Source organism: Sphaeramia orbicularis, chromosome 9 (genome assembly GCF_902148855.1).
Source record: "Sphaeramia orbicularis chromosome 9, fSphaOr1.1, whole genome shotgun sequence".
Lineage (NCBI taxonomy): Eukaryota > Metazoa > Chordata > Actinopteri > Kurtiformes > Apogonidae > Sphaeramia > Sphaeramia orbicularis.
Window position 1 is genome coordinate 51,535,624 of NC_043965.1, and position 144,179 is coordinate 51,679,802.

The 144,179-nt window shown below is 39.6% G+C and overlaps 3 protein-coding genes, 1 long non-coding RNA gene and 2 pseudogenes across 4 annotated transcripts in view; 3 read left to right on the forward strand and 3 right to left on the reverse strand.

Annotated features, from left to right (window-relative positions):
- Positions 1-15,347: 15,347 nt before the first annotated feature.
- Positions 15,348-25,163, reverse strand: LOC115426248 (NLR family CARD domain-containing protein 3-like). Its single transcript, XM_030144251.1, is given in 8 exon segments — positions 15,348-15,360; positions 20,963-21,009; positions 21,208-21,378; positions 23,098-23,238; positions 23,240-23,263; positions 23,371-24,783; positions 24,963-25,020; positions 25,109-25,163. Coding segments are annotated over 6 exon segments (1,806 nt in total). The 3' UTR covers positions 15,348-15,360; positions 20,963-21,009; positions 21,208-21,263.
- Positions 25,164-32,444: 7,281 nt separating this feature from the next.
- On the reverse strand, positions 32,445-36,827 carry LOC115426430 (Golgi-associated plant pathogenesis-related protein 1-like). The gene is made up of 6 exons (XM_030144562.1): positions 36,695-36,827; positions 36,504-36,527; positions 36,134-36,343; positions 35,850-35,927; positions 33,201-33,350; positions 32,445-32,681 (listed from the first exon to the last, which is right to left on the reverse strand). The coding sequence occupies exons 2-6, from the start codon at positions 36,508-36,510 to the stop codon at positions 32,677-32,679; spliced, it is 450 nt and encodes a 149-aa protein (XP_030000422.1). The 5' UTR covers positions 36,511-36,527; positions 36,695-36,827; the 3' UTR covers positions 32,445-32,676.
- Positions 36,828-54,758: 17,931 nt separating this feature from the next.
- On the forward strand, positions 54,759-87,883 carry LOC115426249 (folylpolyglutamate synthase, mitochondrial-like). Its single transcript, XM_030144252.1, has 12 exons — positions 54,759-54,829; positions 55,545-55,653; positions 57,541-57,596; positions 57,687-57,749; positions 69,489-69,603; positions 81,159-81,236; positions 81,349-81,410; positions 82,499-82,601; positions 84,803-84,880; positions 84,976-85,129; positions 85,910-86,039; positions 87,820-87,883. Exons 1-12 carry the CDS (start codon positions 54,759-54,761, stop codon positions 87,881-87,883), a joined length of 1,083 nt encoding a protein of 360 aa, XP_030000112.1.
- Positions 87,884-122,325: 34,442 nt separating this feature from the next.
- Positions 122,326-124,393, forward strand: LOC115426428 (Golgi-associated plant pathogenesis-related protein 1-like; annotated as a pseudogene).
- Positions 124,394-132,336: 7,943 nt separating this feature from the next.
- The window catches only part of LOC115426431 (uncharacterized), a 12,297-nt gene continuing 454 nt past the window's right edge, over positions 132,337-144,179 (reverse strand). The window contains exons 2-3 of the long non-coding RNA XR_003936337.1: positions 138,884-138,889; positions 132,337-132,347 (exon numbers count right to left, since the gene is read on the reverse strand). This is a non-coding gene — a long non-coding RNA (uncharacterized LOC115426431). The remainder of the gene's footprint in view (positions 132,348-138,883; positions 138,890-144,179) is intronic.
- Positions 143,246-144,179, forward strand: part of LOC115426424 (tubulin beta-1 chain-like) — a 2,502-nt pseudogene continuing 1,568 nt past the window's right edge.

The window sequence follows — 144,179 nt, forward strand, 5'->3', positions numbered from 1 at the left end:
CTATTAACACTCTGACCACAGCAGTCAGTGAACATAATAACAACACACTCCGACAAGTTTATTTTAGAGGTTTTTATTGGAAGCGAAAAATCCCTGCTAACGTTTCTCACCTTCGTCAGAGGGGCTGCAGGTAATTAATGGTTCTTATAAACTTCCAGACAGGAGATTTGCTGTGGGTGCTTCATCTCATCTGCCCTGTGTTCTTTCCTCCCACACAAACATTTCCCTCCCCTCCACGTCTTTACATCCAGTCCTGTCTGATCCTCCACAACAATGGTCTCTGAAAAGAGCTCCAATTGCCTTGTGACCCCTAACTTCACCCCCCCTCTTTTCCTTAAACTCTACCAACAAAGAATGCAGCTACAGCCCATTTGGACTCCGTTAAACAACCACATACTCACGTTCACATATCCTCTGCAGCTTTACTAAACTTTTGTTGGATGTTTGATGAGCTTTATCAAGAGACTGATATCAGTATTAAGTATTGTGTTCATCGATTTTACAAATATCACATGGAAACTTTTCTCACAAGTCAAAATAAATGGATGAATCTCACATATTAGCTGCCTCTAGAAAAAAAATATGAACAAAATAAACAGAAATCTGGAAAAAGTAGCGTTCCCCATTTTTGCATTGATCTTTGATTTATTAAACACGGTAACAACAGGACTAAGTATTAGCCAAACTCACAGTTAGTGGTTATAAGATACAGAATGTAATTTCTTACCTCAGTTAGGAGGTTCTGGGTTTGATTCTCAGACAGGCTGCAGCCTTCATGAATTGAGTTTATCTGTTCTATATTGCACTGTGGATTTTTACAGAATAGAATAGAATAGAATAGAATAGAATAGAATAGAATAGAATAGAATAGAATAGAATAGAATAGAATATCTTTCTTGTCATTGTAACAAGTACAAAAAATTCAAGGTGCCATCCCACCTGTATATCATATATAAATTTTACTCCAAAAATATAAATAAAAACAGCTACATAAATAGGTTTCAGATCAAATAAATGGGTAAAAGAAAACAAGCAAAAACCCATCACCCACACACAAGCATACATTCTGTTATTGCACTGATCCCTTCAAAACATGTTCTCCACTATTGTTTTGCTTACTGCTGACACTATTTGTACAGTTTTGTTAAAAATATTATTCTTAATTGTACATCGTTTTATACATACTACTTGTTCTAAAACATGTGAGAACTAAGGTCAAACTCCTTGTTTGTGTGCACAAACTTGGTTTCTGTTCTATCCACAGGTTTCACCTGAAGGACAAAAAAGATACAAGAGCTGCTTAGAGGTAATCCACAACTACAAAACAAAGGTATGACTGTTTTCATTATCACCATAATCAAACTAATATCATACAATAGAGTGAGTTGGCTTTTTGTAGATCTTTATGTGGATCTTATATGGATGAATGACCATCAGAGCATCTGCTGTTAAATGAAAACAGTTTCCTCACAGTCTGACAGCTGAGGCCGTAAACACAACAATCCAGCTCCTTCTCCAGGAATTAGCAAGGCCAGTGGGAGACCCTGTAAGAGGATTCTGCTCCGTTCAAGCATCTTAAAGAGCAGAAGCAGCAGATACACGACCAAATCCCAAATGTTGTTCATTCACAGAGAAATGCTGTTGCATGACAGTAGCAATCCAAAACCAATCTGTGTTGTGAGTCTGTGTCTAAGACCTGATTAGCACAGTAAAGTCATTTACACACCAACCCTTGTACTAACTGTAACTGAGTGAGGGTCATTGTCCTCAGTATTAAAGCCATGTCCACACTGATATAGATGTCTTACAAAACCAACATTTCCCACTACATTCTGGCTTTTCATCCACACAAACACTTTCCAAAGACTCTAGTTTGTGTAACCATGTGGGCAGGGAAAACACAGATATTAGAAAATAATGGCGTCACACCCAAATATTTTTCCCTATTTTTCCCACCATGGTAGATGGGATATGTAAGTGGTAAAGATTTAACCCATAGAGACCTTTTCTTTACATTTAATGTTTCCTAACTGATTTATCTCCGGGTTTTGTAATATTAATCTCTGCATTTTAAATTTTTTAATGACCTACACTGTGGTGAAAACTGGTTCAGAAAAGCTACTAACTTGTTCCTAACTTGTTCACCATGATGACAAAGTAAAACCTCTGTGTCTTGGTGTTTGTATGAGTTTGTAGTCATTTTTGTGTTGTAGTGTGTTTTGGTTACTTTTTTGTCTGTATTAGTGTCATGCCATGAAGATGCCGCATCTGCTACTGTATGTCATGTATTATCTGAAGGTTCATAGTTTAACCCTTTTAGGACAATTGTGTCTCCACCACCACAATTTGGCATACACCCTCATTCAAATTACTGTAAAGCTGGATTTATGGTTGCGCATAGCTCTGCATCACGTAGCTATGCCGTATCTGGCAATAGCGTTATGTGCTCTCGCACTTAAATGTACTGTAGCAGCATCGTGTTGAGAAAGTGTTGTAGTTTCCCTTCCAAATCAGAAGGTGACAGTACTGCTGGTACCAAAGGAGAAAGAGGCAACAAAGGAGATGGGCCGCATGACAGCTGAACAAAAATAGGTTAACCGACAGGGAATACCAAAATCTAATAATTATTGATCATACTAATAAAATAAAGGCATAATTTTGTTAAATTATGTGGGTTTATTAATCCACATAACTGCAGGTTTTTCAGGAGCAAAATGTAACAGACAAGAACAAAAGTGAAATAAGTAATGACAAAAACAAATGAACTATATACGATGGAACCCCACAACATGTATTGCTGTATAGTCCTGGTGTCACATGCGCATAAAATGGACAACCAGGAGGCACTGTCTCTGCGTTGCCATGCAGCGTAGTGCCACCCCATCATCCATCACCCCCTCCAAAGCAATTTTACGACCGGGGGGAGAGGGGCTCTGGAGGTGGGGGACTTGCAGTCACAGAAATTTGCAATTACCATAACATGCTGGTTGATATTAATACTGATACAGACTAATGCCCCCCATTTTTGTCTCAGCCCCCCCCCACCTTTTTGATTCCAAATGCCCCCAAATGGTGTCCCAGTGGCCCCTGAGGGTTGGTACCATCGCTGTTGAGAAAACTGCTCTAGACAAACACAAATATTTGAGCACAAGTAAAATTATACAGGGTGGGGAAGCAAAATTTACAATGAACATTTAGTTGTTTTTTCTCAGCAGGCACTACGTCAATTGTTTTGAAACCAAACACATATTGATGTCATAATCATACCTAACACTATTATCCATACCTTTTCAGAAACTTTTGCCCATATGAGTAATCAGGAAAGCAAACGTCAAAGAGTGTGTGATTTGCTGAATGCACTCGTCACACCAAAGGAGATTTCAAAAATAGTTGGAGTGTCCATAAAGACTGTTTATAATGGAAAGAAGAAAATGACTATGAGCAAAACTATTACGAGAAAGTCTGGAAGATACTATTAAAGAAGAATGGGAGAAGTTGTCACCCGAATATTTGAGGAACACTTGCACAAGTTTCAGGAAGCGTGTGAAGGCAGTTATTGAGAAAGAAGGAGGACACATAGAATAAAAACATTTTCTATTGTGTAAATTTTCTTGTGGCAAATAAATTCTCATGACTTTCAACAAACTAATTGGTCATACACTGTCTTTCAATCCCTGCCTCAAAATATTGTAAATTTTGCTTCCCCACCCTGTATGTATTTCTATAATCTCATCAAGTTTTGTTCTAAACATTTTCAGTTGTTTTTCATAATAAATATGAAAAAACTTCAAGTGCTTTTTTTTGTTGTTGTTTTTTACTATAACACAGTGTTTAAAGCATTTATAATAATGATAATTAATGGCCCATTATTGAAAGTTAAGTTTTTTCTGAAAAAATGTGCAAAAGAATTGGCAAAAAAGACATTTTCTGACACTTTTATTGCAAAAACAGCACAAAGAAATCTAGCTGCCCTGTTATAATGGTACTCTTACAGGGTTAAAGCAGTTTGTTTGAGCACTCATAGCAATTTGTGGTCATTTTTTCTTTTGGAGACTACAGAAGTCATTTTTGGACGGTCGTGGCTCAGGAGATAGAGCGGGTCATCTAATAACCAAAGGGTTGGCGCTTCGAATCCAGCTCTGTCCTCGTCATGTGCTGTTGTGTCCTTGGGCAAGACACTTCACCCTCCTTGCCTCCAGTGTTGCTACTGACACTGGTGTATGAATTTTTGGAGGTGGTTGAAGGGGCTGTGGGCGCGAATTGGCAGCCACACTTCCATCAGCTTGCCCCAGTGCAGATGTGGCTACAAATGTAGTTTACCACCACCAGAGTGTGAATGTGTGAGTGAATGAATAATGGATCCACTGTATGCGCTTTGAGCATGCTTTCAGAGAAAAGTGCTATGTAAATCTAATCCATTATTATTATTATTATTATTATTATTATTATTATTATTATTATTATTATTATTATTATTATTGTTGTTGTTGTTGTTAATAATAATAATAATAATAATAATAATAATAATAATAATAATAATAATAATAATAAAATACACATTATTTGTTGTTGTTGTTTTTTTAATTCATGCAGATTTGAGAAAATATCTGTTTAGAAAAATATCCATCTCAGCGTGGACATGACTCAAGTCATTACTCTTGTTCCACTTGAAAGTGTTTCTTACTGTACAGGAGCCGTTGTTTCCAATAAACATGGAGGATGCATGGACAAATCTCTAAGCTCAACATGAGAATGTCTGCGCTTCAACAAAAAACAGCTGACCTCTTCTCTAATGATATTTTCTCTGTATGGCATAAAGAGATTGTCAGGCCTCAATCTGTTGTTCTGTCCTCTGGTCTCCTGTCTGGAATAATCTTGATGAGGGGCTAATAAGCCAGAAAGACAGCAGTGGCCCCCCAGTGGGCCCCTCAACCTTCCAAAACATCCCTGTTAACCCTTCATCACCCAAACCTGGCCTGAAGTAGGCCAACAGAAATGCTCAAGTAATGAAAGGGATTTGAGGAAAGCCACTGGGGATCAGAGCAAACTTCCTCCAGTAATATTTGGAAGGTGGATATAATGGAAAAACACTACATTCCATTTATCTTTTAAGATTTTGTCTGTCTGTCAGCTTAGCTCATACATTGCTACAGAGAATTCACAGCAGGGGAGTGAGTACAAACCAGACACACATGTTTTATCTCTTTTATGTTGCGGCCACTTTTTATACAAGTGAATGTTTTATGTTTATTTTAAAAGGATGCCACACATATATTTATAAATTTAAAGTCATTGGCTGCATGTATACATTTATTTATATGTTAGTAATTAGAGGAGGAGTGATCTGATGTTGTTTCAGTGTTATTTTGAGAAAATGACTTAAGTGACACTAAACAGATGTAGTCTTTATGATACAAAATACTGACTTTATTTGCATCTTTCTTTACAGGAACTGGCTCAAAAAAATGACAAAGAGAAGGCAAAACTAGAAACAAGAAAAGCACTCAGAGAGCACAGACCTCCGCCAAGACAGATCTGCCCCCGGCTGCCCCCCCCCCCGATCACCACCAAAATTTAATCATTTCTTCCTTGTGCTAGTATCAACATTTCCTGAAAATTTCATGAAAATCCATCCATAACTTTTTGAGTTATCCTGCTAACAAACAAACACGCAAACAAACACGCACGCAAACACACAAAGCAAGCGATCCCAATACCTCCTGGCGGAGGTAAAAAAGGAGGATAAGATCAAGGAAGGATTAGAGAAGAACCTGAAGAAGGAAATGAAAGAACAGGAGAGAAATAAGAAAGAGACGAAGGAGTGAAGACATGGAACATAAACCAGCTAACTTAGTCCAAACTCCATCATCCATCCTTCCACTTACTCTTCACCTCTACCCCTTAATTGGAGCCCCCTAAACCCTTTCCCCATACTCTCTATGCACAATAGACTTAATAAATCCACCAACTGAGTACAACTTACCCTCTCTATTCTCTTACACCGGTCAAACTGTCAATACATTGTAAATATTGTGTGATAAAAAATGCATTCAAATTGCTTCACTGATATTCCTATGCAAGAACGCAACCCACTTAAAATTATTCATAGAAGAAATGTGTAGACTAGGGATCTAACAATGCATCGCAAGACAGTTAAAAATTGATACAAATGTGTGATGATTCAAATCGGCTGAGATGAAAAATGAATTGCGTTGCCCTTTTTTCCAACAGAGGGTGTAATCCACTTTTGATTTCCTCTAAGCCCATTGCAATTTTAAAAACAACTAATAACAACTCCAAAAGTATTGGTCGTATCAATAAGCAGTTTTGGCCTGTCTAATCCTTGACCCAAAATAGATAAGTATTCCAAAGGGCAAAGGCTAGCCCCCTCCAGTTTTTCAGTTATAAAGCAGACACACATACACGCACGCACAGATACATACTCATCCTGTGTTGTGACAGAAATCCCAGAAACGGACATTTTGACACTCACATTGAAAGGGTTCAATGAGAAAGTACCAATTTTACATTCAAATAACAATAACAAGGATTAAGGTCAAATAATACATTGCAATTTGTGTAGTTTATTGTATACATATTGTGATAAAAAATACGACATCTAAACCCGGATCATCCTTAATATATGTACATATGTTCAATACATTTACTTTCATGGTTCATGAATCATATGTATCGAGCTGACCAAGCACTCAAGGCATCAAAAATAGTAGAAACTGAATTCAGAGAAATTTAAGGTTTTTACCTTTCTGTTTTATTTTCAATAAATCCTCAGCACAAATTAACACAAACGGCCATCTGTCAGTAAATGCAACAAAAATCCAAACTCTTCCACACCATACCCAACCAACACCAAAGACAAACTCTGAGGCTTTTACACTAATGCTCCCTCAAGTGGCGGCAGATTTAACAACTCGAACAGCTAACTACTTAGACACATCGGCTATATAACACAGTGAATTATGCATGATCAATACCCATATTTGTATTATACATAAATATATTCATACATAACATCAATACATAATAATAAAATCCCATACATAAATATTTACATAAAACCAACACCAAACACCCCTGCTCAAACTCATCTGCGTGTGCATTACCTAGGCAGAACTACAGGGGTTGGACAAAATAATGGAAACACCTCACATTGTGGCATCATAGAAGGTGTTTCCATTATTTTGCCCAACCCCTGTATAAAACTGGGTTACAAAAAAATGTTTTTTGCAAGTTGTCTAGGTTTTTTCAACTGAATTAGGACCATTTTGTACTGCTAAATCCAAAAATGACATCTGTTTTTCTCAATCAGGTCAGGCTTTTTTGCTAATTTGATTTTGAAAAATTTGATCTTCTCACAAAATGTAATAATTAATACCAAAATAAGACTGGTAAGCACACTTTATGAAACTTTTGACTTGATTCCTGTTAGGTACAATGGTGTATTCACCGCAGATGTAGCAGAATACCTCAGGCTTATTTTTGCAAGATCTTCTAGTCGAAGCCATTTCATTCACCTGTAATATTAAAAAAAAACATTAATCATAAATTGGCAAAAGTGAAATCTTCAGAAGTCGTTTATTGCAAGAAATATGAAAGAATTTTGTACCATATGATGTGAAAATGCCTATAAATGTAAGCAAAAATGTTAAAAAGCCAATATGTAGTGTAGTTCAGAAAGTTGACCTGACTGAGCAAAATTAATGTGATTTTTGGATTCAGCACACCAAAATTATAGTAAATCAGCTCAAAAAACGTAAACAATAAATTTGTTGTTGACCAGTGTAATTGGCCCAGGGACTGTTTTGCTCAGTGGACTATTCCATCAGGAACATGCCACTAGTAAGTTCGTATCTACCATGCATTTAGCATTTTTATTATCTATTAAACAGCATAATTAAAAAAAAATTCCTATAACTAAAATGTGTGTGTTCCTTCCCCCGCATGTCCACACCAGTTGCACCAGCTGTCTCCTGACATCCCACATTGTCTCTCAATAATAAACTGTACAACAATTATCCTAAGTCGACTACGGTAACTGTGGCAAATCGTTACAATATCCTATCACAGGCAAATTTATAAATGTTGAGGGTTTCATTTCATTTGTTTCCACAGATCAAATTTCATAATGACGTAAATTATTTGTTTGGTCAGTTTGGACAGAGTTGTAGTTAATCCTCCAGACCAGGTGGAGACAGTAAGACACACATTCATGTCTGTCATCCAGCAGAACAACCAGAAACGATTTCAAGTAGTCTTTTTTTTTTTTTTTTTTTTCAACTAGTGATGGAAAGTTTGGCTCTTTTCAGAGAGCCAGCTCCCAAAGAAGAGCCAGCTCTTTCGGCTCCCAAATGACTCTTAATTTAGTATCATTTGTAGCCTGTCTTAGCCTCTCTTAGCAATTATGGATGGTTTGTGTTAATAAATCCTTTTGCATTCAGTGTTTTGTGAGAAGCCTTATAATTGCCTCATTTTGTGTATTTATTTTGTCACAATAGCATTTTTACTTTTGTTTTATATTTTAATAAAACTTTTAATTGTGCACAAACAAATTAACAAAACAGTGCAAATCCACGGAACAGGAACAGACCTAAAAATAGAACCATACGACTCTGATGTGTCTGTCTGTGGTGGAATCTGCTCGTACAGTGATTTTTATTTTATGAAAATGTATCACTCAAATTCATTACCAGTTTTTGCGAGGCATTCAGACTGTCCTCACCGCTGTCTGCTGGTTCACTTACTCAGCAGCATGATGGAGCATCTGTTCCCCTCTCTGCTTTCACATAATCTCAAACAGCAGCCTTTCTATTAAGCTCTCTTCCATATCCTCAGTTGCCCAATGGGACACGTACTAAAAATCGTGATCTTTCTCGAGTATTTGTGAGCATCTTGGAGGTAGTGTTTTCACATCTATTCTGTTGGCAAAAGTATGTACTCGTCTTCTGTGTTGTAATTAAATACACGTGTAATAAGAATGAAATTTGTGTATATGCAACCAATGATACATTGTCTATAATGTAATGTAGTGTTTTGTTACTTGTTAATCACGTTAATTGTTATAAGGTACATTATATATCATGTTACTATCACTTCAAATTCTAAATTCTACATTGATGTATATGACGTGAACAAAATTTTCTACATGTATTTTGACATATGAACTCTGTTTTTATGTTCAATTTTTCAACAAAATACAGGGTGGGGAAGCAAAATTTACACTGAACATTTAGTTGTTTTTTCTCAGCAGGCACTACGTCAATTGTTTTGAAACCAAACACATATTGATGTCATAATCATGCCTAACACTATTATCCATACCTTTTCTGAAACTTTTGCCCATATGAGTAATCAGGAAAGCAAACGTCAAAGAGTGTGTGATTTGCCGAATGCACTCATCACACCAAAGGAGATTTCAAACATAGTTGGAGTGTCCATAAAGACTGTTTATAATGGAAAGAAGAGAATGACTATGAGCAAAACTACTACAAGAAAGTCTGGAAGATACTATTAAAGAAGAATGGGAGAAGTTGTCCCCCGAATATTTGAGGAACACTTGCGCAAGTTTCAGGAAGTGTGTGAAGGCAGTTATTGAGAAAGAAGGAGGACACATAGAATAAAAACATTTTCTATTATGTAAATTTTCTTGTGGCAAATAAATTCTCATGACTTTCAATAAACTAATTGGTCATACACTGTCTTTCAATCCCTGCCTCAAAATATTGTAAATTTTGCTTCCCCACCCTGTATATTCAGTTACAGTTAACTAAATTACACAGAAAAGGTATATTTGTTGTACAATGGAACAGAAATATTCTGTGACAAGTTAACATGGTACCAATAAAGGGAAAAGAAAACACTGCCTCCGAAATGTTCACGAATACTTATGAATGATCACGACCTTTGGTGTCCCACATGCTGCCCAATCAAAACAAAATTCTGCTGTGAGCTGTACTAAGCCACTGAGAGCAAGAGAGCTGAGCACTGTAAGGGGGGAAAAATTGGGGATTCACTATTGGGGATTCTTCTGATTCACTACAAAGTATCGGCTCTCAGACTGATGCTTTACACTTCTAAGCATGACCCATCACTAGTTTCAACAACTGCTCTGATTTATGCTGTGGGTGACAACTTGAGTTTTGTATTTTCAGCCTTTCTTTGTGGTATGTAGTTAATTTCTGGATTTAAAATCAGATTTAAGAAATCAGATTGCATTCATTGTCTTTAATATGAATAAAATAAGAACTAAAGCATGAAATCAGAGCCTACAGTGACTTTGTTTTGTCTTTTATGTGATTTTTATCTTGTTGCATTGTCATGTGTGATAATCACTGATGGATTCTCTGAGGAATTTTCTTTTCACCGTCTTATTTTTTCATTCATTTTTGTTGAAATCAGTCTGAATGTTATAAAATAAAAGCAAAGAATAATTCACCTCTAATGCATCAAAACTAAAAGCTGTGAGGAGTCAAATGTACAGATATTTGCATAAAAATGTTGAATTACTGTTGACAACACTAGTGGGTTTGGACCCAGATCCAGTAGTTGCAGTGGTGGGCCGTCAAGTCTTGCAAGGCCTGAAAAAATATCTGAATCACAGACTGATGTTAATTATATTTTGTCCATGAATACTTATTAAATAATTCCAAATGGTCTGCCCGCTTCCTTTCATAGCTTTTCCCTTGATTGTGCTGCTTCCAGACATGTATTTTCATATTAAAGTATTTAACCAATCACATTTCAGCCATCATTTGTTGCCAGGTAGGGTCAAAGTCAAAGAAGTCTGCCTGGAGGCCTTCACAATCAGTTCTGCTCTAGCAAAACATAAGTCTCAAAACTGTTGCTTCAACCAATCAGATTTTGAGTAGCCAACACTGAGGCTCTTTAGCAGGCGTATGGTAACGTCAGTGTATTCACTCCCTTTGATTGGACAGTCATAGAGTGTACTAGCCAAAGCTATCAAACTGAATCCGTAGTGAGCTGCACAAACATAAATATAATTGTGTTGGTTTAATAGCTGTTTTGTCAAAACACAATTGCTGAAGGAGAAGAAAGGGATTCAGTTGCAGATTTATTGTCAAAGCCATTTTCAAGATGAACTTTTCAGGAAAAGCTGGAGATCGTTAAGAAAGGTTGGACAATTCCGAACCACAACCAGGAAAAGGATTTGTCCGTCACTTTCCCTCCACTAACTACGACCGGTACCACCGGTACCCACACGGATAATCTATACAGCAAAGTAGTTGAATTCTTTTTGAGGAAAGAAAGGAAGATGGATTTTGTGTTCAAATAATCAGAATTTTTGGTGAGTAAAATGTTGCTATTTTCCTAAATAATATTGCAAGTTTATGAGGTTATTATTGATGCTGTTTTATGTGTGTCACATCTGTAGCTGCAGCAGAAGAAGACTTGTACACTCTGGGTTTGCTTATTCAGGAAAGGCATTTATTGTGACTACACGAGTTATGTATCTGCGATGCAATGGCTCTTTATACTGCATTTCTGTATAATAAGATGGTTTTTATAATCATAAAATAGTTTTTGAGGGGTGGATTGATTCAGACGGAGCACTACTGAAGGCCTAGGAGTGAAATGCACAGTCCTCCACTGAGTAGTTGACATGAGATGTGTGAGTTCTAACCAGATTTAACCCCTTGTAGACTATGGTCACAAATTTGCCTCAGTATTCCATTGATTTTGCAATGAGATGCTGCTCGACACTCATGTACGTACTGTATATCATCTGGTTATCTGCGATACCTGACATCCATGGATCAGTTTCAAAGCTCTGTTTCTATAACAGTGTTATTATTTTCATGAAATTCTACTGATATTTGGATCATTTTTGTTTTGTTTGGATTGTTGATCAATAGTTGCATCAATAATTTTATTGACGCTACTATTGATCAACAATCAATATATGCCTGAGTTTGAAAAAATGTGTTTAATTACTATTATAGGGTGACCATACTTTGATTTCCAAAAAAAGAGGACACTAAACTCTGTCTTGAGATACTTGATGACATTCTATGTAAGTACTGTAGTATTCTGTGCTAAGTGCCAATAACCCTGGAGAAAATATTTCATTGAAACAGGCTACTTGGAATAATTTTATTATTCTAGCTGTAGAAGTGTCTTAAAAGCTGGCTCTACCAGCATGGTCTGCTTCCAAGACTGATGTGGCTTCTGACGTTCGATGAAGTCCCCATGACATCTGTGGAAGGGATCGAAAGCGAATCAACAAACACTTCTGCAAATGGCTTGGGGTTCTAGCAGTCTTCACATCAGTAGGGCTTTACATCAGGTATAGGTAGTTACAACTACCTCTAGCATCTGTGGTGAATGAGTTCAAGGTGGCAAAATTCAGGACGGTGAAGATAATCAGGGACTCGTGTGATAAGAAAGGTCAGAGATGCTGGTGTCACCACAAGATCTGGATGCAAATGGGCAGCTGACACTTCTGTGGTCCTGGCTGAGAGTCAGTTGAAGTTAAAGGACATCATTGGAAACCCATGCATGGGGAGGCAGGGACTAGGATCCACCCACTTCCAGCAACGGAGAAACGCAGACCAGAGGCAGAGGCGAGACATGATCCAAGCCGAAGTCTAACACCTGGAGGAGGAAGGGGGAAGGGCAAAGGCTGGTGAACTTGGATCACAGGGAGCCTGGACAAAGTGGGACCTGCCAAAGCAAAAGATCATGTGGCCCGAACTATGGAGGCTGGAAGCTTTTCACATCTCTTTCATGCTCTGGTCAGTGTATGATACCCTTCCAACACCAACTAACCTACACCAATGGGGTCTGAGGGAGGACCCACTGTGCAGGTTATGTGGGCAAAGAGGATCAATGGCGCATATACTGGCAGGGTGTAAGTAGGGATGGGCATCAAGAACTGGTTCTTTTTGGGAACCGGTTCCCAGTAGCTCAATTCCTTGGAATCATTTGCCTGCCTTCATTACGCATGCGTGATGATGTCACACGTATGCTGCATTGTTTTAGTTTAGAACATAGCCAACATGGCGTCGAAGCAGAAACGCTCCAAAGTTTGGCTATATTTCATGCGAAAAGATGACACCAGGTCCACTTGTAACACTTGCAAAGTTTCCATTTCTTCAAAGGGGGGGAAATACCTCCAATATGCTCAAACATTTGTCCACACAGCATGCAATGCATTTGAAGGAATGTTATGGGTTTCATACGCTACTTAGCAATGCTTATGAATCTAGCAGCAGAGCAAACACCAGGGCGTCATGCGGGCCCGGTTCTGGGGTGGGGGTGGGGACAAATGTCCTGCCCCCTCAAAAAAGGAAAAGGAATATGAATGCACAACAGTGGGAGACATAGAGGAATTTGTAAAGCATCCTAAGTTTCACTTTCATTTTCACTTTGTAAGGTCATATGATGTGATAACCCCACCCCCACCCCCCCAAACCGGGCCCAGTGTCATCTATTATTAATATATATTTGTGCGTACTGTATTTGTTCTATTTTCTGTGCAGAGAGGGTAATATAAAAGACCATTAATGCAAACAAACCCATTTGTACTCTTTTATTCCTTCACCCAATGAGAATTGATAAAGAGAATTTTTAAGGAATTGGATCAATGAGCAAAATCAATAAAGGAAGTGGAATCATTAAATTCTTCTCAAGTCCCATCCCTAGGTGTGAGACAGCCCTTAGTCAGAGGAGATACCGTTGGCACCATGACAAAATCCTCAGTGCACTAGTGGACATCTTGGAGGAGGAGAGACGGAAGAAGCGGCAACCCCACATAAGACCAACACCTGCCATTCAATTCATTCGAGATGGGAAGAAACTAGCATCCTCCAAGAAGACCTCTTGCAGAAAGCACAATCACAGGAGATGAGGGTTGACCTGGGAAGGACACTCCACTTTCCTCAGGTTATCCAAACATCCCTGATGAGGCCCAACCTGGTCTTGTGGTCAGAGGAGGCCAAGAAGATCATCCTGATTGAACTGATAGTCTCATGGGAGGATGGATACGAAGAGGCCTGAGGGAGGAAATCTAGCAAGTACCAGGAGCTGGTCCATCAGTGTAGGGACAAAGGCCGTCAGGCCTGGCTGTTCGCAGTAGAGGTTGGATGCAGGAGCTTCCCGGCACAGTCTGTGTGGAACACGCTCACAGCATTGGGGGTAACAGAGAGGAAGTTAGCAGCCCATAGGTTAGGGGAGGCGGCAGAGAGAGCCTCTTGTTGGCTTTGGAGTAGGAGGGAGGAGGTGAGTCTGGGGGCCAGGAGAGGATGGGCAGTGACTGGCCATCACTGCCGACCCACCAGTTGGAGGGCGTTGTGATTCAGGGTCAAAATGCTCAATGAAGGTTAGTAGAGAGCACTGACGTGTACTAATAGCTAGGAAAGCGCAAGGTCTTTTCTTCCAGCAGAATTTAGAAATTTTCCGATTGCACAAAGAATGACAGTGATGGACATCAAAACTGTACTTGTGCCTACATACACATTCATATGCAAGAGTTTTTCCTGTGAAAAACAATGAAAACCAGACATTTTCACTAATTTGTAAAAAACTCCCGGACACTCCAGACAGGTTGTAAAAAGAGGACATGTCTGGGCAAAAGAGGACATTTGATCACCCTAATTATGACAATTTTGCCTAATGTCACTAATTTGCATCATAGCTATTGTAGGTGTTGTAAATGATTTAGTATCCACTTGACCGCAACAACACAATTATTTTAGTTTTTATGGAATTGTAAATACATTTAGGCAGTAAGGGGATAATAAAATTGTGTGAAGGTCAGGTCTACTAGACTATGTGAGTGTGTTTCTGCGTCTACACATCACACAAACATACTGAGGAGTCAGAGCCATAGAGTCTGAACCCAGCAAACAGAGGTTCAGTGAATGTGGTGTTGTAGGTGTGGAGGTGGATCAGTTTGCCCAAGGAGACTCTGGAAGGTCACCCATCCAGTAGGATGGTCCACATACACTGATACTCTACCAGACCTGTACAAGGAGGACTGTGACAGGACTGTGTATTTGTGGCTATGACAGATTGAGTGAGGGCCTTTACAGCACTCTAGACTCCAGGACTGATCAGTGAACCCCAACACACAGTCTTTACTGTCTCCTTTCCTTCTGATTCCTCTGTAAGTCACTGCTATAGAAACCCATCCAGTCCACTCCACCTCCCAGTAACAGCGACCAGTCAGATCAGTTGAACACAGCAGCTGTTGATAGACCTCATATCTGTCCTGATGATCGGGATATGACTGATCCTCCTTCTCAAATGTCACCTTCTTGTTCTTTTTGGACAGTTTGAGGAATCTGTTCACTTTGTTTGGATCCAGTGTGAGTTCACGGAAATCTGATAGAGAGAAGACACAATACAACTGCAGTTATTGATCAGCGATCGGCTCGTTTACTGAGTCGGATCAGATTAATTGGTAAATTTAGACTGTTATTGGATTATGTTCCTGAGACTTATCACCTTGTTGTTCCTCATGTATGGACTGATCTCTGTCTGCCAGTCCCAGCTACACATCAGCCAAAGGTGGGATATACCCTGGACCCTCATCACAGGGCTCTCTTCTTTTAGCCCTTTATAACTCAGAATCCTTTTAATTTCCTTTTAAGGCTGTATGTGTCACAATGTCTCCCAGTACTACGTTCCCATTTTCCTTTTCCCTGTAACCCTACCAGTGTCTCCATCTGGTGGCATTGGGAGGAATCTTCCTTGTGCTTACTTTCAGTAGGTGTGTTCATCTGGAGGCACGCATCTGACTGTGATCAGCAATTAGTCGAGTTTAAAAGACCTGTTCTGTCAAAAGCTGATCGCTAGAGTTTCGACGATTGCGATTAGCTGAACTCAAAAGTTGTCCTGCTGGAGGACAGGAAAGTTTGGATGGAGTAATAGTGAATGGTCATTACTTATATCTAAACTGCTTTGTACCTGAAAAAGACTGTCCTGATCCCAGTAGGGATTGTGAATGATCAACTCATGGCAGGGTCAGGGGGTGGGGGGGTGGAATGAGGAGAGTATGGAGGATAAAAGTGATTGGATAGAGGGAAAAATCTCATAGGAAAAATAAAGGGAAAGGGTTTTGAGTCAGGATGGTGAATCAGAGGCCATGAGTGAGAGGGAGAGAGTGGTACGCAGGAAGACTGAGGAGGAAGGGTTTAAAGTGATTTTTGAAATTCAAGGAAGGGCAAGACATCAGAAAAGTTGGATAGATGGCTATCTCTCGATTTCTTGAAGAAAACATAGGTGAGGTTATGAAAGCAAAGATACACAATGATGGAGATTTAATGATAGTATGTAAAAATGAGGATCACCGAGAGAGGGTACTAAAACAAACCAACACATGTAAGAAAGAAGTGGAAATTAAGAGAAAAGTAGGAACCAGGAAAGTAACTAGAGGAGTGATTTACGGAATACTAGTGGAGGAAGATCTATTAAAAATTAAACAGTGTATTAAAGGAGGGCAAGCAGTTAGCTTGAAGAGACTAAAAGAGTGGAGGGCGGGAGAAAAGGTGAATAGCTTGTCAGTATTGGTGGAGTTTCAGGATGAAATTTTTCCTAGGTCAGTGAAAATATGGGTTCATGAATTATAATGTGAGATTGTATATGCCGCCACCACTACATTGCCACAAATCCCAGAAATATGGGCATATAGCAGCATATTGCAAAGGACATCAAATGTGTGGAAGGTGTGGAGTGGAACTGTCTATGGTGTTTGTGGGACAGGGATTAAGGAGAGTTGTGTGAGGCAAGGAAAAGGACAGCTGAAATACAGCAATTAAGAACTGAAGGGAAAATCTCATAGGCAGAAGCATCTTAAAAAGTTCAAGAAAATGAGATGGAGAAAAGAGTGGAAAAATGTTGTAGTGTTTAGGAGGACTCAGTAATTATTAAAAAGGAAAACGTATTGTACTTCATTGCAGAAGTGATTAACTGTACATATCAAGCAAAGCACAGATCTGAAAAAAACTGCTATTGTTGTGAAAAGTGCAGGTTGATACTTGGGTAAAGACATCACCTAGGAACAAATGTATGAGGAGCTTAAAAACTGAGAAAGGGCAGAGAAGGAGATTGGATCTCAATCACAAACCTAAAAATACACTTTCTTCAGTGGAATGTTTGAAGCTTGATAGTTTAACCATGTTACATATAACATCAGGTTTGGTGTTTTGTTCTGAAATTAGTCTCTTAAATTCTTGACCATTGACAGAATACAGAAGAGGGTTAGGGCCACTGTGGGAAAAAAAGGTCCAATATGTTTTTTTATTATTATTTTTCTGAGAAAAAAAGTCTGAATTCTGAGATAAATGTCTTCTTTCTGACTTTTTTTTTCCCTCAGAATTCTGACTTAATAATAATAATAATAATAATAATAATAATAATAATAATAATGGACCTTAATTTTTTTTTTTTTCCCAGTGGCCCTAATCCTCTTCTGTATGATAGCCAATGGTCAAGAATTTAAGAAACTCATTTCAGAACAAATTACCAAATCTGATGTCATATGTAACATAGTTAAAACCACATTTGAATTTTGTGATTAATGGTTATATTTGTGAGAGAACCGACTGGGCTCATAGCAGTGGGGGTGGAGGTGCTGTCTTTACAAAGGAGGGGTTGAAATTTGGAGTGGTGATAGTAGCCTAGTTGTAGATTATTACAACCCATGTAAAATGCTTGACATGGAAACATTGGAGTTAACTGAAGGACAAGGCAACCAAAAAATAATATGGCTTGGACACTTTAATGCTGATAGCACTTTGTGGGGAGGGGCTAAAACTAATCATAATGGCACTGTATTGAAAGAATTTATGGATAGGAGAAATGTAGTATGTCTAAATGATGGCTCAGCCACAAGAATAGGCCTGACAGTGCAGTCAGTGCTAGATTTGACATTGGTATCTCAGACACTGGCAGACAAAATAATATGGGAAGTCAGTAATGAAACAACAATAGGGAGTGATCACTATCCTATTGCGTGTGCAATTGGTAATAGAAATTGTAATGCTGCAATAAGATATACAGCAAATGGGTATTTAGCAAAGCTAATTGGAGAATGTTTGAATATTTAAGTGAAAGGGGTATTAGTAAAGTTGAAATCAAGAATGATGTTTAAATAAATAAATAAATAAATAAGTATTGCATATAGTTGAAACTGCAAAAATTTCCATTAAAGAAAGTGCCGGAAGTAGAAGAAAAAGATTAGTCACTTGGTGGACAGAGGATTGTACATGTGTAGTAAAGAGCAGAAACAAAGCTTTGAAGGAGTTTAAGAACTGTATGAATCTCCGTAAATATATGGAGTATAAAAGGGAACAGGCAAAGGTAAGGAAAACAATATGAGTTGTTAAAAAGATGAGCGGTATAAGAAATTCCTGGAATTAGTCAGTTCTAAAGAACGGAGAGACAATAGCAGTTAATAATGATGAGGACAAAGCAAAGATGATGGTCAGGGTATTAGCCCAAGTGTATAGTAGTGAAAATCTAACTAATGAGGAAAAGATGAAAAGGGAGGAAACAAAGAAACAATGTTCCATTCACATTAAATGAACTGAAAAAGGCAATTTGTAAAGCAAACATCACCAGGTAAGGATAGAATTAGTCATGCAACACTAAAGCACCTTAGTGAAAAGGCACTAAAAATTTTGTTAGAGTTTAACAAAATTTGGGAGAAAGGTAAAATTCCAAAGAGTTGGAAGTTGGCAATTATTATATGAATCAGGAAGCCAGGGAAAGACCCTACAATAGCAACAAATTATAGACCGATAGCTTTAACTTCTCATATAGGTAAAATTATGGAAAGAATGATTGTTGAAAGGATTGTTTTCTACCTTGAATCTATGAATTTAGTGTCTATATTTCAAAGTAGTTTTAGGAAAGGAAGCTCAACAATGGACCAAGTTGTCAAATTAGAATCTGACATAAGGAAAGTTCAAGCTAATAAAGAAAATGTAACAGCTGTTTTCTTTGATGTGGAAAAAGCCTATGATATGCTTTGGAAAGATGGTGTACTGAATTCAAATTTGGAGACTTGGAATAGAAGGGAATGTGTGCTTGTGGATTAAGGACTTTCTCAGCAACCTGGAAATTTAAGTGAGAATGAACGGATATTTCTTAGATTGTGTGAGTGTAGAAAATGGGGTTCCCCAAAGAAGTGTGATTGGTCCTATCTTGTTTTCTATTATGATAAATGATATATATGAGTCAGTTGATTGTAGAATAGGCGAGTCATTGTTTGCTGATGATGGTGCACTCTGGAAGAGATGCAAAAATTTACAATACACAGTTAAGAGCCTACAGAAGGCTATTGATACTGTAGAGCAGGGGTGGCCAACCCTGGTCCTGGAGAGCCACAATCCAGCATGTTTTAGATGTTTCCCTCTTCCTGCACACCTGATGGTCGTTATCAGGCTTCTGCAGAGCTTGATGATAGGCTCATCATTTGACTCAGGTGTGTTGGAAGAGGGAAACATCTAAAACATGCTGGATTGTGGCTCTCCAGGACCAGGGTTGGCCACCCCTGCTGTAGAGGATTGGGCTGGAAAACGGGGATTCAGATTCTCTTTGGAAAAAACAAAGATAATATATTTCTCACATAAGAAAATCAAGGATGAGTTGAAGTTTACATTGTATGGTAAAGTACCAGAAAAAGAAAATTGTATACATTTTTTAGGAATGTGGTTTGATTCCAAACTAACATGGCAAATACATATTGAAAACATTTTCAATAAGTGTAAAAAGGTTAATTAATGTAATTAGATGTTTGTGTAGTAAGGAATGGGGGGCTGACATGAAGTCTATGAAAAGAATGTATGTTGGATTAATGAACTCAATAATCGATAATGGGTGTTTAGCTTATGGATCTGCAGGAAAAACACAGCTAAAGAAGCTTGATGTTATTCAGAGTACAGCGTTACGGCTTTTTTCAGAGGCTATACAAACCATGCCAGTGTGTGCACTGCAGCTGGAAGTAGGTGAAATGCCTCTAGAGTTGAGAAGACTCCAAATAAATGTATCATATTTTGTGTATTTACAGGGGCATAGGGATGATCATCCAGCAAAAAGTGTCCTCATCCCAACCTGGGAACAGTCAAAAAGTAAAGGGGATCATTTTGGTAGAAGTGTACAGGAAAAGGCTGAGAAAATTGGTGTTGCAAATCTTGCAATTTAGTCCAGCAACTTAGCTCCAAAATATAAAGGTATCATTCAGGTTGTGATAAAAGCATGAAATTTGGTACACGTAAAGCCAAAGGCATGTAAAGCCAAAAGAGAAAGATATGGAAGCGTCATGAATTTTCACACAGCAGCCAGTTTTCAAAATGGCCACCAGCAACAACTGTTTTCTTATGAGTGATAGACAAAATGAATTGAATGTGTTTATTATATGTGCTTGGTAATGTGTTTTTCGAATAATTTAACATTTTCATTGAAAATTCAAATGCTCGCCATTTTTTCATACTGGTTAGATATAGATGCTGTCTCTGTCAAATTATACATTTTTCTTGATGCAGAATTTGAATTAGGAACTTGAGAATTTCTAAGAAGCTTCCTTCTATCTCACAAGACTCATATTAAGTGATTAAGTTATCAGACAGTGGCAGTAGAAAGACACTGAAAATGTGCAGTAGGAGAGGAGTAGTATGATCATCAACTAAATAGTCTGAGACTCAACCTGAAGACTAACTGCTCAGGGTATTTGTGTCTAAGATATGATAAGATATACTTTTTTTGATCCCCCAAGGGGGAAATTCAAATGTACACCAGCACAAAAAAAGAGGCATAAAATACAACAGAGAGATAAAGGTAAGTTAAAAAATATATGTAGTATGAGTCTTGACTATCAACTACACTGAGTGTCTTCCTAAACAGTTTATGTTTTATAATGTGGAGCCACGTCCTAGTCTGTGTTCAGGTTGTTTTTAGTGAATCTAATGAAAATCCCACTTACACTTCCTCAGACCTGGTGTCAGCCATTGGACACCACAATGCTCCAACCTGAAAGGAGAAGGGGCATCAGAGCAGCTGTAAACATGGGCATTATATCACTCTGATCCATGAAGCTTTCTATTCAGATCCATAAAATAATTCCCTCTGAATCCCTTATTGAATCTCTTGAATATTTCAGCATTGGCTGTAGTCCGTAAAGGATGTATCATCACACATTGTCTGTCACTGTATCAACTTGGTCCATACCTCAGAGTGTCCAGTCTCCAGTGAGGATCCTCCAGAGCAGCAGACCGCTCCTGTCCTTAGTCTTCTAGATGGTTGTAGCTCAGATCCAACTCACTGAGATGTGAGGGATTGGACTGCAAGGCTGAGACCACAGGCGAACAGCCTTCCTCTGTGATCAAACAACCTGACAGTCTGAAACAAAAAACACCATATACATAAACCTCTCCCAGCATGTGATAGATCACATGAATGTGACTTAATTGCATTTGGTTTCTAAGTTATTTACTCATTTCAGGACAACATCTAATTATCTGTGACATTAGTTTTTGAATCCTGACCTGAGAGTCTGCAGTGTGCATTCTGAGTTCTTCAGTCCATCTGACAGTGTCTTCACTCCTGAATTCCTTATGTCATTGTTACTCATATCAAGATGCCTCAGACTAGAGGACTTGAATGTGAGAACTGAGGACAGAGCTTCACAACTTCTTGCTGACAGGTTACAGCCACTCAGTCTGAAGAAGATAGATTATACAGATGAGTTAGACTGAAGTACAGTCTGAGTGAGAAAATACCTCAGTGTTTACAACAGACACATTATAGTCTTACTTTAAAATGATTCATGTATGTTAAAGTTCAGGAAATAACAATACTTTATGCTGCGGCCTGTGTACTCACTAGAACCAGTATCAGAGCCCATATTTCTCCTGTGTTGGCTTCTCTACACTGGCTCCCTGTAAAAGCTAGGATAGACTTCAAAATACTCCTCCTCACTTACAAAGCCCTTCATGGCCAGGCACCTACTGATCTGAATGAGCTTTTAGTTCCATACAATCCATCTAGAGCACTACGCTCTCAACATGCAGGCTTACTGGTGGTCCCTAGAATCTCCAAAAGTAGGATGGGGGCCAGAGCTTTCAGCTATCAAGCTCCACGATTGTGGAACCACCTTCCTGCCTCGGTCTGGGAGGCAGACACCTTCTCTATGTTTAAGAGTAGGTTAAAAACGTTCCTTTTTGATTAATCTTATAGTTAGGGTAGCTTAGGCTGCTCTTAGTTATTCTGCTATAGGCTTAGACTGCTGGGAGACTCATCTGGATACACTGAGCTCTTCTCTGCTCCTCCTTCTCCTCTATGACCTCCTCTCTGCTCCTCTTTCTCCCTGACCTTTTCTCTCCTAATTTTCTCTTCTATTTACGCCCCAGTGAATACATGTTACTGACTTGACTTCTTCCCTGGAGTCTCTGTGCTTTATCGCCTCACAGGTTTTCCCAGGATCATCACAGGTTTTCCCTGGATCATCATGGGTTTTCCCTGGATCATCTCTGGACCTGCTGCTGTGGTCCTGCCTCTCTCCTCCTTCATTGTCATCACTCACTTATCCATATAGTTATGGTAGTGTTTATTATATAGTTCCATAGATGTTCTAGTTCAGTTATCTGTGCATCAACTGCATTCATGTTTCTCCCCCTACTTCCCCCCTTCTCTATCTCTATCACTCTCTCTTTTCTCCTCCTTTACTCTCTCTCTTTAACCCCAACTGGTCAAGACAGACGGGCATCCTCCAGGAGTCTGGGTCTGCTCAAGGTTTCTGCCTGTTAAAGGGAAGTTTTCCTCACCACTGTCACCAGTCACAAGTGTTTGCTCCTGGAGGATTCTGTTGGGTTTCTGTAAATCGGCTTAGAGTCTGGTTTTGGCCAACTCTATATGTAAAGTGTCATGAGATAACTTTTGTTATGATTTGGCGCTATATAAATAAAATTTAATTTGATTTATTCAAACTGTAACTTTATAATTAGATCTTTATTTGCACAGCCTTTTCTCAGTCATACAACACAAAAGAAACAAGCACACAAAAGAAATATGTAAAACTATAAGGTAAGCATCAAAAGATATAAATACACTTTATCTGACCTGAGAGTCTCCAGTCTGCATTCTTGACTCCTCAGTCCATCTGACAGTATCTTCACTCCTGAGTCCTCCAGGTCATTGCTGCTCAGATCCAGATGTGTCAGAATAGATGACTGGGACCTGACAACTGAGGCCAGAGCTTCTCTTTGACAGGTTATAGCCACTCAGTCTGGAGAGATAACAAAAGGTATAAGTATAAAGCATTGATCTTTCTTGTTAAAATGATAGATACATATCTGAGATTCTTAAAAAAAAAAAAAAAATGTTTCTACTGACAGAGCTTTATTGGAGGCTTTGACCACTGGCAGCATTCTCAAAAGGACCTCCTCTGAAGCAGAGTATTTGTTCAGGTCAAACACATCCAGATCTTTTTCTGATGACAGTAAGATGAAGGCCAGAGCTGACCACTGAGCAGGAGACAGTTTATCTGTGGAGAGATCTCCATCTCTCAGGTGCTGTTGGATGTGATGCACCAGAGAATGATCATTCAGTTCATTCAGACAGTGGAACAGATTGATGCTTCTCTCTGCAGACTGATTCTCACTGATCTTCTTCTTGATATACTCAACAGTTTTCTGATTGGTCTTTGAGCTGCTTCCTGTTGGTTTCACCAGACTTTGTATGAGTCTCTGATTCGGCAGCGTAAGACCCAGAAGGAAGTGGAGGAACAGGTCCAGGTGTCCATTTGGACTCAGTAAGGCCTGGTCTACAGCATTCTGGTAGAATGGGACAGATGTGTCCCATAATAATTTGAACCAAACAGAGGGTGTTTGTCCTGACAGCAGATTGACTCCAGTGTTGATGAAGGTCTGATGGACATGAAGAGCAGCCAGAAACTCCTGGACATTCAGATGGACGAAGCAGAACATCTTGACCTGGTGCAATCCTGTCTGCTCTTCAAAGATCTGTGTGAACACTCCTGAGTACACTGAAGCTGATTTGATATCGATGCCACACTCCAGCAGGTCTGATTCATAAAAGATCATGTTTCCTTTCTGCAGCTGTTCAAAAGCCAGTTTTCCCAGAGATTCAATTATCTTTATGGCCTCTGGACTCCATTGTTGATCTGTCTCAGGTCTTCCATCATACTTGATGTTCTTGACTTTGGTCTGAACCACCAGGAACAGGATGTACATGGCAGTCAGGGACTTGGGCAGCTTTTCTCCCTCTGTGGTCTTCAACACGTCCTCCAGAACTGCAGCAGTGATCTGGCAGAAGACTGGGATGTAGCACATGATGTGGAGGCTTCGATATGTCTTGATGTGGGAGATGATTGTATTGGCCTGCTCCTCATCTCTGAGCCTCTTCTTGAAGTACACCTCCTTCTGTGGGCCAGTGAACCCTCTGACCTCTGTCACCATGTCAATCCACTCAGCAAGGATCTGATTGGCTGCTGCAGGTCGTGTGGTTATCCAGATGCGAGCAGAGGGACGCAGTTTTCCCTTGATGAGGTTCATCAGCAGCACATCCACCGAGGTGGACTCTGTAACATCAGTCAGGATCCGAGTGTTGTTGAAGTCCAGAGGAGGTTGACACTCATCCAGACCATCAAAGATGAACACATCCTGAAAGTCTTTAAAGATCAAATTTTCTGCTTCTTTGGTTTCAGGGAAGAAGTGATGAACATGTTCCTCCAAGCTGAACTTCTTCTCTTTCAGTGTATTCAGCTCTCTGAAAGTGAATGGATGTCTTCACATTTGATGGTCGTTAGTGGTCTGTTTGTTGTCATGGATGCTCTGTCAGTCTGTCTGACCTCATGTTCAGTGTTCATCTCTGTAGCCCCTCCCTCTGTGATGTAGAGATCTGTGTAGATCTAGTTCAGGAGGGGTTTTGCTTTTCTTGCTTTAGTGATGCCCTCAAACACACACTTAAACTTCTGCTGCAGGTTATGTTTCAGTTTATGCTGATAAATCAGAGGAAAGGTTCCTGAATGACAACACAAATACAACCATCAGTCTCACAGAAAAATCAAACTATTTTCAGCTCCTGGTAAATGTGTAAAGAATTGTCTTACTGCGATGAAGACACTCAGCCAGCTCCTCCTCCTTCATCCTCCTCAGGAGGCTCATTGTGATCTTCAGAAAAGCCTCTGAGCTCCTCTCTGCTCTTCATAATCATCCATCAGACTCTCTAAGCATTCTGGGACTCTCTAAGCATTCTGGGTCATCTGCACTCCTGGATCTTCTTCAGTTCATTCTTGGCAAAAGTATAGATGTTCTGTTCCAACAACTGGAACAGAAAATATTGTGAAAGACATAAAATTAAACCATGGAGTTCAGGTCCATGCTGGACACAGTGACTGTCCCCCTGGTCTGGAACAAGTAGCAGTGAACAGAACATAGTTGTTGAACATGTACAGACCTTAATTATGGAATCCAGGTGAGTCTGATGCTGTAGATCACTGGAATCCTCAGAACTCTCCTGCTCCTCTCTGTGGGCCAATCATCAACAATGTGTTCATATTATGTGTGTCTACACTGACACCATAAGAGGCGTCAGGTGTGACTGCACTGACCACACCCATCTCATTTGCACCAAGGTGATACCAATTGCAGTAGAAAAGCAACAGCACTGTGGTAAACCGAGTCAACTCGAGTTGAGCCAAGCTCGTACCCTGCAGTGGAAAAGGGGCAACTGTGTGCGTTATCAGCAGAGCAGAGCTTGGCAGGCACACAGTGTTCACGCAGCTAACCACTGTTTTCTGCTTGTACCACAGTCCTATAATAGTAAAACTTAAAAATGGTAAATTGTCTATCTCCTCATGAGTACAGTACAATTGTAGAATGAATGAACTTGTAAAGTTAGCACCACTCACGTAAGTAGCCTATCCAAGCTAACACCAACCTTTCCCTCCAATATTTAAGAGTTTTCAATGTAATACATGCAGTCCTTTCAGTAGTTAACCCTTTCAATGGTCATAACCTCACCCTCACCTGTCTGGATGGACCTCCTCACCTGTCTCATCTAACTAGATAGACCCCCTCTGTGCCCCAACCCTACTGCATCTTTACAGGCTGGAACTACATCTGTAAATGGATGTCCACCAGTCCTGGTGGACTATCTATAGCCTGTCCAGCTATGAGAGTGGGTCTCTCCTTCACTGTGGTTCTCCCCAAGGTTTCTCTTTTCCCACTGGATTTTTGAAGTTTTTCCTTGCTGAGAAGGATGGGGGGTGCCCAGGACATTAATCCATTTCCTTAATCTACTGTTTATTTGACTATTGTTTGTTTTCATATCCAACTAATTCTGTAAAGCCCTGTGAGGCAACCTTGTTGTAATAGAGGGCTCTACAAATAAAATTGAATTGAACTGAAATTGAATAACTGGCACAATACATACAGTAGTGCAACAACGGGTGTGTGTAGTTTATTTTGAGATTTACCTGCAATAACGTATTCACTGTTGTCTGTCCACTAGAAGAACATGACAGCACTCGGTTCGTTTGGAACTATTCAGGCTTACATGAAGCACATGATCATCAGAGCGGCGACATCAAAGCGTGTCACAACTCTCTTTAAATGGCTCTGGGCTAGGCTAGCAGAGCACGTGGGCAGTGTTTCTTGCAATCTGCTGTTTTCTTTTTCTTTCCTTAAAGGTGTGCATGAAGCATGATTACATGAAGCTACTGTACTGATTATTTTATAATGTGTTTCACACAGGTATGCATGCTTCCAGTTTATTATTTTGTCAATTTCATTTTTCATCTTCCCCCTTGGGGGATCAATAAAGTTTATCTTATCTTATCTTATCTTATCTTGTTATGTATAATGCAAGTTTCAGTGTAAATTGAAGGGGCGGCCATGGCTCAGGTGGGAGAGCGGGTCGTCCAATAACCAAAGGGTTGGCAGTTTGAATCCCGCTCTATCCTAACCAGTCCGTTGTGTCCTTGGGCAAGACACTTCACCCTCCTTGCCTCCAGTGCCACTCACACTGGCGTATGAATGCGTATGAATGTTTGGTGGTGGTCGGAGGGGCCGTAGGCACGAATTGGCAGCCACGCTTCTGTCAGTCTGCCCCAGGGCAACTGTGGCTACAGATGTAGTTTACCACCACCAGAGGGAGAATGTGAGAGCGAATGAATAATGGATCAATAATGTAAAGCGCTTTGGGTGTCTAGAAAAGCCCTATATAAATCCAATCCATTATTATTATTATTATTGAATTGGTTTCAATGATGTAAAAAAAAATTCCTGCTGGTTGGTGGAAAAATACTACTTAAAGGTGATTTACATTTGTGGTTACATGATCAGAGTTTATTTATTACCTCTGCCAGGTGGCATTATGATCACTTTGTTTTATGTGTTTGTTTGTTTGTTTGTTTGTTTGTTTGTTTGTTTGTTTGTTTGTTTGTTTGTTTGTTTGTTTGTTTGTTAGCAAAATAACTCAAGAGGTTATGGACGGACTTGGATGAAAATTTCAGGAAATGTTGATACTGGCACAAGGAACAAATGATTAAATTTTGGTGGTGATGGGGGGGGGACACATGACTATCTGCCTTGGTGGGGGTCTGCACTCTCCGAGTGCTTTTCTTGTTTATTTAATGGATTACTGAATGTGAAAGATGTATGAGCACACATGTTGTACTGACAATGAGTTGGCTAGAGGCCCTGCTGAGGAGGGGTGTGCATGAAGCTGCTGTACTGATGATTTTATAACATATTTTGCACAGAGGAAAGAATCCCTGAGAATAAAAGCCCTCATCTGGCAAAGCAGTAGTGGTCTTTGGTTCTTCCTTTCACAATGCACAGCTGGTGACAGGCTAGACCTGTTACATATGGAAACCTGTGACTGAAAACTGTTACCGAACATACAAAACTGCCCATCACATGAAGGAATCAAAGCTCAGTTTCTTGGGTCGATCTATTCATCCACAACATCTGTGGTCAGATGAACATTTACACATAAGTGTTTTTGTGCTACATGTGTAAAGGTCTGTTTGTTTCTGAGTGAGGACGACATACTCTGACTTTGATGAATTTTTGTGTTTTAAGTTAGTATCAGAATCCTTGAAGTCTTCACTTTTTATAAACATAAAGCCAGGTCCAGGTCCAGGTCCTGGTCCTGGTCCTGGTCCAGGTCTGTGAATAGTGATATCAGTGGTTCTAGGGCTGAATTCTGACATGAAAACTGTGATGGACAGGTCCAGATGTGGGTCTCACCTGTGAGGTTTGGGGGGGTCTGTCAGCTTCAGGTCCTGACAGGGTCCTGTTGATGGTCATCAAGGGAAGGGTTCCTTCCTCTCTGTCCTCAAACTGATCCATTCTGCTGAATCTACAACAAACACTGAAAACACAGCAGAGTTTGAAACATCGTTATATGATGGAGAACCATAAGACGTCGACCGCCCATTCAGAGACAAAGATAAACTACACTCAGGGTTTTAGACAAAGATCTGGATCCCACATCTCATATGGTGTGTCTTTAATTTTGATGTGACTGGTTGTAGTGCAAGTGTGATTTCAAATGTGATTGGTTGCTGTAGTTCTACTGTCAAACCACTAGATGGAGGTATAGAAGCTCATGATGTGTAGTGAAGTGATTGAGAGGCAGCGCTGACTCTCATGGAAATGAATCAGGCACTTAACAACATGAGCCATAATCTCAGAACCTTATTTTAAATAGATGTTGGTTAAATATGAGCTGAGGAACAAATGTCTGATATTCACTTCTAATGTCCCACAGAGTTTTATGACCTGACAGATCTGTGTTTATGTATGATTAGCATTTAATTCACTTCACAACATTGCGTCACATGTTGGTGCATGGTGTAGGGATTTCTTGTATTGATTTAATACATATGCTTGATCACACATTTCATCATTTTAAATCGCAAATGCAACTACAGATTGAAGAAAAACTGTAAATCTAACTAAAATTAAAATTTTCAAAGCACTTACTATACCACAGTAGTTGCTCATCAACAGAGGGCACTAGGGTGCTGCCCACCTGTCTCACATGAAGAAGATGATAGGAATCACCTAAAATAATTTTCCAAAAACATTTATTAACATTTATTTAAATAAATGAGCTATACAGCCATGAGTACTGTGTATAACCTGCATTCAAGTGTCGTTTAAAAAGGTTTTTGGTTGTTTAATGAGCAGTCAAGTCACATGTTTCCTGTTTAGGGCGCTCCAGAGATTCCACAGACTCTTGTTATACATGGTGTGTGCGCAGTAGACCCCCCTACAATACAAGAGATAGGAGAGCCTTGGGACACAAAAAACTGCACCCAGCACCACCCACAGGAGTAAACATCATAACCCAAAAAGAATCAAGAAGTTAGCTGGTTAGTTGGGATTATTTAGAACAATTTTTAAGTCATTTAAAGAATATGACAAAAATTGAATTTTCAGAGCATGTGATATAGCCTTATACTCAACCACTAGGGAGCACTGACGACCCCCTGACAAATGCTTTAAAACATCCTTAAATACTTCACAAATAAATAAAAAAGTAATTAAAAAATATGTCTAAAACTTAATTATTTGGAGCATATAGTATAGGTTTATACTCAGACATGAGCTTAAATCTTTGACACTTCTGCTGCTGTGGTACGTGTTTCATTTCCATCTGCTTAAATACTAATGCAGCTGTGGTCTTTGGTCTTTCTAGTGTAAAAACACATGCATACTCTCCTCACTCTGTGCTTAAGTCTGACAGATGATTTCAGCATTTACATGTCTACAGGAAACACTTCGACCCACATTGCTTCCTGTTTTTGAAGCACCAACCTTGGATTCTCAAAGGTAAATAAAATTTTTGCAGTTTCGCAGGCATATGTGCACTATATATATGAGCGGCATTGTACCCGTGGTGCCATTGTACGATAGCATGATAAGTAGAACTTGTCTGCCACCACTATCCATTTGTAAACTACCATTTAATCATGCATTGTGCAGGTAATAATTTGAGCCAACATGTGAGGCATGAAGGGAAGAGCATGTATTTGTTTGGCCTGTCAAGCATGATCAAATTCATACAGCAGTAGTGAACTGCAGCCGTCACATTATAGCATCATCTGCTAGCAGTAGAAATTTCATGAACGGCAGCATAACCACTTCAGAAAATGAAGTATGGCGGCAGGGATAAAGAATTCAAAGTAGAGAGAGGCTAAAATCGCCCAGCATACCTCACAACATTTGAATATGGACATAAAATTGTCCCTAGTAGATAGTCAGGTAATGTTTCTATTCATTTGGCGACTTTGGCGGCGATCAGGCCTGTGAAGGCAAACGGCCTCCTGTGCTGCAACATCGATTGATCAGACACAGAACGTGCATTATATAGTAGGATTAGGGATGCAACAGTTCTTGGGAAAACCATGTACCGTTCAGTCCACCCTGCATGGGATAATCTGCCCTTATGGACTGGTTTTTAGTTTACTGGCCAACATGCCGCAAGCTATTGTCATTATGCGACATCCAGCGTCGTCGTCTGTCGTCCATTACAAAACTTTCAATCGTCTTCTTCTTCAAAACTTCAGTTCTGATTGACTTCAAACTTGGTATACAGCTTCTTTATGATGATGTCAAAAAAAGTTAGTGAAATTATTTGAATCTGGATCTGATTCTGGATTTGATGCGACTTTGAAAAATTTTCCCATTATAAGAGATAGGAAGTGGATTGATGCAATAACTCAGTAAATATTAATTATATTAAGTTTAAATTTCTACAGCACAGCCCTGATGGGGAGATGACCAAAACATAATGGCCACATGCGGATCAGAATCTTCCTCTGGATCCGGGAACTTACGGAAAATTTAACATGGGCTCTTATGGGGAAAACATTTCAATCGTCCTCTTCTCCGAAACTACAGTTCTGATTGACTTCAAACTTGGAATACAGCTTCTTTATAATGATGTCAACACAAGGTATTGAAATTATTTTGATCCAGATCTGATTCTGGATTTGGTGCAACTTTGAAACATTTTCCCATTATAAGAGATAGGAAGTGGATTGATACAATAAATAAGTATCAATGATATCAAGTTGGAATTTGAATTTTTTTACAGATCTGATTGGAATATGACCAAAACATGGGCTATTTCTGTAATATAATAAATACACATAACTGGGTGATAATAAATGGCATCTGGGTACATTTCCCAAAGCTTTAAATTTGGCCGGTAAGCTACAGGGCCATTGGTCCAATTTTTTTTTTATTTTTTATTTTTTTTCATTTTTTTTATAGTGCGGAGCCTGGTTTCCATGGTAACCATGAGTCAGGGAAGTGGTTTATGATTCACATGATAGATAGATAGATAGATAGATAGATAGATAGATAGATAGATAGATAGATAGATAGATAGATAGATAGATAGATAGATAGATAGATAGATAGATAGATAGATAGATAGATAGTGTGACTGACATCAACATAAAAAACGGGGGGGGGGATGTAAATGCAGTGAGTTGTTATATTTATTGTGATATTACATAAATTTGCAGTCCAGCAAATTTTACATGCAGGACTGTTTTTTTGGTCAGGTGTAAATGGGAAATCATGAAGTGTTGCACTTAAATCTATCCAGCCCCAAGTAACTATAATTATAAATTGTAAATATATATGTCAAAATTTCATCATATCATAATATCAAACAAGGGTTTTCAACAGCTTCATAAGCTGAGTTTGTACTGTCCTGCTTATGTTCAACATGCATTATAGCACATAAAACCTGTTCTATTGCCATCTGCTTCCCTCTGGTGGAGATTTGTGAAAATTATTTTTGCTGATGTGCTGTCATTAAATTTGGGTTAACAAGACTGAAATCCTTCTATGACATAAAGGGGAATAATGTTCAGTTTGCTTTTTAATAATGAAGTTAATGAGATATCTTCACTGAGTCTTTGTTATCTGAAGGGGATTAAAGCAAAACACCGAATTACAATCATAAAATTTACATTTACACAATCCATCATCTAAGACCACAAACCTTAATTAAGTTTTTTGGTAACATCTATATTAGGTTTTCTTCTTTGTTGTTTTTAATGTTATCCTGATTAAAAACCCAATATTCAAAGATTCTATAGTCTATATAATAGATAACAATACCACAACTGTGTTTAATTTGTTCAATCAGCACATTTGTTTTGTAATTTATTAAAATCCCTTTTTGTACTTGTCAAATTCATCAATTTGAGTTGTTATATCCTTGTTAGCATTGTAAATATAGAATTTCATACATCATCACCTGTCTACTGGCATGGAGAATCCTCTGTACTGATGGATAATAATATGTAACTCAGAACAATGATTGGTCATAAAATACAATGGTGTATATTAATAATAAAGACAGATTTATTTAAAGAAGGCATACACAAACATCAAATAAGTAATGAATCAATGTATTTTAAAAGACAAAGTTTTATTTTATATGACCATTACATAAATCCTGTCAAGTTAATGTTTTTTTTTACAAATATATGTGGGATATTCAGTAACAGTGTTGTGCTCTTTTACAGAATTATGCAGGATTTTTTTCTCTCATTTGTTCCTCCTCCCTTGTTTGTTCCACTTTCTTTATCCGAGGTGCTGTTTGCTCCGTCTGCAGATCCTCCAGCTGTAAAACGCACAGCCTTTATGCTGGAAAAGTGACAGTAAATACTAGGTGAGGCTTGCAAATGTTAATACTGATGATGTGAGTAAGCATGAGGAGCATGCTTTTGATTTTGCAGAGGTGACATTAGAAAAAAGGGCTGTTACATCTAATGCTTTATGCCTTTACTGATGGAAATTAGATTATGATGTAGTATATTTTCAATCTACCTACTCTGCTGTTAATAGATTGATCAGAAATGTGCTTTATTTTTTGTGTTTGTCTTGCTTTATCAAAAGGTGTTAGAAAAGGGCATTTTTCTGTTGTGGCATCAAGTTTTTCTGATGTAATCACTGCACACAAACACAAAATTAATCTGAATGAGGCAAATATTTATGAGTATTTGGAGAAGATAAAACATGTACAACAAATACAAGTGTATACTAACCTGATTTCACTTCAGAATTGGTACTATGCTAGAAAGTGATCAAAACTGAACATTTCTTATGAAGCTGCAAATGTGTAAATTAGCAAATAAAACATGACAAACTGTGGCAGTGTTTTACCAAGGGGGAGGACGTTTTTCTCAAAGTATCCAGGCATGACCATGTTGCCGGCCGGCCGATACTGCCCCACCACAAACAGCTTATTGCCATCAGTGGCCACACCCACACCCACCTCAGTGGTTTCCTTCCACACCACCTGAGTGAAATGACCTGAAGGAAGAAAACACAAGGATATTCTCAACGTTAACTCGCCTATAAATATTTAAAAAGACCCTGAGCCATTTTGGTGGCTGCTTCCAAATGGATTTTTCTTTACATTTAACCTTTATTAAATGATTCATCAGCATTTATTATAATATTTCCTTCTGCATTTTGCTGTAAGAAATTTACTGATCATGTAGATGTTCATAAAAGTTTATTAAACCAAACAGGAAACTGAAGAAAAAAGTGATTTTTCAGTAAAATATACTCCTCAGGCTCAACAACGCATTTCTGTCCACTGTATGTTCATTCATTTTCTGAACCCGCTTTATCCTCACTAGGGTCACGGGGGTTGCTTGGAGCCTATCCCAGCTACATAGGGGCGAAGGCGGGGTATACCCTGGACAAGTCACCAGTTCATCGCAGAGCTGAACATATAGAGACAATCACTCTCACATTCACACCTATGGGCAATTTAGATTAACCAATTAACCTATTAGTGCACATCTTTGGATGGTGGGAGGAAGCCGGAGTACCCGGAGAGAACCCACGCAGACACGGGGAGAACATGCAAACTCCACACAGAAAGGTCCCAACCCCCTCGACTGGTGTTGGAATCGAACCCAGGACCTTCTTGCTGTGAGGCACGAGTGCTAACCACTGCACCACCGTGTCGCCCCCTCTGTATGTTAAAAACATAAAAACCCTGTCCACTGCAAAGAACATTCCATTTAAAAAAAAATTAAGAAATGTATCTGGAAAAAAACTGTGGCATTATGATGTGTCCAATCAAGGCAATTATTTAATAGAAAAAAAAAAAAGCCAAAACTTTTACCTTCCTGTGTCTCAGGGAGATATAACTTTAACATAAAATCAAGCATCTACAACCACTGTTATGTGTCAAACACCATGGGTTTTACTGGTGAAGCAATGTTGCAAAAGATGATGGTGTTTCCATGTTCACTACAGAGCCTCTAAATGTCCAAATGGGTCATATTTCATGACCATGAAAAGCTGAAAAACTGTGAGGGGGAGTGGAGAATGGAGGACCCAAATGCTACACATTTCTTCGGGTGTGGAGATTAGCAGATTTTATTTGCAAAAAAGTTCTTGAACAAATAGGCAGGTAACAGCACAGATAATACTGAAAGTCTTTGATAACTTGATGGGTGCAGAGAATATCGGGGGGTGAGTGCGCCAAACCCGGTGTGCTAATGTGGCAGATGCAAACGCTGCCACTCGGCCAAACAGGTAGACTGGGACGTCAACTCTGTGGCTCACCCTTTTATGACAGCTAATGTAGATCAAGGATGATGACTCCTAACAGAACAGGTGCTCAGAATCAGCGGAGGTTCAAGGAGTCGGAAACGGGAAGACCAGGTGAATCTCTAACTGAGGTGATGAAGGGTAACCAGGGCGTTGTTGGCGATTGATGCCACATCGGCAATCGCCACAGGCAGACAAACATAACGTGCCGCACACTTTTGATCCCACTCAGCCAAATATAGTGTAAGATTCTGTTGAAAGTTACTACCCTATAATTTAGATTAAACTGTCTTTGTGTAAAAGTTAGACACATATATTTGAGAGTAATTTGAGAATAATCAGATATTATAACTGCACAAGGACATTTGACCTTGAAAAAGTGGGTCAAGGTTACCCATTTTCAATAGGTTTCTGCTCCATGCCAAGATGCATCCACAGTATAAATTTGGTGCAGATATGTCAATGCATTCTTCAGATGCAATTATGTCGTTGAAAGAACAGACAGACAGACAGATGACAAAACGATTACAATACCCCCTTGGCTCGAAGTTGGCCGAAGGGTAAAAAGCAGACTATCCAAAATGCTGATCTTGTTGTCACTGACAGAAAAGCAGGTTGTGTTGCCAAGGCTGAGGCAATGAGACAAGGTCAAAACAAGCAAGGTCGGAAACAGAAACACAGGCACAAGAAAACGCTGGAAAGTCTGGAAGGATCCAAAGACAATCTAGCAATGGGTGGACGAATCTGCCCCACTTATATTCTGACCAGCTGATTGGGGACAGCTAGGTGCAACAGGTAAAGCAGATGTGGTTGATGAGGTGAGGTGAGGTAAGGTGAGACCACAGCAGGGCAGACTGACAAAAATTGAATTTTACCTGAATTATTTACATGTATTAATAGGATTAGTGGTCCAAGAGTTATTAAACATTTTAGATTAGTTGATGAATTGGCTGTTCAGGTCTTCTATGGTTAAGAAAACAACAGTAAACGACACAGTTACTTGACTCACCTATAGTAATATACTAGTAAAGATAGCAGTGCTTATGAAATCTTTGCAAAACTCTTGTAGTTTTTAATAATAATAATAATAATAATAATGAATTGCATTTATAAAGCTGTTTTCAATCAACAGAATCTCAAAGTGCTATGGAGGCGAGAAAGTCCTACATTAAAATAAATTACTACATGTAAAACAAAACATCATGGTGGGCCATAAAAAGCCTGTCTAAACCAGTGTTTTACCAGTGTTTCCACTGAATCCTGGGTTGCTCCAGCTGTAATCTTTGATCTCACTATACCACGAATCAACAGCCTCTTTCCCTAAAATATGACAGAAGAGAAAGCAAAAAATCACAATCTCTTCACATTGTGAACACGGTGTTTGTTTCTTTAAGTTTTATGTCTATAGTCTGGTTGCAAATTTCTTAAGCAACAGTGCAAGTTATGACAAATGTAGTACATGGAACCTGATAAACTGGATTAACTGCATAGTGGTTGGCATAAAAAACATTATTACTATTGCTTACCTGTAGGATTCAGAGTCGCTGAGCTGGACATGGAAAATACATTCTCTCCATCCTTTGTGTCACTGTGTTGCAGGGTACTGATTTGCAGCATGTGATCAGCCCATTTCTGAGCTGCAGCATTCAGCTCTTCGTTGTATTTTACTGGCGGAGTACTATGCTTCGCCCTGTATGCGTTGTGGGTGTCCAGGAACTCCTTCTTAAAGTTCTCATCTGCAGAGTTAAAAGAGGCATTATTGATTAATAAGCCTTTAGCGCCTGAAGGAAGTGTCTTTCAAAGTAACTGTAGGGAGCTGAGCTTCTGCTCCAGACAAGACAAACCATGACCTGTAGTAAAAATGTTTGTCTTTAGTGGAAGAAAAAATGCACTAACCTGCCATTGTGTTTGTAGTTAATGCTGGAATAGAATTAGAGCAAAAAATGATCAACAAAAATAGACTCTGGGGATTAAAATATTAGGAAAACATCTAAAAATTCAGAAATACTTGGACAAAAAAGCCAAAAAAAAAAGTAAAGTCAAAAGATAAACTAATCAGGTAATAAGTAATAATATGGAGCTCTTACCTTCAGCTCAGGTCTGTAGGAATGTCCTGTGAAGATGCTGTTTGTCTTGTATTTATATGCTTCAGCTCTCATCCCTGTCTGTAGGAGGAGACACTCAGGCCATGCCTCTGACCAGGCTGCACACAACATAATCCAGCATGCAGCGAAAATAAGAAGGCGTTTTTCTGGTTCTTTGGTATTTATTTGTTTGGAACTGATCCCCCCAGTAATTGCACCAGGCAGTGCAAAGGCATGTCATTGCAATGTAGTGTCATGGTAGGTACTTGTTAAGTATTTTCCAGACACAGGACAGGTACCACAAACACACCCTCAGGTGTTTGGTTTACTGATGGTGCAACAAAGTACTGATTTAGAACAACTAACACCTGACTTCTCTTCAGTCATGGGTGTTTTTAGCCCATTTTTGGGGGTGGAATAAAGGTGAAATATTTCTGTAACAGAAGTATTATGTAAAAGGGGCTAATCTATCAGAACTTGGGGGGTGTCATGTTGACCCCCCCCCCCCCCCCCCCCCCTTAACAGCACCCCAGAGCAGAACATGCAGGAACAACCCATACATTGCAGACTTGGAGAGTAGTAACTGGTTGAAAAAAATGGAACTACACAATAGTGCAAAACTTGACACAAGTGATACCTTTCTTGAGAACTGGATGTTAATGTTTAATTTTTTGGAAATGTATGACTGACATCTGTGTTTTTCTTTCCTTTCAGTGAAGAGAAAATATTTCTCTTAGGGATTTTCTTCTGGGTCAGGTCAAGGGAACACACAGATCTGTGAGAAAAATCAAAGTTTCTCTTGTCCTATTCTGTATGCACTCATTTGTTAGCTTATTACTGTGACAACAAATGCTTGTAGTATTTAAAATATTTGACTTGTTTTCTAGACACATTGGTCCTTACATCATAATAGGGTCAAGAAACCATGTCACTATGCCCATTTAAATCCTGTTACTTTAAATCTGTGTAAGTCAAAAAGTTTCCAATATATTTTCCGAAATTTTGACATCAGTGTAATATGTCATTTAACACATCATAGGTAAATTTAAATGAATTTCCTGTGGGAATCCCATATTTAGCACTTTGGCATCAACCTTGTCAGAATCAGTGACATTTTGATGAAACCCTGTTACTGAGCACATTTTTAAATATTTTTGGTCAAAAAATGTATTTTATGCAATTATCATCCTTACTAGGTTTAAGTACTTACAAATACCTACTGAAATATGTAACACACATTGATATCGGTTATATATGTACAAAGTTAGAGCCCACTGAATACGAAACATGGAATCGTGTCATCGCTTCACCTGACCCTTCTTTAGCTTTTGGTTTTGAAGTCTGGTGATTGATGCAGATCAAAAGGTTGTCATCCTCTTAAAACCATGAACAATTGCTTTTTAAATAAATTACACTTTTCTTATATAATTCTTATAAATCACACAAAAACCAGATGTGACTTTTCTTGGTTTTGCTCGTCAGTGTTTTGAATTGTCTGATTTGCAAAAACTGCATTTGAAATGGATGAACACTGTTGTCTTGGACCAACAAAGACGCTTTTGAGTAAGGCTCATTTTGCCATAAGTGCAAAACAATAAAGGCAATAAACAAAATTAAATAAAATTTTGTGGTGCATACAGTAATTGGCAAACAGATACTTTTTCTTTGGGTATTAATCTGTCTGGTACTATTTACAGGGTGGGGAAGCAAAATTTACAATATTTTGAGGCAGGGATTGAAAGACAGTGTATGACCAATTAGTTTATTGAAAGTCATGAGAATTTATTTGCAACAAGAAAATTTACATAATAGAAAATGTTTTTATTCTATGTGTCCTCCTTCTTTCTCAATAACTGCCTTCACACGCTTCCTGAAACTTGCGCAAGTGTTCCTCAAATATTCAGGTGACAACTTCTCCCATTCTTCTTTAATAGTATCTTCCAGACTTTCTCGTAATAGTTTTGCTCATAGTCATTCTCCTCTTTCCATTATAAACAGTCGTTATGGACACTCCAACTATTTTTGAAATCTCCTTTGGTGTGACGAGTGCATTCAGCAAATCACACACTCTTTGACGTTTGCTTTCCTGATTACTCATATGGGCAAAAGTTTCTGAAAAGGTATGGATAATAGTGTTAGGTATGATTATGACATCAATATATGTTTGGTTTCAAAACAATTGACATAGTGCCTGCTGTGAAAAAACAACTAAATGTTCATTGTAAATTTTGCTTCCCCACCCTGTATATATGCCTTATAATTAAATTATCACAGAGTGTTTCAACAAAAACAAAATATTAGTTGTATGAAAATGATTCATTTTCAGACCTGTTTTTTCTTTTAAAACAGTTCCAAACTAGAAGCACTCGGAGAGCACAGACCTCCGCCAAGGCAGATCAGTGCCCTGGATTTGGATGAAAATTTCAGGAAATGTTGATACTGGCACAAGGAACAAATGATTAAATTTTGGTGGTGATCAGGGGTGGGGGGGGCCACTGATCTGCCTTGGCGGAGGTCTGCACTGTCTTTTCTAGAAAAGCACTCCTAGAGCCCAGACCTCCGCCAAGGCAGATCAGTGGCCCCACCCCCCACCCCCAAAACCACCAAAATTTAATCATTTGCTCCCTGTGCCAGTATCAACATTTCCTGAAATTTTCATTTCCTGAAATTTTCAGATCTGTCATAACTTTTTGAGTTTTCTTGCACACAGACAGACAGACAAACAGACAGACAAACCAATGCTGACAAAAACATAACCTCCTTGGCGGAGGTAATAGAACAATATCAACTATAAAAAAACAAAATTCCATTTAACTGTATCATTGTAATGCTTTCAGCACAGACCCAGAACCCAAATGCAGAACGCAGAGACTGATGTAAAAGTTTACAGGGTTTATTGAATACAATTAGGATGATAATGATAATGAACAGGATCTTGAGGACAGCGGGCAAGGAAGTCCTCGTCTGAACCGTCCTCCGGGTTTCGGACGCGAACCCACGGTTCGGCACCGGATTTAATGCCGGATCACCGACTAGGGGAAAGCAGAGGGAGGTCAGGGACGGAAACAGGTCATGCACAGGGAGGCAATCAGACAGGCGACAGGACATAGGGAAAAGGCAAACTCACGTACCGAATAATCAGGCGAAGGCGTCAAAAAACCAGGAAGGCAGATGGAGGCTGACAAAAACCGACAGGGAGCAGGCAAAAGACAGGCAAACAGGATGACAAAAAACAGGTCGAACACGGTAAGGCAAACGGACAAACAGGATCAGAACGCTGGTAAGTAATCTACAAGAGAAAACGAACTGGCGTCTGATCAGGGGAAAAGGCAGGGTATAAATACACAAAAGGGAGGGAAGACAACGAGACACAGGTGGAACAAATTAGGGCGGAGTCAGGAAATCAGGGTAAAGGTGAACACCAAACAGGAAGGGAAGTAAAGACAACAGACAAGACACATGAGGAAAACTTAACAAAATAAAACAGGAAGTGACAGACAAACATAGAAGACAGACAACCCCAGACTAACGTCCGGTAACCGGCTTCACAATCATCTGGCAGTGTTATCTGATATGTCAAAGATAAAAATCCAAAATCTTCAGCAGTGTCATGCGGTAGAGAATGAATGGATGGACGGTGCTGAAGGGAGAAACGGTGTGTATTTAACAGAAAAACTAACTAGAGGAACAAAAAACACCTGAGGGGAGTTGATGTCAGAGTGTCTGGGGTTAAGAGACAGTCTGAGAGGTATGAGAAGAAAGGGGATGAAATGATCTGGCACTGCACAGCCACAAAGAAGACCCTAGATCAGGGGTCGGCAACCCGCGGCTCCGGAGCCGCATGCGGCTCTTTCATCCTTATGTTGCAGCTCTGTGTGGCTTGGGAAAATAAATTATAAGTGTCCGTTTGAAGTGTATGTTATTTGTCTCAAAAACGTGTATCATGTCTTCTTATTAAGTCAAAGTTTTTAACTTCTTTCTTCAGACCTTGTGCAATTTCAGTGATCAGCATTTGCCTTCTTCAGAGACATTTGACAGCACTTGACGTGTCAGCCGGCAGCCGGCATGCGCGGAATGCCCTGCGACACCAAAACTGCACAATATCTGAACAAAGTATTTTATTTGTGTTTGTTTGTTTGTTTAATTGTAGTTGTAAATGGTAAGATTATTGTGATCTCGAAATATTAAAATAAAATTATATATATATATATATATATATATATATATATATATATATATATATATATATATATAGTAGCAAGAATAGGATACCAAATTATTTATTAATTGAGTGTTGATTTATTGATCAATTTAATTATAGATTTATAACTAAGCTTAAACTTAAATCAACCCAAAACAATAATTTGGAAATCTTGCAAAGCTGATAGTTCGTGGACTGCACAGTGAACCCAAGTGTGAAAAATAGTACACAAAGCACAACTGAGGCAATGGATTTATACACATATAAATAATTTATTAACTAACTAAGACACACAAATAACATAGAGACAAGAGACAAATACGATAAAAGGAGCAGGAGATTATGGACAGGAGAATACGTAGATTAAGTTGGCAGATAGCTACATTCAAGATATTCTAACGTTAGTGAGGTTACATTGAGGTAAACCTACTTAAATTGGAATAACACCAACTCAGATAAATCAGGAGCAAGTTTTCTTACAAGTTAGAGGCCTTCTGAAGGATGCAGGCTGGAGAGGCTTTGACGGCGGATGGATGAGGTCTTCTGACGTAGTTCGAAGCAGGAACAGGCTGTGAAGCGACATGCTTGCACTGGAGGCCTGAAGGTCTGGAGGTCTGAAGTTCTGCTCACTGGAGGAGGTTCACAGCTGGCTCTGGCGGCTGGTTCTGGAAAGCTCGCCAGGAGAAGTGGAGAACAGTGAAGATGGAACAGCTCTTGGGGAGCTTAGAAGATAGTAACAGCTCTTTGCTGAAGTTGAGAGCAGCGAGGGTGGAAAAAGCTCAGCTCTGCTCTGTGAGAGCCTAGAAGATGGACAAGACTCTTTGGAGAAAGCTCTCTGCTCGTAGGTGAGAGCCCGGGAGATGGGAAAAGTTGGTTTCATTTACTTTTATAGTTTTGTCTGAAAACCAACTCGGCACCCCTTCCTCGTGCATATTGATGAGTCATCGATGCCTTGGGGCGTTGCCTTCTTTGTCTGTTTCGGCGGGAATTCAACATCCTTTGTATGTCATTTACATATCTCAAAGTATCACATTTCTCTTCCCTCTTAGGAAGACAGAGGGGGAGAGGACGTTGTGCAGACTTGTAAGAAAACTTTACATCCTTAAATAAGATCCTTAAATAAGATCACTCAAACTTTATACATCACCTGTAACCTCACTTAAGCATCAGTAAAATAATAGCATGATTATTCAGACATGCTATAAGCAGTAATACTCTTACTTTCACATAATTCACCGTGAACATGATCAGGACACACATATATGAAACCACAGGTCAGGCAAATGGCTTAAGTATTACGTGCATAAAAGAGTTAACGTGCTGAGATAATCAACATTAACACATAATGTAATACATTATTAACATGGCACATATAGGGATTTTGTCATTCAGTCCTTTGTTCGTCTCTGGGTTCATCTTCACCTCTGGATAAGCAACATAATAAAACACAGATGTTTAGAGGACAAAGTCAGCAAAGTGTAAGCACAAGTTCCAGGGTGCTCTCAATTACCACGACAAGGGAAATGGCTCTTGATGAAGAACAGAACGAAAATGAGCCTAAGTTTCATTGTCTAAAGTCCATTAGGCTCATTCCTTAAGATCATCTGTCTTCGTAAATGTCATTTGCAGAGGATGTCCGTGCACTGACCTGCTAACCAACCAATCAGCATGGTTGTTCAGGAATTTGGTTTGACACAGAGAGGAAGATAATATAATTTATAATTCTGTTTTCGACTCTGTTCACTCACTCCACCGTCATGCGGCTACAATATATATATATATATATATATATATATATATATATATATATATATATATATATATGTGTGTGTGTTTGTGTGTGTATATATATATATATATATATATATATATATATATATATATATATATATATATGTATATAATTATTATTTTTCGTCGCTCAAAATATGTGTCGCACTCTCCGACAGCTTGCCAAAACGCCGTACATTTATCGAGACTTTCAACCCCAGGTAGGCCAAGTATGGAGAGATCTAAGAAAAGAAAAATATCTGAAGAAAATAGAACATTTAATGATGCCAGGTGCCATGGCACGACCAAGGTGCCGCGGCACCTCGGGGCCAACGCTAGGTGCCGTGGCACTGCAGTACTATGGCTCAGTGCCAGGTGCCGTGGCACCGCGGGGCCACTGCTCGGTGTCAGGTGCCATGGCACCGCGGTGCCACAACTGGGTGCCACCGGTGCCGCGGCACCACCGGCACCTCGAGCCAAGGCACCACCGCGGTGCCACGGCACCTGGCACAGAGCCATGGTACGGCGGTGCAACGGCGCCGCGGCACCACCGAGGGGCGCTGCGAGGTGCGCCGCGGTGGCACCAAGCCGTGGTACCAGTAAAATCGTTGTATAAGTCGCGTCGGAGTATAAGCCGCAGTGTTTAAAGTGTGGGAAAAAAGCAGCGGCTTATAGTCCCGAATTTACGGTATATATAGGCTAACATCTTCATTTCAGATGTCAAAAGGTGTTTGCGGTTCCCAGTGTTGTCTTTTCCATGGAAACCGGGTCGAAATGGCTCTTTGAGTGTTAAAGATTGCCGACCCCTGCCCTAGATATTAGCTCCTGATCGTCAGGAACCTGGGGAGCAAATGGTAGGTTAAGTGCCCTGCTGGAGGGAACATCAGCCAACTGACAATGAAATGGGCCAACCAGTCAAAAACTGCTTCTCCAACACTTTAGGCAACAGCTCCCTCATATTGTTCAGGCTGTGCATGCTGCATGACACTGCAAAACTGCTTTACACATTGTTATGCACTGATATTATAAAATAACACCATCAAAATTGGTTATACATTTACAGCAACTTCAGAGGCAAGTTTATTTTTTCTTCTTTTTTGGTCCAACTTATCCCAAATATATGTGAACCTTTTTAAAAATACACGGAAAATAAAACATTTAGAAGGTTCACAATAAACAATAAATGGGAACAATAATACAAAACATAACAATGAATGAGGTGTCATGAGTCCATGGTTGCCATAAAAGAATCTGACTAAACTGGTAGTAAACAATGGAACTACACAGTAGTGCAAAACTTGGCACAGGTGATACTTTTCTTGAGAACTGGATGTTAATGTTTCATACTCTGGAAACGTATGATTGGCATCTTCTCTGGAAATGTATGATAGGCATCTATGTTTTTTCTTTCCTTTCAATGAAGATTAAATTTTTCTCTAAGAGATTATCTTCTTTAACTTTTGGTTTGAAGTACCTGTATCTTTTATTTTTTCTGATGTAAATAAGTGTGCCTTCTACTGTCTTTTGTTGTGCCTTCTAATTTCTTGCACTAAGGTGGAGAGCTCTACCTCAATTTTGTTGTAGTTGTACAATGACCATAAAGAGATTCTGATTCTGATTGATGCAGATCAAAAGGTTGTCATCCTTATAAAACCATGAACAATTCATGGAATTTATGCAGTAGGGTCCGAGCAGTTTTATGTGTGACCTGACCACGCTGTCAGTTTTGTCTTCTTCCATAACATGTTACTTGTTCAATAAATTATACTTTTCTTATATAATTCTCATAAATCACACAAAGAACCAGCTGTGACTGTTCTTGGTTTTGTTCATCAGTGTTTTAAATTGTCTGATTAGCAAAAACTGCATTGAAATGGATGAACAGTGCTGTCTTTTACCAACAAAGAGGCTTCTGAGTAAGGCTCATTTTGCCATAAGTGTAAAAAATACAATTAAATAAACTTTTGTGGTGCATAATTGATTTGCAGCATGACCATTTTTAGCCCATTTTTGGGGGTACTGAAGCACCCCTAAATTGATTCCCAGCACCCCTAAAATATTTTAAGGTTGCTGAAATTTTTCTTTTTTCTTGTTTACTTTAAGTCCATTCTTACCATGCTAGAAAAATGTCAAAACCATATACAGTACATGATTGAAACGTAATATTTTAGCAACAAAAATACAGCACCCCACACACACACACACCCATCTTGTCTCGAAAATGGTTTGATCCACTCCATCCCTCCTTCCTTTCCCTGACTGGGACTCTGGGCTCCACCTTGTACAGAGCAGTGCCTTCTGGATTTGGGATACAGTAGTGGTGGAAGTACCTGGTTTAAACCAGGACATTTGTTTACTTCTATCACTTAATACCATTATCATTGGCAGTCCCTATTTTTGCTGCATTGAAACATAGATCACTGTTTATGTGGTTAGGTGGGAGTTCGCTGATGTTTTTTTCTAGCTAGGAAATGTTCCATGTAGTTCAGTCAGCCTCTGTCCTCTGTTTGAACTGGACTGAGAAGCATGTGTTCAGATTAAAGATAAGGTGCAACTGTTTTTATCTGACTTTTATCTAACTCCTAGTGTGTGTGTGTGTGTGTGTGTGTGTGTGTGTGTGTGTAGGTGTGTGTGTGTGTGTGTGTGTGTGTGTGTGTGTGTGTGTGTGTGTGTGTGTGTGTGTGTGTGTGTGTGTGTGTGTGTGTGTGCAGACAGGAACATACGATTGTTTTTTGTTTTTGATTTTTTGGTTGTTTTTTTTTTCTAAAAAAAAAAAAAAAAAGAGCCAGATTCAGGTAAGAGTGTAAGATCAACTTGTGTAACCTCATTTTCTACAGCAACCAAATATTCTATCATAGTGATGTTAAAAGTTGAATAATTGTACCAGTTTATATCTCTTATTAGATGTAAAACACATTGTTTGGTTATTTGCCTTTTGGTTAAAGCACAAAGAGAGAGAGGGGAGCAGAGAGACACTTAACATACACACCGGTCTACAATTTTTTAGAAATTATCTGCCTCAAAGACTAATTGTGCTAAATGTTACGTATTTTAATCAGATTCACTGGAAAACAAATGACAAAAGTGCTGATTTGCTGATGTTTTGACGGTATGTGACAAAGTGTTATCCCACATATATATTGGTTTATGTACATTTATACAACAGATTTTTAAATGTTCCACTGACAGAACCAGTAAAGTGAATATATTGTCTTGTGCAGACAGTGTTAGCTCTGAGACTAATATTCCTCTGGAGTTAAACCCATTCTCTTGTAGATGTATGTGTTGAGGAGCTGCTGTATCAAAAGGGAGGACTGCCTTCCACCAGAAATTAGGGTTAGGGTATATTTCTTTTATGATTCCAATCCATTCCTCTTTTACTGTGGCTCAGCATTTAAATAACTTTTAGCAAATTTGATGGTTTAGTCACAGAGTTTCTCATACCCAAAAAAATGTTATGCTTTTCTTTCACAAATGTGGGAACGATGGTCAAAATTACGTTAAAATGTACAAAACAGTGAAATTTCTCTTGCCTGGCCAGCCAGCACTCTGGGTGCTTAGCACCCCTGAACCTCTGATCCTAGAATCGCCCCTGTCTTCAGTGTCAGAAATCACAACTGAAAGTGAATACTTCTGTTTTCTGAGTAATGTACTGATTTCTTCCTTCCGTCCGACTGGTTTTAATTAGTTAAAACCCAATTTAAAGAAAAACAGAAGACTTCAAAAGCACATGGGTCTCATTAGTTCACCATAAAACACTGCTGCTACAACCCTAAAGCTGCTACCACAAATCCAGAAATGTCTGTGATGGATTCTGCTCCCAAAAGTTTTACTGTGCACTCTAAATAGTCAAAACATCAGTAGTTGTGGGGTAAGTAAAGAAGTAATATGATATTTAGACAGTGAGGCATCTATGTGCTTCACAGTAGCAATAAAAGAAAAAAAAAATCATTCCTAGAATTATAAAAAAGAGAAAAGTGCATAAATTGCCGTGACAAAAAAAAAAAAATAATACTGCTTTGCAAAGTGGAGTTAAGCAGTAAAGCAACTCAATTTTATGGTCAAATCAAGGTTGGATTTTTTTCTACAAATAAAGGCTGACAAGCATATTATTATTATTATTATTATTATTATTATTATTATTATTATTATTATTATTATTATTATTATAGACCTGTTGACCTTTTATATCATTAGGTTGCATAAATATTAAATAGCAATAATTCAATCCATATTTAACTCTATAATATTTGGTTTTCTACGTAGCCTCATACCTGTCAATAAATCACCTGCACATCTTTCATTCATATCTGTCAAAGTGAAAGTCTGTCAATATGTATCTTAGCATTTAGAGGGTGTTTTTTGTAATTAAAAAAAAACAAAAACAAATTTAGCATGTGTCATGACCCACAATTTACTTTTGGGTCATTATCCAGTTTAGAAAGTCGGCTTCAAAGTATTTTTGTTTTATGTTACTCATATGAGCCGAGTGTTTTGTATCATCATCCACCAACATGTTCATTTTACAGTAGATGATCATAATTACTCACCTAATGATTAGTCATGTTAAGATCTGTCTGGTTATCTTGTTAGTGTTGCTGTTATTATAATCTCCTGTATCTCTGCTGTATTAGATTTTCTGATAAGCAAAAGAATACCTGATGATAATGACTTGGTTGGTGTTCCGTTAATAGAGACTTCACGTTATTAGAGTGAAATTAAAACACAACATCAAAACAGACAGGTTTTGCGAATTTTTTTGAATGTGTGAATGTTTTGATCCACTACACTTAATTTCATGAAGTTTCTATTACCATCGTCAGGACAAATGTGTCTTAACATTTTTGTGACTGGGTATGATCATTATTTACACGCTTCATACTGAGAATTTTAAATTTTCCCTCAGACATCAATACTGGTCAAGGCGGCTTTTTATTTACTGACCTTTTAATTAATAAAATGATATAATGTACCTTAATTGTGTATGTAGTTGCTTTTTTAATAACTTTTCTAGGAGAAGAGCTTAAGTTGATTTTAATCTGATTTTACTCATGTCCAGATGGTTTCAATATCCAAAAATCTGATATTGTGTGACAAAATTAAAAGTGTATCAATAAAAATGGCAAAATAGTTACAGACACAGTGGTGTAGTCCAGGGTAAACAGCGGTAGCCTATATACCATATACCTACTGATTTTTCAGTCAGCATTCCGTATACCTACTTCTAAATCCCCCTGATTTGCACCATTCGGTAGCCAGATTGCTCACTTTTTCCTCTAGGATGGTGAAGCCATGACCCGTCCCACTCTACCTCTAACCAGCTAGTACTCACTGCCTTCACTAATTAGATTAGGTTAACTTTAGGCGTGAGGACGGATGAGCCAATCAGAAGCAGAGTAGGGCAGGTCATGCCGAGGAAATTATTGTAATTTTTTAACAAGCACCAGAGTCTTCGATATAAACAGAGTTGCGACACTTCTGTAGACTCCTGGTTTAAAAAATGGTGGATGAAATATGTATCTACTTCCAGGTTATGGAGGGGCCAGCAGTTCCTACATTGAGTGTAACAGCGTCAGAACACATTCATTTCTATTATAGCTGATTTAGCAACTCCAGCACTAAGTTAATAAGATATCATCATCTTTCAAATTATCGAGCGTATTTCCTGTATTAGCAGACATTAATGTTGTAAATTCTGTTTTCTTTGGTATGTGTTAGTGTTTGTATAAATTTATATCTTAAACTACCCTTATGTTGGATTTTCAGCTGTAACCCTATAATTTGCTAGCTTGACTTGTCCAGCTGTTGAAATTTAACCACTATAACTACAAATTATGGAGTTTTTAGGATAAGGTAATGTTAGAACAAATTTTATGATCAGCGGGGTTTTTTTAGATGTTTTGTTGAACCTGGTGATATTTGGTCAAGTCTGTCAGCTAAGGTAATGTGCTAATTGCAAGGAGAGTTGCTGTAGAGTGGAGCTCTGCCGATAAAAGTTTATTGAAGTTGTTATGAGTTAAAAGAGAAACTTCTATAACTTGGTGTTTGTAAGCTCCGACTCCTCCTATAAGAATTCTATTGAGTTTTGAGTTTGCTAATGTTGAGTTTTTAATGAGTTTAGCATCCATGCTAATGCTAGCATGCTAAGTTAGCCGCTATGCTATCCGCTGGTTAATGCCTAATTGTGTGTGTTATCAGGAGAGCAGAGCCTGGCAGGCACACAGTGTTCACAGCTAACCACTGTTTTCTGCTTGTACCACAGTCCTATAATAGTAAAACTCCAAAATGGTAAATTGTAACTTGTAAAGTTAGTACCACTCACGTAAGTTGCCTACCCAAGCTAACATGAACATTTCCCCTCAAAATTTAAGTTTTCAAAGTAAGTTTCAGTGGTCAGTGCCACTACTCAAAAGCATAACGGACACAACAGTACAGTAGTGACACAATGGTTGTGTGTCGTTTATTTTGAGATTTACCCATGTTTGTCCCATAGAATCACATGACAGCGTTTGGTTTGTTACCTCCTCCAAGGGGGTTATGTTTTTGCCGGTGTTGGTTTGTCTGTCTGTCTGTCTGTTTGTTTGCAAGATAACTCAAAAAGTTATGGACGGATTTGGATGAAAATTTCAGGAAATGTTAATACTGGCGCAAGGAACAAATGATTAAATTTTTGGTAGTGATGGGGGGGGGTCTGGTGGAGGTCTGCGCTCTCCAAGTGCTTTTCTAGTTCACATTTTGTTTTTGTTTTTTTCATTTGAGTCTATATAATGTGCAAATAAACTAGAGTCTGCCTTATTGACTTATTGAGAGTCACACAAAACTTTCCCCTTGACTCATAATAATTAAAATTGTCTTCAGGTCATTAAAATATATAGACGAGGTATGTATTTGGTCATGACCAGCTACATTGCTCACCTGTAAAACGTGTTGTGGTTGTATAACAGAGATGTTGGAGGAGATTGACAGACCCTCGCTGACAGAGGAATGTGTATATACGAGAGGCCTGGTCTGATTTGCATGTTGCATACACAGACTGGTTTGTTCTGACACGTTTCAGGTCATTATTTTTAATGTCTCATTCTATGTAAAGATTCTTACACTCTGTGTACGACACAAAACCCTTTATTATAATATACTTAAAGATGATGAAGGATTTAAGATGAAACAGAGGGCCTTAAAGTGACAGTAAGGTGGATTTATGCCCAGGTAGAAGCCTTGGGGGCACAGGGAATTGTTACTCTGTAAGATAATGATACCTTTGAGAGCTGCATTGTGCAACACTGCTCCCACTGTCTACAATTTTCAACTTTCTTTTTATTCTGATCCTTATTTATTTATTCCTAGGTCGAATGAAAGTTCTAGTTCTTCGCCTGTGTTAAGATTTAAAGCCCGTTAATGCTCATAAAGTGCAGCAGGTTGTGTATGTCGTTTTACTCCCAGTTCATCACATACTGATGCAGGGTCTGGGCGTCTCAGGGAGTCACATTTTAATGCACCATCAGAGGCATCAGCTCCACCTGCCTTGAATTGGAAAGACTTCTTTGGCATTTTTCACTGCGTGTGAACAAATGCTAACAGATACTATTCTACGTTTCCGAGGTTAAGGTTAACTCACTTTATTGCCCCCATAGGCAAGTTCTTTGGTTTTATCTATCCTAACACCCACAGAACCTAGCATTAACACTAGCTCATGAGGAGCTACCTTTGGTGCTTGGGGAAAACTCCATACATTCATCAGTATCTTTGTCAAGGAAGCTAACTTGAGAATTAACAAACCTATACTGTAGCTGTTTCTGATGATCGAAAACAGCGAAATGGGATGTAATGCCAAGCTAGTGGGAAATCTGTGATAAATCTCAGTGCCAAACCAAGCCCGGCCACACTAAGTCAAGGTGAACTGACACACAGAGAGAGAGTGACACTGATATGTACAGAGAGAGACAGGTAAGGTATACAATGTATTTATGTGCATGGGGACGTTCACAAGTTCTGAGACTGCCGACAGTTCAGTTCAGGTGAAAGTTAGTGCCAGCAATGTAAGACATAGGTGGCCAAAGGCCCCATGGTGTTAGTTTTTCTCACAGTGAGAGACCAACAGAGTGGCTCACTACTCCCTCTAGTGGACACATAAATCCCCAGACCCATTGCTGAGATAATAGCGTCACATAATAACTTTATACCTTTATAAGCTTCGTAATCAAACTCACCCGTGCAGAAGAAATGCAGCCATTTCAGCATCAAACTCCATTACAGCCCTATAACAGCATAAACAGATGCATGTAAAAACTGTAAAAGGCATTATGTGCAACACTGGAACTTGTATACTCAGGTTTCAGTCTTTTTTCTGCACATATAAATAGTTTGCATAGGATTTCTGCCACTTTACAAGCCTTTAAAACCATGTCAGTGGCGGAATAATGCATGACTGGCTGTGTGTTTCTGCAGAAATGTATGAAAAGTATGCGCTGTTACACAAAGGGCACAGAACAATGCACTACACAACAAGTCCACAAAGAAGCCAAAACAAGGGTTAAGCAGCCTTGCAGCCTTACTTCCTTTTGATAGACCTGAGATTTCTCTGTGATTAGAGCTTAGTAGCCAGACAAGCCGTTCATAAAGTCACATTAAAGATGCAATTACAGTCAGGTCCATAAGTATTTAGACAGTGACAAAAAATTTGTAATATTGCGTCTGGACACCAGTGAAGTGGATGAGAAATGAAACAATTAAGATGTGACTGAAGCATCTAAATGTCTGAAAAACAGGCTGAATGGCCACAGCTAAAAGTATTTTTAACCTATGAACCATTTGTTTTTGTTACCTCCGCCAAGGAAGTTATGTTTTTGTCGGTGTTGGTTTGTCTGTTTGTCTGTCTGTTTGTGTGCCAGATAACTCAAAAACTTATAGACGGATTTGGATGAAAATTTCAGGAGATGTTGATACTGGCACAAGGAACAAATGATTAAATTTTGGTGGTGATCGGGGGTGGGGGGGCCACTGCTCTGCCTTGGCGGAGGTCTGCACTCTACGAGTGCTTTTTTGGAAAAGACAGCACAGACCTCCGCCAAGGTAGATCAGTACCCCCCCCCACCCCCAATCACCACCAAAATTTAATCATTTGTTCCTTGTGCCAGTATCAACATTTTCTGAAATTTTCATCCAAATCCGGGGCACTGATCTGCCTTGGCGGAGCTCTGCACTCTTCGAGTGCTTCTAGTTTATCAAGTGGTAGAGAAACATGTCAAATTAATTAAACGTATATAAAAAGCTCCCTAACAGTTGATGAGTAGTCTATATTTTTATTGCAAAGTTAGCATGCGGTGATTATGCTCATTATGGCCACTTTGTACCAGCCAGAGGCCCAAATGAAGGCGACAGCTGCTAGCAGACAAAATAACAAGGCCTACACAATTAAGACAGGAAGCTGCACTCATTAAATATTTTTAATGTTTTTAATCACATACTTGGAGATGCAATTAAAACAATTACATGTCTTTTTTTGTCCAAGTGCCAATTCAACAAAACTGACTGTACCCAGGTTTTTATTTGGCATCGAAAGGTTTTAATTTACAATTTTTTTGTCTTTTTGGCAAAACTCACAAGAACACTAGATGACGCTCAGTTACATTGTGATTTTCAGGAACAAACTAAAAAAAAAAAAAACTAAAAAAAAAAAACTAAAAAAAAAAAAAAAAAAAATATATATATATATATATATATATATATATATATATATATATATCTTTATTTTCTGAAAATAAAAAACAGTGCATTTAATCACCTTGAGTTTTATGACATTTAATGTGGAAAAATTTACACTATTATTATTGCTTTTAGGGACAAAAGACTCTGCTTCCTTTTTTCAAGTCTGCATTCTTACACACGCTGCTTGGAAACTAGTTGTACAACTACATGAAGGAGAAATCAGTATTTTTCCAGCTGAAATCTAAGAGTTGTAATCATTTTCTGACATTATCTTTTTGACGTGTCCCTGAAGCAAGGCGCTGTGACCTCAGAGCTGGAGTCACATCGGACTGACAGAATGCATTGATCCAAACAGGAGGTGATGCGTGGCTGGACTTGTTGCCTGTTTTGCAGCTTTTACCAGTTAAGGGGATCAGCTGTCAGCCTAAGCACTTAAAATATCAAACGCATTCTCAGACTCCAGTAAAAACACCCTGCTATTTACAACATACACAATATAATTTACTTGCTGCTTGTCTTGTTTAGGTGGTGCTGCTGCATCTACATCCACATACCTTGTGGATGTTCAGCCTCTCCCACAGCTCCATGTCATCCATCACTAAACAGTCATGCTACCGTATGAACATTAGGTTTAAAGTAACTCACTTTTAGTTGTTCATTATTAGACCTTCAAGACTCGATTACTGGTATCTACAGAAGTACATTTACTGTGCATATTTCAGTTCACATCTGGTGTACACCATCTTTATCAGTGCTTTAGTAAACTATTATACAAGTGCTGGAGATTCATTTAATATATGTGGTCATTAACAACTTGAAAAGATATTATTATTGTGGGCTTTGTGCTGTCACTGAATTTTTTTTCTTTCTCTAATCCCAAAGAATTCAAGTGCATTTGACCATTTTACACTTAAAGCAGTGTACTACTTTCACCACAATTTTTTTTTTTTTTTTAATTTGTAAAACCCCAATTATCACTAATCTATCAGTCTTTCAGTGCTTATGTATCTGAATCACTTCCTTCGTGGTGAACAACTTCGAAAATGACTCCATCAGAAACACAGTCCGCTTGTTTACATAATAAAACAAAATGTCACTTGGGCCTTTTCGGAAATTTTGTCACAAAGTGGATTGTAGGAATAGGAATTCCATGCAGCAGCAGTTTCTCTGTCTCTTCGTGAATGCTGAACCCAGATGTGTCCTTTACCTCCATCCACCGACTATACTCATTCTTTCAAACAACCCTGGTGGAATGTAGGCTTTTATATTGTAGCAATCTGGCTCGTTTTCTGCCGAATCTGTGAGAAACCGCTTTTGCTTGGTCACTGCATGGAATTCCCATTCTCACAATGCATGTTGTGACAAAATTTTCCATGTATTTAGGATTATTATAATATACCAGACACGACCAAACAGTTGCACATAAAACACCTGGGATGTCTCTTCATCACAAAACACTTAAACTTGAAAAAGGAAAATGTATTTTTCAATGGCTCATGGGGTAAAGTGGGTCATCCAATAACCAAAAAGTTGGTGGTTGAAATCCTGCTCTGTCCTAGTCATGTCGTTGTTGTCATGTCAGCTCCCAGACTGTGTCTGGATTTGTCTGTCTTTTATGTTGTCTGTCATTTCCTGTTTTATTTTGTTAAGTTCTCCTCTTGTGTCATGTCTGGTGTCTTTGCTTCCCTTCCCTGATTGTGTCACCTGTGTTGATTACCTGTCCCCGCCCCGATTTGTTCCACCTGTGTCTCATTGTCTTCCCTCCCTCCTGTGTATATAAGCCCTGTGTTTTCCCCTGTCCTGTGCCAGTTCGTATTCCTCCTTTTTGGTGTGTCTACTTACCAGTGTTTTCTTCGGATCCTGTTTGTTGCCTGCCTGTCTGTTTCTGACCCGGATTGTTCCTCGACTCCTGAGTTTTGCCTGACCCCCTGTCTGTACTTCAGCATCTCCAGCCTCTCCTGTGTTTGACCTTTTTGCCCGGATTATGGTATGTGATTCTGCCTTTTCCCCTATGTATTGTTGCCTGTCTGCTAGACTCCCCGTGTATGACCTGGTCTGTTCCCTGACGCTCCTCTGTCTTTTCCTAGTCGGGTTCCCCTCGTGTGCTCCCGACCCGGGCCGTGGGTGTCCTCCTTTGGATTCGGACGTCGTGACGAATCCACGGAGACAATACGCTGAGGAATCACCCAAAACCTTTTTGTGTGAACTGTATTCCCTGTCTGTGTTTAATAAACACAACTTAATTGTATTTCTGTCTGCTGGTCGTGCTTTTGGGTCCAGACATCGTACTTCCAGTCCTAACAGTTGTGTCCTTGGGCAAGACACTTCACCCACCTTGGCTCCTGTGCTGCTACTCACACTGGTGTGTGAATGTTTAGTGGTGAACAGTTGATGCGTATTGGCAGCCACGTCAGCCTGCCCCAGGGCAGCTGTGGCAACAAGCCTTGTTTACCACCACCAGAGTGAGAATGTGAGATTGAATAATGAATCCACGGTATGCACTTTGAGTATGCATTAATGGAAAAAAATCTAAATTTCTCAAAACTGTGAACGTCTTTAGAAATTGTCCCAAGGAAGCTACATTTAAAATATTAAATGACTCCGTTCAGTATTATTGGCTGGTGAGCTAAAAACACGTACATGATACTTATGACTGGAAATCCAGTGTATACTTTTTAATTTTGAAGGTGCTTTTGTTGTAATACATGTTTATAAAAAAACACTGAAACCATTGAAAATAAGATAAATGTGGGTATGCCGACTGTCTGCACAGTGTTGTTATGGGGCTGTAAACTGGACATCTCGTGCAAACAAGCACCTTGTGGTCGAGGGGCAGGAACCTGATCACACCGGTCTGATTATCTCTAATACTCAGCATGTCACAATGCCAGCAACAGAGGATTTTACTAGCCATAACTACAGCCAAATGTTCTTTATATTTACTTTACCTTCATGTAATTGCACATTTGAGTTCTATATAGTTGTTTATTGGCTGATAAGACTTTCCTACTAGGGTTCTGGGTCAAACTGCTGTCATTAATAGGAGCAAAACATTTCATGTGAGTATCAAAAAACACAAAGCTCAAAAAATTAAACATTTTAATATTAGTTTGTATGACAGAATTGAATTGAACTAAATTGGACTGTATGATTTCAGGGAGCCCTATGTGTCTTCAGCAGTCTACAAAACAAAGCTGTAGTCCCGGATCGACTGCATGGATGTCAGGACAGTCCAGGTCTGCAGCATCAGGTTATGACCAGGTTTCTCCATCGCACTGGCATCACTGTACGTACTAAACATCACAACACCTTAATCATCATCAAGTGTTTGTAGTAGTTACTGTATCTGTCAAATCAGAAGAGGAATTATGTTAAAGATAGACACAAACACACTGTCTCTCTCTGCGGTCATTGTGGTTTATAATCTGACATTAACTGTAATTTATATATTAAAGGAGTCATATGGAGGTTTGTGGCCAAAAGTGGTACGGTAATCACATTCAAAATACTGTAGAATGTGGTATCCCCTCCCCCCAGACTAGGGCTTGCCAGATCCAGCATGAGCATCTACTACAAGGAGCTGTCATGGCAAACGACAAGTCCTACACTGGGATAAATATTTATTTTTTATTATTTATTTATTTATTTATATTTATGGTCTCTTCAAACGGTGGCCCTCAGTGGACGGTGAGACCATGGCCCGGGCCCAGTGAGACCAACATTCAGGGCCATTTTATGATTCCTTACTTGGAACATATTCTTACATACAGCTCATTTAAGTGTTGGCTGATTCCATGTTGTGGTTTTGTGAACATTGTCAAAATACTTAATACATTTGCATGCAAAACTGAACATAAAGAGGCAAACCGGTTACATTATAAACACAATGGAAATGTGTCTCCTGTGTTAAATATTACATGACTGTACTCAGTATGTTATTTAAATGGCTCATGTTTTGTTACATTTTAGGGTGATATGAGGATATTTCAGGTTTACTGTGTTTTAATCTATTGTCATTCATTATCTGAGCACCACTGTTTTGGGAACAGATGATAACCTATTGTGTTGCAAACAGTGGTATAAAATAAGTACCTTTATGTATACATGTCTGAGTGTATAAGTACAGATTTGAGGTACTTATATTTATAATTTATTTTATATGTTTTGTGCTACTTCGAGCAGTAAACATAGTTTTCCTACACGACCAGTCACATTTCAGTATTCCTGCAAATTTTGACTGATTACTCACTTAATTTATGGACAAAAATATCAGGCAACACAATTTTTTTTTCAGTTGTAAATGCCTGACATTCTTCAGTTCCTGAGACTTATGTGTGACAACTTTGTTAGTTATTTGTGATAATAAAATGAATATCTTTGAATTTTTGTCTGTTAGTTTAGCAATGCAATTACTAATGAATTTGTTAAACATTATTTTTACATTTTCATTAGGACATTTTATACATTACGCTAGTATGTTGACCTGTGGGGATCCACAGGCTCCAGATGTGGCAGTTTGTATGCTATTTGTGCATGCTGTACAGCATTTGTCCAGCAGTCACCGCCAAAGTGTTCTGGGTATAGCAACATGATTGTAAGGCTACTGAATTCCGAAATTGCTCCCAAAATATTGGTCCTATCAACTTGCCAGTTTCACTTGTCTGTTTCTTGACCAAAAATACATGAGTATGACAAACTGCAGCAGTCAGCTCTCTACGGATTTTGTGCGAATCCCCAGACACACATACACGCACACACTCAGAGGCCACTTGGCTTTTATAATATAGATGTTATGAATGTGACTAAAATATTAATACGATATTAAATATTAAAGCAAAAGGTAATCATTTTATTAATCATTATCATTATTATTAAACATGTAGACAGGATGCTCATCCTGCTGGTTTGTGATGATGCCACAGCCATGATCCGTAATACATCAATATCTGCATTATATTTTATAACACAATCATAGGACTTTTATGGAAAAAATGATTGAATCTGCAACAAAACACTGGTCAAGTATACACTGTTTTTCTGATGCACTAGATCAGAGTAATAAACATGTAAATACACAGATAGAATTGCTTTACAGTGTACTTTAGCCTAATCCTAACTTTATCAATATACAACAAAAATCCTGCTGCGCTTACACATATTTTAATGTCTATAGGTTGGTGAACTGGACAAATTCAATATAATCCATGTTACTGGGACCAAAGGAAAGGTGTGAGACATAAAACCCAAAATACAATATATAACAAATTTAACATTAAAGATCTCTAAAAGTATTAAAGTAATCTTTTATTTTTCTTCAAGGGATCAACGTGCTTTCGCTGAAAGAATACTCAGGAATTCTGGATTTCGGACCGGATTTTACAGGTATTCCAAAGTAATTACTGTAATATTTTACTGTATATCATTCATTAATATTGAGGTATTTAATAATTTCAGACATTTGTTAATTGAAATAATGATGCATAAACCTATACATAATAATAATGTGAGACAATAAAAAGTAATAAAAAAAAAACCTTCACATTGATTAAATGTAAAGATTTTGAGATGTTTGACATAGAAAAGTGTGAGGTTTGGGCTGTAAACCTTGAGGACTTACATACTTGACAAATGAATACAGACTTAATTTGCCTTCAATGCAAGATTCTCCTCTCACTGGATTGGGTTAGTGTGGCAAAGCACCATGGGAGTTGTAGTCATATGTCTATCATTTATGCATATCTTGAAGTTTTGAATTTGAATGTACTTGTTATTACGTTCCCTTAATGCAAGGGTGTCAAACTCGTTTTAGATCATGGGCCACGTACTGCCTAATGTGAGCTCAAGTGGGCTGGACCAGTAAAATAATACCATAATTACCCATAAATAATTGCAGCTCGAACATTTCTCTATGTTTAAGTGCAAAAAAGTCCATTGAAATTATGATAATGTTTAATCAATTAATCAATCAAATTTTATTTGTATGGTGCCAAATCATGCAAAAGTTCTCTCATGACACTTTACATATAGAGCCGGTCGAAACCAGACTCTCAAACCAATTTACAGAAACCCAGCAGAATCCTCCAGGAGCAAACACTTCGGTGACAGAGGAGGGAAAAACTTCTTTTTAACAGGCAGAAACCTGGAGCAGATGATAACTTCTGGAGGATGGTCGTCTGCCTTGACCAGTTGGGGTTAAAGAGAGAGGGTTAAAGGAAGAGAAAAAGAGAGAGGGGGGGGGGGGGGGAGTAGGGGGAGACACATGGATGCACAGCAAACTGAACTTGAACTGTTAAAAAGTAGATTAGTTGGTGCTAGAATAATTACCAACAACTAGAACAAATGTCCATAACTGTTAAAGGTGGGGTCCGAGATGTTTTCCTAAAGCATTTTTAACTACATTGCTTGAAATCCCCTTCACACCCCGATTACAACTAATTAATTAAATGCTCTAACACAAAAATAAAAAAAAAAATCAGTCAGCCGGGATCGGAGCTGGAGTTGGGGCTGTGGCTGTAGTTGGCGTCAGATCCCAAGCCGGGGCCATACGGAGCTGGAGCCAGAGCCGGAACCGGAGCCGGGGTCAGGGCCGGGGCCAGGCCCGGGCCGGGGTTGGAGCCGGAGCAGGAGCCGGGGACGGAGCCGGAGCCTCAGCCGGAGAATTGTTGCTGTGCAGCGCTCGTGAATCCTTGGGAACAAGCATTGCATGTGCCAGTACTCTGGAGGTGTGGCTTCGAAGGGATGTCTGAAGAAAGGGGTTTGGACTTTCGAATTGAATATTTTCAAAATGTAGCTTGCTTGAACCATTTTTCTAAGATCTTGCACCCCACCTTTAATATTACTACTACAAATACAAGTTTTATCAGTGGATATACTACTATTGTAACTGTTAGTACAAATAATAGAAACCACAAATACAACTGGATAAATGAGTGATGACAATGAAGGCCGGAGATAAGCAGTCTAAGCCTATAGCAGCAGAACTAAGAACAACCTGAGCCACCCTAACAATAAGATTCATCAAAAAGGAAAGTTTTCTTCCTACTCTTAAACATAGAGAGGGTGTCTGCCTCCCGGGCCGAGGCAGGAAGGTGGTTCCACAATAGAGGAGCTTGATAGCTGAAGGCTCTAGCTCCCAGTACATTTACAAACTATCTTTTCATAAAAAATTTGAATAAACTGGAAAAACCTTAAATTTCTCCCGAAAAATAAGTGCAATTTTAAAGAATATTATGCCTCAGCTTATCATTGAATCAACAGGCAGAGTGATCTGATCTATGCCCTGAAAGCTGAGGGTGGAGATGAGATGAAGGTGGTTATTAAAGAGGCAGCGAGGATACTTCATGTCTGGGCATTTTATGGAACTTTTCTGCTCATTTTACTTCAAGGGCAGGTGGTTTTAGTGACATAAATTTCAGCCCATACCACATTTGTTTATTTTACACATGATTTTGTGCATGATACCTTTAATAGACATTTGTTTTCTGCTCATTTGCCTAAAGTCATTACTTCTCTCTGTGCTGTGACACTGGTGCATTTACCACAGCTGGAGATGATCCAGCAGAGTCTGGTTAGAAATAGACAATGTGTTGGATTCGGAGATTCATCCGGGCTGGAACCTGCCTCGACAGGATCCACAACCTCCTAGATTTGGTCTGGCACCTGTTTGATTGGTACTTGTCACTATCAAAGTCTGTAATTTGCCTTTTTTTTTCTAAAGGAAATGAGAGATTTGCTGTGTTTCCTCAGGTGACTATTAAAAACAGTATGTGTTTTATGTTAACTTGTAATATAATACAATAACCTACATATAATATGTCTTAATATGATAAATAAGTCTTAATATAAAACATACAGTATCATTTCTTGACTTTAACATTACTGTTATCAAACACAACTGTACAACAATCAGAAATAACACTGTGACGACTGGCAGGAGTGTCATGTCGGCTTCTGGACTTTGTCTGTCTTTTCTGTTTTGTTTGTCATTTCCTGTTTTATTTTGTTAAGTTTCCCTCATGTGTCTTGTCTGTTGTCTTTACTTCCTTTTGTGTTCACCTTTCACCTGATTACCTTGCTCCTCCCTGATCATCTCCACCTGTGTCTCATTGTCTTCCCGCTCTCTTGTGGATTTAAACCCTGTGTCTTCCCCTGTTCCTTTGCCAGTTTGTGCTCTGCAACTCGTTGTATTCACTTACCAGCGTTTCTTGGATCCTGTTTGTTCGTCTGCCGTGTTTGACCTGTTTTCGTCCCTCGACCTTCGATTCAGCCTGACCTCTTCCTGCCTGCCTGTTCCCGACCTGGTTCGTACCCGACTTCGTCTCTGCCTGCTCCCTTTATTACCTCAGCCTCCAACGTTAACCTGTGCTTCGACCTCCGCCTGGATTACTACCGTGAGTTTGCTCGTCCCCTATGTACCGTTGCTCGATTGATTGTTTTCCCGTGTATGACCTGGCTTGTCTATTGACCACCCTCTGTCTGTCCCTAGTGGGGATTCCGTGGGGGTTTTCCCGACTCGGCCAAGTCGGCCGTCTGTCTATCCCACCCGCAGCCCAGACGTTTACCCCCGGAACCGGAGGCCTCTCAGAAGACAAATATTCTCTGTGTAGAGTTTTTTCTTCTGTAAAAGTGTTTAATAAAAACACTAAATCTTATTCGGCATTTGTGGTCTTGCTTTTGGGTTCTGCCTCTGTACTCAGCCTATTACAGTACAAACTGGCCAATACCATGAACCCAGCAGACCTAGACCAGATCCGGGAAGCAATCCGCCTACTGGGGCAACGCATGGGGGGACATGAGCAGCTCCTGCAGTCCCTTATGGATCAAATGTCTCAGCTGTCCTCCCAGATTTCCCAGCTCACCGGTAATCAGGCGTCCGCCCAGAGTCCACCGAGCGAACCTGAACCTTCTGATCCTCCTGTGAGGGCCTCGGAGGAGCCTAACATCCCTCCCCCCTCTAAATATTCTGGTAATCCGGACACATGTCGTAGTTTTTGTACCCAGATACGTCTAATTTTTGATTCCCAACCCAGACGTTTTTCTTGTGAGTCTGCTAAGATCGCTTATATAGCAAGTCTGTTAGAAGGACCTCCTTTAAGTTTTTTCAATTCCCTTATGGAACAGAATTCCCCTCTAACTCGGTCGGCGTCTAGTCTGCTGACGGAACTTAAAAGAATATATGATCATCCTGTTCGCGGTCAGCAAGCAGCACTGAGGCTCTTGAGGCTGAGGCAGGGAGACCGCCCGATCAGACAATATGTGAGTGAGTTTCGTTCTCTGGCAGTAGAGTCGGGTTGGAATGAGGCCGGATTAATTACTACTTTTCAGTCAGGACTGAACCGCACCATTGGACGTGAGATGGCGCTCCGTTGGGAGCTACATACCTTGGATGACGTTATCTCTGCTGCTATTCTGGTCTCGGACCAATGGGGCATCTGGCAGTCGGAACCGTCTGGGGTCCATCCTGCTGGTCGTGACAAGAAGGGTGTAGATCCTCCTCTACCAGTACCGGAATCTGGCCAAGCCTCGAGGGAGGAGCCGATGCAATTAGGCCGCACACGTCTGTCCGCAGAAGAGCATCGCCGTCGTTTGACTACCGGACTTTGTCTATACTGTGGTCAAGAGGGACATCGGGTCGCCAGCTGTCCGCTGAGGCCCAAAACTCCGGCAGGTGAGGGCTCTCTTTTGAGCCGGACTGTGTGTATGCTAAACTCTCCTCGGGTGCAGCCATTGGTCTGTTTGTCCTCTGATTCTGTTTCTCTACAGCACCCCGTCCTGATAGATTCCGGCTCGGACGCTAACCTTATGGATGAGAGACTGGCTAAGCGGCTTAGACTGACTCTGGTGCCAGTACAGCGTCCCCTGGAGGCACGGGCCATAGACGATCACATCATCTGTCGTGTGGTGCTGCGTACTCAACCAGTCTCTCTCAGTTTCAATGATGGCCATTCAGAAGAAGTATGTTTTCATATCTATCACTCAGACTCCCAACCCCTTATTCTGGGTCACCCGTGGCTTACCATACACAACCCGCGGGTCAATTGGAAGACAGGAGAGATTCAGTCCTGGGGTGAGGGCTGTGACACCCACAGGGTAGAGACCCGTACCCAGGATTCCTCGTCCGTTCCTGTCCAGCCAGTGGTGGCTTCAGTGGAGACCGTGAAGGAACCTGAGACTGACTTTCCTGCTCTTAATAAGGTACCTGAGTGTTATCATGATCTCAAGGAAGTGTTTAATAAGGCTCGTGCTACTTCTTTGCCTCCTCACAGACCTTATGATTGTGCCATAGACCTGCGCCCTGGTACCAATCCCCCAAAGGGACGATTGTATTCCCTGTCTGGCCCGGAAACCACCGCCATGAAGAAATACATCGATGAGTCATTGGCGGCTGGTTTAATTAGACCCTCTTCGTCCCCTGCTGGAGCAGGGTTTTTCTTTGTTGACAAGAAGGATAAGAGTCTCCGCCCCTGTATAGACTTCCGTGGTCTAAACGATATAACTGTCCGAAATAGATACCCATTACCACTCATGTCATCGGCTTTTGAACTTTTACATGGCGCCAAGGTGTTTACTAAGTTAGACCTCCGCAATGCCTATCATCTGGTCAGGATCAGAGAAGGTGATGAGTGGAAGACAGCGTTTAACACCCCCAGTGGCCATTACGAGTACTTAGTAATGCCGTTTGGTCTCACAAATGCCCCAGCTGTCTTCCAAGCATTAGTGAACGATGTACTACGTGACATGCTCAATGTCTTCGTGTTTGTCTATTTAGATGACATACTGATCTTTTCCCCGGATGAGACGTCACATGTCCAACACGTCCGTCAGGTACTCCAGAGACTCTTACAAAATCAGTTATTTGTGAAAGCAGAGAAATGTGAGTTCCACCGCCCGTCTGTGTCTTTTCTGGGGTTCATCATTGCGGAGGGAAGTGTACAGATGGACCCGGACAAGGTCAGTGCTGTGAGGGATTGGCCAACCCCTAGCTGTCGGAAGGATGTGCAAAGATTCCTTGGTTTTGCCAACTTTTACAGGAAGTTTATTAGGGGGTTCAGCAGTGTGGCTGCCCCCCTGCATGCCCTAACCTCTCCTAAGTCTGTGTTTAGATGGGGTTCTGAAGCCGAAACCGCCTTCAAGAGGTTAAAGGACATCTTCACTTCGGCCCCTGTCCTGTCGGTCCCGGATCCAGCCCTCCAGTTCGTCGTGGAAGTGGATGCCTCTAACCTGGGGGTTGGAGCGGTCATCTCGCAGCGGTCACCTAAAGATAACAGGCTCCACCCTTGTGCTTTCCTGTCCAGAAGAGTAACTAAAGCGGAGAGCAACTATGACATCGGCAACAGAGAGCTGTTAGCCATTAAAGTCGCGCTGGAGGAATGGCGACACTGGCTGGAGGGAACGGAGGTGCCTTTTCTGATATGGACTGACCACAAGAACCTGGAGTACCTGCGGACCGCCAAACGTCTCAACTCTCGTCAGGCCAGGTGGGCGTTATTTTTCACCCGTTTTAATTTCTCTCTTTCCTACCGGCCCGGCTCAAAGAATGTGAAGCCTGATGCTCTGTCCAGACTATTTACTCCTGATGAAGTGAGTACTGAACCTGAAGCTATTTTGCCTAAGTCCTGTGTGGTGGGGGCGGTGCACTGGGAGATTGAAAAGGCTGTGTGTGATGCTTTAAAGGACTGTGTCATCCCGGCTGGCGTCCCGCCAGACCGTCTGTTTGTTCCCCCTAACCTCCGCCCACAGGTCATTCACTGGGCTCATTCTTCTAAGCTGTCCTGTCACCCGGGAGTCCAGCGGACCATGTTCGTCATTAAACAACGCTTCTGGTGGCCGGCCATGGAGAAGTTAGTGACGGAATACATCGCATCCTGTCCCGTCTGTGCCGCATGCAAGTCTTCCAATAAGCCCCCGGTTGGTCAGTTACTTCCTCTTTCAGTCCCTAGGAGACCTTGGTCGGATATCTCATTGGATTTTGTAACCGGCCTACCCCCGTCTGAAGGTAATACCACTGTCCTTACTATTGTGGACTGTTTTTCTAAGATGGCACATTTTGTCCCGTTACCTAAGCTCCCCTCTGCTAAGGAGACCGCAGAGGCGGTCCTGTGTCACGTTTGTCGTTTGCATGGGTTCCCTAAGGATATTGTGTCTGATAGGGGCCCTCAGTTTGTGGCACGTTTTTGGCGTGCTTTTTGTTCCCTCATTGGGGCTTCTGTCAGTTTGTCCTCGGGCTACCACCCTCAATCTAATGGTCAGACTGAGCGGCTCAATCAGGTGTTGGAGACCGGCCTTAGAGTGTTGGCCTCTCACAACCCCTCGTCCTGGAGCCGCCAGCTGATCTGGGTGGAATACGCCCACAATTCGTTACCCTGTGTCTCCTCTGGTCTGTCTCCGTTTCACGTAGTTTTTGGTTATCAACCCCCTTTGTTCCCGGCTCTGGAGAAGGACGTCAGCGTCCCGTCGGCCCTGGCTCTGATACGGCGATGCAAGAGGACCTGGATTCGTGCCAGACAGGCTCTGTTAAAGGCGTCGGGAGTCTATAAGGCAGCAGCCGATCGTAATAGGACCCCGGCTCCGGTCTACCAGCAGGACCAGCGGGTGTGGCTATCTACCCGTCATCTCCCTTTGAGGGTGGAGAGCCGGAAACTGGCACCCAGGTTCGTGGGCCCGTTCCCTATATCTAAGGTTATTAATCCTGTTTCTGTGCGACTCAGATTACCCAGGACTATGAGAATCCACCCATCTTTCCACGTCAGTCAAGTCAAACCCGCCAAGGAGAGTCCACTGGTCCCTCCCACCCAGCCACCGCCTCCACCCCGGATCATCGATGGGGATCCAGCCTACACTGTGCGCCGGCTCATGGCGGCTCGCCGGCGAGGGAGAGGGTTCCAATACCTGGTGGACTGGGAAGGATACGGCCCTGAAGAACGTTCCTGGGTGCCCGCCTCCTACATTTTGGACCCGGACCTGATTCGGGAGTTCCATCAGCGCCACCCGGAGGTTCCTGGGCCGTCCGGTGCCGTCCCCTAGAGGGGGGGGGTACTGTCATGTCGGCTTCTGGACTTTGTCTGTCTTTTCTGTTTTGTTTGTCATTTCCTGTTTTATTTTGTTAAGTTTCCCTCATGTGTCTTGTCTGTTGTCTTTACTTCCTTTTGTGTTCACCTTTCACCTGATTACCTTGCTCCTCCCTGATCATCTCCACCTGTGTCTCATTGTCTTCCCGCTCTCTTGTGGATTTAAACCCTGTGTCTTCCCCTGTTCCTTTGCCAGTTTGTGCTCTGCAACTCGTTGTATTCACTTACCAGCGTTTCTTGGATCCTGTTTGTTCGTCTGCCGTGTTTGACCTGTTTTCGTCCCTCGACCTTCGATTCAGCCTGACCTCTTCCTGCCTGCCTGTTCCCGACCTGGTTCGTACCCGACTTCGTCTCTGCCTGCTCCCTTTATTACCTCAGCCTCCAACGTTAACCTGTGCTTCGACCTCCGCCTGGATTACTACCGTGAGTTTGCTCGTCCCCTATGTACCGTTGCTCGATTGATTGTTTTCCCGTGTATGACCTGGCTTGTCTATTGACCACCCTCTGTCTGTCCCTAGTGGGGATTCCGTGGGGGTTTTCCCGACTCGGCCGAGTCGGCCGTCTGTCTATCCCACCCGCAGCCCAGACGTTTACCCCCGGAACCGGAGGCCTCTCAGAAGACAAATATTCTCTGTGTAGAGTTTTTTCTTCTGTAAAAGTGTTTAATAAAAACACTAAATCTTATTCGGTATTTGTGGTCTTGCTTTTGGGTTCTGCCTCTGTACTCAGCCTATTACAAGGAGAAGTGGTATTAATGTTTATTATTTCATTCCAGTGGGACCTCTTAATGGGTGGATATATTAGGGAACAAGTGAACATTTAGTCCTCGAGTCTGGCACTGGATAGTCCACTTTTTTTTCTTCAAGATCAGATATTTAAACCAAAATGTTTTACGTAATTTGATTTTGTATTGAAATCAAAACTCGAAAGAATCCATTCATAGTTACCTTACAAATTTGTTTAAAGGGCTTTACATCATTACTGTATGACTTCATCACATTCACATTACTTGATGACTTGACTAAACTTGGTGAAACACACAGATTAGGAAGAAATATAATGGCCCTCATTTTGTTTTGTATTGACATCGACCTGAACCACAGACTTTTACACAGGGTTGGCCGTTGCTCAGGAAATAGAGTGTATTGTCCGGTAACTGAAGGACTGGCGGTTCATGATGGTTTATTGCGACTCACTGGGGTCCTATGTCCGGATTCACTGAACTGTGGCCCAAGTGATCAGAGTCTGCACAGAATGGTTTGTAAAGGCAGCACTTTTGCACAGGACTTAATATGATAATTTGTAAATTCTACTATTCCCGGTAGCATGTGAAGGCAGCGTAAGTCTTTTTACGCAAGACTGAACATGATGGTTTATTGCAACCGGTTGCCGTTCTGTGTCTGGATCCAATGACCTCTAGTCCGTCTGATCGGAGTCTGCACAGAATGGTCTGTCACCATGTTACAGCGAAGGGGGGTGGTCCGGAGGGGCATTAACAGGCCAGGTCTGATCGGGCACCCCCCCCCCCGTTTGCGGCTCTGAATGGACTCGTCTGCAGGCTGCCTGTAAGCCCAGTGTTGTATCAAAACTGATACAACCGTATCAGTGAGCTGTTTTCACCTGTCTGATTCTTGACCCAAAATACATCAGTACTCCAAAAGGCAAAGGCTACCTCTGTCCAGTTTATCAATTATAAAGCCGCTACACACACACACATGCATGCATGCACACAGAGACCACTTGGCTTTTATAATATAGAATAAAGCAGATTAATACCTGATGTCACTCTTTGAATTAGAAACCAGTAGTTCAGCTTGTGGTCTGGACTTTGACTTGACAATTCGCCTTCGAGTCAGTTAAAGGTTAACCAAAACAACTGTCAGAACCCTAGGGACCAGAGATGCACAGTATTTATCAGTAGTTGGTTTTGTGTAAGTGTTGCACTGAATCAAAGACAGAAAAAGGAGCAGCTGCAGCTACATGACACTTTTATGGGAGTAATTTATAGACAGGACGTTTAACTACAAAGAAGAATGCTTGTGCAGGAAAAACAAATAGAGTTAATTATTCACTAGCACGTTGACCCATGGGAATCCATGGGTTCTAGCAGCAGTAGAGTTGATAAAATGGGGAGCTGAGTTAAGTTTACTGGTGTAACACACAGATTATAAAAAATATAATGGCCCTCATTTTCTTTAGTATTGAAATCAAACGTAACTGGAAAGAATGCATTCATAGTTACCTTATATAGTTAATTTGTTTAAAATGGCTTTACATCATTACTGTATGACTTCATCACATTCACATTACTTGATGACTTGACTAAGCTTACTGATGTAACACACAGATTCGGAAGAAATAGGATGGTCCTTTTGTTTGTATTGTAATTTTAAAAACAACTAATAACTCCAAAAGTATTGGTTGTATCAGTAAGCTGTTTTGGCCTGTCTGATCCTTGACTCAAAATACATAAGTACTTAAAAAGGCAAAGGCTAGAGCTGTCCAGTTTATCAGGTATATAGCAGACACACACATGCATACACACGCACACACACAGAGGCCACTTGGCTTTTATAATATAGATAGTACTGTGCATCCTGAATTTGATCCACAATTTACTGGATCCTGTGAATGAAAGTGATGCATCATTAATTTTATCAAAGTGGCTTCTGACACAGTACTGTGGCACAAAATATTGATTTGTCTATTACCACAGAGCCAATCAGCGCCCTCGTTACTTCCACCAGGAGGTATTGTGATCACTTTGCTTTGTGTGTTTGTGTGTTTGTTTATTAGCAGGAAAACTCAAAAAGTTATGGACAGATTTTCATGAAATTTTCAGGAAATGCTGATACTGGCACAAGGAAGAAATGATTAAATTTTGGTGGTGATCCGAGGGGGACGCAACAGGCAGAGGCCTTGGCAGAGGTCTGCGCTCTCTGAGTGCTTTTCTTGTTATATCATGTCTAGACTGGTAACTTGTTATATCCTGAAAAGTACCAAGGCAAATAGGGAGCAAATAGGTCACATTTAGAAACAATGAAGATTTAGCTTATATGGTAATGTATTGAACTACAACGTGGAAGTCTTAGGTTCAATTCTGGGTTGAAGTAGCACTGTTTTTCCTTAAGATTTTAAAACGGGAGGGGGGGTACACGGTGCCAAGGTACTGGTAGGTAAATCCGACATTAATATATATATCGGCACTGGGACAAAGTTCAGAGTGCAGAATTCAGACCACAGCACTCGACTGACTCAGATCTGACACAGAATTGAGAAGTCACACAACACACTGCTGCATCTAACATGTAGCTCCGCCCACCTTCTCCAGCCTCACTGATTGCACAGAGCAAAGAACTCCATAAAACAACACATAGAGTATTTAAAACAATTATGCCTATTCTATACTATATACTATCAATAATGTGTTGTTTCTTCCATCAATTGCCACAGTATTGTGGTAGCAAAATGCACAAAAGAATGCACTGAAGTATACGCCATATATCACCACAGTACTGTGGCAACAAAAGGCTAATGAGTTCATGGAGCAGTATCTGTGATTGGCTCTAGTAAAAATGCTGACATTTGATTGGCTCTGTGGGAATAGAAAAACCAATATTTTGTGCCACAGTACTGTAGCCATTGCCTAATTTTATTACATTTAAAGCAAAAAACACTTGAGCATCTAATAATTTATTTGCTTAAATGCTTAAAATGAAGTTATAGTGAAAACATGTCCAATAAATATAACCTCCCTGATTTGTAGTTTTCAGACATTCGGTAAAGATGCAAATATTAAAGCTGTTATTGACACAAAGCTGCAGCATTTAGGGATGAAAACAATCTATCATTTTAGATGAGTCAAACAGCGCAGGTGTGTTTTCATTCAAAACTTGTTTTTCTGGTTTACTGTCCATAATATTGTACCATTTTGCAGGTATATCTTGCAAAAAAAGCCAGCTTCAGTGTTTCCATTCCTGCCATTTTATGAAATTGCTGCTTTTACTTGGAAATAAAGTGTTGTAATGACACATGGTGGTCCTTTTTCCTTCAGCTCTCCACACTTGGTTCATGTCAGAGAGAGAATATGCATCAATGGCTGGCCAATCAGCAGGCAGCTTTTCACCAAATACTTCTGGGAGGCGTATGAGCAGCTGGATGACTCAAAGGTCGGTTCATCACACCAACACATTTTGTGGATGCTCGAAAAGACGGTTTTCAGTCTGTTTTTTTTTTTTTTTTTTTAGAATTGGTGTTAAACTGTAGTTTAACTTCTGTAAAACATATGTTTTCTTAATTACTTGGTATTTTTTTTGTACCTGAAGTTTGGTTTTGGTCACTGAATGGGGAAAAAACTGTACATTTACACATCACTGTAACCTTAATTAGTATGATCACCTCCGAGCAAATTTTCCACTAAATAATGAGGAGAAGAAGCAGTTACTGTTGAAATGTGCTGGCAGGCCCGGACTGGCCATAGGGAGGACCGGGAGTTTTCCCGAAGCACCGGTCTAGGAATGGCCTGCGTCTCTCTCTCCCGTTTCTTTTTTCTTTTTTTTTTTCCAAGGCTGCTGCCGTCGCGGCTATTTTGAGCTTTCACTCTAAATCTTAGAGGCAGGCCAGGCCAATCAGAGGCCGCTCAGGCCAGTAGTGTGTGAAGAGGAAAAGACAATTGGTTTGTTTCAATTAACACCGGGCCTATCAACCACAGTCAACGTGTGTGGAGAAAGAGGTGTGCGATGTGTGTGTGGCACCTGCTGCGGTGTTTGTGAGTGTGTAGTGTACGGGAGAGGAGACAAGTGAACTTCGTCGAAGATGGACCCCAAACCGCACAAAAAAAAAGAGAAAAGGTGGTGCCGAAAGGGAGAGAGAGAAACAAAAAAAAGGCGCTGGAGGATGACGCGGCAAATGTCTAAAACTCACCAATTTATTCAGCCCTCCCCCCAGTCAAGGTGCCATTAATGCGTCTGCAAGTCAGTTAGCTATCTTAAAAAAAAGAGTACACTGGTTGTCAGCATGAGGGTCAGCGGAAATGATGCCGTACACTTTTATGTTCTTTGGTATTTTGAGCCCTCAGTATTGTCTGCCAGGCACCTGTCAGTGGCTTAGGTTAAGGCTATGACCAGGATTTAGTTAGGTGTTGCCTTGAAGTAGAGATATATAGGGTTCAAAATACCATTGAGCCACTTTTACAAAGTGTAAATATGTAGCCAACTAAGCCTTGCCTGGAAATTAAAATAAAGATTGGGATTTTAAAATCACTGATTTACAAGCCACATTCTTATTGTTGTTTGAATTTATTTAAGATATAACGAGGCTGTCCCCTCATAGCTGATTAATTGCCAGATTTGGACTGAGTTGTCTTTGTTTACTAGGTTATATTGTCAGATACAAATAAAAGCTATACGCCAGTGAGGCAGTTGCTATTCTACATGACATGACTTATTCTGTGTAGCTGTTATATTGGCACTACTTATTATGTAGAACCTTGATTCTCTTCGATTAAAGTAGTACTATTGCAAATACAGCAATTACTGAAATATGCAATAAATTGGTTGAGGGGAGCCATAACTAAACGTATATGTGAGAAACGATCAAAATGTAGCTGTAGTGTGTGTGGAGCAAATGCAGAATTTCTTTTTGTTATGAGACAAACCAGCCCAGCGCTCAGCCCCACCTCCTGAACAGGTATGAGCATGAGCATGCTCTGTAGGATGTTGACATCAGATGCACTGCACCACTGGCCCCATGACTTATTGGCCCAACTAAGAATTAGAATTTGTGATGATGCTATTTTTTGTGTGATAATGGGTTTTGTTGAGGATTGTTGTGTTGCTGTATTTACCTGCCCAAACAAAAAATTTAATGTAGGCTATATTCCAACTCTAAATTGTACAGTAGGTTCCATATTTGGACTTCTATTTATAATGCACGGTGTGTGTGTGTGTGTGTGTGTGTGTGTGTGTGTGTGTGTGTGTGTGTGTGTGTGTGTATGTGTATGTGCATAAGTTCACTTGCTTTCGTGCATGTGTGCGCCCACACATGCGTGCCAGTTTGCATGTGTTGTGTGAATACGTGCTACTGTATGTTTAATAAGGCTGTCCCTCTGTGGATTAATTGCTAGGTTTGGTCCTAGTTTTGCTAGTTGAAGAGTTATTTGTTATAGTAATTTGTATGTAGAAAGAAGTCTAAGTTGTGTGTAAACATGTTTTAATTTCACTAAAAGCATGTTCTTCACCTGTCTTGTCTACAGTATTCTTTCATTTGATCATCAGTATGTTTAAAGACTGAAAGGAATATTTTGTATTGACCTGTATTTGCTATAGTGTTAATAATAGACCTTTTTACATGGTAATGACACTCTATGTCATGTTTTGTTCCAAAATATTTGGTGAGTCAGTCAATAATACCTCCACAGATGGGTCATGCCTTGAAAATAGCCATGTGGTGTTAGGGTGAGTGTTGTAGTGACTATTATGCCTATATTGGAGAGCATATTTGTTTTGAGTCAGCCAAAAACATACTTTTGTGTGTTTGCGTGGATGCGTGCCCATGAACGTTGGTGTTGGTGTGAACGTGCCATGTATGGGCAAGGCCAGGGTGGCCTGGTTACATGACTGACCCCTGGCCTGAAAAAGTCTCCCAGTCCGGCCCTGGGTGCTGGGCAGGGGCAGACTGACCAGTAGGACATTCCGTCAAAGTCCAAAATGGCCATCCTACTGACGGCCGTCTGACGTAGTGGTGATGGTGGTGTCAGCAATTTTAGCATCAAAACAACAGGTAGCACCAATACAATTATTTAGGCTACTATGTGGGGGAAATACACAAAATTTGAAACAGATAAACCCAAAGAAGAGTGAGAAAATGCCGAATATGAAGCATAAGGAGAAAGGTTGCTGGGTAAAATCAAAAGAGAAGAGGGCCAAATTACTACAGGCGGAAGCATCCAAATGTAAAAAGCTTACTGAGCTGTTTAGCAAGACTGCAGAGGACGGTTAGAGTTAGAGCATCCTCCGGCAGTGCAGGGGTATAGGGGAGCTCAGATGATGAGCGAGAGGGGCTGGTAAGTTGCAGGAGCAGCAGGATATAAGTATGGGCTGGCTAGGCTTGGGCTTGAAAAAAAAATAAAATTAAATAAATAAATAAATAAATAAATAAATAAATAAATAAATAAATAATCATTTTTTAATTCAGGTTGAAGATAGTTGCAGTTCCATCATTATTCATTCATTGTTTTATTTTGAAACCCTTCATGATCTTATTTTAGGATTATACTAGTGCTTTGTAAATGAATGAATGAATGAATTAACAAATAATTCTTGATTGTAATGCTGGCAGGTGGTTATTTAAATGCGTAATCATGTATGGGTTGTGGGCCTATATTTTAGAAAAAGTCCAGGGCCATTTTTTCATCTCAGTCTGTCTCTGGTGCTGGGTGCATGAGACAAACAACTACTGCATAATTAAAGGTGTGGGGTCCGTGTCTATGTGGGTTACTGTTGGGCAGCTAGCATTAAATAGCAATTATTTTTCATCATTAGCAATAAAAATGACCATTCTCTGATGTAGTTGCATTTAAAGAGTTACACTTGGAAGATCACCAGAGGATTAAATCATGAAGTTTACTGGTGATTAATTACAGTAAATGGTGTAACTTACTTGCATTACCTGATGTTAGCATTCATTCCTATAGAGTTATATGGTCTGTCAGCAAGCACACTAATTAGCTGTCCCAGCCAATATTATAGTCTTTATATTTCATGAATTCGACATTAATGTTATCGAACATGTGTTAACATTTTAGTAGCTGAAATGACTTGATGGTGTTTGAGATTGTGATGGCTACATGAAACTTAAGTGGCGTGATCAGGTTGGGTTGACTTTTTTGCTGCAGTTCTTTCAACGTCAAAACAGTCTCGTTGCCATATTTGGTCAGTGTTATTCTGAAGTTGCACCAAAAGTGGTGGGCCATCAGGGCCTGCAAGGCCTTCTCTGCTGGCCAAAAAAATATATCTGAATCACAGACTGATGGTAACTATATTTTGTCCATGAATACTTATTAAATAAGTCCAAATGGTCTGTCTGCTTCCTTTCATTGCTTTTCCCCTGGTTGCGCTGCTTTCAGACATGTATTTTCATATTAAAGCATTTAACCAATCACATTTCAGCCATCATTTGTTGCCAGGCAGGGTCAAAGTCAACGTAATCTGCCTGGAGGGTTTCACAATCAGTTCTGCAGGCCCTCTAGCAAAGTATACGTCTTGATGACGCTGTTGTTTCAACCAATCAGATTTTGAGTTGGCGACACCAAGGCCCTCTAGCAGGCGGACGGTAACATCAGCGTATTCACACCCTGTGACTGGATAGTCAGAGATTGTATGAACCAAAGCTAGCAAACTGCATCTGTAGCAAGCTGCACAAAGAGAAATACAGTTGTGTTGGTTTAGCAACTGTTTTGTCAAAACAGAATGGCTGAAGGCGGAGAAGAAATGGATTTGGATGCGGATTTATTTTCAAAGCCATTTTCAAGACGGACTTTTCCACAAAAGCGGGACATAGTTAAGATAGGTCGGACAATTCCAAAGCTAGCAAGCCGGTCACAACCAGGAAGAGGATTTGTCCTTCACTTTCAGTCCACTAACTACGACTGGTGCCCCCGGTACCTGCACGGCAGTGGTGATTTCTCATAGACTGCAAGGGAAGCCCAGATTCCCCTAAAATTGTGAAAATTAAATAGTTAAATATGTACGGTTGTGTTGACATTTCATTGACTACAAATGTGTTAGAACACGTTCATCTCACAGACAAGTTTGTTCAGAATCAGCTTTATCACAAATCAACGGGCGCGATGTTGTTCACTTCTCCTCCATTCCCGTTGCGCTGTTTTCTCATCCATCTCTGCTCAGTGCATTTGTCTGTAGACGCCGGGCGTCTCTGGGCTTCAGTGGGACTGAGTGGAACTGTTTTTTTCATTGCCTCAAAACTGGATGGTAATTGGATAAATGCCACGATGTTGTCCCGCCCCCGGACGCCGGGCGTCTCTTGGGGTGAATGGAGCTGTGGGCGGAGCTCGGCCGGGCTGGACGCCAGAATCCCACATGCTGATTGGAGGATCAGTCGAAAGGCTGAATCCCGTTTGATTGACAGTTATTTTCAGATCTACTCCTTCACTGACACAGTTCAGTTTAATATTGCCGTGCATTCTGCTGTGAAATCCAGAGAGAAACCACTACGAAATTATTCGTTCATTTCTTGCACTGTAAATAAAACACATTCATTATACTTCCTTGTTTCAATTTAACATAATTTCAGTGTTGTCTTGTTTCAGTTACATAATTTAATCATTTCTTTTTTGAGTTTAATATCGTTTTGTAGATAGTTAAATCAATCAAACTGTCGGCTAGGTCGGAGTGAAAGGAGCATCTCTTGTTTAATAAGGCTGAAGTTTAACACCCACAATACAATGGGCCAAGGCAATCTAAGCAGCCTAGCTCTGCTGGACATTGAGAGGACACTGGTCCACTGGTCTTAAAAAGGAACAGAGGGCCGAATGTATGTTTAAATAACTTGACAATTTTTTTTTGACGTAAGCCGACAATGAGCTTCCCCTGTCTGAAAGACGAGCAGCCACCACTGCTGCACGGATAACCTGTACAACAGAGTAGTTGAACTCTTATTGAGGAAAGAAAAGAGGATGGATTTTATGTACAAATTAGAATTTTTGGTGAGTAAAACGTTGCTATTTTCCTAAATAATATTGCAAGTTAATGGTGCTTCTTTAAGCCTCAGTCACGAAGCTTCGTACGATGGGTTCATACAAATCTCCCGGTTCGTATGAGTTCTGGAGTTCATAGACATTCATGGAGGCAGCAGTAGTTTCTTACAGTCGTCTTATGAAATCAGTACAGCTGCTGTTCAAAACACAAGAACATCTTAAGGCCGCCGTGAGAAAATGACGTGATTTTGAGTCGTATGAACATCATATACAGTTGTCACGGTCTTCTTAAGGGTACCTTGAGACCTTCCTACGTCAGACCTACAGCCACTTCATGTATTATTTTGTCGTAAGTTCAGTGCACCTCAGCCCTATGTGAAACTCACGGCGCTCGCAAGTCGATGGTTTGAAGATCTTATGCTGTTTCAGTCCACAGCAGCGGAAGAAGAGGGACGTTCTAAAGCGCTTCATAAAAAAACATAACTTAATGTTAATGTAGGGGCGACACTGATAGGTTAATTGGTTAATCTAAATTGCCCATAGGTGTGAATGTGAGAGTGACTGTTTGTCTCTATATGTCAGCCCTGCGATGAACTGGCGAAATGTCCAGGGTATACCCCGCCTTCGCCCCTATGTAGCTGGGATAGGCTCCAAGCGACCCCCGTGACCCTAGTGAGGATAAAGCGGGTTCAGAAAATGAATGAACTTAATGTAGTTTAATGCCCCAGAACAGTAATCAATCAAAGTTCATGTGAACATCTGTAGTCTTGTCCACTTTAACCTCTGCAAAAAAAGAACTTAACATAATTTAATCTTAGAGTACTGTTCATTCATCATTTCAGTCATTCATTTATTTTCTGAACCGCTTTATCCTCCAGACGGTCGCAGAGGCACTGGAGCCTATCCCAGCGTTAGAGATGTCCACGAATAATTTGGTGATTATTGATGCTCTTTTCGGACATTAAACTATGATAACTTAATTTTACATTAAGCCTTTTGTGAATGTACGTTTTCTGTGTTTGGGATCGTGCGCTGTCCGTGGTGCTGAAATCACACATTACTACGCGAGAACGGACCTGTACTGTTAGAAATTAGGAGTCATAATGAGACATCAGATGAAGAAATTTGAAGTAGAAGATATATGAATAAACAAAGATACACAAGAATAATAGAGAAGTGAACGTTAAAAACACTAACCGTCCAACACACACATCCATCACCCTGATCCTTGTCTCGGTGGACTGTGCATTATCTCTGCAGATTTGTTTCAAGTTTATTTTTCTATTAATAAAAGACTTTATTCTTTTTATGTTCTGCACCGTGCGTTTGAGACCAGTCATTCACTCCGTCTTGACAGTTTGTATTCGACCCCTCTAAGAACACCACAACTGTCGTACTACTGCTGTACTGAACCTTACATCCACCTGTCTGTGCGTTCATTCGTGTAAATGTCGTATGGGACCCCTAATAACACCATAATGTGTTCTACTTTCGGTCCATAAATCATTCGCACAGTGTTCGTAGCCATTCGTAACGGCATTTGTGACTGAGGCTTCATGTGTGTCGCAGCTGTAGCTGCAGTTGAAGAAGACTTGTGCACCCCGGGTTTGTTTATTCACTAAAGGCATTTATTGTGGCAAGTTATCTATCTGTGCTGCAACGGCTCTTTATACTGCGTTTCTGCATAATAAGATGGTTTTTATAACCATAACTAGGGCTGCTCGATTATAGAAAAAAAAAAATAATCACGATTATTTTAGCAATAATTGAAATCACGATTATTAAAAACGATTAAATAAAGTTGTTTATTTTTTTCTTGCAAAACAATGTAAAATATACTCTTTAAACATAAATAAAGCTTTTAACCACTAAAACAAAGTATTTTCACTTTTGTACGAAACAAAAAATCTTTGAAATCAAATAAGTGTACTGTAAATTCAAGTATGTTTCCTTTTGTAAACAAATAGTGCACTGTAATTAAACTGCTATAGACTTGCCATAGAACTGTAGCAATAAAAAAAAAAAAAATAAAAAAAATAAAAAAAAAAAACCTCACGCAAAGTGCAAATTATAAATTCAAGTATGTTCAGTGTAGTATGAAACAGTAAATTCAGTGGCGTTCCGTGAGGTTTCAGTTCAGGCCTTCTGTATACATCAGCCATCTACAGGGTGTCCCATAAGTCTCCATACATAGGAGACATAATACATATTGTTCTAACATGTATTTCTTTATATTTTTTCTTTATAGTTCTTCAGCAGTGGAGGACACGCATTGAAATGTGTTCCCGACAAAATGGCAGTCATATAGAGCATATTATATAAATAAAAATGGTTTATGTCAAGAAACGTTTATTTTTCCTATGTATGGAGACTTATGGGACACCCTGTAGAATGCGCACATTAGGGTTATACGGGTAAGGGTTAGGTTAATACGGGAGTTGCAGCGTAAAGAGATTCGGAGACTGAAGATTGCATTGCGGACGAAGTTGTTTTTATGCGTTTTAGTTTTTCATAAGATAAAGATTATGATAAAGGTGGCGGTGGTTAAACTTTAGATGGTTAAAAGGTTTGTTGTGTTACCGGTCGGTGCGGACACAACTACGAAACACTTTTTGCACGTGATGTGTTTTTGCTCTTCGTCTTCTTCATCAAACCCAAAGTGATTCCATACAATTGAATTTGACTCGCCTTTTTTGTTTACCAAGCACTTCTGCTGTGATTCTCCTGCCATTTTTCCAGACCGCTAGGTACAACTTTCCTCTTGGGGTGGACCTGCCGGCTAGCTGGCAGCTGGAGCTTAGAGGGGGGCGGGGCAGAGCAGCTCATGGTAGCTTGCGTGCGCGTGAATTAAAGCAACTCAAAATTAATAATCGTTTTTTCTCGATTACATAATTTTTGTAATCGTTGCGTGTAATAATCGAAATCGTAATTGAATTTCGATTAATTGCACAGCCCTAACCATAACATAGTTATTGAGGGGTGGATTGATTCAGACGGAGCACTATTGAAGGCCTAGGTGTGAAATGCACAGTCCGCCACTGCAAAAAGCACATGAACTTTCCAGTAAACAAATATAACATGCACCATGTACATCTTCACCCTCATCAGATACTAGCAGATCTGTTTCAGATACATGGGCCAGAAGTTTAACATGATATTCTGTTATCATATCATGTTGTCTCTCATGGTTACTTTTAGCTGATGTTTAAGAAGTTTGGTTTCATGTCATAATGCTGTCACTATTAAGCTTTTGATGGAAGATACATCACTTTTAACAACTTCTCATCATGGCAAATGTTTGTTCCGCCAGTTTTGGTACATCAAATTGTTTTAGGCTCCTACACTGGACTGGAGTGACAAAACCTGACCCAAACTATACTATTTTAAACAGTTTAGTTAGTCTTGGTGTTTGGGGTTGGATAGATGTAAGTGCAACACTCTTCGACATAAGTTGCTTTGTATATTTTATTTTATAGTCTTGTAAACTCAGAGGTGGATCTAGAGCATTTTGCAGAGTGTGGCATGTGAAAACAGAATAAGGGATTTCCCATATAGACCTGGCCAAAAAAGTTCCACATGTAAAATTTTCTGGTCTGCCTTAGCTTTGATTACAGCTTACATTTTTTTGTGGTGTTTCTTGCCAAGCTTATGCGATATCACAACTCATAGTTCACTAGTTTTTGACCCAGATTTTGTACTGATGTCAGTCCCACTCATTTATTACCCTTTACCAATATTATCATCCATTTTACACAGTATTATGAGCCCAGATAGATCTAATCTGGTCTAATCTAATCTACTAGCAGTTCTGTTTAAATACAACTTCAAACAAGCCATTAACCTCATGTTGGCAATTTAAGTGTGAATTATAAACCACTTCCTGCAGTAGTTCTTGCTCAATAACCACAAACTATAGCTGCAAACCGATGTCTATATTTAATTGCATGGTAATTTTAGACTAAACCCAATATCAACAGGCATTATCTGGAACCACTTAAGCATTCTGCAACCCTGACTCATGGTTACCACCTGGAAACCAGGCTACACACTGTAAAAAAAAAAAAAAAATAGACACAACACTCAGTAAATAAATACAACTATCTTAATAAAATAAGAAAAAGGTAGTTCCAGCATATCTTAAACAGAGATAGAAGTAATACAATCTATTGACTAGAAGGAAAATGGATATACTATGATGATTTTAAATGAATTGCACAGCAAATTCTGGTCTTTGGAATAAACTCCATGCGAGTTAAAATCAACTCAATTTAAGTGTACATGTGAGACCATGGAAAACACTCTAGAGCAGGGTTGAAGTAACTTCATTCAGAGAGTTGATCTTTTAACTCTTTTCAGGAGTTAAAATTTAACTCTTCTGGGAGTTACAAAAACTAATCTCATGTAGACTAAAACACAACTCTCGCCTGGAATTCATTTTATGTGAACTCTGAAACTCTCAAAAAACACTATGTAATGACTAGTTGTTTTTTTTTTGTTTTGGTTTTTTTTTTTTTTTTTTTTTGGAAAAGTGTGCTCAAACACATGCTATATAGATGCTTATAAAGTGCTCTTGCATGAAGTGCTTTCCAGGTGTCCGCGTTATGGCTCTGAAGTGAAGTGAAGCATCTATGGAGGTATGAAGCAGTGAGAGCAGCAGCAATGATCCAGCACCGTACCAGAGCAGAGGAGGTGCTTCTATGGGCTCCTCATGCAGATTTGCTCCAGAGCAGAGGAGCCGCTTCTGTGGGCTCCTCATGCAGATCTGCTCCAGGTATGACAGGTGCCAGCAGGTGAAGTTGATAATGAGTCTGAGGGAAGGGTCTGTGGCAACACACGAGTGCACCATGACACTTACTATTTATTCAATAACTCTGCTCTCAACTCTTGTATGAATTACTTAAGACTACAATGCAAGAAGCCATCAAGCTAAAATTAGCATGTTTGACGTTCTAAGTTTGCAGCAAGAGCTAATTTTAGCAGGTGGTTAGCAAGTTGGTCCGAACAGAAATATACACATTATGATACTGACAGAGCAAACAGTAAAGTTACTTCCAGCCTAATAAATATCCTCGTTTCAGAAGTAAAATGGTACTTAGACGACTCCTCATATGACATCCATGAGCACACTGTGGTCTTCTCTGTTGGTCTGTCCAGAAATCAACACCCATTATGGTGTTCAATCATGCTCTTCCTCACCTGGTAAATGTACCCAGAAAAATGACACCATCAAAGACACAAGCTGGAGTTAAACTTACAGAATGAACCCCAGAAATTTTACTCTTTCACTCTTTTTTACCAAACTCCAGATTATTTTACTCCACAAATTGCTGTGTGGCTTCAATTTCCATCCAGTTAGGGTTAAGGTTTTTCACTCAGATAATCAGCCTAAATCATATTATTGAACCTGTTGAATTTTGGGGGGTATTAAACGCTTCATTTTTAGTATTCTGATGAAATTTCATGCAGTAAAGAAAACACAAAATGTATGTAAAACCTATTGTTATTAATAGATTACTATTTAACATATTCTTTGCTGGTTGATAGGGGGCACTAGGGTATTGACCACTTAAATCTGCTTAAAGAAGATGAGCTGTTTAAACATTTAAATTTTAAGCAAAAATATATCATTATTATGACACACACACAAAATTTTGCCCTTTGAGTATGTTTAAGGTGGCATTTAGACCTTTCCAATTATGTGTAATATTTGTCTTAAACTTGTACGGTTCAAAAGTTATGAATCAAAAAGTAGTGGGCTGTTCATCCATAGATCGTAGTTTTTCCATGTTACATTTACGGCCCCTTATTACCATGTGACAGTGTTTTTGCCTACTATGACCAGCTATATCTACTGTTAATACTGTTAGCTTGTAGTTTCTTTGTGTCTTTACCTCAGGATGTGAGGTGCTGCCATTTTTTCATTTAATACATCACCTTTGGGAAGTGAAGTGTCACAGTCAGAAGACTTCAACTGTTCAACTCAATTTTTTGACTTTCCCAACTCAACAGGCCGCCCATGGAGGCAGCATGCCCTTCTATTTCCAGTTTCTCACAATGCTGGCCTTCCATGTGTTTCTGCACAAGCTGGTGAGATGTAAACACTCAGTCCCAGCCCACCACACCATAGCATGCATACTCCCACCCACACAAACCCACAATGAGCCTAACCCTGTCCCCTGGAGTATTTCTGTGATTGCAGGTGGATTTAGCTGGGATTGAAGTTGGGATTGGAGGCGAGTATGACTGCACCAACATCATCAGGTGATGTTTTCTATCAGTGGCGGCTGCTCGTCTTTCAGACAGGGGAAGCTCATTGTCGGCTTACATCAAAACAAAAAAAAAAGAAGTCAAGTTATTTAAACATACATTCGGCCCTCCGTTCCTTTTTAAGAAAATGCTCAGTAACCTTATCGTACCAAGTAGGCGTCTTTTCCAGGGACTGGACCAGTGTCCTCTCTGCTTAGATTGCCTTGGCCCAGTGTGTTGTGGGTGTAAGACTTTCAGCCTTTTTAAACTACAGATGCTCCTTTCACTCCGACCTAGCCGACAGTTTGATTGATTTAACTATCTACAAAACTATATTAAACTCGAACAAGAAATGATTAAATTATGTAACTGAAACAAGAAAACAGTGAAATTATGTTAAATTGAAACAAGGAAGCACAATGAGCGTGTTTTATTTACAGTGCAAGAAATGAACCAGTAATTTCGTAGTGGTTTCTCTGATTTCACAGCAGAATGTGTGACGGTATTAAATCGAACTGTGTCAGTGAAGGAGCAGATCTGAAAACAGCTGTCAATCAAACAGGATTCAGCCTTTTGACTGATCCTCCAATCAGCACGTGGGATTCTGGCGTCCAGCCCGGCCGAGCTCCGCCCACAGCTCCATTCACCCCCAGAGACGCCCGGCGTCCGGGGGCGGGACAACATCATGGCATTTATCCACTTACCGTCCAGTTTTGACGCAATGAAAAAAAATGTTCCACTCAGTCCCATTGAAGCCCAGAGACGCCCGGAGTCTACGGACAAATGCACTGAGCAGAGATGGAGGAGAAAACAGAGACACGGGAATGGAGGAGAAGTGAACAACATCGCGTTTGTTGATTTGTGACAAAGCTGATTTGAACGAACTCATCTTTAAGATGAACGTGTTCTAACACATTTATAGTCAATAAAATGTCAACACAACCGTACATATTTAACCATTTAATTTTCATAATTTTAGGGGAAGCCGGGCCTCCCTTGCAGTCTATGAGAAATCGCCACTGTTTTCTATGTTTCATGGATGGATTTAATAATTCACAGTATGTCAAGCAAGTGAAATGTGTCTTGTTGTGTTGCGTCCACAGGAAGCCGTGGGTGTGTGGGGTCACCTCTCTGGATTTTGATCATTGCAATTTGCTCAGTGACACCATGGAGAAGATTGCATGGCAGAAAGCTGGGATATTCAAGGTTAAAGAAAATCACAGATAAATACAGATATAAATAAGTGTATATACTGTATGTACCAAGTCCTCATCCATTTAAGATTTGACACGTGATGACAGGCAACCTCTAAATATTAATGCTGGATACCATTATGAGGCTGCCATTATGATATGAGACAAAATAATTAATGTTCTTTAACCCTTAAAGACTTAGAACTACTTTCTGGCTACTTCCAAATGTCATTTTCTCTATATTTAACCTTTCTATTGTGATTTATTATTACCATTTATTATAATATCATCTGCAGTTTGCATTTTTCAGTGACTATCTGGTATTTTCCTATATTTAATTTACTGATCATGTTGATGATGTACAAAAGAGTTCAGAGTAACTTCAAAGATTATTATAACATGATGCTCATTGGGTTGCGTTGCGGTTGTTGTTCTTTAGATACATTTTGTTAGTCCGAACCACCTCACATTGGGAAAAAGCAACACATTGAACATCACAGTTTCTCCCTTGTCAGAGTTGCTCAGATCCCCACACAAAATTTTGCCCTTTGAGTCTGTTTAAGGTGGCATTTAGACCTTTCCAATTATGTGTAATATTTGTCTTAAACTTGTCTGGTTCAAAAGTTATGAATCAAAAAGTAGTGGGCTGTTCATCCGTAGATATTTTCGCTTTTTCTAACTCATCAACTTTTTTTTTCTTTCTTTTATTTAGTGCTAGACAAACATTATGACAGGGGTAATAAAAAATAAAAGACAAAACATTTGGCATACTCATTCATAGACTTCAAGAGATACAAGTTCATAAACACCAGACACGACAGAATAGCATGTGTGTGTGATTATTATTAATTATTATTTTGTGGTGGTTGGGTATATTCAGATGGAGACAGAAGAGGGACAGTTTAATAAGTAAAAGGGTCAAATGATTGTGAGTATACAAAAAGGAGAAATCAGTAAAGGGTTTAAAAAAAACAGTATGGAAAGAAGATAGAGGGAAAAAAGAAAGACAGAAAAGGAAAAAAGAAAAACACATCAACTTTGAGGTCTACATGTTCACTTATCCCACTGAACTGAGATAATCAACATCAAAACCCCATGTTAGTGTCATAATGTTATGGCTGACTCTGAGTTCAGTATTATTTCCTTTATATAACCAATAATGCAAAGCAATATGAATAAATATTGAATACAAAACTGATAGAAATATTGATTTCTATTATATTTATCTCATACCTTTAGTGGTTAGTACTCTGACTTAATGCTTGTACGGTTTTGCTGTTAATATTTTTATGAGTAGTGCTGTCAAACTATTCAAATTTTTAATCAGATTAATCACAGGGTTGCTGTGAATTAATTTCAATCAATCACAATTAAACATCATGTTTAATCTAAATTAAGCACTTTTCCTTTTGTATGAGCAAACAGACTCAAAAAAGCAGGAATATTTATGCACTTAACATGTTTGTCGCAACGCGTTAGCCGAAGCGCTAGCAGAATCCCCGACTAGTGTATGCTTCAAGTTAATGTGGTATTTTAAGATGGAAGTGCTTCACTGAAAAGAAAACTCCTTCCTGCAGAGTGTGTATAATACTTTATGTCGGTTGACTGTTCCATCTTGTTTTGTTTTTTTTGTCCTCATATTTCCATCCAGAGGACCAACGTGCTGTTTAGTGTCTTCCATCTTTATGGGTTGGTTCTGATGCCTGTCACTACTGGATCAACTGCCCATTTGTTCATGCGTGACAGTAACTCTACTCAGACAAACTGACCCAAATGTGTTGCCAGAGACGTTCAGAGTCATTCTGCACTGCAGATGGGATACTTGCATTAAAATTTTTAATCAGATTAATCATGATGATGGATTAATCCATGTTAATGCGTTAATTTGACAGCCCTTTTAGTAATAGTTAAAAGTTTTATTTAAAACAACCCATTAACTTTTTTAATATATTGGTGATGCCTGTTTCAGTGGAAATAGTGTCCTGCATGTAGTGACCTTTACTTGCAGTGTTAAATACGTTTTCACTGACCTGTTGGTAGTTGGGAAGCAGAAATTATCTACATACCAACTTGTGACCTGATGACATTATATGTTAAAAAAGTTATTACAATGAATGGATGACTTCAATCCATTTTTACATTGGGCTTGTATCACTCTTAGAAGCCTTACATTTGAGGTTTGTGCAATGTCCTGATATCTGTCTTTGTCCTCAGCCTGGTGTCCCAGCATTCACTGTCAGCCAGCAGCTAGGTGCTCTGAAGGTCCTGCAGGACAGAGCTGAAGGCATTGGGGTGAGGGGTATTCAAGGTCAACACAAGATGATGACAAATTTTACACAACCCAGAGTAGTTTTGAAATAACTGTGTAAAACCTCTGTCCTCTGTAGTGTCCTCTGTCTGTCTGTCCAGAACTGGATCATTATGAGGCCCTGGTTGGGCCTTTAAGTCTGGGACTGGTAGAAGACCGCAAGCGCTTTAATGCATCCCTGGCCCTGCAGCTCAGTAACAGCTGGCTGCAGCACACAGCTCAGGAGACAGGAGGTAGGTCTAATGAAGTTTACAATTAACAAATGCACAGACATCTGCAGTGGATGAATGAATTAATGCTTTATCTCAGCAATATCGTCACCTTCCTAAAATAATTGCCAAAGTCATTTTTGACCAAAGTGACTTCTTTGCCTAAATCATCAAATACTCAATTTCCGGTGAAGTTTATTGTGTTTTCTGAAAAATCTGAAAAAATTACATATGCAATTATTTATGGAAAGTAAGGTGATGATATAATTCTACATCATAATCCACTGAATATGTGCTAAACATAAACCCATTTAAATACAACTGATTATCATTGATAATTATATGCAATTTTTCTTTTACAATTTATACTCTGTGATTCTCTCAGTTTTGTTTTATTATGTTTTCATTATTATTATTATCAATATGCAATGAGTTTTGAAATTCATATCTTTGTTTAATGCACTTTGGAAAATGAAAGAATGACCTATAAAATGTGACTTTTTTATTCTACATTTTGGATTTCCGTTAATGCTTTGCTGTAGTTTAAGCTTGCACAGTTTTCCAAGTTGTGTCACTGCCTACGTATGGGGATAACATGGGCTGTTCAATGAAAGCTTACAGATGTGGCTTCTTGCAGATGGCGTCCTCTCTTCCCAAACATCCGCCTGCACACTGGGCTCTTAGGCAGTCACATTCCAGCTCACCACAGCCATGCTGACAGGCAGTTTACAGACAACAACTCACTATGTAGTAGACTGTAGAAGTATTACAGTTGTTTTTTCTCTCTCATCCTGATGCCTGTAGGTCTACAGCAGACAGAGTGGTTAGGACGAAACCAGACACTGAGGCGTGGCTCTCTTACATATTACGTGGACGGAGCTCATACCTCAGCCAGTATGAAGGCCTGTGTCTGCTGGTTCAGAGACCAGACCAAGTAAGACAACACCAAGGTTCAACTGAACAGCCTCCAGATGGAGCAGTAACACTAAAAGACACCTGCATCATGGGGGCGGGGGGGGCTGCGGACTCTGGTAGCTGTGGCGCCTTCTTTCACTGGGGTCTGCTCCTTTCTGGTGGGTGGGGGTCTCCGCCACCGCATTGGCCCTCTCTCACTGGTTGGGATGTGGCGCTGTGGCGCTGGCACCTGGTTGCCGGGGTCGGCGGCTGCCTCCTGGTGCGGATGGCTCCCTGAAACAGCGCCTCCTCTTTTACTCTTTTAATTTTATTTTTACTTTCTGGTCCTCTGTGCTCAGTTAGCCTTTTTAAGTATGTCTGTGCTTGTGGGTGTGTGTGTGTGTGTGGGGGGGGGGGGGGGGGGGGGGGGGCAGGTGGGTGGGTGGGTGGTAGGGCTGCTCAATTATAGAAAAAAAAATAATCACGATTATTTTAGCAATAATTGAAATCATGATTATTAAAAATGATTATTTGTTGACCTTAAAGTTGTTTATTTTTTTCTTGCAAAACAATGTAAAATATACTCTTTAAACTTAAATAAAGCTTTTAACCACTAAAACAAAGTATATTCACTTTTGTACGAAACAAAAAAATCTTTGAATGCAAATAAGTGTACTGTAAATTCAAGTATGTTTCCTTTTGTAAACAAATAGTGCACTGGAATTAAACTGCTATAGACTTGCCATAGAACTGTAGCAATTAAAAAAACAAAAAACTCACGTAAAGTGCAAATTATAAATTCAAGTATGTTCAATGTAGTATGAAACAGTAAATTCAGTGGCGTGCCGTGAGGTTTCAGTTAAGGCCTTCTGTATACATCAGCCATCTAGAATACGTACGTTAGGGTTATACAGGTTAGGGTTAGGTTAATACGGGAGTTGCAGCGTAAAGAGATTAGGAGACTGAAGATTGCGTTGCGGACGAAGTTGTAAACGGAGTTGTTTTTATGTGTTTTAGATTTTCATAAGATTATGATAAAGGTGGCAGTGGTTAAACTTTAGATGGTTAAAAAGGTTTGTTGTGTTACCGGTCGGTGCGGACACAACTACGAAACACTTTTTGCACGTGATGTGTTTTGCTTTTCATCTTCTTCATCAAACCCAAAGTGATTCCATACAATTGAATTTGACTCGCCTTTTTTGTTTACCAAGCACTTCTGCTGTGATTCTCCTGCCATTTTTCTAGACCGCTAGGTACAACTTTCCTCTTGGGGTGGACCTGCCGATTAGCTGGCAGCAGTAGCTTAGAGGGGAGCGGGGCAGAGCAGCTCATGGTAGCTTGCGTGCGCGTGAATTAAAACAACTCAAAATTAATATTGTTTTTTCTCGATTACATAATTTTTGTAATCGTTGCGTGTAATAATCGAAATCGTAATTGAATTTCAATTAATTGCACAGCCCTAGTGGGTGGTACTGATTTTAAACTTATATGTAAAGCACTTTGTGCTACACCGTAAATGTATGAAAAGTGATATATAAATAAAGATTGATTGAGTGACCGACCAACCCACCCACCCACCCCGTGGGGTCCCAACCCCAAGGTTGAAAAACACTGATCTACAACATCATATTCCAACTTTTTTCATTAAGAAGTTTTTTTTTACAAAAAGAGGAGACCTCTTAAGTCAGCCCATAAAGGAGAACGTCATCCTTCAGTTTATTACAAACATGCCTAAACAACACATTCTGAGATGTGGGATTCTGTATTAGTGTTGTAAAAATGTGTAACATGTCTACAAGTTGTGTGCATCTCCTTTGCAGCTCTCCACAGCATCAGTTTGCAACGCGTTGTCTCAATGCACAGAAAACCAGAGCATCTGGCTGAACCTGAATGCATCACAGTCAATACATGAGCATCATCGCCACCTAGTGTCTAATTCCAGGACTCACTGCCTGGTGTCCCCAGCATCAGCAGCGCCCTCCGGTGGATCAGATGGGTAGAGCAGCCATCAGTGGCGTGTACAGGAATGAGGAGGTTCAGCAGGGTCTGTCCTCAGTCCACTGAGCATTATGACGGACTGAGAGGGGCGGGTCAAATCTCTGTGCTGGTGACTGGCAGTCTGTACCTGGTGGGAGGAGCCCTGAAGCACCTGGATCCCTCACTGGAATCACAGGGTCACAATTCTGTAAACCTGTAAACATGTATTTTTTAATACTGAAACAAAGAGACGAAATTGGAGTTGTCATTATTTATAGATTATTATGATATTATTTTACTGGTGTGACCCACATGAGATGGAGACGTGAAAAGAGGCAGACAAGAGAAGGCTAGAGTTGAATAAGGGCAGTGGGAAGCACAGCACAAACATGAGTATATATGGGTGAAACCTAACTTACACAGTAAATTAGACAGAGAGACAGATTTGTTGAACCCTAACCCCTAACAAAGAATTTTTTAATCAAGAGGTCACACAACATAAAGAGGGCAGAGGAAATTATTATTATATGTAGCCTCATATTAAAAGTTCAAATAAAACGCATACTGTTATCAATAGTCACCTGAGGAAACACAGCAAATCTCTCATTCTCTTCAAAACAGAAAAAGGCAAATTACAGGTTTTGGTCGTGATGAGTAACAATCAAACAGGTACCAGACCAAGACTAGGAGGTCATGGATCCTATCAAGGCAGGTTCCAGCCCAGATGGGTCAGTGTATCTTTTGGTAATTGTATTTTATTTTCAGAAACAAAAGAAAAACTTGTGGTTAATTGATTTTCATTTTAAAAGAGAGGAATTGAAAATGAATGTCAAGGCTTTATTTCTTTTTAAGAGTCAAAATAGATAAACCAAATTTTAAAAAATGATTGATTTTCATTTTCTCTTTCTAATAACAAAAAAGAAAGTTACTACCTGACAGAAATGGAAAAACAGACCGGATGTTGTCATTTTCAAGGAAAGAGCACTAATGCCTAGGTCACAAAGATTGTTACGAACAATGGGTTTGTACGAATCTTCCAGTTTGTACAAAATCTGGACGTCGTAGACATGCTCCCTCCACGAATGTCTACGAACTCCAGATTTCGTACAAACTGGAGACCTAGGCATTAGCGCTCTTTCCTTGAAAATGACAGAAAATGATAGAAAACAACCTCAAGTAAAACATTTAGAAGTTTAGGCAATTGCAAACTACTTCTTATGAATTGTAAAGTGTAGTTTGGTCTATACACTTTAGTGCAGAAACAGCTTGTTAGCTAGTTAGCATCTTATCGCTATGTTTATTACACTGAATTAGCTTCACTAGCAAAGTTAGCAACCCAGTGCTAATGTGTTAAATAGGAGTCGTATGCTCATACGTGTTGGACCTGATTGTGTGGTGTCATGCATGGTCATTTATTTGTTAAACATATATTCATGTCCATGTTGTACAATGTAACTGTGACATAATTTCAGCCATAAAGAAACATAAGAAGAAGAAAGACGTGTCCTTGCATCTATTCATTATTATTCCTCTGTCTCAGGGCATTGACACACTGGCTTATGTAGGCTAGCTTAAATTTAGTGGGATGTATTGTGTAACGTTTAATCAGATGTTTATTTATACCCCTAACAGTGCATTATGTCGTATGTGTCATATGTACGTTACGCTTAGTGGTGCAGTACAGTGCGTTACAATTGTCAACTCAAAAGCAAATGTGGCTATTACACTGGAACTATGAGAAGCCTCTTGTATTTACAGTTAATGAAGGGCCAGCAGTCAAAAGATGAACAACTTTTTGCAGCTGCTAACAAGTATGACTACATTAACTTTTTTTTTTTTTTAATTTTACAGATCACCATGGACCAGTTTCTGTTAGGCTTGAGGGAAAGGGGCATCCTGAGGAGACCCTAACACAAATGGCAGTGGACAAGGTAAAGTACACAAACTGAGTCTATCTATCTATCTATCTATCTATCTATCTGTCTGTCTGTCTGTCTGTCTGTCTGTCTGTCTGTCTGTCTGTGTGTGTGTGTGTGTGTGTGTGTGTGTGTGTGTGTGTGTGTGTGTGTGTGTGTGTGTGTGTGTGAGATGATACATGGCCTCTGAAGCTACAAGATCTCCCACATAAATGAATGAGAAGCCTTTCATCTTTATGGCCCTCTGTTGCTTTGAGCAGGTTACCTGCAGTTAGTGTTTCACATTTTGAAAGATTTTCTCTTTTTTCTGTTAATGTCAGTAACATATTGATTCTTCTCACATATTAGGCAGCCAACTGGGAGTACATGTGACACACTCCTCAGCAGACAGGAATCTTCCAAGGCTGAGTGCAGAATCCTAACCTTTCAGGCACTATTATCAGTGATGGACGCTGAATGGGACTCGTGTCAGTTGGTCTTCCCCTACATAATGTAATAGTAATACAGGTATGAGGTACAGTGGTGGAATGTCTGCATTAAAGACAACTTTGAGGAAGCTCAAACACTGTGTTTTTGTTTGTTGTTTTTTGAGATGCAGATTAACTCCTTAATGTTAAGTTACATAAAAAAAGATTTACATTCTTATGGTGCAGATGTCTTTCAGTACTGTTTGTCAAATATTGCTCATACATTGCTCTGCCATAGTACACTTTATCTGGATAAAGTTCAACAAATACTGTAATGTAGTGTGTAGCTGCCTTATTTTAGGCATGTGTACCTTGTCATATTTAACTTATTCCAATATTTAGTTACAGTAGTTTCTTCAATCTGACCTCTAGATTATTTTACAGATTAAATGGCTTGCTGTGCTTACGAGGCTGCTGGCCACCAACATTTTATGATTGGCAGTTTGTGAGTAGAGTCTTAATCCATGAAGTCTTAGGCTACTCCTAAGTGTGTTCCACAGACATCCCACCTGTACAAACATTTAGCAGACTTGACAGAGATATGTGGTGTTCCCCTTGTGTATAACTGTCAATTGCATTCTGAAATGTATTTATTATTTCAATGCCTTGAATTTTTTTGTAAATACTGATGTATGTAGTGCCTTGCCATGTCCTGTTGTCTTTATGAGAAATTGTATTTTTGCAATAATAAAAAAGAAAACAAAATTATCAGTTGTGTCAATGAAAACTTGTATGTTGAGTGATTGCTGTGGGGGCTTTCATTCAGTCTGTTGTGTAGGTTACAATGCATTGATTGAGAGGGGCACACGAGTTATTCATCAAACAAGATAAAATTTATTTGAATAATCTGTAAAGTCAAAACCATACAGCATACATACTTTATATACGCACATACACATATACATACATGTATATACGTACATACATACACACATACATGTGTATGCCATTTGTGTTAGGTTCTCCTCAGGACGCCCCTTTTCCTCAAGCCTGACAAACTGGTCCATGGTGATCTATAAAATTAAGGGAAAAAAAAGTTAACGTTGTCATACTTGTTAGCAGCTGCAAAAAAGTTGTTCATCTTTTGACTGCTGGCCCTTCATTAACTGTAAATACAAAAGGCTTGTCATAGTTCCAGTTTATTTAAAAGCCATATTTGCTTTTGAGTTGATGATTGTAACGCACTGTACTGCACCACTAAGCATAACGTACATACAATTCAGAGTACACAAAGCACTATTAGGGGAATAAAAAACATTTGATTAAACGTTACACAACACATCCTGCTAAATTAACATTAGCCTACATAAGGCAGTGTAGAAAAGCCCGACTGGTGTCTGTCGGTTTGATAACATTAACATAAAGTTAGGTTGCTATTCTGACAGTAAAATGTCCATGAGCATTACTTGAGCAATAGCAAGTAGCTAACACTACATTAGCTGAAGCAACCAGATAGATGTTAGTTGGTAACTTGGTCACCGGAACTTGTAGTTACTGTAACTTACCAATAACATGTTGTTGAATGTGTGTTCTGCTCTGTACAGTATGTCAGCAACAGCTGTTGGTGGCAGCGATGTGGAGGAAGTGGTACTTGTTAGCATCTTCTACAATGACATAACAAAATAATTTAATTCGTTATCACGAGATAATGAACTTTGTTTTCTCGTGACGACTTAATTCATTATCTCGAGAAAACGAACTTCATTTTCTCGTGATAACGAATTAAGTCGTTATCACAAGATAACAACTGTTCTGCCCCTCATTCAGGAGTAAAGCAGTGAATCTGTCAATGCAAGTTCACCTGCAGTAAAAATAGGTTCTATACTTCCTTTTTGCCAACAGATGTCGCTCTCACCATTATTATAGTGTATTTGTTGCCTTTGTTGTCTATGTGGATGTGAATGATAACAGTGCCACCTGGTGGCCCGGGGTCGTAAGCAGCAGCTGAATGAATGGTAGCGGTATTTGAATCCAGCACGGGAGGGAAAAATATGCTGATTGTCCTCTCTCTTAACCTAGTATCGTTTGGAGCCTTGGCAAATCATAATCTGTAAGTGTATAAGTCACAATGCAGTGTTATGTTGTGTTCGTTATTGTTTTAGGATTCTTAACGTATTTCCGTTGTATCAGCACGGTTTGGAAATAAGCTAATGTTGTTAGCCGTCAGCTGCTAAACCAAGCCGACGTTAGCCTAGCACTGTGAGATAACTGATGTTTGTCACTAGTAATTATAATTTGTGTATGTAAGAGCACTTATGTTCTTTCCTTGTTCTGTATGTTACAGTTTCACAAGATAAAATATGGTCTTCAGTAAAGACAAAGACGACAACAACAACGTGTCTTTTTATTGCTGGAACCATTTTGATGTTTAGCTCGCTGTCAAGGTTACGTAGTTACACTAACCGAGGGCAGAAGAGTGATAAGATTATCTAAACGCCAAGACCAACTACACGCTAGAAGATGTCACAAACTGGGGCCACGCCACAACTGTCTCGGCTGGAAGCTAGGTCAGAGGTCCGCTCGTCTGCATCACGCCGCTCAGGCAGCTCAACTGCAAGCCAGGCTGCAGCTCAAGCACGGGCCGCCGCCGAAGCTGCCCGCACCAGAGCCCAGTACGCCAAACGCCAAATCAACATGGAGATCGAGAAGGCACGCATCAAGGCAACACTGAACGCTCTGAAGGAAGAGGGTGAGGCTGAAGCAGCGCTCGCCACAGCTGAAGTTTTGGAGGCTGCAGCTAAAGAGACACTTCACTCCATTTCGCTCATGACCCCAAGCATCCCAGACACACCTCCTTCTATCAGACGTGCACAAGAGTTTGTGGACACTCACTTTCACAACGAACAGGATGTTGAAGAGGACATCAGAGAGGAACCAAAGGTTGAAACGGAGAAACAGTTCACCAACCAACCTCACACTAAAACTCCCAACCCAGATCAAAGAGAATCACTTCCCACAGTACATCCACGTGAGTATCGTGCTGACCACACAGCCAATGAGCGTCCAAATCAACACTCTTCCAGCTACGTAAAATCATACAGCCCCTACCATCAGCCTAGACCACTGCGCACCCCACGAACTGAAATGTCAGACCTAGCAGCCTTCCTAGCATGCCGCGATCTGCTAACCACAGGCTTTAAGGTTTTTGACAACAGGCCAGAATCCTATCTATCCTGGAAGTCCATGTTCAGCAATGCTATTGACGGCCTTGGCCTGAAAGCCAGTGAAGAGCTTGACTTACTCACCAAGTGGCTCAGCGGGGAGTCCCTTCAGCATGCCCTAAGGATCAGAGCAGTTCACGTGAACAACCCAGAAGATGGTCTCGAGCGCTTATGGCAACGCCTAGACAGAAATTATGGTTCGGCAGAGGTAATTGAAGCATCCCTCTTCAAACGCTTAGAAATGTTCCCAAAGATCTCTCACAAAGACTCAAATCTGTTACAAGAGCTAGCAGATCTTCTTCTTGAGTTGCAGTATGCAAAAGATGAAAGCTATTTCCCAGGTCTTAGTTTTCTTGACACCTCCAGGGGGATAAACCCAATAGTTGAGAAGCTCCCATACAGTCTCCAAGAGTTGTGGGTTAAACAAGGGTCAAAATACAAAAAGGACTACGATGTTGTTTATCCACCCTTCTCATACTTTGTGCAGTTTGTAAATAACCATGCTGAAATGAAAACAGACCCTAGTTTCATATTACAGGGCCATAGCACCCCTTCCCCTAGGTTTGACAAGACACAAGTAAAACAAAGCAAGTACAGAGTTCCTATTGCAGTGAATAAAACAGAAGTTGGCAAACTAAATAACGCCAAAACTACCTCTCCCAGTCCAGACCGGCAGTGTCCCATTCACCATAAGCCACATTCTCTCACCAAATGCAGGGGCTTCAGAATGAAGACACTGGACGAGAGGAGAAGCCTGCTTAAAGAGCACTCCATATGCTATAAATGCTGTTCATCTACAGATCATAGGGCCAAAGACTGTAAAGCTGTAATTCACTGTTCTGAGTGCAATAGTGATGCACACATTTCAGCTATGCATGTCGGACCACCCCCTTGGTCACCTAAAGACCCTCTCACACCCCCGCAGAGTGATGGCGGGGAGCCAGATGCCCCTACCTGTACAGAAATATGTGGGCCAGGACTTCAAGGCAAGTCATGTGCAAAGATCTGCTTAGTCAGTGTTTATCCAAGAGCATCCCCTGAAAATAAAAGAAAAATGTATGCCATGTTAGACGATCAAAGCAATCTGTCGTTGGCCAAATCTGCCTTTTTTGATATGTTTGGTGTACAAGGTAGCATACTCCCGTACACCATCAAAACATGTGCAGGGTTATCAGACACAGGAGGTCGCAGGGCTACTGACTTTGTTATTGAGGACATAAGTGGGAAAGTGTCTATGTTACTGCCCACACTAACTGAATGTGATCAGATCCCAAACAACAGGAACGAGATTCCCACCCCAGAGGCGGCTGCTGCTCATGCTCATCTGCGGCAAATAGCATCACACATACCTCCCCTGGACTCATCAGCTGATATCCTCCTCCTCCTGGGCAGGGATGTAATTAGAGCACACAAGGTCCGCAGTCAGGTGAATGGCCCTAACGATGCCCCTTACGCTCAACGCCTCGACTTAGGATGGGTGATTATAGGAGACGTTTGCCTTTCGGGTGCTCACAAACCCACAGTGAACTCTTTCAAGACAAATATTCTCAACAATGGGCGACCCAGCTTTTTCACTCCTTGTAAGAACACAATCCACACCAAGGAGAAATATGCAGACAAATGCTCCTCCCTTGAAGAGTCACATGACAAACTAGGGGAACACCTCTTCAAGCAAACCACAGATGATGACAAAGTAGCTCTTTCAGTAGAGGATGCATCATTCCTGAACATTATGCATAACGAGTTTACAAAAGATGAGGCAAATAATTGGGTAGCCCCACTCCCATTCCGTTCCCCAAGGCAGCACCTGCCCCACAATAGGGAAAAGGCCCTCACTCGTCTGATGTCACTTCGCAAAACGCTGAAAAGGAAAACTGAGATGAAAGAGCATTATGTTGAGTTCATGGAGAAAATCTTTAGGAAGGGCCATGCAGAACCTGCCCCCCCTCTCTCCCCCCAGCAAGAATGCTGGTATCTCCCTAGCTTCGGCATATACCACCCACAAAAGCCCAGGAAAATAAGAATAGTGTTTGACTCAAGTGCTCAGTGTGACAATGTCTCTCTCAATGATGTTCTGCTTAAAGGGCCAGATCTAAACAACAGTCTTGTGGGAGTGCTTGTGCGTTTCCGGTCCGACCCTTATGCAGTTATGGCGGACGTGGAGCAAATGTTTCACAATTTTGTGGTCAGAGAAGATCACCACGACTACCTCCGCTTTCTCTGGTTCAAAAACCATGATCTCGATGGAGAAGTGGAGGAATTCAGGATGCGTGTCCACGTGTTCGGCAACTGCCCATCACCATCAGTTGCCATTTATGGGCTGAAGAGGACAGCTGTAGAGGGTGAAAGTGAGTACGGCAGTGATGTGAGACAATTCATCGAACGTCACTTTTATGTGGACGACGGACTGAAATCTTTCCCATCCCCAGACAAGGCCATTGATGTAGTGAGTAGGACTCAGAAAATGCTGGCACAGTCTAACATACGTTTGCACAAAATCTCATCTAACAGTCTTACCATCAGAAACGCCTTCCCGAATGAAGACCTCGCAACTGGCATGCAGGGCCTTGAGCTAGGGCAGACTTCACCACCCATGCAGCGCAGTTTAGACTTGGGCTGGGACCTGTCCACTGATCTGTTTAGGTTTCAGGTAACCGTTAGTGAAAAGCCCTACACCAGACGGGGAGTGCTATCAGTCATTAACAGTGTGTATGACCCCCTTGGCTTTGCAGCACCCGTCATCATCGAAGGCAGAGCCATACTGAGGGACATTTCATCCAATGTCAGTGATTGGGACACTGACCTACCAAAAGAGAAACAAGAACAGTGGCAAAAATGGAAAGACTCTCTAAAACATTTGCAGCAACTTGAGGTCCCCAGAATGTACACTTCAATCCCCTTGTCTGTAGCACAAACAAAAGAGGTCGTCGTATTCTGCGATGCCTCTACAAAGGCAGTGGGCGCTGTTGCTTACCTCAAGCTCACAACTGCAGATGGTTACAGTGAAGTGGGATTCCTCTTCGGCAAAGCAAGACTTGCTCCAAAGCCAGACATTACCGTACCAAGACTGGAGCTCTGCGCAGCGGTGCTGGCTGTAGAGGTCGCTGAACTAGTCCTGGAGGAACTAGACATCACAGTGGACAAGGTGAGCTTTTACACAGACTCTAAAGTAGTGCTGGGCTACATCTTCAATGAAAAGAGACGTTTTTATGTTTATGTACATAACCGTGTGGAGCGCATCAGGCGTTCCACACAAGCTCATCAGTGGCATTACGTGCCCACTCATCTAAACCCAGCTGACCACGCCACACGTGCATTACCTGCTGAGCAGCTCTCCCTCTCCACCTGGCTCAGTGGGCCTGCTTTCCTAACAGACTTTTGCCAAAGCTCACAACCTGAGCAGCCCTTTGATCTCGTAAACCCAGAGACTGACACTGAAATACGCCCAGTGATAACAACATGTGCCACTACTCTGTCCAAAGCTACACTTGGAAGCACACGTTTTGAGAGGTTCTCAAGCTGGACACTACTACTGAGAGCCATCGCCAGACTTCAGCACATCGCTAAATCCTTTCAACACAACCCTGAGAACCCATGTTGTGGATGGCACAAATGCAGTAAACATCTGGATGAAAAGCAGCTTCACCAAGCTAAAGTCACAATCGTCCGCACTGTCCAGAGAGAGCTCTATACAGAGGACATCAGGTGCATTGAGCGAGGTGAGCCCATCAAACAGTCAAGTACACTCAGCAAACTGAGCCCATATATTGACACAGATGGGGTCCTTAGAGTTGGTGGGAGGCTGAAAAGAGCACAGTTAACATCAGATGAAACACACCCCATGCTCATCCCTGCAAAACATCATCTTGCCCAGCTCATAATCAGACACTTTCACAAGGCTGTAAGCCACCAGGGCAGACATTTTACTGAAGGATCAGTTAGAGCTGCAGGGTTCTGGGTTGTAGGGGGAAAAAGGGCAGTAAGCAGTGCAATATTTAACTGTGTCACATGCCGCAAATTAAGAGGAAAACAGCAAGAACAAATCATGGCTGACCTTCCAGAGGACAGGTTATCCACCGACCCTCCCTTCACACATGTAGGCCTTGATGTATTTGGCCCCTGGCCTGTCGCAGTCAGAAAAACGCGTGGAGGTCAGGCAGATGCAAAAAGGTGGGCGACCATCTTCACGTGCATGAGTACACGTGCCATACACATTGAAGTAATTGAATCAATGGACACTTCTTCATTTATCAATGCATTGCGTCGCTTTTTCGCAATCAGAGGTGCTGCCAAACTACTCAGGTCTGATTGTGGCACCAACTTTGTGAGCGCCTGCAGAGAGCTACAAATAGACAAACAAGGCTGCAACAACCCCAAAATTGACTCCTTTCTGGAAGACAGTCAGTGTCAGTTTAACCCTCCACACACATCCCATATGGCGGGCTCCTGGGAGCAAATGATTGGGGTCACACGCCGTATTCTGGATGCAATGTTGTTGGAACACAAAAGTGCAAAGCTCACGCACGAGGTGTTGGTGACATTCATGGCTGAAGTGACTGCAATAGTAAATGCACGGCCACTCACAACAGTTTCCACAGACCCACAAAACCCAGTGATCCTTACACCTGCCATGCTGCTCACCCAAAAAGTGGGCATTCCTCCAATTCCACCTGGTCAGTTTGAAAGCCACGATCTATTCAGAGCACAGTGGAGACGTGTGCAACACTTGGCCAATGTCTTCTGGAGCCGGTGGCAGAAAGAATACATTGTTGGACTTCAAGATCGTCGCAAGTGGAAAGTAGTGAAACTCAATCTGCAACCAGGAGATATAGTTCTTCTGAAAGAGGGACTAGAGCACAGGAACGACTGGCCACTTGGACTCATTACAAAGACTTTCCCCAGCGAGGATGGACAAGTCAGAAAGATAGAGGTGAAGACATTCCGTAAAGGAGAACACAGACATTATCTGCGACCTATTAGTGAAGTAGTTATTGGTGTCCAAGGACAATGCTTAAAGATGTTTGAGTTCTTTGCTATACTGTTTATATGTTGTTCTTTAATAAGTTAAAAATGATGACATCTTACAGACGTCAGACGGGGAGTGCTCTGCCCCTCATTCAGGAGTAAAGCAGTGAATCTGTCAATGCAAGTTCACCTGCAGTAAAAATAGGTTCTATACTTCCTTTTTGCCAACAGATGTCACTCTCACCATTATTATAGTGTATTTGTTGCCTTTGTTGTCTATGTGGATGTGAATGATAACAGTGCCACCTGGTGGCCCGGGGTCGTAAGCAGCAGCTGAATGAATGGTAGCGGTATTTGAATCCAGCACGGGAGGGAAAAATATGCTGATTGTCCTCTCTCTTAACCTAGTATCGTTTGGAGCCTTGGCAAATCATAATCTGTAAGTGTATAAGTCACAATGCAGTGTTATGTTGTGTTCGTTATTGTTTTAGGATTCTTAACGTATTTCCGTTGTATCAGCACGGTTTGGAAATAAGCTAATGTTGTTAGCCGTCAGCTGCTAAACCAAGCCGACGTTAGCCTAGCACTGTGAGATAACTGATGTTTGTCACTAGTAATTATAATTTGTGTATGTAAGAGCACTTATGTTCTTTCCTTGTTCTGTATGTTACAGTTTCACAAGATAAAATATGGTCTTCAGTAAAGACAAAGACGACAACAACAACGTGTCTTTTTATTGCTGGAACCATTTTGATGTTTAGCTCGCTGTCAAGGTTACGTAGTTACACTAACCGAGGGCAGAAGAACAACCATAAAATTATGTGTTAAACCATGGCTGTTCTCAGCTTCTGTACAAATGAACAGAAAACAAATGTCTATTAAAGATATCATGCACAGGATCATGCATAATATAAACCAATGTGGTATGGCCTGAAATCTATGTCACTAAAACCACCTGCCCTTGAAGTAAAATGAGCAGAAAAGTTCCATTAAATTCCCAAACATGAAGTATCCTAGAGATGCCTTTTTAATAACCACCTACATCTCATCTCCTCCCTCAGGTTTCAGGGCATATATCAGGTTACTCTACATGCTGATTCAATGCCAGAGAGAGAGGTTTGGGCCAAAGACTCCATATAAAACAGACAGTTTATGCTCTGTTTCGGGATGGCTTTTGTCTGTCGTTGATTTTGCATATATCTCTATTGTGGCTTATTCTACTGGTTTGTGAACTTGAAAATGTAAATGAAATCAGTGACGCAAGTAATGATCAGAGTAGAAGAAAGATTTCTATATCTGTTTTTGTAAAATGGCTACAATGTATTTTGTTTTGTTTTGTTTTGTTCTTTTTTGTGTTTAATGTGTTACTATTAGTCATTAAAAAAAAAACAAAAAAACTTCCATTTCCTTAAACAATTGTCAAATGCAAAACTTCAAGATGTGCATAAATTATGACTACAACTCCCATGGTGCTTTGCCACACAACCCAATCCAGTGAGAGGAGCATCTTGCATCGAAGGCAAATCAAATCCTCAAGGTCTACATTCAAAACTTCACACCGTCCAGCATCTCAAAATCAGTAAAATATTGCCATAATTACTTTGGAATAGCTGTAAAATCCAGCCTGAAAACCAGAATTCCTGAGTATCCTCTTAGTGTCAGTGCATGTTGATCCCTAATCAAAAAATAACACAGAATTTTATTACTATTAGACATTTAGACACACGTTAATGTTATATGAGGGTTTTACATTTCATACCTTTCCTTTAGTTCTGGTAACATGGATTATATTGAGTTTGTCCAGTTCACCAACCTAGAGACATTAAAATACAGGTAAGAAAAGGCACAGAGCATGAAGTTAGTAATGTTATGTAATGTAATTGTCCATGTTTTCCACAGCTGATACTCTGGAAATATATACATTATTCCACCTGCAAAGCATCACCAAAATTTAATCATTTCCTCCTTGTGCCAGTATCAACATTTTCTGAAAATTTCATGAGAATCTGTCCATAACTTTTTGAGTTATCTTGCTAACACAAACAAACAAACACGTATGCAAACACACAAAGCAAAGTGATCACAATACCTCCAGGCAGAGGTAATAAGAGGAGTTTTGTTGCAGATACAATTATATTTTTCCATAAAAGTCCTGTGATATCAAATGTTGATGGACAGATAATGGCTGCAGCATCACAAACCAGCAAAATGAGCATCATGTCTACATGTTTAATAATAACGATAACACTGATTAACAAGAAAAGCACTTGGAGAGCGCAGACCTCCGCCAAGACAGATCTGTAACCCCCCATCACCACCAAAATTTAATCATTTCTTCCTTGTGCCACTATCAACATTTCCTGAAAATTTCATGAAAATCCGTCCATAACTTTTTGAGTTATCCTGCTAACAAACAAACAAACACGCAAACACACAAAGCAAAGCAATCACAATACCTCCACAGGTAATAAAATAATTACCTGTTGGTTTAATATTTAATACCGTATTTATCTTTTGTTGCATTCATAACATGTAATATATAAAGTATCACAAAGTTAAAAAAAAAAAAAAAAAAAGGTAACAAATTAAATATTAAATAAATTATTTTGCTAACCTAACAGACCAAAATACAGATATTCATTTTTATCCTAAAAAAAAAACCAAAGAATTAAATCAATCAATAAGCTACAAATGCAAAAAAAAAAGTAATCAGTCAAAGTTTGCAGGAATACTGAAATGTGACTGAAAATGTAGTAAAACTATGTTTATAGTCACGACACCGTATTAGAAAATAAAAACGCTTGTCACTACAAGAATAAAGTCATTAATTATTGAGAATAAAGTCATTAATTGACGAGAATAAAGTCGTAGTTTTAAAAAACTCATTATTTAACAAGAATAAAGTCATTAATTAACGAGAATAAAGTCATTATTTAATAAGAATAAAGTCGTTGTTCTAAAAAAACTCATTTAACGAGAATTAAGTCATTAATTAACGAAAATAAAGTCATTTAATGAGAATAAAGTCATAGTTTTAAAAAATGCATTATTTAATGAGAATAAAGTCGTTAATCAACAAGAATAAAGTCATTATTTAATGACAATAAAGTCGTAGTTTTAAAAAACTCATTATTTAACGAGAATAAAGTCGTATTTCGAGAATAAAGTCATTAATTATGAGAATAAAGTCGTAGCTTTTAAAAAACTCATTATTTTACGAGTCGTTATAGTTCGAGAATAAAGTCGTACCCACTCACTGAATAATGGAGAACTTAGAACGTTTTGTGAAGTTATGCTTTCATTTGGGGTTTACGCACAAAGGCCAAATACTGAGTCTACCCATGCATCAACACATTATCATTAGTCTAAGGACTTTGAAGCGAGTTTGCACAAGTTTGGGTTTGTTGTAAGAACCAAACTGATTTGTAGCAAATTGCCTCTTTTGTGGAGGAGAAATTGATGAAGAGGTCAGCTGCAGGGCTATCAGTGGTTACACCAGAGCTGTAGGGTTTGATGTTTCTGAAGAAACTGTGAGGATTCTACTCCAAGTTTTTGAGTCCAACAGAAGTGAAGGTTGCACTTCACTTGTTGCGTTCGCTGTAAAACTGGAAATTCTGTCGAATTTTCAAAATATTACAATTTTAATCTCATAAAACTACGACTTTATTCTCATTAAATAATGACTTTATTCTCATAAAGTAATGACTTTATTCTCGTTAAATGAGTTTTTTAAAACTACGACTTTATTCTCCATAATTAACGACTTATTCTCGTAGTGACAAGCGTTTTTATTTTCTTATGTGGCCCTAATACGCCATCGTATACATGTCTCCAACATGTAGCAGAGTAGCAGTATGAAGTGGCACAAAACATATATGATAAATAATATAACAAAGAAATCATAGGAGCATCTCGTTGTCTGAAAAACAGGCTGAAAGGCCACAATTTACGGTACGTTTAACCCAGGGGTGTCAAACTCATTTTAGTTCAGGGGCCACATTAAGCCAAATTTGATCTGAAATGGGCTGGACCAGTGAAATAATAACATAATAATATATAAATAATGTTAACTCCAAATTTTCTTCTATGTTTTAGAGCGAAAAAAGTAAAATTATATGATGAAAATGTTTACATCAACCAACTATCCTTTAAAACAATGTGAATAACATGAACAAACTGAAATTCTTAAGAAAACTAAGTACAATTTTAACAATATTATGTCTCAGTTTATCATTTACACATGTACATTACAACTTACAGATCACAGTGGATCAACAAATACATGAAACATTTAATAAAGAGGCAGAATATTGGTAAACTTACATTTCAGACATTTCAAGTTTTTCATATTTGTTCAGGTTATTCGTGTGTTTTTTTTTTGTGCGTGTGAAATGATAGTTTGTTTTAGTGTAAATACAGTAAAATGACATAAAAATGTTTACATTTAGAAGAGAAACATTTGGAGTTGCATTTATAAGTTATTATGATAGTATTTTACTGATCCGACCCACTTGAGATTAAATTGGTCTGAATGTGGAACTTAAACTAAAATGATTAATATCTTTTTTGTAATTTTTGCATTTCACAAATTAATCCCACGGGCCAGACTGGACCCTGTGGCGGGATGGAATTGGCCCCCGGGCCGCATGTTTGACACCTGTGGTTTAACCTGTGAACCATTAGTTTTTGTTTAACAAGTAGGAGGGAAACATATAAAATCAATTATACGTTTATAAAAAAGTTCTCTAACAGTTGATGAGTAGTTAATACTTTTATTGCAAAGTTAGCATACAGTGATTACATTCATTCTGATCACTTTGTACTAGCCAGAGGCCCAAATGAACGTGACAGCTGCTAATGAGAAAAACAAGGCCTACACAATTAAGACAGGCAGCTGCACTCATTAATATTTTAAATCTTTTTAAATCACATATTTGAAGGCGCAATTAAAGGGGTCATATTTATCTAAACCCACTTTTATTAGTCTTTGGTACATTTATTTGTGTATTTGGACCCTAATAGTTCAAAAAGTTTGGATTTGAACCTTCCAGGTGCTGCAAAGCTATCTTCATGTTCATTTTGGCAAAAATCGAGTGGATTTCTAAACCCATTTTAATTCCTTCTTAATTTGTTACATCTATAACTAGTTATGTCGTGACATTTGCACATATAAGGTCAAGACTTCAACAAACATTTCTTCGAGTACGCCATAATTGTTTGTCAGCAGCAGCGGTTGTAGTCCATATTGAAAATATGTCCAAACTTCGAGCCGATTACCTAAAATGTTCACTTGTTAGTTGAACAGGATAGAGCAGCACAGTCAACAACCTGGAGGGACTGGGGCGTGAAGTGACTCATGTGCATTTAAAGGGCCACCGCTCAAAACCACCTTTCTGGTGTTATTACTCAGAAATAGGGTTGAAGATGGATCTGGGGAGTTGAATTAATGAAGAATTCAGACCCAAGCATAGCATTTACAGTTGATCTACATCAACCAAAGAGAAATGTTTTAAAACGTATAATTCCATTTAAAAAAGCTAAATATCACTGCTTTAAAACAATTACATGTGATGTAACAGCTTTTTTTTTGTCCAAGTGCTAATCCAACAAAACTGACTGTGCTCAGAAATTTAATTTTGCGTCTAAAGGTTTTAATCAACCATTTATGTCTTTTTGGTAAAACTCACAAGAACAAGCATTAAACTGACTTTCACTGGGATTTTCACGAACCAAGTGAAAAAAAAAAACGTAAATATAGCTTTATTTGTTGAAAACAAGCAAACAGGAATAAACATTACATTTAATCACCTTGAGTTTCATGGGATTTGATTTGGACAGATGGAAGAACTTTGCACCATATCAACATAAATTAAAGGTAAAATATGCAAGTATAAGGCATGTTTTTCTAAGTGATGAAATACACCAGTGTATAAATACTCCTTCCATCCATCCATCCATCTATCCATCCATCCATCCAATGTCTTTGCTTATCTGGGGCCGTTTCGCCAGGGTAACAGTCTAAGCAGGGATGCCCAGACTTCCCTCTCCCCAGACACCTCCTCCTGCTCTTCTGGGGGGACCCCAAGGTGTTCCCAGGCCAGCTGAGAGACATAGTCTCTCCAGCGTGTCCTAGGTCTTCCCCGAGGCCTCCGGGGAGCCTAAAACCTGGAGCCCGGAGCCATGTTCCGGGCAGGACATGCCCGGAACACATCCCCAGGGAGGTGTCCAGGCGGCATCTGAAACAGATGCCCGAGCCACCTCAGCTGACAACAGTGAGGCGCCTATCCCCGACCCAAAGGCGCTGGTAGGCAACCCTCTTGTTCACCGAGGTGAACTCCAACACATGACGGCTGAGCTATGGGGCTATGAGCAAGCCCACACCAGCCTGCCGCCTCTCACCGTGGGTAACTCCAGAGAAGTGGAGAGTCCAGCCCCTCTTGAGGGGGTGGGTTCCAGAGAACAAGCTGTGTGTGGAGGTGAGCCTGACTATATCTAGACGGTACCTCTCAACCTCCCTCACAAGCTCCAGCTCCTTCTCCCCAGCGAAGTGACATTCCATGTCCCAAGAGCCAGACTCTGTATCCAGGGATCGGGTCGTTGAGCCTTACATTTGTGTCCACAGCTGCTCTGGAGCAGGCTGATGGAAGCGTGACTGCCAGTCCATGCCAAATGACCCCACCCACTACCACCAAAAACACACACATTCATACACCAGTGCGAGGGACACTGGAGGCAGGTGGATGATGTGCCTTGCTCAAGGACACAGCAGGACATGACTAGGACAGAGGGGGATTTGAACCACCAGCCCTTCAATTATTGGATAACCCACTCCACCTCCTGAGCCACAGACCAATGACAGCTACATGAAGGAGAAACCAGTATTTTTCCACCTGAAATCTAAGAGTTGTAATCATTTTCTGACATTATCTTTTTGATGTTTCCCTGAAGCAAGGCGTTATGACTTCAGAGCTGGAGTCACATCGAACCGACAGAATGCATTGATCCAAACAGGAGGTGATACGTGGCTGGACTTGTTGCCTGTTTTGCAGCTTTTACCAGTTAAAGGGAATCAGCTGTCAGCCTAAGCACTTAAAATATCAAACACATTCTCAGACTCCAGTAAAAACACCCTGCTATTTACAACATACATGATATAATTTACTTGCTGCTTGTCTCGTTTAGGTGGTGCTGCTACATACCTTGTAGATGTTCAACCTTTCCCACAGGTTCATGTCATCCATCACTAAACAGTGACGCTACCATGTGAACTTTAGGTTTTAAGTAACTCACTTTTAGTTGAAGAGTAAAACTTTTCTCTTATTTTAGTATCATTTACATACTTCAGTTCACATCTGGTGTGTGCCATCTTTATCAGTGCTCTAATAAACTATAATACATGTTCCGGAGAATCATTTAATATATATGTGGTCATTAACATGAAAAAATAGCATTTTAAAGATATTTTTGACTTAAATGTAAAACCACGACAGTAAAATACATTTTACATTTACACCTGAAATTTTTCACCTCAAGACCCACAAATGTAGGTGTTCCATTTTATATGACATCCGATCTGCCACCGCCCGATATCCTTGGTATAAGTAAGACAGATTTGGTTGAATTTCTTCTCCCTTGATGACGATCATAGTGGACCCTCAGTGGAAGAACCCTATTGATTTCAGCATCTCTATGAGTATTATAAGTCATCCAAACGGGGGCACTTTAGTCGAAAATCTGTTTTTTACTACTGTTAGGAGATCTTCCTGATGATTCAACAGTAAGTGATAAATACCTTCTAAAAATCTTTGGTGCTGCAGCAAAAAAAAAAAACAATCACTCGAAAATAGCTTCAACTTGATCCACTGGTGCTGGAGGACTGGTTGAAAATTGTTGATGAAATTCACAAAATGGAGAGATTAAGATTTCTGTTGAGGCTGCAAGGTGAATTTTACATCATAAGATGGCGCAAATGGATTAGTTTATTTTAGATACAATAAATGTGTAATTTAATGTGTAACTATGTGTCTCATAGTCCTGTGAAATGCTATATGAACTGCTGCTCTATAAATTAAATTAATTAGGTAACTTGATTGCTATTTCATAACTGCAGCCTAAATTATCATTACATTTAGATTGTGGCTATTACCTGTTGCAGATTGTTGTTTGTTATGTTCTGTATGACAAAATGATAATATAACTAATAAAAACTAAGTGTAGCATATGTGCAATTACGATTTGTAATTAGTTAATAATTAATTTGTAATTAATATATAATAATTATAGGCTAGTGCGAATCAGAAGTCTAGGATTGACTCAAGGAGAGAGAGAGAAACAGGGGCTGAGGGTTGCGTTTAAATAGGTACCATGTATTGAGGAAATAAATAAGAACAGCAGCATATAACAAACAGTGCAGTGATGAATAAACAAATGAAACAAAGCTGCAGTGGTTCAATTTGTACAAAAATGCAACACCATATTCCCAACTGATTTGAGAGTCCCCAAACATAAAGTTTGTACTGTTCAAAAACCCACACTGGGATTTTATGAAGAGGAGTCCATGGATCTGGGTATGGCAGCAGAGTTTTTGTTGAAAGGAGAAAGCTTTTGGAAGTGGGCAATGAGTGAGTATGTTGAGTATGAATGCGAAAAAGGGTGCGGGCTGAAGGAGCCCTCCTACCAGCCAACAGCAGGATGCAGTATGGGGGTTCTTCGCACTGGGTAAGTGCAAACATTGAAGTCACGGGCTAGGCTCAAAGCGTGGTTCATTAGCTCGCCATCAACAGAATTATCAGAACAACCTGGCCTGTATAGAAACCAGGATTCAATTACTAAACAAGCAACAGGTTAAATCCAGTGTGCACACCATATATCATCAGCTGTATTAACTACTAAATCAAATTCAATCAATCAATCAATCAATAATGCATTCAATCATTCAATGAATGTACATTAATCATATTTTAAAATAAATAATATTCAAAATTAATTAATCACGGATCCATTCATTAATCAAATCATAAATACTATTAAGTAATGAAAATAAAGGCAATATCCATTTATGTATTAATCAGATTGTTAATACCATTAATTAGGTCATGAAAATAAATAAACAATTAATCTTCAACTCAAGCATTAATCAAATCATTAACACAGTTGAGTAATGAAAATAAATGCACAATATCATTTGTTCATATCAGTAATACAATAAATAAGTTCATATCCATCAATCCATCCATTATCCACCGCTTATCCGGGGCCGGGTCGTGGGGCAGCAGTCTTAGCAGGGATGCCCAGACTTCCCTCTCCCCAGACACCTCCTCCAGCTCTTCCGGGGGGACCCCAAGGCATTCCCAGGCCAGTCGAGAGACATAGTTTCTCCAATGTGACCTAGGTCTTCCCCGAAGCCTCCTCCCAGCGGGACATGCCCGGAACACCTCCCCAGGGAGGCGTCCAGGAGGCATCCTAAACAGATGCCCGAGCCACCTCAGCTGGCCCCTCTCGATGTGGAGGAGCAGCGGCTCTACTCCGAGCTCCTCCCTGGTAACTGAGCTCCTCACCCTATCCCTAAGGGTGCGCCCAGCCACCCGACGAGTTTGTATCATAAGTCAAATTAAACAGGCATGGACATTAAGGTTGAAGAACCCTTGTGTGGAAACGGCAGCAAAATCACCAACTAACCACACCATATGAATTAATTAGCCACAGCTAAGCTAGCGCAGCTAAGCTAGCGCAGCTAAGCTAGCACAGCATCACACCAATTTGGGTGATAACTCCGGTCATACTGGTCCAGTTAACGCGGCTCGGGTCACTTTGGTCGAGTTGGTGGTCGGGCTCCTAAATACCACAATGTATACACGGAATGTTAACTCATTTGCAGTGAAAGCATAAGTGAAAGATGGATTCAAACCAACCTTCAGCGTGCTGCGTGCGTGGCGTCTCCGCTACACCTGAGAGATTGTCAACCGCATGTTGTCATAACCCGGCTCTAGGCCATGACAAAAAGATGGGAGAAATACACAGTGCTAACTTAATGCAAAATATTTATTAAAGCATAACGCAAAATAACCAAAGTTTACAATAAATATGAGGTGTGTACGTCAGTACTATCAGTGGTGTGCATGTGGATGTGTGGATAGTATAGGTGTAAGGTTGTGTGGCTGAAAGAAACAAAAAGTAAATCAGACAAAAGGTGCTGGTCGGCAGGAGAGAGAGAGAGCAGTGCCACGCTGGATCTGGCACTTTTATGGTCCTTAGGAACACCGGGCCCAGGTGCTCCCAATCACTATGATGTCTCAGCTGATCACCTCAAGAGAGAACACAGAATGACATCACCACCAAGCACACTCTCAGACACCCAAGCAGGGGCCGTCACAATGTATATAGAGCAGTGGCTGGTTACACCCCCGTCACGTGACTGGGCGCGATTGACTACACCCCCACCACGGGACCGAATGACGTCCCCAACGCCAACGCTGATTGGTCACACGGCCCATGTGACCATCTCGCGAGAACAAATGAAACAACACGAGATTATACTCTCACTCACCGGAGGCAGACATGAATTAAAGGAGTATATACGCGGTTTTATCACCAGGGTTACATAAGTGTAAAAAAAAATACATATACATATATATATATATATATATATATATATATATATATATATATATATATATATATATTTGGACATAAATCAAGCAATAATAGGCTGATTGAGATAAAAAAATTGGTTCATATCAGAGGCGATTTCTCAAAGACTGCAAGGCAAACTCGGCTTCCCCTAAAATTACGAAAATTAAATGGTCAAATATGTACAGTTGTGTTGACACTTCATTGACTACAAATGTGTTAGAACATGTTCATCTCAAAGACGAGTTCGTTCAGAATCAACTTTATCACAAATCAACGGACTCGATGTTGTTAACTTCTCATACATTCCTTGTTGTGCTGTTTTCTCATACGATCTATGGTCAGTGCATTTGCCCGTAGACGCTCAGCGTCCATTCACTTCAATGGGACTTGATGGAACAGCTTTTTTCATTGCCTCAAAACTGGACAGTAATTGGATAAATGCAACGATGTTGTCTCGCCCCTGGACACTCAACGTCTCTGGGGGTGAATGGAGCTGTGGGTGGACCTCAGCTGGGCTGGACACTGAGCTTCCACATGCTTATTGGAGGATCAGTCAAAAGGCTGAATCTCATTTGATTGACAGCTATTTTGAGATATACTCCTTCACTTGACAGAGTTCAGTTTAATACCGTCATGCATTCTGCTGTGAAATCGAGAGAGAAACTACTACGAAACCACTACTTGTTCATTTCTTGCACTGTAAATAAAACATACTCATTGTACTTCCTTGTTTCAATTTTACATAATTTCAACGTTTTCTTGTTTACTTGGTACGATAACGTCACTGACCATTTTCTTAAAAAGGAACGGACGGCCGAATTTATGTTTAAATAACTTGACAATTTTTTTTTTTAAGTAAGCCGACAATGAGGCGCCCCTCTCTAAAAGACGAGCAGCCGCCACTGGTTCATATTGATTGTCTTACAAATGTCCACTTTCTGGCTACCATCCACTCTTCATATGGTGTCATTTTCATTCAATATGAGGAGTTTTGTGGGAAAAATTGGGTCTCTGACCATTAGTCTGTCACTATCAGGTCAATGTAGCTCCAACTGAGTTCATATCTATTGTCTAATTGTTGTGGATAGATTTTTACACATCAGATGATTGGATTGGGGGTACTTCAGGGATATACCATTGCTGTAGGCCCCCGACAGTGTAAGCCTCATTACATTATAACAGACACAACCAAACAGCTGCCCATTAAACACCTGTGATGTCTCTTCAAGGTCAAGGTCAAGGTTACTTTATTTATATCCGTAGGTAGATTTGTTTTGCAGTCTAGGTGATTGCCTTGGCATTACAACGACACATACATTGAACATGCAAGACAGGCACTTGATCACACTTACAGACAGGACAAAGAGACAGGACAAAAAGTGCTCAGTGTTCCACCATTCATCAGTGTAGCAGCATGGATAAGTAAAAGAATAAAATAAATAAGATCAAATAAATAAAAACAAGATGCAATAAAACACAATAAAAACCAGAAGGGATAAAAACAATCCAGGATAAAAACCAGGATAAGAACATAAAATTTAAAAAAAAAAATTTAAAATTTGAAGTCACAATAATAATAAATAGGGCAAAGAAATAGAACAAATAACTAAATAAGTAAGTAAAGTGCAATGTCACTATTTTTTATTGAGCTCAGTGACGGCGACAGGAACAAAGCTATTTTTATAACGCTGTGTCCTGTACCTTGGGACTAAGAATTTCCATCCAGAGCAGTGGTTCTGAATCTTTTCTGTCAGGCCCCCCTTTGGAGCACGAAAAATCTCCAAACCCCCCTCAACCCCAACAACATTGTACCTGTGGTGCAATTATAACTTTTATTGAAAGAAACATCAATATCGTTAGAATACTTTTTTCTTTTCCTTGAATAATTTGTTGTGCAAATTAAAAATAACTTCGATTTTTGATTGAACAATATAAATGACCTCAACAAAACTGCTCCCTGAGACATTATTTTTCCAATTAAAAATAGGAAATGTGTAATTATCTTACAATTATGACAATAAGGTAAATTTTTTTGTAGAACAACAAACAAATTTTGGTAACAACGATGAACATTTTAACGATATCAGTGGCTGCAATTAGCCTGTTTCCGTTGCACATCTCAGAACATTAAAGTGCAATCTGTACAAACTGTGCAAAACCAGAAACATTGCACATTTTTCTTTTCCAGTCCAATCCATTGTCCAAACCTAAACTCTTGGTCTAGTCTAATGACAGATCACTATGGCAGTAGTTTGTTGTATGTCCCTAAAATGAGTCCAGGGTGCTCCAACGCTAAAACATTAGTTCCACCTGATACATGTTCTAACCTGAAGGAAAAAAAAACAAAACACCTAGGAATGATCCCATGCCCCCCCTGGAAAGCCTTTGCCCCCCCCCCCCCCCCCCCCAGGGAGGGCCCGCCCTGCAGTTTGAGAAACACTGGTCCAGAGGAAAGGAGCTGAAATTTGCCTCATAAAGGATGGGAGTCATTGTTAAGAACTGATGAAGCCATCCTCTGTACCTGTTTAGTGTACAGGGAGGCGGGACAAGACTGGTCTTTTCCCTTTGGATTCAACATTAACCTGGGATTTTTCTTCACTGAAGTCTAAACTATGGTGCACTCTGACCTTTGACCCCAAGGATTGCTAATTACTTTGGCATATTTATGTGTTTCTCATCCTCAAAAGTCTGCGCTGATTGGTCAACTTCACCTGTGGAGCACCTGTACAAAAGGAGCTGTTTTTTTTACATCATTGGACCAGGTGCTGGAGTATAAATCAACAGATAAAAACACATAACTATTGGTTTGACATTTGGAAACAAACATTTTAGTTAATCTAATTATCTTTAATTATCTTTGTCAATCTTTGTATCCAAAAAACTGACGTGTCTGGACAGATTCATCTAATCTGTTCAGCACAAAGTCAAAAACAACATCACAAAGCTAGTTTCTATTGGAATATTTGACTAAAAAAACAAAAAAAACCAAAAACATAGATTATACATGCTTCAGAGGCTTTGCTTAAATGGCCGAAAATCCAATGTATTCATTTTAATTTTGAAGGTGTTAAAAAAATATTAGAATTATTTAAGATAAATGTGTGTATGCTGTTGCTGTGTGTCCACGTATCTTGTCACAATGCCAGCAATAGGTATAACTACATCCTAATGTTCTGTATATTTACTTTACAACGCCCATTTGTGAGTTCTATCTATTGGTGTTTATTTGCTGATAAGACTTTACCACTATGGTTCTGGGTCAAACAGCTGTCGTTAACAGGAGCAACACATTTCATGTGAGTATCAATAAACACAAAGCTCAAAACAGTTAATAAATACTAGTTTGTATGACTGAGATGAATTGGATTGTGTGTTCAGGGAGCCCTGTGCGTCCTCAACAGTCTACGAAACAAAGCTGCAGGCCAGTATCGACTGCATGAATGTCAGGACAGTCCGGGTCTGCAGCTTCAGGTTATGACCGGTTCCTCCATCGCACTGGCATCACTTTGCGTACTAAACATCATAACACCTTAATCATCATCAAGTGTTTGTAGTAGTTACTGAATCTGTCAAATCAGGAGAGTAATTATGTGAAAGACAGACACAGACACACTGTCTCTGTCTGTGGTCAATGTGGTTCATAGTCTGACGTTAACTGTAATTAATAGTGTTGGCTGATTCATTGATGTGGTTTCGCGAACACTGTCAAAATACTTTTGCATGCAAATCTGAACATAAAGAGACGAACAGGTTAGATTATAAACACAATGGAAATGTGTCTCCTGTGTTAAATATTAGGCCTGTAATGGTACACATACCGGACCAAACCGTTTCGGTACACACCTGTTCGGTTCGGTACACAGCTGTACCGAAACAGCACAGTATGTTGACAAAAAGAAAAAGGAAGAAAGACGGTGTTTGATGCGGAGCTTTAAAATCAAGCAAGTTCCACACAGATATATTGAAGGAGTGCACATTGACCTGAAATACGAAATATCAGCTGTCATAAGGTTAAAAAAACAACAAATATGATGTGAACCCGGAAGGAAGAGATTGAAGACCCTCTGCCATCGTTACAGTCCCCTGTTTGGGATCACTTTGGGTTCCCAGTGAGAGGCAACAACACGGAAAGAGACATTGATAAGACGAACATTGTTTACCGCCTATGCACAGTAGTTCTCAAACACTTACACTTGCTCTCTCTCTCTGTTTGTCTCTCTCTCTCTCACACACACACACAGGCTGTATAATAGAGGAATAGAACCTGGGAGCTGGACATTTAAAGTATGTAAAGTTTCACTTTCGTTTCATGCCAGCGTTAGTTACGTTAGTTATGGACCGCACACCCCTACGTATATAACTGCCCTCCCCACCCCCTCTCCGACAAAAAAAAAAAAAAAAAAAAAAAAAAAAAAACACCTCTGTTTTTGACAAATCACACTCTGCACACACACACACAAATACACACACACACACACACACACAAATACACAAAGTGGCCTAAACACTTTGTCTATGTTTGTCGCTGTCCTAAAATAAATAATTTGGTTAATTTTGTTGTCAATGTTGCTCTTAAATTACTTAAAAGAGAATACTAGTTTGCCCTCTTGTTAATGTGGCACTTCATGTGGAATTTTTTTGTTATTTTTATGCAGAATGTGAACTGACAAAACTGTGATTAGATTTTTGTTGTTTGTTCAAAACTACCTTTCAGGGAAAAGTGCAATACTAATGTTTAAAACACATTTAGTAATATTTTATTTAGTTTATTTTCTATTTGATTGATAGCAGAATTATATTATTTCTGTTTTTCTATATTCTAGTCTCCAAAAATTGGGGGAAAAATGTTCAATTATTCATAATAAATGCATTAAAGACATTTTGAGGGGTTTTCTTTCTTCCCGTACAGAACCGAAAAAGACCGAACCGTGGTTTTCAAAACCAAAGACATACCGAACCAAGAATTTTGTGTACCATTACACAATGTTAAACATATGACTGTACTCGTTATGTAACCTAGATGTCTCATGTTTTGACACAATTTAGGGTAGTGTTTTTAACCTTGGGGTCAGGACCCCATGTGGATTCACCTGGAATTTGAATGGGGTCGCCTGAAATTTCTAGTAATTGATAAAAAAAAAAAAGAAATAAAAAAAATAGTAATAAAATACGTTTTTTTTAATTTTTTAACACCACACTTTTCCTAATAAAAATCAACTTCAAATAAAATGTGGGATATAATATCTGAGAGGGCATATCTTGATTGACCTGATTATGTGACTGAGTGCAGTCACAGTCAGACAACCAGACTGAACAGAGACGATTTCTTCGCCTGCCTGGCCCCGCAAAGACATCTCCAAGAGAGACTGAAAAGTAGACACCAAATAGGTGCATTATATACATTATATAGCTTAAATGCTATCTAAAATTAACATTTAGTTGCAACATAGTATAGCAAACTATTACATGATCAAAAACAAATTAATTTTGAATGTCTGGGGTCACCAGAAATTTGTTATGTTAAAATGGGGTCACGAGCCAAAAAAGGTTGGGAACCACTGGTTTAGGGTGATATGAGGATATATCAGGTTTACTGTGTTTTGATCTGTTGTCATTCATTATCCGAGCACCACTGTTTTGGGAACTGATAATAACTTATTATGTTGTAAACAGTGGTATAAAACAGATAAGTACCATTTTATTTACATGTTTGAATGCATAAGTACAGTTTTGAGGTGCTTATAGGATTTATACCACATTAATGCTGATCCTTTAATACCAATTGATTGTTCCAGTGGTTGCAGGAGAATCTGATGGTCAACAGTGTCGAAAGCCACTCTAAGGTCGAACAAAACCAGTACAGAAACAAGACCCTTAACTGAAGTAGTTAGGGGGTCATTGGTAACTCTGACCAGTGCCGTTTCTGTACTATGATTTCCCTAAAACCTGACTGGAAATTCTCCAATAGACTGTTGGCTTGAGGGAAGTCACAGAACTGATTGGCTACTATTTTCTCCAGAGTCTTAGATATGAATGGAAGATTTAAGGTAATGCAAGTTTGTAACTAAACTTGTTGCCGCTGTTTCACCTTCATGACTAAAACCTCTGTGTCTGCTATGTCCAGTATGATCCAGTATGTTTGGACCAGTTTGGAGTCATTTTTGTGTTGTCATGTGGACAGGGAAATTTTGTAAAATGAAGGTCAAGTGTACAAAAAGAGTAAAATACCTGTTTAGAAAAATGTTAGTGTTCATCCATAAACTGCTGCACTTAATGAGCAATAATGGGCTTTAAACCTTAACACGGATGAAAAACTAGGACTTTGATTGGATCAAGGAATAAATAAATAAGGATCAGAATAAAGAGAAAGTTGAAAATTATAGACAGTGGGAGCAGTGTTGCACAATACAGCTCTCAAAGGTATCATTATCTTACAGAGTAACAACTCCCTGTTCCCCCAAGGCTTCTACTGGGTTTAGATTCACCTTACTGTCACTTAAGGCCCTCTGTTTCATTTTAAATCCATCATCATCCTTAAGTACATTATAATAAAAAGGTTTCTTGTCTTACACACAAAGTGAGAATCTTTACATAGAATGAGACATTAAAAATAATGACCTGAAACATGTCAAAACAAACCAGTCTGTGTGTGCAACATGCAAATCAGACCAGGCCTTCCTCTTCCACATTCCTCTGTCACCAAGGGTCTGTCAGTCTCCTCCAACATTTCTGTTATAAAACTACAACATGTTTTACAACCGATCATGGACAAATACATACCTCTGCTGAATATTTTAAAGACCTGAAGACTATTTTAATCAGTGTTGGGCAAGCTACTTGGAAAATGTAATGAGTTAAGCTACCAGTTACTCTGCCATGAATGAAGCTTCACTACACAGAAGTTACCACTCAGTCAAATGTAGCAAGCTAAGTTACACAAACACCGCAGAAGTAGCTCACTACATGTGAAGCTACTTTAAGTTGTGCCAACTTAACATGGCAATAATCATAAGAAACTACATGTTTAAATTACCAAATACATGCAAAGTCAATTCCATTGGGTTATCAATATGCCAGAGTAACTATAATTAAAGACCAAAAATTACTGACCAAATACTGACATCTGCAGACCAGGTAGTTAACAATGCACACTACGGTCCAATTGGAGTTCAAAGTCACGTGGAAGTGGAGGGCAGTAAACAGAATACTTTGGATGGCTGTGCAGGCAGGGGACTCACTAAAAACCAGGCGTTTCACCCATGGGTGGGGCTCTACGTCCTGCGTCACACACATCATGGACATCGTGGACAGTGCACTTTTGAGTTTATCTGACTGGCTTTGATGTGTGGAAGAGAATGATTTATTTAAGGTGAAATATGAACAAGGATGCATTGTCAACTTCAGATTTAAGAATTTTATTTAAACAAAGGTTCAAAAAACAACTGTAACCCTATGTTCACCTCATGTTGAATACATTTACATTCATGCAGCTGTTTGTGTGATCAGTAAACCTACAAACTGCTCATGATTAAGTCAGGATCATTTTACAATAGTGAGGAAATACTACTGACGAATGTTTTGGTAAACTACAGTAAATAGAGTAGTCTGACATGTCACTGTTTCTAAAACGTGTTTTTCTGGACTACTTTAAAAAAAAAAAAAAAAAAAAAAAAAAAAAGAAAGCAAAAATTGAGAGTATACCCACTTCGCCAGGGACCACTACACCACTGACAAACTGGTTCCTTTAGTGTTTGTCAAACTGGGGAGTGTGAAGTCTTTCAGGGGGGTCATGGGATCAGTCCTGGATTTTTTTTTTGTTCTTCAGGTTAGAACATGTATCAGGTGGAACTAATGTTTGATGTTTGGAGCACCCTGGACTCATTTTATGGACATCCACCAAACCAATCTACTGCCATGGTGATCTGTCACTAGACTAGACAAAGAGTTTAGGTTTGGACAATGGACAAGGACTGGACTGGAAAAGACACATGGGACATGTTTGTGTTTTGGACAAGTTTGGACAGTTTGGGCTTTAATGTTCTCAGATGTCCAATGGAAACAGGCTCACTGACCCACTGATATTGGTCACATGTTCATCTTTGGTACCAAAATTTGTTTGTTGTTCTAAAAAAAGTAACTTTATTGTCATAGTTGTAAGATAATTGCACATTTCCTATTTTTATTTGGAAAAAAAATATTGCCACAGTGAGCAGTCTGGTTGAGTTTATTTAGCAAAAATCTAAGTTATTTTTAAGAGGGAATCCAGCTGTAATGCTCTTTGCTCTGTGGGTTTGGCGGCTCTGAAAAGAGCCTTTGTGGTGATCATCGTCCACACACCTCAGCCAATAACCATCAGATGTTCAGCACAACTCCAGTTCCCTCTGCATTCAAGTGGACGCCGTCATCTGACAGGTGCTCCAGGTGAGACCAGGTGTGGGTCTCATCTCCAGCTCCACCATGAAAACTCAGCCCCGCATGATGTGCCTGGTCCTCTCCATACCCTATCTGCTGTCCGTTCACTGGTACCGCCAGCAACGACGCAGGAGGATGTCAGAGAACAGGAAGTTGGGAAAAGCTCCATCACTGCTCAGAGTTTTCTCAGTGGTCCACAAGTGCGGGCACGGCGCTTCCAAGAATGTGCACGACGACGTTCCAGTAAGACACTCTGGGCGAAACGTATGTTTTATAGTGAATCCTGTGCAGACGGTGTGTGTGCCTGTTCCGAACAGTCTTGAGTGCTTGCGTTGTGGATTATAATAATTACATTTTCTAGTCTACAAACTGCTTTTCCACTGTGTTAAGACATATAAAAAATAGCGTATGTGGTCGTTACTACTCTACTTGATCAATAAAAAGAGTTAAGCTACTGAAACGTTACTTGATTCAGGAAATAGTGACGTTACCGCCAAGCTACTGAAAACTGTAGTAAGGTTGCTAGCTTCGCTACAAGTAGCGACACTACTGCCCAACACTGATTTTTAATCATTATCACTCAACGGGAAAGTTTTGTGTTACTCTTGTCATTAAATCAATAAGGGAGACTCCAGTTATTTATTTGCACATTGTATACACGAAAATAAAAAAAACAAAAACAAAATGTAAATATTTGTGCGCAAAAACCAAAAGGATAAAAAAAGCCCTTTGCAAAAAACTAGAGGTGGTGGATTGATCCAAATAACGATAGTATCGATACAAGTCGGTGTCGGTATCAGATTGATACTAGTGTGGTGAGGTTGATACTTTAGTTTTCAGTTTTTCTCTTTACGCAGTTGCTGCAGTTTAGTCAAAGAGACGACAGCCAGGTCGCAGGCTCGTCCGTCTGTCTTAGCACTGAGCAGGCACACTTTGCTTCTCTTCCCCCCCTCGTGTGTTTCGATGTTGTGCCTTCACGTGACCGGCAGCGCAAAGCAAAATAAGCAAGCCGCTGGATCAGGGTGCGCCCCACCACCAGTACACGCACAACGCATGCACAGACTGAGACATGGAGCAGAAGAATGGGTATGGAAGAGCAGTGTGCCGTTTGGGTTGTATTTTAGGCCGAAAATGAGATAACAGCAAGCTGAATAATTTGTAAATGGCTATAAGGTACAGATAATTTTGATTTAATTTTGCATGCAGTTTCTGAACACTACCTGAAAAAAATAATTTGTTTTAATTTGTTTTCCGTGATCACTTTGTTATTTAAGAAAAAAAATTCCAGACATGACAATGTATGGGGAAAAGATTAAAAATAGTTTTGTTGCTGTTCTACCGTCCTGCCTTCATAGTCCATCACTCACTTATCCATATGGTTGTGATAGTGTTTATCATATAGTTCCATAGATGGCACAGGTTTCTATTATTCTTACTAACTGTTGTAGTTGTATATCCACTGTTAATACTTATATAGTAGTATTAATAGTCATGGACCTTTGTTCTGGTTATTTATTTATATTACATTTATTTAACCAGGAAAACCTCATTGAGATTAAAAATCTCTTTTCCAAGAGTGTCCTGGCCAAGACAGGCAATGGTACACTAAATAGTTACAGACACACACTTTCATACATAAACACCAGCTGATTCTACTTTTGACAGTTCTACTTCAGTTATCTGTGCATCATTGCATCCATGTGTCTCCCCCTACTTCCCCCCTTCTCCCCCAGTCTCTCTCTATCTCTCTTTTCTCTCTCCTCCTCCTTAACCCTCCCTCTTTCACCCCAACTGGTCAAGGCAGATGTCCATTCTCCAGGAGTCAGGATCTGCCCAGGTTTCTGCCTATTCAAAGGAAGATTTTCCTTCCACTGTCACCAAGCGTTTGCTCCTGGAGGATTCTGTTGGGTGTCTGTAAATTTGCTTAGAGTCTGGTTTCGACCGGCTCGATATGTAAAGTGTCATGATTTGGCGCTATATAAATAAAATTTGAGTGATTGATTGAATGATTGATATTGTTTCTGAAAAAGACTTATTTTGATAATAAAGTATTTTCTATTTACTTATAAACTTTGCCCTAATTCTGTCCTGGGTTTAAACTATAAAAAAAAAGAAACATCACAAAACACTTCAAGGTCATGAAAATTAATTGACATTTAGCAATTTGATGATGCATCCACCTTAATTATTGAAATGTATCATATCGTATCGGTATTGATATCAGCGATACTGGCCCTGTATTTATATACAGATATAATCTGTTGTTGCGGCTGCTATCTGGAACATTTGTGTGAAAGACCAGCTGTCTTCTGTTTCCGTGTTGATTTGTGTGATCTTACTTGTTATGCAATGTATCTTCTCTTTGACCTGGGCCATCCGTGCTTTTTCAGCAATGCTATGTGCATTGTCAGTCCACATTTGGTTTCTGATGTTGAGGCTTTATGGGACAATGAACAGTGCATACACTTTATCACACACCTGGGATGCGGTCCTGGAGAAGGTGTCAGACAGCAGGGGGTGCAAGCCCTGTCAGGCAAATCCTCCTGAGCAGCCTACAAGACACGCCACTGCAACATCATGTGACACTTCTGAAGAAAGCTACAGGAAGTAGCCAAAACTAGTTAGGCAGGTAAAAACTGCTCCTGTCTGCTAAATGAAGTATCTACACAATACAGGAATATGTGCACAGCCTTCAAAGACACACAAAAACAGAACTAAATGGGTTCTAAAGGTTAAAGTCAGTATTTAAGTGTGACCCCTGACTCCATGACCAGAAACAACAAAAACTGTTAGAAACATCTGGCATGTGTCAAATGATATCTGGAATAAAAAATCTGAAGGTGAATGCCAAAAATTTCATGTCTGAATAAAAGGATTAATGACGTGTTAAGTGTAAAAGGAAGGTCACACTAAATATGACCACTTTGGTTTAAGGCAAAGACACACCAACCCGACTGCTGATCATGGCCAGAAAAGGTAGCCTGACAATCAGTTGGCTCTCGTCTCGCCGACATGGTCAAAAAAGTGTGAAGAACACATCAAAGCAACTACTGATTTCAGCGTACTTTCTGCGCTTGCACAAGACGTAAGCCGAAAATGATGGATCATCTCTCTAAACACAGAGCTCACCGTCATCAGTTATTGTCAGCGAGAGTGTTGAGTAGTCAAGAAGGGTTTTGTTGTTGTACTCATTGAACGATGGCTAGTGTAATGTTTGGTATTATATCAATAACTCAACAGGATGACTGAGTTTTCGAGTAGTAACGACTTGATCATTTATTATACTTTCAGCATGCACTTCAGGCTGTTCAACGTCTTTTACATACAGGAAGTTCTCTCCTTCCGGTTCCTTTCACAATAAACAATACACTACAGCTGTAATAAAGATACTGGCATTGTCAGCTCTCGGGCTTCTTCTGGAAGAAAGATGTTGCAGATGAAAACTAAGGAGAAATTGCACTATGCTAACAATGTTAACTGTGTTCATTTCATGGAATGAATGAAGTCCATAGGCAACACTGACTGGCACTCATTAAGATATGATATGAGCAGTGAATGGCCAATTACAAAGGACAATAATAGTGTGAAGTACCTTGGCATAGCTGTATTCACATGGAAACTTCTCCTTCACTGATTCACTAGTCAAGGGCTGTCCCTCCACCAATCAGATTGGTCAGACTGAACGACTGGTAGTGGCCGATTACACATGTTGGATTGGCCAAAAAAACTGGCGACGGCATTAACAACGGCCAGTTGCACAGAATTCACCAAACAGACTCATGTCACTGACCTCGCCAGACTGCCTGACAATGTCCGACCGTGGGAAATCGGGTTGGTGTGCTTCGCATTTATAGAAGTTGTTTTTTTCACTGAAACTTTTGTTTTCACTGTGGTACATATTACAGTAAAGTATGTACAGCATAAAAACTAAATTTTCAATATCTGAAGAAAGAGACTGGGAACAAATATGCATGTTCATTTCAATGCTGCAAAAACAGCAAATCTAAAGGCCACCTAAGACTTTTGCACAGTACTGTATATTATGATTATTTATATTGTGATTTTTTTGTTAGTGTTATTTATGCACTTTCTAATGAAATTTCTTTTAGCGTAAAGCATGTTGAAGCCTCACTGTAGTAAATCTCTGTCTAAATATAGTACTTCTTTACTTACACCACAACTACTGATGTTTTGACTCTTTAGAGTGCACAGTAAAACTTTTGGGAGCAGAATCCATCACAGACGTTTCTGGATTTGTGGTACAGTAGGCTTTAGGGTTGTTGCAGCAGTGTTTTATATGGTGAACTAATGAACCCATGTGCTTTTGAAGTCTTCTGTTTCTCTGTGTTTAATTTGGGTTTTAACTAATTAAAACCAGTCAGATGGAAGGAAGAAATCAGTACTTTACTCAGAAAACAGAAGTATTCACTTTCAGTTGTGATTTCTGACACTGAAGAGAAGTCAGGTGTTAGTTGTTCTAAATCAGGACTTTGTTTGCTCCATCAGTAAACCAACCACCTGAGGGTGTGTTTGTGGTACCTGTCCTGTGTCTGGAAGATACTTAACAAGTGCTTACCGCGACACTACATCGCAATGACATGCCTTTGCACTGCCTGGTGTAATTACTGGAGGGATCAGTTCCAAACATAAATACCAAAAACCAGAAAAACGCCTTCTATTTTTGCTGCATGCTGGATTATGTTGTGTGCAGCCTGGTCAGGGGCATGGCCTGAGTGTCTCCTCCTACAGACAGGGATGAGAGCTGAAGCATATAAATACAAGACAAAGTATCTTTACAGGACATTCCTACAGACCTGAGCTGAAGGTAAGAGCTCCATATTATTACTTATTACCTGATTAGTTTATCTTTTGACTTTACTTTTTTTTTTTTTTTGGCTTTTTTGTTCAAGTATTTCTGGATTTTTAGACATTTTCCTAATATTTTAATCCCCAGAGTCTATTTTTGTTGATCATTTTTTGCTCTAATTCTATTCCAGCATTAACTACAAACACAATGGCAGGTTAGTGCATTTTTTCTTCCACTAAAGACAAACATTTTTACTACAGGTCATGGTTTGTCTTGTCTGGAGCAGAAGCTCAGCTCCCTACAATTACTTTGAAAGACACTTCCTTCAGGCGCTAAAGGCTTATTAATCAATAATGCCTCTTTTAACTCTGCAGATGAGAGCTTTAAGAAGGAGTTCCTGGACACCCACAACGCATACAGGGCGAAGCATAGTGCTCCGCCAGTAAAATACAACGAAGAGCTGAATGCTGCAGCTCAGAAATGGGCTGATCACATGCTGCAAATCAATACCCTGCAACACAGTGACACAAAGGATGGAGAGAATGTATTTTCCAGCTGGAGCTCAGAAACTCTGAATCCTACAGGTGAGCAATAGTAATAATGTTTTTTATGCCAACCACTATGCAGTTAATCCAGTTTATCAGGTTCCATGTTCTACATTTGTCATAATTTGCACTGTTGCTTAAGAATTTGCAACCAGACTATAGACATAAAACTTAAAGAAACAACACCGTGTTCACAGTGTGAAGAGATTGTGATTTTTTGCTTTCTCTTCTGTCATATTTTAGGGAAAGAGGCTGTTGATTCGTGGTATAGTGAGATCAAAGATTACAGCTGGAGCAACCCAGGATTCAGTGGAAACACTGGTAAACACTGGTTTAGACAGGCTTTTTATGGCCCACCATGATGTTTTGTTTTACACAAAGTATTTTAGTTTAATGTAGTAATTTATTTTATACTTTCTTGTCTCCGTAGCACTTCGAGATCGTGTTAAATGAAAAGTGCTTTATAAATGCAATTTATTATTATTATTATTATTATTATTATTATTATTATTATATAATAATAATATTATATTATATTATATTATTATTATTATTATTAATAATATATAATAATTATTATTATTATATATTATTATTTTATTATTATTTAAATATTTATAGGTGAGTTAACGTTGAGAATATCCTTGTGTTTTCTTCCTTCAGGTCATTTCACTCATGGTGTGGAAAAACCACTGAGGTGGGTGTGGGCGTGGCCACTGATGGCAATAAGCTGTTTGTGGTGGGGCAGTATCGGCCGGCCGCAACATGGTCATGCCTGGATACTTTGAGAAAACGTCCTCCCCCTTGGTAAAACACTGCCACAGTTTGTCATATTTTATTTGCTTATTTATACATTTGCAGCTTCATAAGAAATGTTTGGTTTTGATCACTTTCTAGCATAGTACCGATTCTGAAGTGATGTCAGGTAAGGATACACTTGTATTTGTGGTACCTGTTTTGTCTTCTCCAGTTACTCATAAATATTTGCCTCATCCAGATTAATCTTGTGTTTGTGTGCAGTGATTACATCAGAAAAGTTGATGCCACAACAGAAAAATGCCTTTTTCTAACACCTTTTGATGAAGCATGACAAACACAATAAATCAAGTACATTTCTGATCAGTCTATTAACAGCAGAGTAGGTGGACTGAAAACATGCTACATTTAAATCAAATTTCCATCACTAAAGCCGTGAAGCATTAGATGTAACAGCCCTTTTTTCTAATGTCACCTCTGCAAAATCAAAAGCATGCTCCTCATGCTTACACACATCATCAGTATTAACATTTGCAAGCCTCACCTAGTATTTACTGTCACTTTTCCAGCATAAAGGCTGTGCATTTTACAGCTGGAGGATCTGCAGACGGAGCAAACAGCACCTCGGATAAAGAAAGTGGAACAAACAAGGGAGGAGGAACAAATGAGAGAAAAAATCCTGCATAATTCTGTAAAAGAGCACAACACTGTTACTGAATATCCCACATATATTTGTAAAAAAAAAAAAAAAAAAAATTAACTTGACAGGATGTAATGGTCATATAAAATAAAACTTTGTCTTTTAAAATACATTGATTCATTACTTATTTGATGTTTGTGTATGACTTCTTTAAATAAATCTGTCTTTATTATTAATATACACCATTGTATTTTATGACCAATCATTGTTCTGAGTTACATATTAATCCATCAGCACATTGGATTTGCCATGTCAGTAGACAGGTGATAATGTATGAAATTATATATTTACAATGCTAGCCAGGATATAACAACTCAAACTGATATATCTGTCAGAACAAAAGGGATTTTAATAAATTTCAAACACATAAAGGTGCAGAGTGAACATTTTAAACATAGCTGTGGTATTTTTATTCTATTGAATGTAGAATCTTTGAATATTGGGTTTTAATTGGAATAATATGTTAATTCATTCATTCATTCATTCATATAACATAAAAATTACCAAAAAAATTCTTGACTATTCAGGATTTTACTCTTAGATGATGGATTGTATAAGAGCAAATTTTATTATTGTAATTCAGTGTTTTGCTTTGATTCTATTTAGATAACCCCTAGTGAAGATAAACTTCATATTGAAAAAGCAGTGAACCTTATTCTGCTTCATGTCAGGATGGGTTAAAATCTTGTAAACCCCAGCTGCAGCTGCTAAAACAATTCTTAAAATCTCCACTAGAGGGAAGCAGACCACAACAGAACAGGTTATATGTGCTGCAAGCTGTACATAAGCAGGAAAGCATGAACTCAGCTTACGAGACTATTAAAAACCCTTATGTAAGTTTTAATTGTTTGATAAAAAAAAATAGAAAGCTCAACGTAAGATTGCATTTAGGATCTTAGAACTGTTACTGACATTCAGGAATTAAAATGAGATATCATCTAAAAGCTGATGTTTGATTATCAAAAGTAGAATCTATGCGTGAAATACCACAGTCATAACCTGAATGCTGTTACATTTTTTTCTACACCACAGCATAATTTATTTTACAGAGAAAAAGCAATTTTTACCTGCGCTAGAATGTGCAAAATTAATTAAGACACCAAATCTGTTTTGTTTGTGTGTTAAAAAAAGGAAAAAAATAAATAAATAAACCACAATGTCATTAAGCATGTTTTTCATGTCGCTATTTAACTGTATGATGAGGATAAACAATGGTTTTTGGGGACCGCCATTATTTTCCTTGATTTTGGAGTGACATCACTTGAACAACTCAGTTTAATAGTGTTAAAGGTGCCGTATGTAAGATTATATTCCCATAATCATAAATGGCCCTGAATGTCACCAGACATTAAGGAATTATGTTCATTTCAAATACTGACATCACTGACAGTAGTAGTCCAGACAACATATTCACATTTGAAAAGCTAAGTGTCAGCCCATAAGTAATGTTTATGTGTCATTTTGTGTTTTGGTCTGATGCTCCACTCATCACCTATCTCCCACACAAAGTCCATAGCGTTTCAGCATCAGTTTCCCACTGAATTGCAGCTAGGAACATTTCTGATCACAAATGTCTCACATTACTAAACCTAAAAGGCCTCGTTAAGATTCCCAAACTGGGGCACCGTTGTGGGGGGAGGTTAAACATGACAATTCATGGGGTCCAGCATTTCCAGGGGCCCATACAGCAGTGGAGTGGGCCTGGAGAGTTAGAGGAAGAGTAAAGTATCTTCACTTTCACTTTGAACCGCTCTGACAATCACAGAACAATGCCCCCCCCCCCCCCCCCCCCCCCCGACAATCACAGACCGCTACTACCCCCACTCCGACAATCATGGACTACTAGCCCCCTCGCTGCAACAATCACAGACCGTTACACACACACACACACACACACACACCCCTCAGCTCCGACAGATTGGTACCACTGACTTTCTTGTACCAAGGGCCCAACGTGATGAACATAATTAACAGACGATTAACACATAGTGTAGGACTCGTCGTTTGCTGTGGTAGCTCCTTGTAGTAGACGCTCATGCTGGATCTGGCAACCTCTAGTCTGGGGGTAGGCAGAGGGGATACTACGCTCTACAGTATTTTCAATGTGATTGGGGTACCAGTTTTGGCTCTTTTAACCCTGTAAAGCCTCATTGACAGAAAATTCCAGTTATTTTGAAAGTGGAGCCTTTATTGGTCCTTCTGAACAACCCCAAAAATTTTTTTTCAAATATAAATTTCCATCTATGCATTTCAATTTTGTATCATATTTGATACATCAGGTCTCAATGCACAAATATATATATATATTTGTAACAAACAGAAACATAATAAAACACAAACCTGTCTGACAAATTAGTAATTCCTTTTCAAAACTGGCAAAGTTCTGCCTCCTTCCTCATTAATGATAATCTTGTAGTATCAATGGAAAGGCCTCTGGTGAAAGAATTCCTCCCCCCTGATGGATTATCCATTTATTGCATTTATCTAATTGTATACATCATGTTTTTCATGAAAAAAATATCATACTGATCATGTAGAGGACTTCAAAACGTGTATCAAATATGACACATTCAGCATTATAGGGTTAAAGGGAACAAGGCAACATTTTACTGTTTTGGTTCTTCTTCGCTGGTTTTGGTTCTTTTCGCTGGTTTTGTAGCATTTTTCCCAGCACCCCCTACAGTTTTGCAGTACATATTCACTGTCAAATCAAATTTTATTTATATAGTGCCAAATCATAACAAAAGTTATCTCATGACACTTTACATATAAACCAGACCAAAACCAGGTCAAAACCAGACTCTAAGCCAATTTACAGAAACCCAACAGAATCCTCCAGGAGTAAACACTTGTGACTGGTGACAGTGGCAAGGAAAAACTTCCCTTTAACAGCAGAAACCCCGAGCAGACCCAGACTCCTGGAGGATGGCCGTCTGCCTTGACCAGTTGGGGTTAAAGAGAGAGGGTAAAGGAAGAGAAAAAGAGAGAGCGATAGAGACAGAGAGAGACTGGGGGAGAGGGGGAGAAAGGAGATAGGGGAGAAGGAGAAGTAGGGGAGGCACATGGATGCAGTTGATGCAAGATAACTGAACTAGAACATCTATGGAACTATATTAAACACTATCACTGTCGTAAAACCCACCGTTAACTCTCCCCCTCAGACCATGTACATTGGTTTTCAATGAAGCCGGGGACGAGAAGGCAAGAATAGTGATCAATACAGTACTGGAGCGGAGAGGAATGGGAAACTTTAGCCGGACATTGAAGTTTAGAACATTTGTTTTCACCTCACACTGCTCTTTAGCTCTGTGGCTAACATTAGCAGCTCGGTGCCAGCGGCGGCAGACGAAGCATTAGATTGCCAGGTCTCTGCACACACAACCAGTGTGTCATTGTGTCCTCTCCATTTGGGTGGCCAGGGGGGAATGTAGTCCGCCGGGTAGCAGTTGTAGGAGCCTTGGGAGTCGGCAGCTGGGGTTGAGTAGGAGGCTACAGCGTCACCAGCGATCATGGTCTGGTCTGGAATGGTGGTTGGGAGTTGGCCCAGATGTGACAGGGCCTCAAAGCGGTTGGAGAGGGAAAGACAAACTGAGGAGATATTGCTGTCAGTGTCTTTTTTCCTGCCACGGACCCACGACTTCGGACCAAAGCGGCTGTCTGTTCGGTTGTAGAACTGGAGATGGGCTGGCGTGGTCCCAGACACGGGACCCGGGACCACGGAGGGCTGCCTTGAGTCAAGCATATACAGAGATTGTTCATGGGCAACATCCATGCAGGAGGACAGCAACTCTGATTTGACCTCAGTTCCTCAGTAAGTCTGTGGATGTCCTCCCTGAGGTGAGTAATGATTTTTGTTTGTTTGCTGAGCTCTGGGTTCCTTCCTTCAGCAGTTAGCTGCTCTTCATAATTTGCATTTCTCCTCATGATGCTCCTCATGATGTTCCTCATGATCTGCCATCTTCCTTTTTTTATTTTATTTTATAGAGACCAAGCCGAGAGGGCAGGTTGCCAGAAGTCAAGGCCCCTATTGTTTTTCGTTCGGAAGGCATGGGAAGGCGGAACGCCCAGTGCGAGGTCCCGCCCAATGCTGCTTGCAGCTTTAATTTTTTATTATTATTCCGTGCCACTTTGAACTGGGATTTTGACCCCCTAAACTGCTCAAAAACTCACGAAATTTGGCACGTATGTCAGGTCTGGCGAAAAATTTGATAAAATGCAAATATAACCCCGTAGGTGCCATAATGCGCTCTCTTGCACCACCTATGTCAAAAAACCTGGAAACCGCCTATAGCGGCCAGCAGGAATGTCCAAGAGACATGAAACCAATGCCAAAATGTTTGTTACATCGAGCACTACAAATGTTCCAGTGGGCGTTTTTTTTGTGAGATGAAAACAGTGATCGATTTGGACACTGACAGGTGAGTTTGCAACAGGTGATGGGAGTGTGATCAGTTCTGAAGGGTTACTATTTGTCACATTTTATTACATTCTAAACAACAGTGTTTTCCCACAATTTACAATTATATGTATGTTTTTTCATTAGGTCCAAAGGAGGCTCTTCACATTACTACTTGCTTGCTGTCATTTATTTTCATACATTTTTTGGGAGGCATTTCCACCTTTGCGTTTATCACAAATTGCACCTCCGGGTTTTACTAATGTAGCAGGTGCACGTACCTTATGCTAATACTCCAAATGTGTTTTTGCAATCCGAGGTAACACTGATGAAAGTTTTCACCATCTCCTGTATGTCTAGCTGTTCTACATGCATTAGTGTGAGGTGCGTCAGCCTCTTCTGGGTCATGCTGTTCCTCAAGCAGGTTTTAAGGGATGTAAGTCATGCACACGTAAACTTGGGAATCTTAAATCTACAATGAAAAAACCTTGGCCTAATTAAATTGACATTTGAATTCTAACACAAACAATAATGGATCATAGGTCTTGATTGATTAATCAAGGACTTATTATTTAATTTATACATTTGGAATGTTTTGTCCTGTGATCCAGAAGGGGGTGCTGCAGCACCTTGCACACCCCTACTTCCCACTGCCTTGAATGCACCTATTTTTCAGTGTTTTCTGTGGTGGCCGAGAAGTGCGAAACACTTTCACATTTACAAAAGCACATTAACAAATTTGAAAAAAAAAAACTGCATTTAGAAACCCTTTTACATTTTGAAAACAATTTACTTTTAGGGAACAAATTCACAAAATATTAAACACTTGTACTAGTGCCCAGACAGTTCTACAAGTGGCAAAACACAAATACAAATCCCTAAACAAATTAACAAAAGGCAGGGAACCGAAAGGGAACATCCTAGCAATGGAAGTGACACAGCATTTCTCAGGACAGAAACTGTTGTGATTGGTCCAATCAAGCAACCAATCAAAACAGAGGAGAAGTAAGCGCTAAGTGGCTACGGTATTGCTGGGATTGTCATCATCATGGATTGAAGGCCTTGAGTTCTTCATCGCAGGAAGGTAAGGTTTATTTTCCAATGAATTGATTGTGTGGAAGAAAATAGTGTGGAAGTGCTCAGTTAAACAGGAAAAGCTATAGTAAATTTTGTGTTGTGCCCATTTTCTTTACTCAGTAGCACGTAGAGATACATGATATGATAATTTCATATCACAGGTATGATGACCAAAATTATCTCTGTCATCATTATTATTGCAGTTTGTTGAAATTTGCTCAAATGTTCAAAAAGTACTTATACACACTTTGAAATAATTTTACCAAGTTTTATTTGAAAAAATAAATAAATTAATTAATTAATTAAAATAACACGCAAAATGTACTCTCTGTTGGTAGAAACATTAAATAGCACATGTAAACATCAAACATACAAATGTGCATTTATAGATGGCACCTTATGGCCATAAGAGGGAACTGCACTTGGACATTCAGTGCTCAAGACTAGATCTGGGTCATTGATGGATAAGACTTTTGAACAGGCCAATTTTAAAATGCTAAAAATAGGGATATTTTTGGCCATTGTTGAAACATTTGGAATGCAGTGTACACATGCATTTAAAGGTGGGGTAGGAGATCTTGGAAAAAGGTTAGAGCAAGCTACATTTGAAAATACAGAATTCAGAGGTCCAAACCCTTTACTTCAGACATCTCCCTGAAGCTACGCCTCCAGAGTACTGGCACAGCATTGTGGATCCATGTGTACCTCTTTCAGTCTCCTCCAACACCCCCACTCTTGCAAAACAGCCCCAATTCATACCTTACCGGCTAACAATACATTCCCTAGTGATTTAGGTTAGTTACAAAACAGTTTGCCGGTCAACTTTACATCCTAATATAGCTAGCCAAGCTCTGGCTCTGGCTTTGTTTCCTGTACAAGTGCTCCAAGCCTCTGAGAATGCACAATTCATGCACGAAGAGGGGTACGCACAGAGAGGGGTGGGCCAAATGGCAGTTGAGTTTGATAGACATATCATCAATCAATCATTTCAACGGACCAGTTAAAAACACTGGATGGTGTTTTTTCAGTCCTGTCCATTCCACAGGTGACAATTTTTTTTTTAATTTTTGTGTTAGAGCAATTAATTGGTTGCACTCGGGGTGTGAAGGGGATTTTAAGCAATGTAGTAAAAAAAAATGCTCCAGGAAAACATCTCCTCCCCCACCTTTAAGCAAAAAAAAAAAAAAAAAAAATCGAATAAATAGATTTTAGTGTTTTTAAAGTTGAATTAATTGGACACAGCCTTAAAAAAAAAGTCATGTGGGGTGACCATATTTATCTCAAAATTTATATATTTCTTTAACATTACTAATAGTTTAACAAGTATCAGTAACTAAATAAACAGTTTAAGAAAGACAGGTTTGTGTGCCCTTTCATTTTTATAAACCATGGTTTCATAAGTTTATTCTATAACGACAGTGTCTTCCTTGTAATGCAGTTACAATACCCATTTTTGCTCTAAAATCCATAAAACTGATTTAAAATGAATATGTACAGATAGTATCCACTTAACCATTGTATACTATTGATTAATATTTGAGCCAAAACTGATGAATATTCTGTTTTGAATTAAGTACAGTATTGCCAGTCGTTGGTTACCCAACATGACAGATGGTCGCCCCAAATGATGAGAAAACCTCAGGCAGTTCATAGTCTAATTAAAATGTACACAATAAAGTTGAGACGAAAGAAAACTGAACAAATTTTTATTCAAACATTTCAACAATTCAACATTCAAATATCACAAAAGAAAAGAACATGAACATTCAAAAAGTTAAAGTGCAGCACACATTACATGCTTCAGGAATTTGCTCAATGACAAAAAATTCACAAATGAAGGAGGGTTAAGTAGCATCACTTTTGTGGACCCTGGTAGTCACATTGGAAAAGGATGAACAATTTCAGTCAAAAAGTAAACAGAGTTGTACGTATGGAATAAAAACAAAACTATGTCTTGAGTCAATAAGCAATAAACACCAACGTAGTTGCATGGATGTGCCACAACCCTGCTCTTAGGCTGTGACAAAGATGGAAACGGAAGAGGTGGTAAAAAGCCAAACAGTGATTTATTAAACTGTAAGTTTGACTAACTTTTTTGGAGCTCTGGTTGGTTTTTCATTAAATATAGGCACAAAATTTGAAGCTGTCAATGAAGTCCAAGCATTTCATGTATGTCAGAACCCTCACAGAAACAACAACATCTGAGCACAGAGACACTAATAAGTGGAACCCAGGCCTGTATTAGTGATAAATATAATTATTCCACTGTCACAGCAAACAAGCAGAACATCTGACTACAAATGTGCATTATTATTTAATTGTTCCTAATTTAGGACTAGACATTACAAATCTGTAACAAGAACACAAAGAATCAAGAGATGGTCGTACTAATGTTCGTGAATAGAAATGTATTTTACAACCTGACTATGATCTGTAAACAATGGTCCTGGTAAACTCTGCTGGTAGACATAAACAATAAGTTTGTTTATATCACTGCTGTCACCAAGTGTTTGCACCTGGAGGATTTTGTTGGGTGTCTGTAAATTGGCTTAAGAGTCTGCTCTAAACGTAAAGTGTCACGAGATAAGTTTTGTTATGATGTGGTGCTATATAAATACATTCGATTGATTGATATCTGAATAATAAAGTTTTTCATCAGATTTCCTGTCAACGCAACCTGTTGTTAAAATATTTTTATCTCCACTTTATAATGACACAGTTCATAAGTCCAAAGTACAGAACTTTGTGTTGCCCGTCATTATGTCACTAATGTGAGATTAAGATTACCAAAAGAGGGAAGCACATTACAACAGACAAAAATACAGGATGTTCTCCATAATGTATCATGAAGAGAAAATCAGGAAATACGTGACACATACAGTACACTTCTGTTTTTGGAGCCTTGTTTTTTAAAGGACTAAATCTATTTAACTACAAAAGTACAAAGTAGGGAGTTGGATGAAACACAAAACATTTTCATTCAGAGTAAATTCCCTACAGTTCATTTTAAAGTCACTCGATGATTGCAGGGTATGAAAAAAGGAAGTTCTGTGTAATATGCCTCAGTCGTGCTTGTATATCCAGCCATTTTATCAGCTTTTTACACCACTGACACATACGTGAACTTTAGTAACACCTGTTAATACATATATTGGTCGAATGTAGGACGTTTCGGACTTGGACGTTTCGTCCTAGGACGTTTCGGCCTAGGACGTTCCGGCCTAGGATGTTTCGGACTGCACTTTTTGCAGTCCCTAACCCTAACCCTCGAAAGGCCGAAACGTCCTAGGCCGAAACGTCCGTGTTTGAAACGTCCGTCCACCATATTGGTCATATTACATCGAATAAAATGAAGGCACATGAATAAAATTGAATCTTAATCATAAATATGTTGGCTAACTTTGATGTTGAGAAATAAAAGTAATTGTGATGATTTGTGAGTTGACACCAGTGTTGTTCCCATTTAGTTCACATTTGCATATTTGTAAGCTAAATTACTATCACAGTAATGGGTTGTATTTGCTTTATATTTCTGTACAGTGCTACAGTGCTATTAATTTACAAAGCATGTAACTGCACACCCATCTCCAGCACCTCTGCTTTTTAATAATAAGTAAGGGGGGTGTGTGAGGAGGAAGTTTCACACAATACCACTGTGTCTGCATGATTTGCCTACTGTCTAAAATAGCACAGGTTGCACATTTGGACACGGTTATTTCTCATTATGGTTGAGTATGTTTTACCTTTTGTATCAGTGCCTATTTTCCTTTTTGCAATAGTTCATAAATCTCTAAGTATAGAGTGTCTTTTTAGTTTTGATTTGTTGATTTAATATCAGTGACATTAAAACTGAGGAATTCTACAAAAGTAAATGTAAATAAGAGCAACACACTGATAACATATGATTATGATCTGTAAACAATGGTCCTGGTCAGCGTTTCCTACTTTTTAAAAATCACAATTAAGCTATTCACACAAGGTGTATAAGCAAAGAATATTGGTGATTTATGTATCACTTTATGATAAATTCTGGAACAGGAAAATCAGCTGTTTCAGATAAATAAAATGTAAAGGTGTAGGAGACTTTTGTCACCAATTTTTCATCAGATCTGTAAAACCCTGTCATAGCTTAGGAAGCGAAGGCTCACGCATCTGCCTGGCAGCGGCAGTGCTACCATATGATATTATATGGCTGCAACAAACACGACGTGGAAACGGCTGAAACGCAGAAAGCAGAGCAAGTGGAGCTCCACCTGGCAGCGGCAGCTGGGAGCTCCAGCCATTTCTGCGTTGCACTGCCGCTGCCAGGCAGCTGCGCAAACCTTCGTTTCCCACAAAGCACGTCGTGACAAAATTCCGAAGATGACTGAGTTACCTCCCGGCTCTGTTTGTAAACAAATGGTTTGTTTATGGTGGATGGCACTTCGAAATTGTTCATCGTGAGGGAAGAGATTCAGGTGAGTAATCACAGAAAGACTTACGGATTCATGATACTTAGGCTATGACTGGGGTTTTACAGATTTGATGAAAAATTGGTGACGAAAGTCTCCCACAGCTTTAAATAAAACTTAAATGAGACAAAATAAATGCATTGAATTTAAGTAAGCAAGTTATCACAGTATTTATTTACATCTTTTAAAGCAATATATGCATTTTAAATACTGTACAAATGAGACAATATAAATGTTTGTAGATTGAGTTACTGATTTTCACACAGAATGTACACAAAATTTTCATACTATATTCAGCGTACAAGTACAATTAGAACATCGGTGTGTAGTACTATTGAACCAACCTTATTGGGTGTTGTGTGATAATTTTCAGAAGTAAATGTATTTGGCTACCCAAATTTAATCTCCTGAGACTCACCTGTGGGTCACAAACCCACCCATTGGAGTGGATGGTTGAGACAAAGAGCTGCTACCTTCAATCTACACCTGCTGGTTGTATCAGATGTAACTGGGGCAAGGTAACATTGAACTTTGTATAATAAGTGAGAAAAAATAAATAAATAAATAAAGTGTTTGACAGGAAAGGAAAGGGAAAACAAATGAGAAAGAAAGAAACTAACATAGTATTAGTATTAGTCATGGTAGTCGTGATTATACAGATCTCATAGAACTAAAGCCTGCTTCATTGGCCTGAAACTTTGGAAAAATCACCCGAGTCCACTTTATTTTCCCTCTGACTTATTCACTGTATTTCAGAGGCAGCTGCTCAAAGCCTGAATGTATTTCCTGTCTCAGATTTTTTTCTGTCTCTGATTAAGGCCACACTTCCCATAAACTTTGTTGCTTCCTGTCTCCTCCTCTTGTGTGTTTTTTATCATGTTTTTCCTGTTCCGCTGAGAGATTATCTGTCTTTGTAATGATAAACTGATGCTAACATATTGTAAGTATATAAAGTTAAATCTGAAATCACATATGATCAAATCTCAGACATGTATATGGTGAAGAGTGGAACTCCACCCACACCCCTTTCCAAGCTACGCCCCAGCATCGTGACACTGCTGTATTTTTGTAATGTGATATCCTGGGTCAGCGGGGTGGGCAGATGCATCATGGACTTCCCCTGGACCAGACGGTCTTTGGCTGTGCATAGTCTGCTGGTGACTGTCTGGCCATGTTCCATCAAATCAGCTTCCTGAGTCAAATCTCTGGAGAGCATGTAGACACAGCTCTTAAAGCCACATTGCACATAGAGCAGCAGGGAAAAAAATCAATGGAGGGAAGCATTTTTACTTCTTTAATGATTTAAAGCTGGTTGTATCGGCATTTAGCTACACCCTCTATGAAAACCATGTGTATTTTTCTGGCTCCACTGAGTTTATACAAATGTGGTGTTATTTGTGCCTCTACACATCAACATTATAAAGGTTGCTATTGGACTGTCATCCTATATCTCCAATGTCTTAAATTCTGTTCTAAGATACAGGAAAGGGAACAGAAAAAAAAAACAGAGGCAGTGAAACTTAATCATTCATGCGGCATCGAACTGTTTTACTCCAACAGTGACTAAAAGACTAGAGCTCCTTAGTATTAGCATATATTTAACATACTTTCAGTTTATGTTGAAGACACCATATAATCTTATTATACCAATATGTATATAATGTGGCTTTATTCATTTAAATGGGTTTTAATCTGGATCTTTGACATTACTTAAATTCATGTCAGTTTATTTATACTATTATACGTTTGTTCAATATTTAACAAAAATGAATACGCATTTTGATAAACCATACTCATATGGTGACCATTCACCTCTCAGGAAGTTCAATATATTGATAGAAAAAGTTCAAAGCTATAACACTGGAAATCAATAAATTGCTATCATTTTACCACTTCTCTAGGAGACAGGATAATGCACCTTGAAGGAGCTTTTTGTAGTACTGCTACTTTAATATATTAAAAATGACCTGAAATTATCACTGGTGCCCTAAAGTTCTGCCAAAGATGTCAATGTATTGAATTGTAGAGATAAGAAGTGAATTTATTTACAGCAGGGGGCTGGGGGATTTTTGTGTCCACTAGAGGGAGTAGTGAGTCACTCTGCCTGTCTCCCATGGTGAGGAAAAGAATCAGAAAGTGACCAGACGGGATTAGAACCACTAAGGCTACGTTCAAACAGGAGGTCTTAATGCACAATTTGGATTTTTTTGGTGAAATCTGATTTTTTGTGTGCTCATTCATATTACACATTAGATGCAACTTCTATCAGTCTTGAGTATGAACTGAATGCAACCCTGAAGTGACCTCCATGTGCAAAAGAGGCTCTGATGTAATTAGGAATGAGGACATATGTCACGTGACATATCTGGAAGGCATCTCCATTTTGAACTTACAAGCTATCGCTTGCTATGGGCAACAGCATAGTACTGACATGCAGGAAAGAGCTGTATAAATCAAGATTTGAAAAAATCGGATTTGTGCTATTCAAACTGTCTTTAACAGATCGAATACAGGTCACATTTGGGCAAAACATTGGATTTGGGACACATTTGACTATAGTCTGAACAAAGCCTAAGAAACAACTTTTAGAGTCAAAGAAAGTTATTCAGTGATAAAATCTAGACACTTGGTTTCTCCACTGGACACAGCTCTAAAGGAAAAGATTGGAGTTTGATGCTAAAATGGCAGCATGTCTTCTGCACAGGTGAGTTTGATTCTGAGGCTAATGAGAGTATAAATTTATTATGTGATGTTATTATCTTTGCTAAGTTTGACACAGACAGAACTGTGACAGTTCTGACCTTGTTTGGATGATTGTAAACAAATCTGTAGAGCAGCTACAGACGACACAAACTGTACAGAAAATGTGGGTGACTAGTGAATTTACTGTGGCTGTTTTCCGTCTAAAACAGAGCAAAGCTAACAGAGCTATAATGTAAACTATCAGCTGATGCAGCACGTGAGTATTATGAGACACAACATTACTTTGATTGACTGTTACAATAAGCAGCTTGGAGTTTTATTTTGAAGAATAAAACTTGATTAATAATACAGATGTGTGTAAACTCACTTTATTCAGTGACTGACACAGTCTGTGGATATTTAAAGTTGATTTCTTGGTGGTTTTGGTTCAAAGTGTGTTCTGGCATGTGACATCCCCTCACTGTTGAGAGTTACTACAGAGAACCCCTTCACCATTAGATGCCCAATGCTGCTATTGAACAATAAAATGTGTTCTGAACTTCAGTAGAAATATGGTGGTGGAGTAGGGCAGTCTTTGATATAAACTCCTCATTCAGATGATTATATACTGATTATATTCTATATCTGTGACTAGACGCTCTACATTGCTGTAAAACTTACACACTAGACCTTCAAAGTTGTACATTTATGATCCGTCTTTGATTTAGGAGTCCAGTTTTCCTGCAAAGATGGCACTAAAAATGTAACTACTACTGGTCAATCATCCAATATTTTTCTAACTCTATCCAAATTTAAGCAGTTCAAGTCAAATGGATGAAGTGAAATAGAACTGGGTAAAACTACCAGCAGTTAAAAGTTAATGTACATTTTAGAACCACAAAATACAGAATTTTTGAGGGAAAATGCTTAGACAATTCCTGGTGCCCTTTTACTGGTCACTTCTAATGTGCTGTTTGTATAAAAGCAGTATTATACCAGACTGTGTTACGAAATCCTCTGATGCATTATTTAGACAATACTGCATAGCAGAAAGTATTATTTTTTACAATCCAAATGGTGAAAAAAGGAAGACAGATCGCTACAGAGATGTTCTGAAACTTTTGACCATTATTGTAGATAGATGTTGGCTCATTTAGCCATGTGAGAAGGATATGCTTAAGGTTTCAAAATACCAACTTTATTTTGTTTGCATAATGTTTTAGTTACTTGTACTGTGAAATGTTGGATCTTGGTGAAATCACAGTTTTTATGACCTGTAAAACATTACATCATCTGTTTGTAGTTTTATTGTACTTTTGTTGGCTATCTCAAATCTCTATCACAACCTACTTACAAACATGCATCTCTGTCAGCATCTATTCATCATGCATCTTTCCCACGTGAACCATTGTATTTTCATTGTATTTTGTGTTATTTCCCAAAGCTGGCTCAGGGTGTAACCCACACTCGAGCAAACACAGTATGTCCTGACACACTTTTATCGCATCTATAGACTGAAAGGCCTGTGGCTCAGAGCAGAGTGAGATGGGCTGAATGCTGCTGTAGTGAGGAGTCAGTAACTTAATACGACAGTGAATCAGTGGTTCTCACAGCAGACATACTGTACAAAAACCCAGCTGTTCCTGTCTAACACCTGTCCATGCAAAGCGCCCCTACCCTACTGTATCTACAGCAAACACTGGGTGTGTCCAGCATTTCCAAAGAGACTTATATTATCATATTATACTTCTCGGTACATCTTTATCTGTGTGCACTGTACTTACTATCTAAAGCAGGGGTGTCAAGCATACAGCTCGTGGACCAAAACTGGCCAGCCTTAGGTTCCAATCTGTCCCATGGGATGAATTTTTACACAGATGATTTTAAGTCAAGGGTATCTTAGTCAAGGGTGTTTTAGTTCCAAACTCTAAAATTTAAACAATATTCTACCTTCCACTAAATGTTTTGTGCCTTTGTAGATCCAAGGTGATCTTTAAGTTATAATCCATGCATAAATGATCAAATGGGGCATAATACTGTTAACATTACACATATTTTTCTTAAGAAATGTCAGGTTGTTCATGGTTATTCACATTTTTTGTGATAGTTTGTAAATGTAAACATCTTCATATTTTTCTCCCAGATAAAACAGAATAACTTGGAGTTGTCATTATTTATTATTAGAATGTATTATTATTAGTTTCTGCTATTTTAGTATTCATTATTATGCTATTACTTTCCTAGTTTGGCCCACTTGAGATCAAATTGTGCTATATGTGGCCCCTGAACTAAAATGAGTTTCATACCCCTGATCTAAAGTGGCCTAAATTACTGTGCAAAGTGTCCCATTAATGATGATTTTAACATATGATGTAAAATGTACAGTCTCATTTGGATTATTTACCTTCAAAAGAACAACACTGTACTCAATTCAACAAGAAGACATCATATTGACATATTATATTATTATATTATAATTCTGGGTCTATCTTTGATCTGCATGTACTGTACTTAGTATCTAAAGTGATCTAAATGACTGTGCAAGGTATACAATATATGATATGCAGTCTCATTTGTATTATTTCCATTCCAAAGCTCGATGCTGTACTCATTTCAACAAGAAAAGCATGCCAAAGCTAAATTATTTCATTGTAAATTATGATGAGAAGGACTCCAGCAACACATTTGTCATGCACAATGAAAGCATATCACATTGCATGATCTCACAATGCAGTAAATGTAGTGAAATATTATGTTTCAACCCTTTGATAAAAGCTTCTGCTCCTCTTTAAGCTCCTCAGTAGAGCACATGCTTCTGCCAAGGCCAGAGTCCGACAGTCAAATTTAACACCATATCTCAAAAAGTAAGAAAAAGGATCCACCCTTTTTTTTTGGGCCCTGCTCCAGAATTCAATGGGTTTGTCCTTGGTTTGTATCCTACACTTCCAAAAAATTTCACAAAAATCAATTTGTATTTCCACTCACCACCCAGACAGGAGCATCAATCTTAACTGAACTTGGTCACAAAAATATTTTAAATTAAATATCATTGCTTAGATCCAGAGGCTATACTGTACTTCCCTTTGAGCTACTTTGCAGAGACAGAGACATACTTTGCCCTGAATTTTAGTTTTAGTTTAGTTTACTTTCAGAAATAATAATACAAAACGTAGGAAAAAAAACAAAACACTCACACACACACAAAAAAAAAAAAAAATAGAATAATAGAAAATGGAACAACTGATGTGCCTGAAAGGGAGTAGGAAGAAGCCACTTTTAAGTGTATTACAAGTATTTCATGATCTAATCAGTGATGATTTTGTCAAGCCATTACAGCATTTGAGCAGGGCCAGTGTGGGTGTGTCCATCCCGACAGCATCTGTTCCCTCATTGATCTGGCTGCTGGAGGCTGAGTGCTGAATGCTGCAGTATCCTGAGAGATGCTGAGTCATAGGAACCTGCACTGGTTCAACAAGGTTTCACAGACACACAGATTGTGTGTTACTGTACTGCAAATACACTGTGGGAAGCATTTTATCATGAAGTATTGTACTCATAAAAATGTATTAAACTGCATAACGTCCTCCCAATACGCTGAAAGGTTTTTCAAAGCATTAAGCTTTGGCTGACCAGTTCATTTTGTTGCCACAAACCACTCAAAGCACACGTCACCCCCCCTTAAAAGAATGAATAATTGATCAGTTTTGGCACAGATACAACAGACTGCAGAAAGACAAAACTCACTGAGATGAAAGAGAGGATCCAGGGTTCTGAGCCATGAGACTGATTGTCTTTTTGCTAACACTGCAACACTCTCAGTTTAATACTCAAAGGAAACGCAGTGTTTTCTTCTTAAATACAGATCCAACACTTGATTGATAGTTGAATTCTAGCGTACAAACTAGTGAGCTTTGTCTCAGTACATTTATCTCTTTTCATAATTCAAAGCCTTGTTGCACAAAGCAGGGTTTATAAAGAAATGGTTTGGTGTGGTTAGGTGTTTGGTGTGGTGAGGTTCACAAATCCCCAGCCTTAGCCCAATCTGGATTAACTGGAACAAGGATAACAAGCAACACATTAATGCCCACACTGTTGGAATGAGGAGCTGGAATCACATGTGGGTGTAAAGTTCAAAATGTGCAAGAAACATGTGTTCATTTGGTTAAATATGAAAAGAGATATTATTTTACAGTACAATATTACATTTAGAGTGAAGTAGGCTCTAGTAAAATGCTCCATGTCTATTTTATACTTTAGATTTTTCTTCAGTTTTATTAATAACTGTGTATTTATTCATGTCCTTATACTTTGAATTTTTATATTTTTCCTTTTAAATTCTCATCTTTTTATATCACTGCACACTGTATTGGCCTAAGCACCCTAATTTCATTCAAAATTGTAATGACGAAGTCTATTATGATTCTGAATATCATCACTAATATAATACACAAATGGTTTAAGTATAAATACCCTTTTCTATCTGGGTATAGCTTGGTTAAGGTTAGGAAAAGTCTTAATCAGGGAAGTTACTTTTGACTTCAATTAATTTCAAAACATAATGTAAGCTACTTTAACTTCTGCTATATGAATTAAACATGACACTGTAGGTCGAAGCTGGTAGAGAATTAGTCATGTCAGCACCTGTGAAGGTGAATCCTGCCCCTTAATATAATTTAAGGAGTTAATGCAAACCTTTTTCTAAAAAAGATACCTTCCACGTGTTATATGTTTTCACAGAAGGAGATCAGAAAAAGATTGTGATTTTCATGTGACGCCAAGTTAAAAAAAATAAACATATATGGGTCTGGTGACATGAATATTTGCATGTCAGGCTGCAAAACTTTGAAAAAGACAGCACACCTACACAAACCAGCTCAAGGGGAATAGCATACAGTACTAGTTATCACATCATATTTGCTTGATGACACATGCGTTCTGTGACCTAGCCCTGCCACAGAACTGAACAGAGACCTTTCTGTGTCAGATTACAATACATGCACAGCATGACCTACATTTGTATGATATAAGCATAGCAGCGGTGTCTCTATAAAAACCAGAGCCAGGCTCAGGGGACATCAAGTCATAATAACACCACTTAGACTGAATTACAGACATGTACTACCATTCATCTATATTCAGAAAGCTTTCCTGTGTAGAACTAATCTACACAAAATGCATGGTATGCATAGATACCATTCCAAAGGGTGGTTTTGGAGAGCTTATACAGTATAAAGCCCTGCACTAATGCACAGATATCCCCAATGCCCAGTGGGACAGCCTAATCGTCATGGCGACAACCAGCTGGGGTCGATGTTTTTCCCTCTAGGTTGTTAGAGACATGGCTACTGCAACTGTACCATACAGGAGCGCTGGTGTCACTGTCACATTCATGCCTGGTATTCAGATGAATAAACCATCTGCCCTAAATCCACAGGTCTGCTCAACATACAACAGCCATAATACATACATAAAGATTTGGATTTAGAGATAGAAAGGAGCGCAAAACTTAAAGCCAAGAGTTAGCATTTAGGATAAAAGAGGAATTTACATCCAATATTACTTAAATACAAGCTAATAAATCCAAAAAATTAACACATCGGTATCATTTACTCCATCTAAGCATTAATGCATATCAGTTACTTTTCTATTTCATGGACTGTAATGTTATCATCCTGTTTTCAATGTAACATGGCCTCAGAATTAATCTTTTCATTCCAAACTGTAACCACACCAGCTCATTACAGCAAACTGATCCAAGAGAATGGGAACTAATCTGTGAAATGAGCTGCTTCGTTGGTATGAAAAACTGCAGACAAACACAGCCTCTAAAGCACATGACTGCAAAATCACTGCTGAAGTCATTCCAGAGTCAAGGCCTGTGCAACTGCAAATATTCAAACTTCTAACCAGACCCCATTCATTGCTCAGCCACGTGGACTGCTCAGAAATAGCGTACATCAAGAACGTATGCTTCAGGAATCCGCGTTTAAAAATTTATTATTTTACTACTCCTTGACGAAATGCGAGGTTTCGCTGAATTACTTCGACGGTATCGGTTGAGAAATGCAGAAGAAAACTGGTCTGTGTCGCATTTTCTTTCCGCCATCATGAAGGAAATAGGCCAACGTCTCTAGATTATGCATTAGTCACACATGTGACAGAAGCGAAATTGACAGTGCATTTGGACCAATAGCGTACAAGCACGTCACATGTTATTGGTCTACATTTATGTCTGTAAAAGTGGACTGTGCATATAAGCCAATAGGGATTCGTGGTGTGTGGAAAGGGGGAGGGTCAAATGTCATATAAAAGACAACGGTCAGCCCTCGTACACGCATTTCAACGAAAGCCAGACAACCTCTGTGTGAGACTTGCTCTACCTCCAGACAAAATGAGGGAAATTGTGCATCTTCAGGCCGGCCAGTGCGGAAACCAGATTGGTGCCAAGGTGAGTACGGTTTAATTTTTGTTTTGAGTCGCGTTTGTTATCTTTTCATTCCAAAAACGCCATGTTTTGTGGTCTTAAAGCCGGTGCTTTGTGCCCGGCCCGGCAACCACACCCAGGGAATTTCATTGTGTCCTATTAGTGAACGCTGCTCTAAGATTACATCCGTAGTTGGGCCCTTTTAGTGGTGTTTTAAGAACACGGTATGTTAAGGTGGATATGAAGCTAAATATTTCAGTTAAACATAATTATACGGAAATACTGATTTCCAACAGTTGCGTCAAGATGACTTGCACAAGCTCAAAAATAACAAAAGTTGTTGGCAACAACCTTAAATGGACTACATTAATGTTAGTGTTTAGTAGTAAAAGGTGAATGTAAATCTGAAGAGGTGAGTGTCTTCATGAGTTATGTCCTCTTATATTCTAACGGTCATTGAACGTTGTGTAGTTGAACTGGCTGTGTCCGGGTAGAAATTGGTGGTTGTGTAACGGGCCGGGCGCGTTGAGGCCTGCTCCGCGGTGCTTTTGTGCTCTGCTTCCCAGGCGGGAGGCGGTGTTGGCGGTTAGTGACGTAAGAGGAGTTTTCAAATTCATAAGCGCCCACCCCCACCCCCCCCCCCCCCGAGCTGCAGCCAATAGGGCGTCAGGCCGCGCGCGCCTTAGAAAGCATGGCGGGAAACGGAGTTTCAACAGACTAGTGGCCTTATGTAGCTCACTGTTTAATACCCCTAGTCTAATAAGAAACCGATAAATTCTATGCATTAGTCTCTAGAGCTCTTATGACTGCAT

Coding starts and splice junctions, on each gene's coding strand:
- LOC115426249 (XM_030144252.1), top strand. CDS start 54,759: ATGCGTATTGGCAGCCACGTCAGCCTGCCCCAGGGCAGCTGTGGCAAC. Junction 55,654..57,540: donor TCCATCGCACTGGCATCACT/GTACGTACTAAA, acceptor TAATGTCTATAG/GTTGGTGAACTGGACAAATT. Junction 57,750..69,488: donor TTTCGGACCGGATTTTACAG/GTATTCCAAAGT, acceptor TTTTTCCTTCAG/CTCTCCACACTTGGTTCATG.
- LOC115426430 (XM_030144562.1), bottom strand. Junction 35,928..36,133: donor AGCGACTCTGAATCCTACAG/GTAAGCAATAGT, acceptor GTCATATTTTAG/GGAAAGAGGCTGTTGATTCG. Junction 33,351..35,849: donor AGGATTCAGTGGAAACACTG/GTAAAACACTGG, acceptor TTCTTCCTTCAG/GTCATTTCACTCAGGTGGTG.